The following is a 105,292-nucleotide window of genomic DNA, read 5'->3' on the forward strand; positions in this document are numbered from 1 at the left end:
ACAGTTGAAGATACATGAGAAGAATTACCCTGTCCACGACCTTGAGTTAGCTGCTATTGTTCATGCCTTGAAGATCTGGCGCCATTATTTGTACGGTGTGCCTTGTGAGATTTATACCGACCATCGGAGTTTGCAGCACTTGTTCAAGCAAAAGGATCTAAATTTGCGCCAGAGGAGGTGGTTAGAGTTTCTAAAAGATTATGATATTACTATTCTGTATCACCCGGGCAAGGCCAATGTGGTGGCTGATGCCTTGAGTCGCCGGGCGGAGAGTTTGGGGAGTTTGGCATATTTTCCGGCTTCAGAGAGGCCTATGGCGATGGATGTTCAGGTCTTAGCCAGTTGGTTTGTGAGATCGGATCTTTCAGAGCCCAGTCGGGTCCTAGCTTGCGTGGTTTCTCGGTCTTCCTTATTCGATCGTATCAGGGAGCGACAGTATGATGACCCTCATCTACCTATCCTCAAGGACAAGGTTCAGCACGGTGATGCCAGAGATGTGACCATTGGAGATGACAGGTATTGAGGATGCAGGGTCGGGTTTGTGTGCCCAATGTTGATGGGCTTCGGGATTTGATCTTAGCGGAGGCTCATCGTTCGCGGTATTCCATCCATCCGGGTGCCGCGAAGATGTATCAAGATCTGAGGCAGCACTATTGGTGGAGGCGGATGAAGAAGGATATAGTTGGATATGTAGCTAGGTACCTCAACTGTCAGCAGGTGAAGTATGAGCACCATAGACCGGGTGGGTTGCTTCAGCAGATAGAGATTCCGGAGTGGAAATGGGAGCGCATCACCATGGACTTTGTATTTGGACTCCCACGGACCTTGAATAGTTTGATGCCATTTGGGTTATTGTGGATCGGCTGACCAAGTCCGCTCATTTCATTCCTGTATGTACCACTTATTCATCGGAGCGGTTGGCAGAGATTTATATCCGGGAGATCGTTCGTCTGCATGGTATTCCAGCTTCTATCATTTCAGACAGAGGTACTCAATTTACATCACGGTTTTGGAGGGCCGTTAAGCAGGAGTTGGGTACTCGGGTAGAGTTGAGCACAACATTTCACCCCCAGACGGATGGACAATCCTAGCGCACTATTCAGATTCGTGAGGATATGCTCGTGCATGCGTGATTGAGTTTGGTGGGTCTTGGGATCATTTCTTGCCATATGTGGAGTTTGCTTACGACAACAGTTATCAGTCCAACATTCAGATGGCGTCGTATGAGGCTTTATATGGTAGGGGATGCAGGTCTCCGGTGGGTTGGTTTGAGCCGGGTGAGGCCAGGCTACTGGGCACAGAGTTGGTTCAGGATGCATTGGAGAAGGTCAAGGTGATTCAGGATAGACTCCGTACAGCCCAGTCCAGACAGAAGAGTTACGCGGACAGGAAGGTTCCTGATGTTTCATATATGGTCGGGGAGCGGGTTCTGCTTCGGGTTTCGCCTATGAAGGGCGTTATGAGATTTGGGAAGAAAGGGAAGTTGAGTCCGAGGTTTATTGGCCCTTTTGAGATATTGAGACATGTTGGGGAGGTTGCTTATGAGCTTGCCTTACCTCCCAGCTTGGCGGGAGTTCATCCGGTATTTCATGTTTCGATGCTCCGGAGGTATCACGGTGACCCGTCGCACGTGTTGGATTTCAGTTCAGTCCAGCTAGGCAAGGATCTATCTTATGTTGAGGAGCCAGTGGCTATATTGGACAGGCAGGTCAGGAAGCTGAGGTCAAAGAACATTGCGTCTGTGAAGGTTTAGTGGCGGGGTCAGCTGGTCGAGGAGGCGACCTGGGAGACCGAGCAGGATATGCGCAGCCAGTACCCTTATCCTTTCACTACTTCATGTATGTTCTTTATGCTCGTTCGAGGACGAACGAATGCTTAAGTGTGGGAGGATGTATCGACCCGGCCGGTTGTTTTTGGTATTTACGCCCCGATTCCCTAGTAACTGCTTTCCCCAAGTTTATTTCTGCTATTTTGATTTGCCGGGATGTTCGGTTTTGAGTTTCGGAGAGTTTTGGGACACATAGTCCCTAAAGGAGAGCTTAAGTGTTAGAAGATGGTCCATAGTCAGAACAGTGTGAAAACAGCCTCGGAATGAAAATTCGATGGTTCCGTTAGCTCCGTTAGGTGATTTCGGGGTTAGGAGCGTGTTCGGAATGTGTTTTGGAAGTCCGTAGCTGATTTAGGCTTGAAATGCCGAAGTTTGAATTTTTGAAGTCTCCGGTCCGATAGTGAGATTTTGATTCGAGGGTCAGAATGGAATTCCGGAAGTTGTAGTAGCTCCGTCATGTCATTTGGGATGTGTGTGTAAGATTTCAGGTCATTTGGACGAGGTTTGGTTAGGTTTTTGATCGAAAGCGTGTTTTGTTAGAATTTGAAGTTCTTAGGATTAAATCATTGATTAATTCGAGTTTCTGACGTTGTTTTAGGTGGTTTAAGGGTTGGTACAAGTTATGTTATGGGATATGTCTGTAGGTTTGATTGAGGTCCCGGGGACCTTGGGTGTGTTTTAGATGCTCAACAGAGCATTTTGGAGTTATGAGAAATTGCAGAAATTCTCATCAACTGTTGTAGACCATTTTCTTCTTCGCGATCGCATCCCAGCTCACGCGATCGCATAGAGCAATCTGGAGGGGGCCCAATTCCTTAAACGCGATCGCATGGATTGATTCGCGATCGCGTAGCTCTGCCCTCTCCTCTTCCGCGATCGCAAGCCTTTTCACGCGTTCGCGTAGGCCTTTTTCCTGGAGCCTTTATTTTACTCTACGCGATCGCGGCCCCACTTTCGCGATCGCGATTCATTAAACACCTGGGCAGTTATAAATATTTCAAAACCGAGGGTTAGCCATTTTTATCAAAATACAAGCTTGGGAGCTCGGATTTGCGGGAAATTTTGAAGGTTTTTCGAGGGCAACTACTGGGTAACGATTCTCTACTCTCTTATGCTTAAAACCCACTAATTTAATCACGAATTTATCTTTAATTTCGGATTTTTGAATGAAAAATGGGGAAAACTTCATAGACCAAACTATTGAGTTTTGAGTGGGTGTTTGACCTTCGATTTGGGAGATTTTTATATGGTTAGACTCGTGAGAGTACGAGGGTTCTGAAAATGTAAAATTTATCCGATTCCGAGACGTTGGCATGAGGGGCGTTTTGGTCATTTTACCTAATTTCATCTTAGCTTTGAATTAAATCGTAGAATCAGCCGCTTGAGATGTTATTTACGGTACGTAATTGAATTGAATAGATTTGGGCCATTTGGAGTCGGATACTCGTGGCAAAAGTTGGTTTCGAGTTGATTTTGGAGCCGGTTCGAGGTAAGTGGCTTGTCTAACCTTGTGTGGGGGACCTTTCCCCTTAGGATATGATATTTGGTAATTGAATGCCTTGTACGTGAGGTGAAGAGCGTGTAATTGAGCTAATTGTTGAAAAATTCGGTCGTACTTTAAATATTTAGACTGAGTTTCTTTCTTACCTGCTTTATTCTACTTGCAATTATAGCCTGTGTTAGTTTAGAAAAGCATGCTTAGCTGACCTAAATTGCCTATTTGCTTAAGTTGCCTCGATTGTACTACGTGAATCATGTTAGGCTAGAATACTTGTTGCCTTGTATTTTTGTTCTCTAGTTCTGAATATCTTCTTGTTGTGGCTGCGTATTTACGTTGGGACTACGGATGTGGGATTCCGGTAGCCCCCTCCCCCCATTTGTTGTTTACTTTGGGATTGCGGGTTAGATTCCCCGATAGATCCCCCTGCCTATTTACTTTGGGACTGCAGGTTCGATTCCCGATAGATCCCCCTGCATATTTACTTTGGGATTGCGGGTTAGATTCCCGATAGATCCCCCTGCCTATTTACTTTGGGACTGCGGGTTCGATTCCCGATAGATCCCCCCTGCATATTTACTTTGGGACTGCGGGTTAGATTCTCGATAGATTCCCCTGCACATTGATAGTTGGACTACGGGACGGTGTCCCGGGAGATCCTTCGGATATATACATATGATGGACTACGGGACGGTATCCCGGGAGATCCACTGGACAGTTGAGAAAAGGACTACAGGACGGTATTCTGGGAGATCCTCATTGTTACCATTGGTATTGAGTTGTACATATTCCGTGTTTACTTCGTTCCTTGTGTAATTGTTATTGCTTTGTTTGGCTTGTCTTATTCCATTGCCGTACTCATTATTACTGCTTATTTTATACGGTTGCAAAAAAAAAACTTATTATTATGATTAACCTCAGTAGGGCCCTGACCTTCCTAGTCACTACCCAACCGAGGTTAGGCTTGGCACTTACTGAGTACCGCTGTGGTGTACTCATGCCCTTTCTGCGCATGTTTTTCATGTGCAGATCCAGGTACTTCATCCCAGGCGTATCACTCTCGAGGTGGAGAGATCTAGCAGAGACTTCGAGGTACATCTGCCGCGTCCGCCGACCAGGAGTCTCTATCTTATTCTAGCTTTAGCAGTTAGCTTTTCCTTTCGTACTTTTGCTTTAGACATTCTGGAGTTAGAGCCGAGTATTACTTTCCGTTAGCTTGTGCTCCCGTGAGTTTCCGGGTTTTGGGATGATATTGTAGACTTCCGCATTATTGGGTTGTATATGCCGAGCGACATTTATATTCAGTTACCCTTCTAGTTTGTTTAGTTTAATTACTTGTTTCCGCAATTTATGCTATTTCCGCATTGTTAGGCTTACCTAGCCGTGGGGACTAGGTGCCATCACGACATGTTCACGGAGGGCGAACTGGGGTCGTGACAGCACCTGCAGCCCAAGCCTCGCAGGTGCGGTTACACCAGAAGGCCAACCAGTCCCAAAACACATTACGGATTCGCTCGAGGCCTCAAATCTTATCAAACAATGCTAAAATTACGAATCACACCCCAAATCAATCTTGATGAACTTGAGAAATTCAAACTTCAAGATTCGATGCCGAAACCTACCAAATCACATCCGATTGACCTCAAATTTTGCACACAAGTCATATTCGATATTACGGACCTACTCCAACTTCCGAAATCGGAATCCGATCCCGATATCAAAAAGTCCACTTCCGGTCAAACTTCTCAAAAACCTTCAAACTTCTATCTTTAGCCAAATGACTCCCAAGTGACGCACGGCCCTCCGAATTCACTTTCGATCGGGTTCCCAACACCAGAATCACCTTACGGAGCTATTCCGAGACTTGGAATCCCAAACGGACATTGATAACACTGAAATGCACCTCAACCCAAACTTATGAAATTCTTCCAAAAATGCTAACTTCCACAATAGGTGCCGAAACGTTCCCGGGTCTTCCAAAACCCAATCCGGACATACGCCTAAGTCCGAAATCATACGAACCTGCTGGAACCTTCGAATCCCAATTCTGAGGTCGTTTACTCGAAAATCCAATATTAGTCAATTCTTTCAACTTAAAGCTTCCGAAATGAGAATTCTCTTTCCAAATCAACTCCGAACTTCCCGAAATTCAATTCCGACCATGCGCACAAGTCATAATACCTGAAATGAAGCTGCTCATGGCCTCAAGCTGCTGAACAACGTGCTAGAGCTCAAAACGACCGGCCGGGTCGTTACATTTGTATTCGGTTGGATTGTATATTCAAGTCAGAAACAGTGTATAACAGGTTGTATAAGTATGTATTTAACAGGTTGTATTTATATTTATTCAACATGTTATATTCATATGTATTTAACAACTTGTATTCGTATGTATACAGATGTATTCCGTTGGATTATATATTTAGAAATAATATACAATTTCAAATCCAAATATTTTTTTATTTAGATTTATTTAGATGTATTCAAAAAAATGAATAAGTTATGTATTGCTGAATGACATACGAAATTTTTTTATAATACACTCATATTCATATGTTTACAACAGGTTGTTTTCGTATGTTGTCAGATGCATTCAAATATATTCATATAATTCAAATGTTTCCAGATGGTATTGTTTGTATAAGATATTTTGTATTGATATATATTCAGCATATTGTAATTATGTATTCATATTTAACTGCATATGTTAAATATTCATATTGCCTATGTAAAAAATATAAATGCAGTATGTATTAAGCAGTTTACTAAATTATACCCTGCATAATGTATTCACACAATAATTTAATACACCAACTAACTATATCCAGAATCTATTCACGCAAAAATCCAAAACGTATTATTTCAAAATGTCACCGGAATCTATGACACATCGTTATAGCACTAATACAAGTCAGATGTGAACTAAGTCCTACGTGGAGAATTTCTACACATTCGCTTATTATGTCCTCCCTACCCACATATGCTATATAAATGTTGATTTTTCTGTTGGAGCAATTCACTGAACGGCTTATCGCGCTTCTTCTTTGGCCTTCTAGGAGGTCTTTTTCATTTGGGTGGTAAGACAACTTCCTCTGATATATGTGCTGGTATATTCCATTCATTTCGGTCCGGCAGCGGATACACAGGCACCTCGTATGTCATTACAATAGACTTTGGTTTGTAATAGTCAGAGCAATAATCTTCTGGCATTAGAAACTTGCTCTTCAAGACAGCCCAAGCGTGTGAGCATGGTAATTAGCATATGGACTGTATTTCGAATAGTATAAATCGTATCAGAAATAAATACACCTTGTACCAAGGCTAAATATATGATATAATGACTTATAAAAAATAAACTTACAATCATGCGTGTAGACATTGCATCATTCAAAGTAAGCATCTCCTGGTATTTTTTTTCCAAGCGTTGTGTATGTTTGTGTAGCTTCTTTCCGTTTGTTGCAATTCTAACATCCAAACATCTTCCTAACTTCTTCGAGGAAGTCGTATATTAGCAATTCCCTTGCTGACACAAGTGCGGCATTGATTGACTCAGCAACATTTGACGTCATGGTCCATCCCCTGTTAACAGGTGCATACAACCTAGCCCTCTTTTCGTATCCAGCTAACTCCAAGTATTATTTCACCCTAATATCTACCTTCTCCACCTTCTCCATTAGACTGTCAAACTCAGCCTGTGTGTATGCTCGAGAAGTATATCTCGCTCAACTTTGAATGACTCTTTTTAAAATTTCTTAATGTTGTTCCATAGATGCCATATACAAGCAAAATATGGTATCGCTGGATACACTCTCGATACAGATTTGATGATACTCTCATTCCTATCTGAAACGATGCATATGTTTTCCCTCTCACCATATGCTTCCTTGAATTGCTCAAAGAACCATGACCAAGCAACATCGTTCTCTAAATCAATAACACCATATGCTAGTGGCAGTATATGAACTGTAAAGACAATTGCATACATATTTTAAAAATATGTATTTCAATCTTTAAAATAGAACTCATTTTATATGACATAGGCATTAATATTAACAAATTTTATTATAATCCACATACTCACCTGCACCATCCAACGTGCTGGCCGAGACGAATGTCCCGGTGTAATACGATTTTAGGTGGCTTCCATCCACAACCACAATGGGTCTACAATGATCGAACCCCTTTATAAAGGCATACAAAGATATATACACATACATGAACTCATTTTTTGGTGATTTTACCATTCTAATGTACGACCCAGGATATGTCATATCCATTGTATATAAGTATCCAGGTAATTTATTGTATGAATCAACCGGTTCACCTCTCAAAAAATTCATTGCCTTTTCTTTAGCCCGCCACGCCAACATATACCCAACATCTACACCAAAATCTGGTTTCACATCATCAATTATATCCTTTGGGGTGTATTTCCTCTTATGATTAGTAAGCTTGGACTTAATCATACCACCGATAAGGCTGTTACTTGCCTGGCGTTGCTCATACATCTTATCCTTCAACGGACATGTATGCTTATCATTGAACTCTTCCACTTTGAACATTTGTGATTTGTTAATGCTAGAAGCCTTAAACCTCCATTCACAATCCTCTGACATACATAATAATGTATAGCTGCAAATAGTTTATCATTATACATATGATCAGTAAAAATGCATAAAAAAATACACTCATATATAATTGAATACATTGCTACATCTATATATATAAATTATTATACAGTACAAATATATATTTATGAATACAACTATAATTATATGTATACATTTAAATACGTCTAATACATCTAAAAACAAACAGTGAGAGTGACTGTAATAAATATTTATCAGTAAAATACAGATGGATACATGTATTTGAAATACATAAAAAATTAATAAGCACGTCAATGAAAGTCATGTAAAAATATCCAAATACATCTAAATACATCTTACTACAATTTACAAATTCTACCATAAATACAATATACAAAAAATTCTAAGTAATTAAGAACACTCAAACCTGATAGCATTAGACCTATCAACCCGTAATTGAAACCTTTCAGATATAGCATAATGCTCCATCACCTCTTTCATTGTATCATTATCCTTATATACTTGTCCAGCCATAACGTAACCTCCCTTTGATTAGTTTTTGAAATTATCAAATCCGTGTCCAGTTCGAACACCCCAATTGGTTCGCCTGAATTGGCAACATCAAGAGCAAGTGTATCATCTGTATCAAAATTATACCTTTGATTTGCTTCGTCAATTTGCACAAGGTCGCCTTGGATTAAACTACCTCCAGCTACAACTTCTTTGTCAATTGTTGTTATGCACAAAGGATACATCCCGAATTCTCTGTTCTCTTTTTTCAACTCTACATACACCTTGTAACCCATGTCATTGTGTATTTCCATTGGCGTGCAATTTCTTTCTACTTTGTATTTAATTTTAATGGACTTTGAGCTCAAATCTATGTCCAATTGATTCGCAATTGAAGCAACCAAATCATTATACGACGCATACTCCTTTATCAGTATTCCTTCAGTGGAATAATCGACATAGTTACTCTCACTGTTCCACTTGCCAGAATGACGCAATAGCACGGTTAAACTTGCCATATGTAAAATTGAATTATATCGTATTCCTGTATACAATTGTATGAATCTCGATTTTCATTGGTTGAAAACAGAACTTCCACGAACGTCAACAACAGAAAAAAGGAAGGATTGAAAATCTAAAGATTGCTTTGTTTTTTGCTATTTTTCGGATGGAAAATCTTTCCTACAGCATGAAATACAAATTATGTGTGATATAATTGTGTTAGTTGAGTTATATTAGAAGACTATTTGGTTAATTGATTCCCTTTCCGTTTTAAAACAGTTGAAAAGTCCATTTTTTACGCAACTTACGTTACTGTATTCACGAATACAGCTCGCGAATACAGTCGAATACAACAATTGATTAGCTGGACTTCCCCTGATTCACGCCGAGTTTTGCTACTGTATCCACGAATACATTAGCTTAAATACATCAAATACACCTTATAACAACAGAAAACGTAGCTATAGGACTGCATTTGCTTGCAACAACCTTTTCTATAGTATTTTGCTCTCCTAATCAGTATCGTCACAAAGCTTTGCTAATGATAGATTAACTAAAAGGGTAGAAGGAAATATATACAAAAAGACTAATTAATTTTTGCAACTCATGATAAAATAAAATTATAATAGTTGAAAATAAATTTGACTAACTTAATTTAATTGTTCATTGCAGGTTTATACGACTTTTGTATTCATATAGTAATCCACTGAATTATGTTCATGATATACTTTAACTTCAAATGCTTAGTTCATTTTATAACTTTTATTACCTAAAAGTTGGTACTTATTGATATGGGGAACACGGGAAAAGAAATGAAAGAACGCCTTATTTATTTGCATTCTTGTGCTAACACATGATTTGGATTGTAAGTTTTCAATGGGTAGTGTGACTCCTCAATCATACCGCTTCTCCTTTAAGTGTCATGCCCATGCATTAGCTTTATTCTTACAGATTTCTTTATGAATCAAATTGCAATGTGTTTAATGCAAAGTGTAACTCCTTGCTTTCCTCTAAGCTCCTTGCTTTGGCCTATTATTTTTTATAGCTTCAGGGTTCCTTCCAAGTAATTAACTTTATTTAAAAAAAATGATCCGAGCTTAATTAATATTTGTAAGCCTATTTGTTACTTAGGCTTTATGCCCTGCCATATACAATATGTGATTAATAGTTTTATTTCTATCATTATCCAGTCAGTGCTATTCTTCCTATAATAATTAGCACAAATCACATAAGATATGTTGGTACTGGGCAGTATGAAAAGGTCTGTGGGATAAATTCTTGAATACGACCTAGAAGGTTGCTCCTACAACTGATAAGGCATCTAATGTAGGCGTTGCTGAAAGCTTCTAACCTGAGAAATTTTGTCTATTTGACAATGCTTCTTAATTTACTGTAATGCTTAACATAAACGACTTGTTCACAATGACCAAATAGACATTTCAACTGATCCCATTATCGATTAAATAATTCTTCTCGACTAAAGTGTGACGTCGCATATGAAGGCATGTAAAGCTCAAAATAAAGTTATTTCATTTTTCTTGTTCAAAATTAACCTATATGTGGACCCCACCTAATTCTCAAACCTCCTCCACCTACACTTTTCCCTTCTATGCCAAATAATCACCGCACCAACACTGTCTTTAAAAAAAGCACGTGAGTGACCAACTTCCATCGCCACCACAATCACCCTCCACCACTAAACAAACTCAAAATACCACACAACTACTATCGCATCCTTCATCTCCCTGATCCTAAATATGAAAACCCCAAAATAATCCATCTAAAACCTTCCAATTTCATCACAATTGTATTTGACAGTTGATTCTTTTTTGGTGGGAATGTATCAATCAAATCGGTTGAGACGATTCACGACTTGGTTTTGAGAAACAAAAAAGATAAAAAACAGAGTGGAGGGGGTTTGTCGGCAGCAATGGCAGGGTTGAAGGGAGAAGAAGCTCACTTTTCTATGGTGGTTTTATGGCTTTTTGTGGTTGTTTTAAGATGGTTTAAGGCTGGTTCAAGGCAGTAGTTTGGTGATTTTAGCTGGGAGGGGAAAGGAGGTTCTTTTTCTTCTTTTTAATTAAAAAATGACAATTATGTTTTAACATAAAAGTTACTATAATTTGTTTTAAAAAATACGTGTCATTTGATAATTTGTCACTTTGACATGTCATCAGAGAGTGTAAGCCTTGTTGAACTAAGGCGTTCACGATAGAGCCGTCAATATGGGCTTGGCCCGTTGGGCCAGCCCGTGATTTAGCAGGGCTGAGCTAGAATCTTTGGAGCCCATTTAAAAACGAGGCTTTTAAGCTCGGCCCGTGTAAGCCCGTGGCCCGTGAGGCTTGACTGAGGTTGGGCTGAGCCGGCCCGTGGGCTAAATAAAAATACATATTTAAAAATAACAAGAAGAGTATCATAAGCTTAAAGCTTATTAAGCTCATCATATTAAAAGATCAAGCTCTTAAAACGTTAATTTGTTTTAAAATTTTAATTATTCTTAATATTTAACTAATTAATATTGCATATGAATTGTAGATGTAGAAGAAAGTGAAGATGTTAATACAACCTTCTTACAAGCGGATTCAAATGTGTTTGATAAAGATAATGTGTTAGATATCCCATAAGCGTCATGGGCGTTCTCATGAATAGTTTGTTTTGAGTTTTGACTTTTAGTGAATGAAATATAGTCTTGTCTTTTACTTTTTTAGTATTTACTGTGATATATTAGAACCGTATAGAAATTTATTAAGTTTTGTGAAATGTTTCCAATAAGATTTTTTTTAACTTTCAAATATTTATCTTTTTTTTTTAGTTTAGAACTTAAAGAAAAAATATAAAATTATATTTTAAAAAATGATGGGCCGGCCCGTGGGAGCCCTTAGCCCACATAGGGCTGAGGTGGGCTGATCATTATAAGGCTCATCAAAATGGTGGGCTAGCCCAGCCCAGCCCGTCAATTGCTAAAGCCCACGTGGGCTGGGCTGGGCTAGCCCGGCCCCGCCCATATTGACAGCTCTAATTCACGAGACAAACCTGTGTCTACTTGTTCATATGACAAGTTAAGATGTTCAACCGTGGACAAATCAAAGGGGCTATTTATGTATAAGTATGAACTCTCGTAGAGATAACTCATCCTATCCTTTTTTATACTTTCTCTAAAGACCAAGGAGCTAAACTTAAAACATCTATTAATATAAAAAAGGAAAGGCAAATTCATAATATTATGCCAAGTGTCAAAGCGAAATATCAACACGTGTCATATTTTAAGACAAAACTCCTATAAATTTGGAGATTGAAAAAAAATTTAAAAATAGAAAAAAACTTACAAAATTTTAAACCACTAATTTGGACAGTTATTCACATCCCACGTTTGGGAAGATCTACTCACACCATGCCCGAGTTTTTTAGGCAGATCTTTTTTAAACATGAAAACTAAATGAATATAGTTACTCAGGATATTTTTTTCAAAAGAGAATTTTACAAAAAAGTTTTTTCACTAATTTTTTTATTTAATTTATTATAAACCTAAATATTCGACTGCAAACCTGAATATTCGACTACAAAAATTCTTTACAAATAATAATTTTACCTAGAATAGAAATAGGAAGAAAGGAAAAAGAAAACACTCCACGATCCTCTTCCCAAACGTGGGCATCAAAACCTAACTCCATTAACTGTCTCCTACGCTAATAATGTCTCAAACGGTCTGTTCCTTCTTTTCTTTTCTTTTACATTCCCTTTTTTCTCTGTTCAAAATACAGAACTATGCAAATACGGCTACAACACTTCATGAAATCAGTCAAATTTCAAGCAACATGATGCAATTGAATCTCAAAGTTAGAGTCGTTCGAATGTGGGAATCCCGGATCGTTTGAAGCCTGAAATACCATATTCCATTAACTTAATTTTACAACATGCAAAGGTAATATAGTCAACTTTACATAGTTCTAAATTTCTTTCTTTTCTTCTGTTATTGAAAAAAAATTTAAAAATAGAAAAAAACTTACAAAATTTTAAACCACTAATTTGGCCAGTTATTCACATCCCACGTTTGGGAAGATCTACTCACACCATGTCCGAGTTTTTTGGGCAGATCTTTTTTAAACATGAAAACTAAAAGAATATAACTACACAGGATATTTTTAAAAAAAAAGAATTTTATATAAAAATATTAATAAAGGAAAAAAATACTCCACGATCATCAACTAAAAAAGTGGACTCCCACGTTTTTTTCACAAATTTTTTTATTTAATTTATTATAAACCTAAATATTCGACTACAAACCTAAATATTCCACTACAAAAATTCTGTACAAATAATAATTTTACATAGAATAGAATAGAAATAGGAAGAAAGGAAAAAGAAAAACACTCCACGATCCTCTTCCCAAACGTGGGTATCAAAACCTAACTCCATTAACTGTCTCTTACGCTAATAATGTCTTCTTTTCTTTTACATTCCCTTTTTTCTCTATTCAAAATACAGAATTATGCAAATATATGGCTACAACACTTCATGAAATCAGTCAAATTTCAAGCAACTTGATGCAATTGAATCTCAAAGTTAGAGTCTTTCGGATGTGGGAATCCCGGATCGTTTGAAGCCTGAAATACCATATTCCATTGAGTTGATTTTACAACATGCAAAGGTAACATAGTCAACTTTACATAGTTCTGAATTTTTTTCTTTTCTGCTTTTATGATAAATTTTTCACAATAAACTGTACTAATCAAACGATTATGTGTAGTACCAGTATTTTGTTTCTGTTTCTAAAAGTTTATCATCGAAAAGTTTGTTATTAATTTCTTTAGGGCGAACTTATGGCAATTTTGGTTATTCAACTTTACTTAGTCTTAAAGGTTCTCTTCTTTTCTGGTTTAACGGATAAAATTTCCGCAATAAACTTTACTAATTAAACGATTATACCAGTATTCTTTTTATGTTTCTGAAAGTTTATCATCGAAAAGTTTGTTATTACTTTCTTTAGGACGAACAAACGGAAATTTTGCTTATATATGCAACGATTATGTGTAGTATGATTATTTCTCTATCTGTTTGTTAAAGTTGTATTCACAATTGTGTTTCTTGATCAATTGTCTAAGAAAATGCCAGTAATTCAAATTATGTATAAAATATTCTTTAAATGATATGGTTCTCACTGTAAAAATTCATTTATACTGAATCTTTGTACGGTTTAACTTCCATTGTTTTCAAAATAAATCTCTGCTAGATATCAACTATGCTCACCTCGGTTAAACTATTATCGGCAAGTTTGTTATTAAGTTTGTTAGAACGACCATACTGAAACTTGGCTCATATATAGATGATTCTATTTCTTAGCACTATGGTGGAAGGTTGGGTGTGGTAACAGTGTGAATACTTAGTCGTGTTTAAACAGTCCTTTATCTATTGGTATGGTCCTATTAGTAGAGGTTTTTGAATTTGTTCTATTTTTTTCACGACCCGAAACCCGCACTAGTCGTGATGGCGCCTCTCATGAAGACAAGGCCAGCCAACAGAACAACGCCTCTTTCCAAAATTATTAAACATAAATGAATAGATAAATACAACTTAATGACAATAATAATCGATATTTACAACCCAACACAGCCCGACCGGGGTGTCACAAGTCACGAGCATCTAGAGAAGTCTGAACATGACTACAAGGCCAATAATACACAGAATAAAATTTAGAATCAAAAGACGAAGTCCAGTGCGACTAACGCCGGCGGTCACCTTGCTCAGCTACAATAACAAAATCCTCAATCAGCTCTAACCCGCTACCGGGTAACAAATACCTGCAACTGCACGCGTGGTGCAGGGAGTAAAGTGAGTACTCCAACTCAGTGAGCAATAAAAGTTAATAATAACTGAGCAGCAAGAAATCACGTAAGGCACTCCATCATGCTATATAGAACAGTGCAACCCTTTGAGAAAACAGTAAAACTGTGAAAATCCGTTGGAAAATATTTGGCTCGGTTAAAAACCTCTTTTGAAAATATCTTTCTCAACAGTTAAGCAAATGAATGCGAAACAGATAGTGCAAGTCAGCACATAAGTCAGGCCCTCGGGCACAGCACTCCATTAACAAATAACACCAGGGTATCAGGTGAACAGTGCTAGAAGTAGCATGGATGCCAATGGAATGAGAATGCTGAATGTCATGACATGTAATACAACCAGGAACCAATGCATGAGTGCAATGCAATGCATATGACCGCTGCGGCGTGCAGCCCGATCCATCCATATTTAACGTCGACGGCGCTCACTGGGGGTGTGTACAGACTCCGGAGGGGCTCCTACAGCCCAAGTGCAAATAATCAAGCCATCTCGTGGCACCAACCAGGCCCTCGACCTCAATATCAATACAATACCGCTGCGGCGCGCAGCCCGAGCCAACCATACGTCTAGAAATCACTATAACACTGCTGCGCCGCGCAGCCCGATCCATGCTCAGTCCAGAAATGCACATAAGCCACTTGGGCAATATTAAAATAATAGTTCTCAGCTCAAAACGTCAATAAAATGTTGTTTAAGTTTTTAAATCTTAGAAAAAAATGGCTGAGTTCGCAAAACAGTATTAAAACCCTGGACCGAGATCAAATAATATGCAAGTAATGCGAAAATAGTGATATCAACCCCTGAAGGATTCACATAGCTGGCACGAAGCCCAAACATGGAAATCAACCTAAATTATGATGATAACAAGTAGTTTCAGTCAAATACGCGGTAAAAAAAATTAACAACCGGGACGGACCAAGTCACAATCCCCAACGGTGCTCTACCCCACGCTCACATCCGGCGTGCAAGTCACCTCAATACAGCACTATGATGTGCAAATCCGGGATTTTAAACCCTCAGGATATCATTTACAAGTATTACTCACCTCGAACCGGTGAAATCTCTAGCTCGCGCCGCCTTTGCCCCTCAAATCGGCCTCCACGCGCGTCGAATCTATCCAAAATCAGAGCGAATACATCACAATATGCTAAGGGAACAATACCCAATCGAAAACAATCGAAAAATAGCAAAAATCTCGAAACTAGCAAAACCCGAGCCTCGGGCCCACACCTCGAAAAATCAGAAAGTTAACATCAATGGATTCCTTACCTCGCCACTAGTCCATACATATCAAATTTACCAAAATCCGAGCTCCAATGCTCCCTCAAACTCCAATTTTCCATTTCAAAAGTCAAGCCCTAGTTCTTCCATTTTTAATCAAATTTCCATGAATTTAGGTGTTGATTCTTCAATAAAATGATGATTCTAGGTCACGAGACTCACCTCCAATCAATTCCCGTCGAACCCCTCTTTAATCCTCGTCAAAAAGCTCCCTAGGTTGCTCAACAATGGTGAAAATAAGACCTAGCTCGTGGAGGAAATAACATAAATCTGCCCAGCTCTTTTCGCTCTTGCGGTCACTTTCCCGCTTATGCGGGACCGCTTCCGCGACTTTTCTTCCGTTTCTGCGGAAATTTCAAATAAGGCCACGACCGCTTCTGCGGTCCACAAGTCGCTTCTGCGACTCCGCTCCTGCGGATTTTTCTCCGCTTCTGCGGAAATACCCAAACTCGAGATCAACCGCTTCTGCGGTTACACGAACGCATAAGCGATACCGCTTCTGCGGTCCAAGATTCGCAGAAGCGAAAATACCAGTCGCAGCAGGCTCAGCAACATGAAAAATTCCAAAACTCTCCGTTTAACCATCCGAACTCACCCCGAGGCCCCCGGGACCTAAACCAAAAACACCAACATATCTTAAAACATCACCCAAACTTGTTCCAATCATCAAAGCACCACGATTAACACTAAAACCATCAAATTACATCAAATCCAAGCCTAAGTTCTTCAAAAACTTCCGAAATACGCATTTGATCAAAAACCCGACCAAAACACCTCCGAATGACCTGAAATTTTGCACACACATCCAATATCACCTAACGAAGCTACTGCAACTCTCGGAATTCCATTCCGACCCCCCAATCAAAATCTCACCTACTAACCGGAATTCGCCAAAATACTAACTTCGCCAATTCAAGCCTAATTCTACACCGGACCTCCAAAATCAATTCCGATCGCACTCCTAAGTCACAAATCATCCCCCGAAGCTAACCGAATCACCGGAAATCACATCCGAGCCATCTAACTCTATAGTCAACATCCGGTTGACTTTTCCAAAACAAACCTTCCTTGAAGAAACTAAGTGTCTCATTTTCTACCAAAACCAATCCAAATCAACTCTAACACACCAAATACTGATAATGAAACATGAAGAAGCATAAAATGGGGGAAACGGAGCGGTTACTCATGAGACGACGGGTCGGGTCGTCACATCCTCCCCAACTTAAACCAACGCTCGTCCTCGAGCGTACCCAGAGTTGCTCTAGAGGCCATCCAATAGCTGAATAATTTTACCATGCATACGCCCGGGGTGATCCCACGTCACCCTATCTCATATAGGTCCGATAACACAACATAGCTGAAATCTCACAACCCATCTAGACCATAAACCGCAGAACCACATTGCACTTTCCGAAATCATACACAAGATCGGAACCTCACGTCTATATTCAGAATAAACCCGAACCCGCTGTAATAACCCATACCTGCAACCTCAGGTGAGACCATCCGATACACCACATAATCCAAACACTCGAACGATAGCCTCTATTCACAGTAGTTGCCCACAATAACCAAATACCGATAGAAAACCTCTTATTAGCTAAAGTCTTATTCCAACACTTTCCTATACTGCCAACGATAATTAAAACACGCGATAAACCATAGCCATTCCTCAGATCGACCATTCATGAAGCCACTCCCCTTTTGTCTAATACCACAACAGATTTCCGAGCCGAACCTCGATGTTATCCTTCAAACAAGCCGAAACCAAATATGTTCGTATTCACTAGTGACTCCAACGATCACCTCTGAACCCAACGCACCGCTATGGTGATATGATACCTCAATACAGGCCTACGCTACAACTTGCATGATACACGCACCAATAAAAACGGTCTGAACACACTCAAATCATGAAAAATGACTCAACGAAAGAGCTGCACCTCAAGCTCGTCAGTACCATCACAACACAAAGCTGAGACCCTGTCTCTTATTGTAGAAATAGAACACCTAAATCTACCCCGAAAGTTCATTTCTCCACGTGGCCTCACCACAATGCGCGATCTTATCCCAACACTATTACACATGAAACACCTCAAGTCACTATGCCCCAATCGACAGCCACGCACCATTTGATGTCTGAAACCAAGGCAATTCATTACCCCCACGGTGAAACAAATAACATACGACACACAACCCAATAGGTCATAACCAACACTCCTTTCACCAAGCAACACCCAATTACTCTTCCCGCTCGACTTTCTCTATGAACCCCAATAGAACCGCACTACATGTGCCCATATCCAACAAATCATAACGCCTCGCAGCACAGAAAAGCCACTCATAGATCTCCCCAGATCACTAACAAGCTCCATAACGACCGAATCAACCTATCCCTCAACAACACATATCGGGGCCAACCAAGCCAACTCAAGCTAGACACGTATCCATATCATCTTACCAACGAACTCACTACCAAGAAAGCTTGAAGCTTCTCCTTCCACTACTATAACTCCTGCCGGAGCCGTACGATACGATGCCCGGCACCAATTCAATATCGAGATCCACAACCTCGCCCGGCGACATGCCCGGCCACAAGAAATGCATCCGAAAAAGTCCCTCAATACCGGAACTGAACCAATGGTAGAAACCTCTTCACTGACATCCGCCACGAAGGCCCAATTAAGAAAAACAATCCTTCCCAGCCGTCCGCTGGTCTTTGGAATACAAACCACTCTGCTAGAACATGATCCGATGCACCTCGCCACGCAACCTGTGGCATTTTCCGACATAGCCCATAGCACAATAGTCTAGAATAACCCAACACTGAGACAACCAGTCTACACCCCAATATCATATCCAAAAATCTAATATACCAAGCAAAGAAAGATCCACTCGGGCCTCCAAATCCCAACAGCCGCTAAACGGTACCAATACATACGATCCACAACTACTACATAGTCTGTACCTGAGAACTCCCAGTCTCCGACTCCATATAGCACACGAATCACTGTACCTGATCCCAAGTTCCGCAGTATGAATACATGTCACACCCCAAGTACCCAATCGTTCACCGATGGATATTCAAAAATTTCCCAGTGCCATCAAACAAACTCAGATATCAGCAGTCGATCTGGCAAGAAAGTGCTGCAATACTACCGAAGTATCATCAGTCCAATCACATTACCCTTCTTCCGAGATATATACTCTCGTCAAATCACTTCCATTTAGCAGTACCCTTTCCTTGATTATCTAAGGCTACCCGTCGCCTAGGAGTTTTATGAACTTCCCTTCAGAACTGAACTGAAACCTCGCACATGCCAGTATCGGTCCTCTACAACATACCGCATATACCATACCAAGGATAACATGAGAACTTTTATCTCCCTTCCGCGCCGCAGACATCGACGCACTCAACTAGTCAAGAACTTCCATTGATCCCATCTAGAAGAAAAATCATTACACACTCCATGCTCCGCATGTCCATAGAAATATACATCTCCAAACCACGATGAAACCCAACAAGAATTCTCTCCCAATTCCATTTGCACAAGCTAAACTGCCAAGACTGAATCCTTCTAACTAGACCAAGCTAAACAAGCTGTCAGAACTCAAGAGCTTTGCTGAAAATACCTGTAAGGGCTCATTACCTCGAACACATACAAAGAAATTAATCATATCCTTACCATACCGATTCGGTCTACTATCAAGCTATTCCATCTATCTAATTTCCCTTCTGATTCATCATCCACTTGATATTCCCTCTTGCTGTAGCACCACAATGCCTCAACCCAGGCTTACCACACGAGACCCAAGCACAAGACCACACTGTGTAAGACCCATGAGCCACTGAATACTCTCTCAAATATTCCCAGATACACCACATTCCAGAATACTTTTCTCGAAAGAACTTCCTGCGAATTCTGAATTCGTTACCTTTACTTTCCAGATACTGATACATAGGATCCCATACTTAACATAAGAATACCACAAGTCTGGGCATTTTCCACTGAACACACAGTCTCTAACCACATACACAACCTTAAGACACCTGATTGTTACATGCAGAATCTTGAACACATTAAAACCATTCTCGAGAGTCATTTACTTCTCATTCGAATTGCAATTTACCTGACCTAACGAACAGAACCACCCATGCCTCATTGGCACTTCGATACCGCAAAACAAAATCCTCATCCTAATACACCCAAGCAACTTACTGCTCTATGCACTGAGCATCCTCTACCAATAATAACTTAAGACATCCTGTGATTCTCATACCTTGTGATGCATAATATAACCTGTGTCAAAATTTTCCTTTACTCTATCCATAGATAATTCACTCGCATGCCCCAAACTGGAACCAACATAACACCTAACCGTACAATTAGCTAATCAATGGCAACCTCCCCAACTTGCGTCGAAGCCATATGTCAGGATACACTCAATAACCCATAACACTTTTACTCTAATGATGCCACGATACCATAGTGAGATCAAACTCAAATCATTTACAAGTTTGTGAGAACACAGATCATCTAGTACTGTAATCCTCTGCAAATCTCGCATTCATCCCTACATCAGTTGAGTCCACTCTCTTAAGCGACCCAAATTTCAAATTTCAACACGTACTTTTCAATTACACATGAGATCTTCTAACATACACCTAGGGATCATATCCCTTAAGAACACTCCGCAGGAGATAACCATCCTGCTTCGCCTCAATTTAACATTTTTGCATACCTTCCACCGTCACACACATTACACAGCCACTTAGTCTTCTTGAGTCTGAACTCATACCGCAACATGAAATTTACTTCACTCCCATCTAGGAGACATGAAAAGATTCTTCACGCGCCCGTCACTCGGGCTACACATCAAATCACAATAGAAAATGAACACCTAACGGTTCATCTATTATCCAGCAGACTTCTTCGTTTCACTACCAAGTCATATAGATACATCTCGCAGCACTAACATACTCATCACACGGGCATCCAACCGCCATTCCAGCTAATAGGGACAATACCGAACATATACGTTCAAAACACTTGCTCACACAAAATCAGCACCTCGGTGCTCCAGCCATATGCAAAGATCCGGCCTCAAGTCCTCCAGACTGGCCCAACATAAACTCACGGAGATTACATCTCGCCCCTTGATCAGGGAATCACAAGCCATCAAGGCACATCTGATACTGAGCGCTCATACGCGCATGCAAACGCGTGGGAGGAATTTCAAGAGTTACTTTTCAAGCTGAATCAAGGACGCACGATAAGAATTCAAGAATGTGAGGTTTTCCTAAAGGTTCTGCAGCCTCTCGAGGATAGATACAGATGTCTCCATACCGATCCGCGAGACTTTACTAAACCTGCTCATGACTCGTGAGACCTAGTAACCTAGGCTCTGATACCAACTTGTCACGACCCGAAACCCGCACTAGTCGTGATGGCGCCTCTCGTGAAGACAAGGACAGCCAACAAAACAACAATGCCTCTTTCCAAAATTATTAAATATAAATGAATAGATAAATACAACTTAACGACAATAATAATCGATATTTACAACCCAACACAGCCCGACCGGGGTGTCACAAGTCAGGAGCATCTAGAGAAGTCTGAACATGACTACAGGGCAAATACATAGAACAAAATTTAGAATCAAAAGACGAAGTCCGGTGCCGCGAACGTCGGCGGTCACCTTGCTCAGCTACGATAACAAAATCCTCAATCAGCTCTAACCCGCTACCGGGTAACAAATACCTGCAACTGCACGCGTGGTGCAGGGAGTAAAGTGAGTACTCCAACTCAGTGAGCAATAAAAGTAAATAATAACTGAGCAGCAAGAAATCATGTAAGGCACTCCATCATGCTATATAGAACAGTGCAACCCTTTGAGAAAACAGTAAAATCGTGAAAATCCTTTGAAAAATATTTGGCTCGGTTAAAAACCTCTTTTGAAAATATCTTTCTCAACAGTTAAGCAAAGGAATGCGAAACAGATAGTGCAAGTCAGCACATAAGTCAGCCCCTCGGGCACAACACTCCATTAACAAATAACACCAGGGTATCAGGTGAACAGTGCTAGAAGTAGCATGGATGCCAATGGAATGAGAATGCTGAATGTCATGACATGTAATACAACCAGGAACTAATGCATGAGTGCAATGCAATGCATATGACCGCTGCGGCGTGCAGCCCGATCCATCCATATTTAACGTCGACGGCGCTCACTAGGGGTGTGTACAGACTCCGGAGGAGCTCCTACAGCCCAAGCGCAAATAATCAAGCCATCTCGTGGCACCAACCAGGCCCTCGGCCTCAATATCAATACAATACCGCTGCGGCGCGCAGCCCGAGCCAACCATACGTCCAGAAATCACTATAACACTGCTACGGCGCGCAGCCCGATCCATGCTCAGTCCAGAAATGCACATAAGCCACTTGGGCAATATTAAAACAATAGTTCTCAACTCAAAACGTCAATAAAATGTTGTTTAAGTTTTTAAATCTTAGAAAAAAATGGCTGAGTTCGCAAAACAGTATTAAAACCCTGGACCGAGATCAAATAATATGCAAGTAATGCGAAAATAGTGATATCAACCCCTGAAGGATTCACATAGCTGGCACGAAGCCCAAACATGGCAATTAGCCCAAATTATGATGATAACAAGTAGTTTCAGTCAAATACGCGGTAAAAAAAATCAACAACCAGGACGGACCAAGTCAGAATCCCCAACAGTGCTCTACCCCACGCTCACATCCGGCGTGCAAGTCACCTCAATACAGCACTATGATGTACAAATCCGGGGTTTCAAACCCTCAGGATATCATTTACAAGTATTACTCACCTCGAACTGGTGAAATCTCTAGCTCGCGCCGCATTTGCCCCTCAAATCGGCCACCACGCGCGTCGAATCTATCTAAAATCAGAGCGAATACATCACAATATGCTAAGGGAACAATACCCAATCGAAAACAATCGAAAAATAGCAAAAATCTCGAAACTAGCAAAACCCGAGCCTCGGGCCCACACCTCGAAAAATCAGAAAGTTAACATCAATGGATTCCTTACCTCGTCACGAGTCCATACATATCAAATTTACCAAAATCCGAGCTCCAATGCTCCCTCAAACTCCAATTTTCCATTACAAAAGTCAAGCCCTAGTTCTTCCATTTTTAATCAAATTTCCATGAATTTAGGTGTTGATTCTTCAATAAAATGATGATTCTAGGTCACGAGACTCACCTCCAATCAATTCCCGTCAAACCCCTCTTTAATCCTCGTCAAAAAGCACCCTAGGTTGCTCAACAATGGTGAAAATAAGACCTAGCTCGCGGAGGAAATAACATAAATCTGCCCAGCTCTTTTCGCTTTTGCGGTCACTTTCCCGCTTATGCGGGACCGCTTCCGCGACTTTTCTTCCGTTTCTGCGGAAATTTCAAATAAGGCCACGACCGCTTCTGCGGTCCACAAGTCGCTTCTGCGACTCCGCTCCTGCTGATTTTTCTCCGCTTCTGCGGAAATACCCAAACTCGAGCTCAACCGCTTCTGTGGTTACACAAACGCATATGCGATACCGCTTCTGCGGCCCACTATTCGCAGAAGCGAAAATACCAGTGGCAGCAGGCTCAGCAACATGAAAAATTCCAAAACTCTCCGTTTAACCATCCGAACTCACCCCGAGGCCCCCGGGACCTAAACCAAAAACACCAACATATCTTAAAACATCACCCAAACTTGTTCCAATCATCAAAGCACCACGATTAACACTAAAACCAACAAATTACATCAAATCCAAGCCTAAGTTCTTCAAAAACTTTCGAAATACGCATTTGATAAAAAACCCGACCAAAATACCTCCGAATGACCTGAAATTTTGCAAACACATCCAAAATCACCTAACGAAGCTACTGCAACTCTCGAAATTCCATTCCGACCCCCGGGTCAAAATCTCACCAACCAACCGGAATTCGCCAAAATACTAACTTCGCCAATTCAAGCCTAATTCTACACCGGACCTCCAAAATCAATTCCGATCGCACTCCTAAGTCACAAATTATCCCCCGAAGCTAACCGAATCACCGGAAATCACATCCGAGCCCTCTAACTCTATAATCAACATCCGGTTGACTTTTTCAAAACAAACCTTCCTTGAAGAGATTAAGTGTCTCATTTTCTACCAAAACCAATCCAAATCAACTCTAACACACCAAATACTGATAATGAAACATGAAGAAGCATAAAATGGGAGAAACGGAGCGGTAACTCATGAGACGACAGGTCGGGTCGTCACAATTTTGTTTTTTTCTTGAACAAGGACAACCAGCAACCCACAGCCACAAGCACAGCTGCAGACACACGTGCAGAAGCAGGAACAAGAAAAGGTGTACAGTCTTAAAGACGAACTCTCAAGGCTCAATATAAAATAGCTGTATGGCTCTGCTAATTATGCAAATCATTGTTTAAAGATATTTAGTACTTGAACATGGTTTAAATTTACATATGTGATTGACTGTTAATTCAGGAGGTTGTTCGGCAAGGACCTTAATGGTTTGGGTTTGAATGAACTACGACTGCTTGAACATCAACTAAATGAAGGCTATTAGCCATAAAGAACATGAAGGTGTGAAGATTGCTTTGATCATTCAGTTATTAGTGCCACAAGATGTAGTCAAATTTTTTCAGAAATATATCTATTTTGTTGAATCTTGAAATCTGAGCCATAATATTCTACATTCTAGGAAGAATCGTTGATACAACAACTAGAGAACTCAAGGAGGCAGGTAAACCACATTAGAAAGCTGAAATATTTATATTTTTTATTCCAGCAAAAAACAAAATAGAAGTACATAATGAGCTTTTCTCATGTTCTGCTCATGTTTCTTTTTGGATGATGCCTATCCAGGAGGAAAGGACTGTGTTGGAGAGTGAAACCTTTAAGAATGATCAACACAGAAGGCATTCAAGGTTCTCGAAATTTTCTTTAGTAAGGCTACTAACATGAAGGTTCTTGCGTACAAATCATCTACTCATGATGAGATAGTTGCGTCTACTAGCCCCAAAGTGAAGATTCATCCCATGAAGGCAAGTAATTTTGAGTACCAACATTTTCATTTTCAGAGGTTTCATGGATAAAAGAAATCATCGATACAAGCCGCGATGAGGTTCATATCAGTTGAGTAATTTTTATTAACTTCAAACTAACTATTTTGGTATTGTTGATTTTGTACTAAGATTATTACATATTTTCAGACCTTATAAAGTAATCTTTTGTTGTTAATCTTGACATAAAAAGATTACTGCAATAATGTAAAAATTTAATAATAAAATTATTTTTAGTAAGTTTTGAAAATATTATTGCAATACTTAATTATTGGTGCCGACGTTTGTAGCTTTACTTGCTTGATTGATGGAATTATTAGTTGATGGGGGAATCGACTTAAGAAATAATAAAATAACAATGTGACATAAATTCATAGACTGCTAACTAAGCTAATTGAAGAAATATGTTAGTGAAGTTAAGATTTCCATATCAACGTTTGTTTTCAAAGACTTAATAGCCTGTGATATATATGTTCTGTTATAGATAACTAACATAGATAACTAATAAATTAAAATACTTTTACATAGTAGCCACAATTTGATTGAGTTTGAACATTTATTTCTGTTTGCTTGCGCCGGTCCATGGAAACAGTCAATAATATCTCCGTGCTATTTTAACCATTACATATGGTGGCAGAAGACAGACTTGATCTCCTCCATCATTTGGCAAAGCTTGCTTCTATTTTTATGGTACATTCTCCTCCTATTCCTTAATAGTTATAGTTGTACGTCAATCTGTACGAGTGCAAATTACATTGATATTACTTCTTATTTCTTAGGCAGTAGAATTGTCCTAAAGAAGCTTTGCTATTTGTCACATCTTTATATCATTACTTCTCATTTCTCAGGCACTTGAAATATGCTAAGTTACTACGATACTGCATAATTTATGCTAACTTTCTGCAGAAAATGGTATGGACTATTAGCTAGAGTACTCATAGGAAATAACATAATGATATGTTTTAATAATGTTTAAATTTTTTTTTGCAAGTGGTGTATGTGTGATGTATTTGTCTAAACAATGTTAACAACATATGAACATTATAATTTTATTATTATTATCTAGATTTTTGCTTGTGATGGTAGGGCAATCCTTAGAGGAGCATTTTCTTGGTTCTATTTTTGTTTCACTTTATGATATTTCTATTTTTGGTAGAGATATTGATACTCCGATTGCTTCAGTTTTTAAAGAGGAGATAAGTTGATTTTAGAAAACTTTTGCAGTTTAAAAGAACAATGCATAGTTTTTCTAAAAATTCAAATTTTATTAGGACTATTTATGAACATGTGAATATGAATGTAGGATAATCAATTTTTTTTCCTGATAGTTTATATTTGTACAATAGAACTATAGCACAAAGTTTTTTCCCTACAAGTGTGTTGAAAAATTCATAAAAAGCTTAACAACTACTATTAATATTCTCACTTTCTTTACAGATGATTCAGAGAGCAATTGAGAAATTGAATGAGGAAAACGATTCTTATGAAAAAACAAAATTAAAGTACATTATGACAGTGGGGTGACTTGCCATTGGCTCATATTACCATACTCAAACACCATTTGAGAGACCTGTGTGAAAAGAGTAAACTCCAGAGACTCCCTATGGTTGCTATAAGGTTGTGATGCAATTCCCTATTCCATATGTATATTGACGGTACATTTACATGTTCATACAATAATAGTATTTGCATGCTCCTTATTGTCTATCGTATTTTAAAATAATATGTTTTATGAAAAACTATATTTAATATTCTCCGCGCAACGCGCGGGTACGGATACTAGTTATTTATTTAAAGGATGATTAGCTGTAATGAACTAAAGGAATCTTTTTACGGTTTGAATTATTGTCATAATCCTCCACATACAACTACTCCAGCAAAAGAAGACTTGCAAGAACTTAAAAAGACTTTGGTGAAGAGGAAGAAGACTTCGTGAAGGAGCAACACAGCAATGGCCGACCCTATAATTGGTGCTACTGTTGAAATTTTGCTTGATAAGCTGCTATCTCTCACTATTGAGGAAGTCAAAAGTATAAGGAACTGCAAGAAAGATCTCATAATGCTGAAAAAAACTGTAACCATGGCCAAAGCTTTCATTCATGATGCTGAAAGACGACAAGTTGAGGATCAGACTGCGGTTGAATGGCTCAAGATGCTTGTGAAAGTTGCTGAAGATGCTGAAAATGTGTTTGACAAATTCAGATATGAATCTGTCAAAGCAGAAGTGATGAAGATCCGAGACAACCCAATGAGAAAGGTCAGTGGTTTCTTTTCTCATACAGCTTTTAAGAGCAAGATGTCTCGAAAAATCAAAAACATCAATGAAGAGTTGTGGACTATGAATCGGTTAGCCAATAACCTCGGTCTCCAACCCCCAAGAGGTGCTTCTCGGCAAATACTACCAATTCGAGAAACAGATTCTGTGGTAGTTGCTTCTGATGTTGTTGGCAGAGACAGGGATGTTGCTGAAATAAAGGAAAAGATGTTGAACATGAGAGAGGATGCTGTTCTGTGCACCATTCCCATAGTGGGTATGGGGGGTTTAGGGAAAACAACTATGGCTAAGAGAATATTCAATGATGAACATATCAAGCAACATTTTGAAAAGAGAGTTTGGTTGTGTTTACTTGAAATGTTAGAAACTAAGAGCTTTCTTGAATTGATGCTCCAATCATTGACAGAAAGGAAACTTGAGGTCCGAAGCAGGGATATAATAGTCAAGAAGCTACAAGATGAATTGGGAGGGAGGAAGTATTTGCTTGTACTCGATGATTTATGGCATGTTGACCCTACATTGTGGCTTGAGTTCGTGGACACTCTGAGAGGAATAAATACATTCAGAGGAGACTGCATTCTTATGACTACTTGTAGGGATCAGGTGGCATCCTCAGTAGCAACAGATCCTCATATGTTGGAAATATTAGCAGATAATCATTGTTGGTCCATTTTCAAACAAAGAGCATTTGTTGATGTGGAGGTTACAGAGGAATTAGTGAGCATGGGCAACAAGATTGTTGAAATGTGTCAAGGTCTACCATTGGCAGCAAGTGTGTTGGGAGGCCTATTACTCAATAAGGAGAAACATGAATGGCAGACAATTCTTAATGGCAACCCCCTTGTTGCAGGTGAAGATGATACTGGGGAAAATAGGATAAAGAAAATCCTAAAACTCAGCTATGATTATCTACCATTTTCACATTTGAAAAAATGTTTTGCTAACTTTGCAATGTTTTCAAAAGATTTTGCGTTTGAAAAGGACCAACTAATCCAACTCTGGATGGCAGAAGGATATCTTCTATCACGATCCAAAATCCACTAAGGGACGTGATGGCGCCGGACACCGCTGTCAGGCAAGCCAACTAGAATACTTAATTAAATTCTCGTTTTAATAATTTTGATAACTATGACTTTCCTTCAATCTTACTAGTAAAAGGTACTCATTTCAATTAAATAGAATGTTAAGAAGTTAATGCAAGATACCCCTAATCATCCCAAAACCCGGTGTCACAAGTGCATGAGCTTTTACTAGGGAATGAAATAAAATACAGTAACTGTCCGGAATGCAAGGTGGACAGAAATGAAAATACAGTACAATACTCTGAAGGAGACTCTGTTGGCTGCGGGTCATCTCGAGAAGTGCAGCTCACCTAAGTCTCCGTATCAACCATGCTGCTACGCCCACTAGGCCGCTAGAGATGCATGTGCCTGTGCAACAAAAATGCACAGCAAGTGTAGCATGAGTACGAAAACAACGTGTACTCAGTAAGTATCCCGCCTAATCTCGAAGAAGTAGAGACGAGAGGTCGACTTCGACACTTACTAGTGGTCCAATGATGGTATATCAATAATATGATCGAGGATTTATATAGGCATGATTGAAATTCAATAGAGTGAATCAAGTAAATAATTCTTTCTTTTATGTGAAATTCCCAAATTTCCTTTTTCATCATTTATACATATATTCTTAAGCCGGGAAGAAGCAATATCAACTTCAATAAATTTCAAGGCAAGCGATACAAGCATGCGCAAATCATGCCGAGGACGTACGGCTTGATCCAACAATATTTAAATTATGCACTGTCTGAGGGTCGAATGGCGCGAACCATAGATGCATGTATTACCCCGCTCGCGAATCATACATGCGACGCGGTCAAATATAAATAAACACTCCAAACAGTCAATCAAGAAAACCATCAGGGGATCAATTATCCAATAAAAGGAAAACTCTCTTTTTAAAAGTTAAGAAACGATGTCTAGTTTTTATAAATTCATTTATACATTTCAATATGTTTTAAGCATTTCAATTTGACAACAAGATTGAAATTATTACAACTAAAGCATGCTTTTGGATCCTAGACTACCCGGACTTAAGCATAATAGTAGCTACGCACTGACTCTTGTCACCTCGTGCGTACGTAGCCCCCACAAATAGGAGCACATAACCAATTAACTCACCTATGGGGACAATTCCCTCTTACAAGTTTAGAAAGGAGACTCACCTCGCTCCGAAGTTCCATAACCGGCATTCCATGCCCTTCCGAGGACTCAAATTGATGCACAACGCTCCAAAACTAGCCAATAATTATGCAAATCCATTAATATATGATCAACTACTCATAATAAACCATCTTATAACAATTCCTAACCCCGATCGAAAAGTTGGAAAAAACGCCCTCGGGCCCACGAGCCCGGATTCCCAAATTTTTCGAAGATACCCATAACCTCACGAACTCAAATATATAACTTACTCTCAATTCCATGCCCAAAATCGTGGTCAAAATCCAAAAATCTCAATTTCTAGGTTTTTCTTCAAAATCCCTAAATTTCCACAACTTTTACATGTTTAAATCCATATATAACACTTGCATTTAACCCATAACTGGAAGAAATCACTTACCTCTTTGATGATGATGGAACTCCCTCTCAAATATGGCATGGCTTCGCATTTGCGACAAATGCGAACCTTTCCCACAGCAGCCCAGGCTCGCAAATGCGAGCTCCCTCTCGCAAATGCAATGCTCGCATTTGCAAACAAAATACCGCAAATGCGGCCATACCAGTACCAGCAGTCCCATATTTTAGCAAATCACTCCGAAGCTATCCCGAATCTCACCCGAGCCCCCGGGGCTTGTTGATACCCAATTTTCCCTATATTTTTAAATATGCAAAAATACCTTCTAAATTATGCATATATAAGCATGCCCAAGGTTTTTATTATTTTTTCCATAATTTTAAAGGTTTAAATTGATTTATTTTCTCCATAAAATAATTATTTCCAAAATTATCATTTTGATAATTCATCTATTGGATTTCTATATTTATGCCAAAATATGACTAAAATTTTTATATATTTTTTGCAATTACATTTAGTATTTTTAAAGCTAAATTGCACATAATTGCAATGTTAGCCCTTTTAAGATATAATTATATTTTATATGCGTAAAATTGGATCCTTTATTTTAAATTGCTAATTATGTATCCTAAATCATTTTAGCATTCTAAATTATTTTTTCCAGAAATTATCTACTATTTTTTATAAATTAAATAGGGAAAAACTGGCTATTTAAATTATAGCCAAATTGGCTTTCAATTATAGCCAAATCAGGACCCCAATTCCCAGCCCAATTTTACAATTAAAACCCGACCCACACCCTATTAACCCATACCCAAACCCGGAACCCAACCTACCCTTTTTAATCTTGATCGTTGTTCTCCCAGATCAACAATCCACGTTATTTCTTTCCCTTTTTAATCCAACAACCCCCCAAACCCTACCCCATTCTCTCATTTGCACCGCCCTTGAATCCCTTCCTCTCAAAATTCTCTCTGAGACCTAACTCAAACCCTAATCGCCATCACCGGCGTGAATCCCTCCTACAATGTTTCTACATCTTCTCCGACCGGGCCTGGTCTTCCACACGCCATGGCTCTTCGATTTCTTGGATCCTTGAGATCTTCTCAAGGGAACCCCAACTGGTTCCGATTGGGAACTTTGTTTATCAGCCTGTCTCATGCCATTTTCCGTTTGTGAGTAATAACTTCTTCTTGTTTTATTACGGATCTATGGGTTCTTGACCTATTCTATCATCTCTACTACTTTTCTGGAAAACCCTAGCTTTAAATCCTCCTATCTTTTTAGATCTGTGATGGATCTATGTGTCTTTAAAGGTTCTCACCTATTTTCCTCAAAAGATTTCTCTGATTTCAAACGATTTCCTCATTTTCCAGACTAGGGTTTCAAAACCCTTTTGCAAAAAATGATTCCTTTCTGATTTTTAGCAATTACTTTGTGATTTTTAACATATTTAAACATCACTTGAGTCTTTCCTTTTGCTCGATTCATTTTCGTTAAGAAACCCTAATACTTCTGGATTCGATTTGAAGTTTGGTCTGTTTGCGATGTGTTTGCATGTTTCTCATGAACATTCTAGGTTTCATGTATGTTCTATATGCTCTTGCGCTTCCTGCTCTAATCCGTTCTTAGGGTTTCTCTGATTTTGTTCAAACATGTTATTTATCGTTTAGTAGGTCCGACTATTTGTTTTATTGATTGTTCACATGATAATTTATATTGATTTTTGTGTAATCTCCTTAGACCTGCGATATCTCCCCTGAATCTGTGATTTTGTGTATTTTCCTTGTAATTCTGTACTGATTTTTCGAATTACTTCCTTACTGTTGTGATGCTTTCCTTAGTTAGTGCTGATTCCCTGTTATTTTCAATCTCATTCGTGATTCTTTGAACTAACTTTCAGAATTAAAATTGTACTCTACCTTATTTATGTGCACAAATATGTTGTTAGTTATTTAACGTGTACTTTCCTTACTTGAAAATATTCTGTACTTAGTCCTTATTACATGCCACATGCTTTTACTACTCCTACTGTGGTAAAATCAGTCTTATAAGTAATTCTTTTCCCTATTTGATACAACTTGTACCCGTTTGAACTATGACTCCCTAATTGAAGGAAGTCCGGGTCCTTAATTGATTCTGATTTGTATTATTTCTATAATTGTGCTAAGTCAGTACCTATTACCTTATTTTCCTGCCTGTTCTAAAACTATAAATACTCTACCCTCTCTTTAGCATAAGGGACGAACAATTACACAGTTCTGAACTCTCTCTTACACACATACATACTCTCTTACTTGATACTCAATTGGCTGCAAGCCAAAACTAAGTGGTTACATTGCTCTACTGCTCTATTGTTCTACTACTCTACTGCTCTACACACCACTACTCTACTTCCCTTCATTGTACTGCTCTTCACTCCTCACTCTGCACCTATTCTCTCATTTTTTACTGGTATGTTTTCAGTTTAACTTACAACCTCCAAAACAATATGTCTCTATTTGTATTGCACTTTTATTTTGTTTCTCTTATGCTTCTACTTGTGGTTCTGCTGCCTCCCTTGCAATTAGCATGCCTATTTTGCCATGTGATTACCCTGTAATATAGTATGTCTACTGTTTTCTCACATTTTCTACTACTATTCTGCCCTACCCCCTAACCCCCCAAAACATTATAAGCATGACATCTAGTTACTATGTGATCCTGAACCCTTTCCCATGAACCTAATGTGTAAATCTATTTAGCACCCCTTAAATCTGATGCTGTTAAGTTCATGGCATGAACACTTTGTGATAGACTATTGCTGTGACTATTTAAGTTCTATAGTACTTCTCTGGTGTTAACCTGTGTGCAAATATGCTTTCGCATATGAACTACTTGTCCCCAGTTCCTCTTTTCCCTGTTTGTGTTTGAACTATGTATGTTGATTTGGTCTTGAGTTGCTGATTGTCCTGTCTCTTTTCTTCTTCAAGCTGGTTTTCACTAAGGCAAACTCTTCTATTGCCTTCCAAAACTTATTTCAAACTAATCATGTCAAAATTGTTTCTAACTCAACTCTTTTAAATCCATGTCAAGCACTCTCACATATACTCTTAGACCACTAGGTTCTGCCCCTTTTGTGTGAGCCTTGCCTTGGAACACTTGAGTTCCCTCTGAACTTGGACACATAAAAGCTGGTCTTTCCACACTGCACTTACTCTGTCTTGGTTATGCAATCTGGGTGTGAACACTGCCCGAGATCCCTTGAGGTCCTTAGGGAACTCTGACACACCCAGGTATGAGAAAGGCTATGGAACAGTCTTGGCACTTGAGGTGGTTTATTACACAACTCAGTCAGGAAGTCCTAATCAGGTGCTGAAAGTCTGGGCCTGTTTCAGTCTCTCTATAGTGTAATTTTTACTTTTCTTATGTAATTCATTCACATGGTCTGTAATAATTTGTAAACGAATATTGGGTAACTAGTGAAAAGGGCGGGTATTTACATGTTTGTGGGGTAAAACGGGTAGAAACCATGCCTATAGGCCTTACCATGTTAGAAACCATGCCTATAGGACTTTACATTTCACTATGTTTGGCCTTACCATGTTAGAAACCATGCCTATAGGGTTTTACTATACTTGCCTTACCATGTTAGAAATCATGTTTAGTAGGATTTTACTATGCTTGCCTTACCATGTTAGAAATCATGTTTAATAGGTCTCAAAATCAGTTTCACAAATAGATGCCATACCTATAGGATATAATTTAATCCAACTTTTGTTATAACAAGTGTTACATGTTTTCTTTCATTGGTCATCATGCCTGCAAAGTTTCTGAAATCAGTGTTAAACAACTAGATGTCATGCCTATAGGGAATAACTTTAGAAGTTCTGCCTATAGATCTTAACTAGTTTAGTTAAATAAATCAACCCAGTCCACGTTTTCTCTAAAACAAGTTCTTTCAAAAACTGCCTTGATTTGTCATTAGATATCATGCCTATAATGATTCAAGAGTCCGCTTTTAAAAATATGTCTTGTTTCACTATATAAAATGTAGTCATCTGTATTCCGCGCCTAGGCAAGTCTTAGGCAATCAGCTTTAAATAAAACCAGAACCGTCTTTGTGATTAGTGTTTAACTGTCAACGTGTTAAAATCAGTAGGCATGCCTGATTCGGACTTATTTTCTGAGTCATGTAATAAATCTGGTCCCATTGTTATCACATAAATACCTTGTTAGGATCTGAATTTAGACCTTAATTGCGTATGAGTCGTGCTGCCTATGTGCATTACTTGTGGAGGTATATCTGAGCCTTCTATCTGATTTCTGTGTTTTACCCCCTAAATGCAGTCCTATGTGTTTTTTATTTGTCGCCTAGTATTTTGCCCTTTAAACCTGAGGGTCTGCCTAGAACCCTCCCCCCCCCCCCCCCTTTTATAGGATAGGAGTCTTAAATTCCTCCGGAACTGATAGGAATGGACGGGTAACAGCATGCAATAAGGATCGAGACCAACCCTCGCTTTAATTACCTTCACGGGGCGGGAAAGGATAGTTATAGATATGATGACTGGTGCGCTAATGCCACGCGTAGCCCCTTTTTAAGGAGTGATTACCGGGCATTGTATTAATGTGATCCTATAGGCTAACCAACCTAGGACACTCTTTTACATTCACAAATACGCTTAGATTGTACTTTTTTTCATTAACTGTTTTTTTCCAAGCATATGTGTATTTAAACTTAGATCCCTTACTATTTGAGCCATACTTGTTTATTTGTTAATTGTACAAATTCACACAAAAAACTGTTTGGCCGGGAAGCAAACTAGTGGATCCTGAGGGGTGCCTAACACCTTCCCCTTAGGATAATTTCAAGCCCTTACCCTGTCTCTGGTTATCAAACGCAGTTATAAATGAACCCTATAGGTGCCCTAACACACCTTAAATCGTTAGGTGGCGACTCTTCAAAAATGCAAACCCCTTTCCTAAAAGGAACGAGTTGTCTCAACCAAAATGTCATAAACCCGATTTCGCGAGAAAAAGGGGGCGCGACAGCATATCGGCTCTGCTGGGAATTTTTAGGCTTTTACCATTTCATACCGTTTTTGTGAATTTGTACCCTCCTTATGTGCAATTATTTGTTTAATTCCTTTAAGCGTCTAATTTCTTCTTCAAAAGCAAAACTGACATATCTTTCTTGTTTCCTTCCTTTACTGCTGCTTTAAATTATAAAACTGCTGTATTTATCGCTTTCTTAACGTGCAAATACATGTCAACATGCTTTTAATTATTGCATAATCATGCTCAATATCATACTCCACTCGTGCCAAACAAAATACTATAGAAACGCTTGATGAGTGGTTGCGCCCTTCCTTTATCATTACCCCCTAAATTCGGAAAGGCTTATTTGCAGTAAAACTAGTCGACGGTTCCGTGCCTTCCCCCTTGAGTTGTCCGCTCAAGGGTACCAGTCTAATACCCCATAGAAACCTTACTCTGTTTAAATTGTGCATGCATCATGGTCAAACCTAGCCGGGTCAGTTATGTTGTCCACATAATGATCCTTTAAGATAGCCTTGTCCAAAAGTCCACTGGGTTTCCCTAAACCCAAACAGACATCATCACGTTTTGTGCATTTATTTGGAGAACTAAATGCTTTATGCTAATTGCTGATGTTAAATAGTCGAGTCTGGTGGGGGTAAGGGCCTAACCTTGTTTGCCTTGCAGAAATATAAGGCACGAAGTCCCCAGATTCGGCATGGTCACCAATATCCACCCAAGATTGCTGAGTTGGTGGGAAGATTTGCATTCTAGTGACAAAACCCTCGTCAGAAAATATCTGAGTAATCTACCATCCCTCTTGGAGATCCAGCCTAACAACATGATAATAGAAGCTGCTACCTTATTTTGGGATTGTGAAAGGGCTGTGTTCCGCTTTGGGGACATAGAAATGACACCTTTGCTAGAGGAGATAGGAGGACTGGCCGGTCTAGTGTGGGAAACCCCGGGTTTGCTAATACCTGAGAACCGCACAGGCAAGGGTTTCTTAAAAATGATGGGTTTGAAGAAGAACACAGAATTGGTATGCCTAAAGGAATCGTACATCCCTTTTGACTACCTGTATGAAAGGTACGGTCACAGCAAATCATACCGTACCTACCATGACGAGTTTGCCATCACATCCTTGGGACATATCCATCGTAGGGTATTCGTCTTCATGTTTTGCTTCCTGGGTCTGATCGTGTTTCCAATGAAGAAAGGGAGAATCCATACTAGGCTGGCTATGGTAACCAAGACCCTAATGGAGGGGATTGGTGGGCAGACATTCAGCATTGTACCCATGATCATTGCAGACATATACCGAGCCTTAGAAAAGTGTCAACGAGGAGCGAGACACTTCGAAGGCTGCAATCTACTACTTCAGCTTTGGCTCGTGGAACATCTCCAAAAGGGCGAATACCGACAAGAAATTTAGCGAAGGGCCTGGGATGATCACATCGCTTTCCACCATCCAAAGCGAATGAATTACATCCCCGACATGTTCGCTCAGCCTGAGAATACCAAATGATGGATTGAGCTCTTTGATAATCTGACTGAAGAACAGGTTCAATGGATGTTCGAGTGGTTTCGACAGAGGAGTTCATCGCCCGATCCAGAGATGCACCTTTCCTGATACTGATTGGTCTAAGAGGAACGTAGCCTTACGTCCCTCTTCGAGTTATGAGGCAAGCAGGTAGGAAGCAAGTCATACCCAGGGTCGACAAGATGAGCCATCTTCGAGCTGACTTCCAAAATGATGACAGTCCCCACAAGTGCCAAGCCCTGCACATGTGGCACTGCAAGATCGTAATGGGGAAAGACACCATCGAGCCAGACAGATATCATGCCGGTTGTACCCCTTTCTATTCTGGTTGGTTGGAAGACAATTGGGATGGTCTGGGCCAGCCAGGGTTCGTTCAAGGCCACAGGATTATAGATGAAAAAGCCGAGGCGCAAGTCAAATACAACCAGTTGCGCAAAGGGATCCGTGAATGCGAGAATGAACACTGCGAGATACAAGAGTCCAACAATAAGCTGATTGAAGAATGGGAAGACATGGCTATCAGTGCCAACAAAAGGCTGGGATACTTGGAGCGAGGCATAGTAGAACTAGAGGGAAAAATTCTCAAAAGAGTTGAAGACTGTCAAAGGACTGAAGGGACCAAAGGTGGACATCTAGCCAGAGCATACCTGTTGCTGAGACTTCGCGAATTGGGGAAGCTATTCGACGGAGCCAAGGCTGCCGAATATGGGGAAGGTCCTTCTAGGACCAAATAGATAGGAATTTACTTTTTTGCTTTATGAATGTAATAAGGCCAATGGCCATTAGTGACTTTTATTTCTTTCTTATTTAGTGTCGTTTTGGGATTCGCCTATTTTTTATCAATAAATGAGGCATTTAGCATTAAAAGTTCTCCAAGTCTATTTGTCGCTAGGCCTACTTTGGGCACAACGAGGCTCCCAAATTAGGACGCGCTTTACATTCCTGCACTATGTGTTTAAATATTGCAATACTTTTTATAATCCTCACTGACTTGATTACCTTTTGTTTTTGTTTTGTTTTCTTTCTTTTTATTCCCCTCCCCAAAGGTTAGTTCGTGCACTCTGGCATCATCATCTTATTTCATAAGATCCAGGGGCCCTCCACCCACTCCTCCTCTTAGTCCCATTAAAGGCAAGAGCAAAGGCAAAATGGAAGATTTAAACAACATCAGCAAGGAGAACACTGCTGAACGGGTAGAGGTCACTGATGGCCAGGGTATTCGGGTTCCTAATGAGAATGTGTCACAGCTCGAACAGAAACTGTTGAAATTCCAGGAAGAGCTCGATCAGGTTTGAAATCTGGCAAACCTATCATTTTCCCTCAACACCCTAGATATCAACTTCCCAACGCTCAAAACCCTACACTTCCTCAAAATATCCCAAAACAGCAGAATCATCCCGCACCTCACCATCACGCTACTCCACCAAAGAACCAATGTAACACCTGCCATACCCCAAACAACATTCCACCATTTATCCCAGAACCTCAGAACTCCACAAACAACCATTTCCACACCCATACACCAGGCCACCATAACAATCCTATCTACATAGAGACCATGCCACACTCCACCCAACCTATCTCATACACGCCTGAGTCTGATGAAAAGGATCTGCTCATCAGGAACTTAGCCGAGGAACTTAAGAAACTGACCAGCCGGATTCAAGGCGTCGAGGGAAGAAAAGGAATCGAGGGGCTGAACTATGAGGACCTTTGCATACAACCTGATGTCGAACTGCCTGAGGGGTACAAACCTCCTAAGTTCGAAATGTTTGATGGTACGGGTGATCCAAGGGTCCATCTGATGACATATTGCGACAAGCTGGTTGGAGTAGGGAAGGATGAAAGAATCCGAATGAAGTTGTTCATGAGGAGTTTGAAAGGAGATGCATTATCTTAGTACATCAGCCAAGATCCCAAGAAGTGGTCAAGCTGGGTGGGCATAGCATCTGACTTTATGGACAGACTCAGGTTTAATAAAGAGAACGTGCCAGACGTGTTCTATATCTAGAATTTGAAGAAGAAGCCCACGGAGATATTTCGCGAGTATGCTACCTGCTGGAGGTCCGAAGCTGCTAAGGTCAGACTCGCCTTAGAAGAGGAGCAAATGAACAAGTTCTTTGTCCGAGCTCAAGACCCGTAGTACTATGAACGGCTGATGATGATTGATTATCAAATTAGGTGAAAGAATTGAAGAAGGTATTAAAAGTGGTATGGTTACAAATTTTGAAGCCTTGCAAGCTACAAATAAGGCTTTACAGTCTGGTGGTGTGTCCAAGAAAAGGGACGTAGGGGCCGTGATGGTTACACAAAGGACCAAGTCTCCCCTCAAGTACCAAACTTATCCAACACCTCCACTCACATACCAGCCAACCCCAAATTACCAAGCACCCTCACCCTCGTACCAAGCTCTGCCACCAACTTATCAATCATCTCCACCTCCTACATATCAACCTACTTCACACAGATACTCCCAACCCGCTCATGTCTACCAAACCTATAATGCTCAACCATCCCATTATCAATCACCCCCTGCACGCCAAAACTTCCCTAGACCTCAACCTAATTTTGATCGCAGACCTCCAAAATAATATACCGCCATCGCTGAACCCATTGACCAGCTGTATGAGAAGCTCAAAGCTGGTGGTTATGTCACCCCCATCCCTGCTGCAACCCTTGAGAATCCTTCTCAATGGGTTAACCCAAACAAGTCCTGTGCATACCACTTCGGCATGAAAGGGCCACCATCGATGAATGTCGCACTTTGAAAGACAAGATACAGTCTTTGATTGATAACAAGATCATTGTGGCAAAGGAACTCGCTTCAAACGTCCGCAACAATCCTCTGCCAGACCATAAGGGTGGAGGTATCCACATGATTGAAGTGGAAGATGACTGGGATCCCGAGGGATTAATCGGGTTGATCGCAGAAGGTGATGGCCCAAAGAAACCGGCAATTACTCTCAAACCAATCATAGTCCAGATCCAACCGTCTGAAGACGCTGAGGTGAATATGTCAATACCTCTTGAGTTTGAAGTAGCGCCACCCGCAAAAACACTGGTACCAATTGAGGTTGAATTCGTGTCTCCGGCAAATGCACTCGCACAATTTGAGGTTGTAGTATTGCCACCCAAGGTGCATGTTCCATTCGAAGTGGCAATGTCAACCGCGCCACCATTCTATACAAATTCTATACCCTGGGACTATACAGCCGAGGCGAGAAGTAAAGGCAAGGTCAGGATTGAAGAAACTGTCGCAGCACAGGGTATGACAAGAACTGGTAGAGTCTATACCCCTGAACATCTGGCTGAATCAAGCAAGCAGGCCTCCAACCGGCCGCCCCTCATTGAGACAGGTTCGGACGACCTTTGGAGGAAAATACAAGCCAAGAAATATTCGGTCATCGACCAGTTAAACAAGACGCCAGCACAAATATCCATTCTCTCTTTGCTGCAAAATTCTGAGACGCACAAGAATGCTCTGTTGAAGGTGCTGAATGAAGTGTATGTACCAAATAACATCACTAGCGCGGAAATGGATAATATGGTAGGACAAGTTCTGGAAAGCCATAAGATCACCTTTTATGAGGACGAGCTGCCACCTGAAGGGTCGGGGCACAACAAAGCACTGCACATCACCGTGCAATGCGAAGATTATTTCATCACCAGGATCCTGATCGATGGAGGTTCTAGTCTTAACATTTGTCCGCTGGTAACACTCAAGAAGTTGGGCAAAGGGCTGCATGAGATAAATGATGGAGCTCAATATGAAAGCCTTCGATGGTTCTCAGAGATCCACCATTGGTGAGATTAGTCTATCCCTGCAGATGGGACCAACCTGGTTCGAGGTCGATTTCCAGGTAATAGATGTACTAGCGTCTTACAACTTGCTGCTGGGACAGCCATGGATCCATGCTGCTGGGGCCGTAGCATCAATGCTGCATCACGCAGTAAAGTTCGAATGGAATCACCAGGAAGTGATCATTCATGGCGACGGTAGCAACCCTATATACAGTCACCAGACTATTCCGGCGATCAAGGGAAGAAGAAAGCTGGGTGGAGAAACTTACCACCACATTGAACGGGTCAATGCTATCGACGAAGACAAATGGTGGGATAGGAAAATCGAGAGTATACTGAGTCGGAGTGGATACGAACCTGGCAAAGGGCTCGGCATGAACCTCCAAGGAATCTCTAAACCCATAAAACTCAAGAAACATGGCACTACCTTCGGTTTGGGATATGAATACACATGGGAAGAATTCAATAGCTGGTCGCCACCATGGCGCGGTCCTTACTACCCACTGGAGCAGCCAATACCGCATCTAGAGCAGACCTTCCAACAGGCCGACATTATTTATGGGTCGGATGAAGAAGAAGCACTTGCAGCAGTAAAGAACTTGTTTCTAGAGGACAGTGATATGGACTGTTGCGTTATTCTCGGGGAGGAGGAAGAGGAAGGCCCTTCCATACAGGCCGTGAGCAGAGGGGCACATCTCAAGAATTGGACCATCAGGACAACCAGAGCCCGACGAGCCTCGGGATAGCAAGGCTAAAACAAGCATTATTCACTGTTTTATTTACTAAATGATTTTCTTTTCGCATTTTTCAATTCCCGCAATAAGATCTTCGATGTTCAAGACAATTATCAAAAGCATTTGTGACTTTTCTTTTGAATTAATATTTATTGCTATCGTTTTCTCTCATTACTTTACTTATATAGCGTTACTATTACTTGTCTTGATGAACCAATGACTGTGACATGCAATGAGACAACGCAACAAACGAATATAGATTCAGAGGAAGACGACATACCTAACGAGATTGTCAAAGAAGTTGAGAACTCTGAGAACAGACCTAATTCCAACCTGGACGAGACCGAAATTGTCAACCTGGGAGATGCAGAAAACGTCAAGGAAACGAAATCAGCATTCACCTATCGCCATCGGAGAAGAAAGAATACACAGAATTTCTAAAGGAGTATGAGGACATATTCTCCTGGTCGTATGATGACATGACTGGTCTGAGTACATCTATTATGGCTCACAAACTGCCAACTGATCCAATGTGTCCACCGGTAAAGCAAAAGCTTAGAAAGCTCAAGCTTGATATGAATTTGAAAATCAAGGAAGAAGTCCAAACAGCTCAAAGCCAAGGTTCTTAGGGTGGTTGAGTACCCAACATTATGCCAGTGCCGAAGAAGGATGGGAAGGTCAGAGTCTGTGTCGACTACCGGGATCTCAACCGAGCTAGTCCGAAAGACGACTTCCCTTTGCCAAATATACACATCCTGATCGACAATTGCGCCAAGCATGAGCTACAGTCATTCGTAGATTGCTTCGCTGTCATCAGATCTTGATGGATGAGGAAGATGCTGAGAAAACAGCTTTTATTACGTTGTGGGGAGTGTACTGTTACAAGATGATGTCATTCGGCCTGAAGAATGCAGGGGCCACCTACATGAGGGCCATGACTACCATCTTCCATGATATGATACACAAGGAGATAGAGGTATATGTGGATGATGTTATTATCAAGTCCAAGAAGGCCACTGAGCACAAAGAAGATCTGAGGAAGTTCTTCAACTGACTGCGGAGATACAACCTGAAACTAAACCCCGTAAAGTGCGCATACGGGGTTCCTACTGGGAAATTGCTTAGGTTTATTGTGATCCGCCGAGGAATAGAACTGGATCCATTGAAGGTCAAAGCCATTCAAGAGCTACCACCGCCAAGGAACAAGAAGGATGTGATGAGTTTCTTGGGAAGGCTTAACTACATCAGCCGATTCATAGCACAGTCTACAGTTATCTGTGAGCCAATCTTCAAGATGTTAAAGAAGGACGCCGCCACCAAATGGACCGATGACTGCCAAAAGTCCTTCGACAAAATCAAGGAGTACCTGTCAACACCACCAGTCTTTGTCCCGCCTGAGCCAGGTAGACCCTTATTACTCTACCTTGCAGTGTTAGATGGAGGTTTCGGTTGCGTTCTGGGGCAGCACGATGAAACAGGAAGGAAGGAGCAATCCATTTATTATCTCAGTAAAAAGTTCACCCCGTACGAGGCCCGGTATTCTCTATTGGAACGCACCTGTTGTTCTTTGACTTGGGTAGCTCAGAAGCTGAGACATTACTTCTGTGCCTATACTACATATCTCATATCAAGAATGGATCCCTTGAAGTACATCTTTTAGAAGCTCATGCCCACTGGCAAGCTAGCCAAGTGGCAAATCCTGTTGAGTGAGTTCGACATTGTTTACGTAACTCAGAAAGTGGTCAAGGGATAGGCACTGGCAGACCACCTTGCTGAAAACCCCGTGGATGGAGAATATGAACCCCTGAAAACGTATTTACCTAATGAAGAGGTATCATTCATAGGAGAAGACATTGCGGAATCCTATGACGGTTGGAGAATGTTCTTCGATGGAGCAGCAAACTTCAAAGGAGTTGGCATAGGAGCAGTCCTAATATCAGAAACCGGTCAACATTATCCGGTGTCTGCCAAACTTAGGTTCCCCTGCACCAATAATATGGCCAAGTATGAAGCCTGCATCTTAGGACTCAAAATGGCCATTGTCATGAACGTTCAAGAGCTGCTAGTGATTGGAGATTCAGACTCACTTATACATCAAGTACGAGGAGAATGGGCAACCAAGAACTCCAAGATACTCCCGTATCTGCACCACGTGCAGGAATTGAGAATGAGGTTCACGAAGACGGAATTCCAACATGTTCCCAGAATCCAGAATGAATTCGTCGATGCATTGGCTACCCTATCATCTATGATACAACATCCAGACAAGAATTTCATTGATCCCATTACGGTGAAAATCCATAATCAGCCAGCTTACTGTGCCCATGTAGAAGAAGAAGCAGACGGAAAGCCTTGGTTTCATGATATCAAGGAATATTTGGCAAAAGGAGAGTACCCAGAGCTTGCAAATCCTACTTAGAAACGCACACTTCGGAGATTGTCCAACAACTTCTTTCACAGCGGAGGAATCCTGTATAGGAGGACTCCCGATTTAGGATTATTAAGATGTGTCGACGCAAATGAAGCATTCAGGCTACTAGAGGAAATTCATGCTGGGACCTGCGGTCCACATATGAACGATTTTGTCTTAGCAAAGAAAATACTCCGGGCTGGTTACTTTTGGATGACTATGGAAACGGACTGCATCCAGTATGTCCGGATGAAAGCTATGTGCGAAACTTTCAAGGTCAAACACAAGAATTTCACAGCCTACAGGCCTCAGATGAACGGAGCTGTAGAAGCCGCCAACAAGAATATCAAGAAGATATTGAGGAAAATGATAGAGAACAGTGGCACGAGAAGTTATCATTTTCTCTACTGGGATATCGCGCCACAGTCCGCACATCAACCAGGGCAACCCCCTATATGCTGGTTTACGGTACAAAGGCTGTCATTCCCGTTGAGGTAGAAATTCCTTCCTTAAGGATCATACAGGAAGCTCAGCTCGACGACGCAGAGTGGGTAAAAAGTCGTTATGAGCAACTAGCCCTTATAGACGGAAAGAGAATGAATGCAGTCTGCTATGGTCAACTTTCTCAGAACAGAATGTCCAGAGCCTTCAACAAAAGAGTCAAGCCAAGACAGTTCACACCGGGGCAACTGGTGTTGAAGAAAATTTTTCCGCATCAAGATAAAGCCAAAGGGAAGTTCTCTCTCAACTGGCAGGGTCCATACATGGTTCACCGGGTTCTAACAGGAGGAGCCCTCATACTTGCAGAAATGGACGGAGAAGTATGGCCAAAGCCGATCAATTCAGATGCAGTCAAGCGTTACTATGTGTAATCTTTATGCTTTTCTTATATGATGTAAATTGAACTACGCGTGACCTGATTTCCGTTTAAGAGGGGATACGTAGGCAGCCCTATGGGTTCGGTCACAATTCAATAAAATTTTCATTTCCCCCCGCAATTGGAAACTGGGGCAGAATTTTGAGGAGGACCCTCAAAATTCCGAAGTAATTTCAGCTGATCGCCACACGAGCAACAGTCAGAAATGTCAACCCATCAAACTGGGGTAGAATTTTGAGGAGGACCCTCAAAATTCCGTAGCAGGAGAGGTTGCAATGTCCCGAACTACGTCACAGTCGTCGGTTCATCTAAAAGCTATTTTTAGTTATACATTTATGTCATACTTTTACAAAATCATGCATGTTTATTATTGAGATTGTTTTGTTTAGCAACGCTGCCCCAATGATACAGACGGTATCACCAGATCAAAGTCGAATAAGTCAAGCAAGCCAGCGGGGATACGAACTAACCTTCCCCCTTACAAGACTCACGATTCTTCTTTGGATGCAGGCACTAGGATTGCGAGATCATACTGTACGCCCATGGGACAAACATCGTTCAAAATACGATTCTCAGAACCGTTGCACTTGCCAATATTTGCTATCAGCACACACCAGTGATGTTCCGTATGTCACAATGCTCCCAGTAATCACGACGCCGCAATCTGTTATCAGCTAAGAAAATTCTACCGTCATTTGTTGCATAAGGCTACTATTCTGCCTTCCGAGACTAAACGCTGTCTCCATCTGCATCTGCATTGCGTAAGGCTACCATTCTGCCTTCCAATTTGCATAGGGATACTATTCTGCCTTCCGAGACTAAACGCTGTCTCAATCTGCATCTGAATTGCATAAGGCTACCATTCTGCCTTCCGAGACTAAACGCTATCTCCATCTGCATTTGCATTGCATAAGGCTACAATTCTGCCTTCCGAGACTAAACGTTGTCTCCATCTCCATCTGCATTCTTGCATAAGGCTACCATTCTGCCTTCCGAGGTTAAGCTCTACCTCCATCTGCATTTGCATCTTTGCATAAGGCTGCTCTCCTGCCTTTCGAGGCTAAGCTCTTCCTCCAATTTTTCTTTGAAACTAAGCGCTATCTCAAGCGCTATTTATCTCGCTTTTCTTACGAGCTAAGTTCTGCCCTTCAATTCGCAAGACTAAGCTCTGTCTTGTCCACATCATACTACTGCATCCTTCATGGGGCTGAAAACTATCACCAACTCATCCCNAAGAATGCAAGGGCCACTACGTGAGGGCCATGACTACCATCTTCCATGATATGATACACAAGAAAATAGAGGTATATGTGGATGATGTTATTATCAAGTCCAAGAAGGCCACTGACCACATAGAAGATCTGAGGAAGTTCTTTAACAGACTGCGGAGATACAACCTGAAACTAAACCCCGCAAAGTGCGCATTTGGGGTTCCTGCTGGGAAATTGCTTGGGTTTATTGTGAGACACCAAGGAATAGAACTGGATCCATCGAAAGTCAAAGCCATTCAAGAGCTACCACCGCCAAGGAACAAGAAGGATGTGATGAGTTTCTTGGGAAGGCTTAACTACATCAGCCGATTCATAGCACAATCTACAGTTATCTGTGAGCCAATCTTTAAGATGCTAAAGAAGGACGCCGCAACCAAATGGACCGATGACTGCCAAAAGGCCTTCGACAAAATCAAGGAGTACCTGTCAACACCACCAGTCTTAGTCCCGCCCGAGCCAGGTAGACCCTTATTACTCTACCTTGCAGTGTTAGATGGAGCTTTCGGCTGCATTCTGGCGCAGCACGATGAAAAAGGAGGGAAGGAGCAAGCCATTTATTATCTCAGTAAGAAGTTCACCCCGTACGAGGCCCGGTATTCTCTATTGGAGCGCACCTGTTGTGCTTTGACTTGGGTAGCTCAGAAGCTGAGACATTACTTCTGTGCCTATACTACATATCTCATATTGAGAATGGATCCCTTGAAGTAAATCTTTCAGAAGCCCATGCCCACTGGCAAGCTAGCCAAGTGGAAAATCCTGTTGAGTGAGTTCAACATTGTTTACGTAACTCAGAAAGCTGTCAAGGGACAGGCACTGGCAGACCACCTTGCTGAAAACCCCGTGGATGGAGAATACGAACCCCTGAAAACGTATTTTCCTGATGAAGAGGTATCATTCATAGGAGAAGACATTGCGGAATCCTATGACGGCTGGAGAATGTTCTTCGATAGAGCAACAAATTTCAAAGGAGTTGGCATAGGAGCAGTCCTAATATCAGAAACTGGTCAGCATTATGCGATGTCTGCCAAACTCAGGTTTCCCTACACCAACAATATGGCCGAATATGAAGCTTGCATCTTAAGACTCAAAATGGCCATTGACATGAACGTTCAAGAGCTGCTAATGATTAGAAATTCAGACTTACTTATACATCAGGTATGAGGAGAATGGGCATCCAATTACTCCAAGATACTCCCGTATCTGCATCACGTAGAGGAATTGAGAAAGAGGTTCACGAAGATAGAATTCCAGCATGTTCCCTGAATCCAGAATGAGTTCGCCGATGCATTGGCTACCCTATCATCTATGATACAACATCCCGACAAGAATTTCATTGATCCCATTCCAGTGAAAATCCATAATCAGCCAGCTTACTGTGCCCATGTTGAAGAAGAAGCAGACGGAAAGCCTTGGTTTCATGATATCAAGGAATATTTGGCAAAATGAGAGTACCAAGAGCCTGCAAATCTTACTCAGAAACGCACACTTCGGAGATTGCCCAACAACTTCTTTCACAGCGGAGGAATCCTGTATAGGAGGACTCCCGATTTAGGACTATTAAGATGTGTCGATGCAAAGGAAGCATATTAGAGGAAATTCATGCTGGGACCTGCGGTCCACCTATGAACGGTTTTGTCTTAGCAAAGAAGATACTCCGGGCTGGTTACTTTTGGATGACTATGGAAACGGAGTGCATCCAGTATGTCCGGAAATGCCACCGCTGTCAGATACATGCGGACATGATAAAGGTACCTCCGAACGAGCTTAATGCAACAAGCTCACCGTGGCCGTTCGCCGCCTGGGGAATAGACGTTGTTGGACCAATCGAGCCTGCCGCTATTAACGGACATAGGTTCATCCTAGTAGCCATCAACTATTTCACCAAATGGGTCGAAGCAGCATCTTACAAAGCAGTGACTAAGAAAGTCGTGGCAGACTTTGTCCGCGACCGTATTGTTTGTCGATTTGGAATTCTAGAGTCAATCATTTCCGGTTAATGGCTCCAACCTTAACAGCGACTTGATGAAAGCTATGTGCGAAACTTTCAAGGTCAAACACAAGAATTCCACAACCTACAGGCCTCAGATGAACGGAGCTGTAGAAGCCGCCAACAAGAATATCAAGAAGATATTGAGGAAAATGATAGAGAAGCATAGAAAGTGGCACGAGAAGTTATCATTTGCTCTACTGGGATATCGCACCACAGTTCACACATCAACCGGGGCAACCCCCTATATGCTGGTTTACGGTACAGAGGCTGTCATTCCCGCTGAGGTAGAAATTCCTTCCCTAAGGATCATACAAGAAGCTGAGCTGACGACGCAGAGTGGGTAAAAAGTCGTTATGAGCAACTAGCCCTTATAGACGGAAAGAGAATGAATGCAGTCTGCCATGGTCAACTTTATGGGAACAGAATGTCCAGAGCCTTCAACAAAAGAGTCAAGCCAAGACAGTTCACACCGGGGCAACTGGTGTTGAAGAAAAATTTTCCGCATCAAGATGAAGCCAAAGGGAAGTTCTCTCCTAACTGGCAGGGTCCATACATGGTTCACCGGGTTCTGACAGGAGGAGCCCTCATACTTGCAGAAATGGATGGAGAAGTCTGGCCAAAGCCGATCAATTCAGATGCAGTCAAGCGTTACTATGTGTAATCTTTATGCTTTCCTTATATGATGTAAATTGAACTACGCCTGACCTGATTCCCATTTAAGAGGGGATACGTAGGCAGCCCTATGGGTTCGGTCACAATTCAATAAAATTTTCATTTCCCCCGCAATTGGAAACTGGGGCAGAATTTTGAGGAGGACCCTCAAAATTCCGAAGTAATTTCAGCCGATCGCCGCACGAGCAACAGTCAGAAACGTCAACCCATCAAACTGGGGAAGAATTTTGAGGAGGACCCTCAAAATTCCGTAGCAGGAGAGGTTGCAATGTCCCGAACTACGTCACAGTCGTCGGTTCATCTAAAAGCTATTTTTAATTATACATTTATGTCATACTTTTACAAAATCATGCATGTTTATTATTGAGACTGCTTTGTTTAGCAACGCTACCCCAATGATACAGACGGTATCACCAGATCAAAGCCGAACAAGTCAAGCAAGGTAGCGGGGATACGAACTAACCTCCCCCTTACAAAACTCACGATTCTTCTTTGGATGCAGGCACTAGGATTGCGAGATCATTAAACATACTGTACGCCCATGGGACAAACATCGTTCAAAATACGATTCTCAGAACCGTTGCACTTGCCAATATTTGCTATCAGCACACACCAGTGATGTTCCGTATGTCACAATGCTCCCAGTAATCACGACGCCGCAATCTGTTATCAGCTAAGAAAATTCTACCGTCATTTGTTGCATAAGACTACTATTCTACCTTCCGAGACTAAACGCTGTCTCCATCTGCATCTGCATTACATAAGGCTACCATTCTGCCTTCCGAGACTAAACGTTGTCTCCATCTACATCTGCATTGCATAAGGCTACCATTCTGCCTTCCAATTTGCATAAGGCTACCATTCTGCCTTCCGAGACTAAACGCTGTCTCCATCTGCATTTGCATTGCATGAGGCTACTATTCTGCCTTCCAGTTTGCATAAGGCTACCATTCTGCCTTCCGAGACTAAACGATGTCTCCATCTGCATTTGCATTCTTGCATAAGGCTACCATTCTGCCTTCCGAGGTTAAGCTCTACCTCCATCTGCATTTGCATTGCATAAGTCTACCATTCTGCCTTCTGAGACTAACGCTACCATCTGCATTGCATTCTGCATAGGGCTACCATTCTGCCTTCCGAGGTTAAGCTCTACCTCCATCTACATTCGTATCTTTGCATAAGGCTGCTCTCCTGCCTTTCGAGGCTAAGCTCTGCCTCCAATTTTTCTTCGAAACTAAGCGCTATCTCAAGCACTATTTATCTCGCTTTTCTTACGGGCTAAGCTCTGCCCTTCAATTCGCAAGACTAAGCTCTGTCTTGTCCACATCATATTACTGCATCCTTCATGGGATGAATATCGCCAACTCGTCCAAAGGCGTCATCATTCGGAGGCACCATCTTCATGACCCGAGAACACCATGTCATGGCCCGAGGATCTCTTTCAATCTTTTGCGTATCATTATTCAAAGGCGTCATGGTTCGGAGGCACCATCCTCATAGCCCGAGAACATCATTTCATGGCCTGCGAATCCTACACCAAACAACCCATGGCCCAGGACATCATGGTCTGAGGACGCCATTCCTAACCGTCCAAAGACAACATTCATGGTCCAACAGGAATTTGCATCATGTTTATATTACGCAATATATGCTTGTATCGTTTATTTGCAGGTAACCCGGCGAGCAACGGCTATCCCAGCAGGAGCGATCCCGCTCCAGTTTTCCCAACCATATCAAACCTCACCATTCCCGTAAACCGTTCACTCACCCGGCCCTAGATGTTGCGTCCGCTCTTGAGATAACTTCACCGGTAAACTTCGCCGATGAATCCAGAACTACACATGGCCTGATTCCTGTAGAACCAGGGATATGTAGGCAACTCAGAAGCCAGGGTGCGGCCTAATCTCTCAAACCGTTTCGCTCGGTCAAAATTGGCCATCATTTCTTTATCCGAAAATTCTTTCATCCTTCCCAGGTAAAGAGGGGCAGCTGTTGATACCCACTTTTCTTTTATATTTTTAAATATGCAAAAATACCTTCGAAATAGCATATATATATGCATATATAAGCATACCCAAGGTTTTTATTATTTTTCCCATAATTTTAAAGGTTTAAATTGATTTATTTTCTCCATAAAATCCCAATAATTATTTCCAAAATTATTATTTTGATAATTCATCTATTGGATTTCAATATTTATGCCAAAATATGGCTAAGATAATTTTTATAAATTTTTTGCAATTACATTTAGTATTTTTAAAGCTAAATTGCACATAATGGGAATGTTAGCCCTTTTAAGATATAATTATGTTTTATATGCGTAAAATTGGATCCTGTATTTTAAATTGCTAATTATGTATCCTAAATCATTTTAGCATTTCTAAATTATTTTTTTCAGAAATTATCTATTATTGTTTATAAATTAAATAGGGAAAAACTGGCTATTTAAATTATAGCCAAATTGGCTTTCAATTATAGCCAAATCAGGACCCCAATTCCCAACCCAATTTTACAAGTAAAACCCGACCCACACCCTATTAACTCATACCCAAACCCGGAACCCAACCTACCCTTTTTAATCTCGATCGTTATCTCCCAGATCAACGGTCAGTCAGTCCACGTTATTTCTTTTCTTTTTTAATCCAACGACACCCCAAACCCTACCTCATTCTCTCATTTGCACCGCCCTTAAATCCCTTCCTCTCCAAATTCTCTCTGAAACCTAACTCAAACCCTAATCGCCGTCACCGGCGTGAACACCTCCTACGATGTTTCTACGTCTTCTCCGACCGGGCCTGGTCTTCCACACGCCATGGCTCTTCGATTTCTTGGATCCTTGAGATCTTCTCAAGGGAACCCCAACTGGTTCCGGTTTGGAACTTTGTTTATCAGCCTGTCTCTGCCATTTTCCGTTTGTGAGTAAGAACTTCTTTTTGTTTTATTACGGATCTATGGGTTCTTGACCTATTCTATCATCTCTACTACTTTTCTGGAAAACCCTAGCTTTAAATCCTCCGATCTTTTTAGATATGTGATGGATCTATGAGTATTTAAAGGTTCTCACCTGTTTTCCTCAAAATATTTCTCTGATTTCAAACGATTTCCTCATTTTCCAGACTAGGGTTTCAAAACCCTTTTGCAAAAAATGATTCCTTTCTAATTATTAGCAATTACTTTGTGATTTTTAACATGTTTAAACATCACTTGAGTCTTTCCTTTTGCTCGATTCATTATCGTTAAGAAACCCTAATACTTCTGGATTCGATTTGAAGTTTGGGTCTGTTTGTGATGTGTTTGCATGTCTCTCATGAACATTCTAGGTTTCATGTATGTTCTATATGCTCTAGCGCTTCCTACTCTAGTCCGTTCTTAGGCTTTCTCTGATTTTGTTCAAACATGTTATTTATTGTTTAATAGGTCCGACTATTTGTTTTATTGATTGTTCACATGATAATTTATATTGATTTTTTTGTAATCTCCTTGGACCTACGATATTCCCCTGAATCTGTGATTTTGTGTATTTTCCTTGTAATTTTGTATTCATTTTTCGAATTACTTCCTTACTGTTGTGATGCTTTCATTAGTTAGTGCTGATTCCCTGTGATTTTCAATCTCATTCATGATTCTTTGAACTAACTTTCAGAATTAAAATTGTACTCTACCTTATTTATGTGCACAAATATGCTGTTAGTTATTTAACGTGTACTTTCCTTACTTGAAAATATTCTGTACTTAGTCCTTATTACATGCCACATGCTTTCACTACTCAGTGGTAAAATCAGTCTTGTAAGTAATTCTTTTCCCTATTTGATACAACTTATACCCGTTTGAACTATGACTCCCTAATTGAAGGAAGTCCGGGTCTTTAATTGATTCTTATTTGTATTATTTCTATAATTGTGCTAAGTCAGTACCTATTACCTTATTTTCCTGCCAGTTCTAAAACTATAAATACTCTACCCTCTCTTTAGCATAAAGAAGAACATTTACACTGTTCTGAACTCTCTCACACACACATACATACTCTCTTACTTGATACTCAGTTGGCTGCAAGCCAAAACTGAGTGGTTACATTGCTCTACTGCTCTATTGTTCTGCTACTCTACTGCTCTACACACCACTACTCTACACACCACTACTCTACTTCCCTTCATTGTACTGCTCTCCACTCCTCACTCTGCACCTATTCTCTCATTTTTACTGGTATGTTTTCAGTTTAATTTACAACCTCCAAAACAATATGTCTCTATTTGTATTGCACTTCCTTTTGTTTCTCTTATGCTTCTACTTGTGGTTCTGCTGCCTCCCTTGCAATTAGCATGCCTATTTTGCCATGTGATTACCTTGTAATTCAGCATGTCTACTGCTTTCTCACATTTTCTACTTCTATTATGCCCTACCCCCTAACCCCCCAAATTATTATAAGCATGATATCTAGTTACTATGTGATCCTGAACCCTTTCCCCTAAACCTAACGTGTAACTCTGTTTAGCACCCCTTAAATATGATGTTGTTAAGTTCATGGCATGAACACTTTGTGATAGACTATTGTTGTGACTATGTAAGTTCATTAGTACTTCTCTGGTGTTAACCTGTGTGCAAATATGCTTTCGCATATGAACTACTTGTCCCCAGTTCCTCTTTTCCCTGTTTGTGTTTGAACTATGTATGTTGATTTGGTCTTGAGTTGCTGATTGTCCTGTCTCTTTTCTTCTTCAAGCTGGTTTTCACTAAGGCAAACTCTTATATTGCCTTCCAAAACTTATTTCAAACTAATCATTGTCAAAATTGTTTCCAACTCAACTCTTTTAAATCTATGTCAAGCACTCTCACATATACTCTTAGACCACTATGTTCTGCCCCTTTTGTGTGAGCCTTGCCTTGGGACCCTTGAGTTCCCTCTGAACTTGGACACATAAAAGTTGGCCTTTCCACACTGCACTTACTCTGTCTTGGTTATGCAATCTGGGTGTGAGCACTGCCCGGGATCCCTTGAGGTCCTTAGGGAACTCTGACACACCTAGATATGAGAAAGGCTATGGAACAATCTTGGCACTTGAGGTGGTTTATTACATAACTCAGGGAGGAAGTCCTAATCAGGTGCTGAAAGTCTGGGCCTGTTTCTGGCTCTCTATAGTGTAATTTTTACTTTTCTTATATAATTCATTCACATGGTCTGTAATAATTTGTAAACGGATATTGGGGTAACTAGTGAAAAGGGCGGGTATTTACATGTTTGTGGGGTAAAGCGGGTAGAAACCATGCCTATAGGACTTTACATTTCACTATGCTTGGCCTTACCATGTTAGAAATCATGCCTATAGGACTTTACATTTCACTATGTTTGACCTTACCATGTTAGAAACCATGCCTATAAGGTTTTACTATACTTGCCTTACCATGTTAGAAATCATGTTTAGTAGGATTTTACTATACTTGCCTTACCATGTTAGAAATCATGTTTAATAGGTCTCAAAATCAGTTTCACAAATAGATGCCATACCTATAGGATATAATTTAATCCAGCTTCTGTTATAACAAGTGTTACATGTTTTCTTTCATTGGTCATCATGCCTGCAATGTTTCTGAAATCAGTGTTAAACAACTAGATGTCATGCCTATAGGGAATAACTCTAGAAGTTCTGCCTATGGATCTTAACTAGTTTAGTTAAATAAATCAACCCAGTCCATGTTTTAGTTCGTTTCGAAGGTGGTTTAGTTAATGGTTTATTTTCTCTAAAACAAGTTCTTTCAAAAACTGCCTTGATTTGTCATTAGATATCATGCCTATAAGGATTCAAGAGTCCGCTTTTAAAAACCTGCCTTGTTTCACTATATAAAATGGTCATTTGTATTCCGCGTCTAGGCAAGCCTTAGGCAATCAACTTTAAATAAAACCAGAACCGTCTTTGTGATTAGTGTTTAACTGTCAATGTCTTAAAATCAGTAGGCAAGCCTGATTCGGACTTCTTTTCTGAGTCATGTAATTAATCTGGTCCCACTGTTATCACTTAAATACCTTGTTAGGATCTGAATTTAGACCTTAATTGCGTATGAGTCGTGTTGCCTATGTGCATTAGTTGTGGAGGTATATCTGAGCCTTCTATCTGATTTCTGCATTTTACCCCCTAAATGTAGTCCTATGTGTTTTTTATTTGTCGCCTAGTATTTTGCCCTTTAAACCTGAGGGTCTGCCTAGAACCCCCCCCCCTCCCCCTTTTTATAGGATAGGAGTCCTAAATTCCTCCGGGACTAATAGGAATGGACGGGTAACAGCATGCAATAGGGGTCGAGACCAACCCTCGCTTTAATTACCGTCACGGGACGGGAAAGGGTAGATATGGATATGATGACCGGTGCGCTAATGCCACGCGTAGCCCCTTTTTAAGGAGTGATTACCGGGCATTATACTGATGTGATCCTATAGGCTAACCAACCTAGGACACTCCTTTACATTCACAAATAGCTTAGATTGTACTTCTTTTCATTAACTGTTTTTTTTCAAGCATCTGTGTATTTAAACTTAAATGCCCTACTATTTGAGCCATACTTGTTTATTTGCTAATTGTACAAATTCACACAAAAACTGTCTGACCGGGAACCACACTAGTGGATCCTGAGGGGTGCCTAACACCTTCCCCTTATGATAATTTCAAGCCCTCACCCTGTCTCTGGTTATCAAACGTAGTTATAAATGAACCCTATAGGTGCCCTAACGCACCTTAAATCGTTAGGTGGCGACTCTTCAAAAATGTAAACCCCTTTCCCAAAAGGAACGAGTTGTCTCAACCAAAATGTCATAAACCCGATTTCGCGAGAAAAAGGGGGCGCGACAGGGCTCCCAACCAAACACCCGCACAAGTCTAAAAACATAACACGGACTTGCTCGAACCCTCAAATCACATCAAACAACGCCAAAATCATGAATCACACTCCAATTCAAGCTTCATGAACTTTAAGATTTCAAACTTCTACTTTCGATGTTTAATCCTATCAAATCACGTCCGATTGACCTCAAATTTTGCACACAAGTCATATTCGACATTACGGACCTACTCCAACTTCCGGAATCGGAATCCGACCCCGATATCAAAAAGTCCACTTCCGGTCAAACTCCTCAAAGACCATCAAATTTCTTTCTTTAGCCAAACGACTCCAAAATGACCCACAGACCTCCGAATTCACTTCCGATCGCGCTCCCAACACCAGAATCACCATACGGAGCTATTCCCAGACTCGAAATCCCAAATGGACATTGTTAACACTGAGATGCACTTCAACCCAAACTTATGAAATTCTTCCAAAATGCTAACTTCCACAACAGGTGTCGAAACGTTCCCGGGTCTTCCAAAACCCGATCCGGACATATGCCCAAGTCCGAAATCATCATACGAACCTCTTAGAACCTTCGAATCCCGATTCCTAGGTCGTTTACTTAAAAATCCAATCTTAGTCAATTCCTTCAACTTAAAGCTTTCGAAATGAGAATTCTCTCTCCAAATCAACTCCGAAATTCGGGGAATTAAATTCGACCACGCGTACAAGTCATAGTATCTGATGTGAAGCTATTCAGGTTTCAAAGTGTTGAATGATGCGCTAGAGCTCAAACCGACCGGTCGGGTCATTACAGTCTCTCCCACCTAAACATACGTTCGTCCTCGAACGTGATGAGAACCGCACCGGAGTTGTCCGAAATCACTGTTTAACACCTTGAGCACCTACCCGTGCTACCACAGCTCCGTTGAGCACAATATTCCCTTTCATTCAAACAAATAAGCTTAGAACCCAATTCCAACATCCGGAATTCTCTGGCAGGCCTGCTTCCAATATATGAACACCGTATCAATCACTTCACGAGGTACCAGAACTTGACTACATACCTTTGCTGAATTCACACTATGCACCACGTCATTCACAGAACCATAATAGCATTCTTTGATCATAATAGCCGACTTTCCCCGAATCTGATGCTCACAATGCACCTCATGATACATTTAAGTCTTGTTCCAACTCTTACAATACTGCCACGACGGAGGGGACGCGTAGAAATTCATAGTCAACAAATCATTGAGGCTACACTCCTGACAAGAACATCACCTCATTCTGAACCCAAATAATGATCTTTGCTTTTTAATATACTTCATACAATCCGACTGCACTGATCCTAGATCCAATAACCTTGTCTCACCCAATACGAACTACTCAGGCAACAAGTCACCCCAGACATGACCAAAAGCCTCATGTGATGCCACAATGTGCCAATAGGCTATCAACTCGAACGTGATACATAAGAAAAATGAACTCTGGAAGGGACTACTCAAACCACGCAACTAATACGAACTTTCCTCAAAAAATGGGAAAAAAACACATAAAAATAGATATAAGGAACTGTACCCAACATCACACTGTTGCGGCGTGCACCCCGATCCAAACAACATACCCGTGGCGACGTGCCACCCGATCCACACATAAAGTTCACATAAGAAGATACACTCTGAGCCAAATCGCTCATTACTACAAAATACCGAATATCGGACACAAGCACGCTAAGTGCATAATAACATCCCTAGGGAGACACATAGCGCCAAAAACTACGAAATCAAGCACAACTGAAGTGCGATATAAAATCTGAATCTCAAGAGCCATCCTGCTCACATAAAACCATCGCTACGCGGAACTTCAACACATAAGAAATTTACCAAGCCGTTTCACAACTCACACAACACAATATAGCATTACATGAAATAGCCGATGATGAATTAACATCCAACGTCCGAATACTCCTCCATAAGGAGAGCTATGCTGAAATGAACACATTCGGCCCGATATAGAGCCCTTAATCATATTTAAATCCATCCACAGACCTCAAGCCGATTCTGATCGTACCGAACTAGAAAAATGGGCTAAGTCTCGGGATAAAAAGCCCTGGGTTCCAGTCGCAGATGTTGCATTTGCAACATCCGGCTCGCAAATGCGATGGTCGCATTTGCGACAAATGCATCGCAAATGCAAAGCCAAGCCAAGCCAAGCCATCCCTGCCCAGGTCGCATTTGCGACCAAACTCTTCGCAAATGGGAAGGTGACAGCCTCGCAAAAGCGACCCTTAGTTCACAAATGCGAACCTTTCCCACAGCAGCCCACGCTCGCAAATACGAGCTCCCTCTCGCAAATGCGATGCTCGCATTTGCGACCAAAATACCGCAAATGCGGCCATACTAGTACCACCAGTCCCATTTCTTAGCAAAACACTCCGAAGCTATCCCGAATCACCCGATCCCTCGGGGCTCCCAACCAAACCACCCGCACAAGTCTAAAAACATAACACGGACTTGCTCGAAGCCTCAAATCACATCAAACAATGCTAAAATCATGGATCGCACTCGAATTCAAGCTTAATGAACTTTAAGATTTTAAATTTCTACTTTCGATGTTTAATCCTATCAAATCATGTCCGATTGACCTCAAATTTTGCACACAAGTTATATTCGACATTACGGACCTACTCCAACTTTTGAAATCGGAATCCGACCCCGATATCAAAAAGCCCACTTCCGGTCAAACTCCTCAAAAACCTTCAAATTTCTATCTTTAGCCAAATGACTCCAAAATGACCCACGGACCTCCGAATTCACTTCCGATCGCGCTCCCAACACTAGAATCACCATACGAAGCTATTCCCAGATTCGCAATCCCAACGGACATTGTTAACACTGAGATGCACTTCAACCCAAAGTTATGAAATTCTTCCAAAAATACTAACTTCCACAATAGGTGTCAAAACGTTCCTGGGTCTTCCAAAACCCGATCCGGACATACGCCCAAGTCCGAACTCATCATACAAACCTGTTAGAACCTTCGAATCCTGATTTCGAGGTCGTTTACTCAAAAATCTAATCTTAGTCAATTCTTTCAACTTAAAGCTTCCGAAAAGAAAATTCTCTCTCCAAATCAACTCCGAACTTCCCGGAATTAAATTCCGACCATGCGTACAAGTCATAATACCTAAAGTGAAGCTACTCAGGGCTTCAAACCGTTGAACGACGCGCTAGAGCTCAAAACGACCGGTCGGGTCGTTACTTCTTCGCCCATGTCAAGAGACCTCTGTGATGGAAGATATCGGGAACAGGTTTTTTCAACTTTTGTTGCAAAATTCCTTGCTTCAAGATGTTATGCTAGATGAGTACAACGATATAGCACACTGTAAGATGCATGATATTGTGCATGATTTGGCTGAGATATTTTGAAATCTAAACTATTTGATACGAAGAGCATTGGAGGAGAAAATCTTTCTCAAGTTCGATATTTTGGATGGGAGTCACCAAGTGATCAAATAGATAAGATCAATGAGCCTGGACGTTTATGCACATTGTTCTGGAAAAGCAGCAATATGGCTGAAGATATGCTATTGGGTTTTCAGTTCTTAAGAGTTTTAAATTTGTCCCGGTCAAGCATCAATGAGTTGTCAGCCTCAATCGGCAAGCTAATCTACTTGAGATATCTCGATCTCTCCCATACTAAGATCAAAGCCTTGCCCAAATCCATTTGCAAGCTCTATAATTTGCAAACGCTTAGAGTCAATGACTGCTCTTTTTGAGGATCTTCTAGATGAGATGGGAAATATGATAAGTTTGAGACACATATATTACGAATCATATTCTTGGACTCCACCAAGTTTGTGTGAAATATGGTCTAATGGTAAGGTGCACTTTCAGATGCCACTTAATATGGGGCAATTGACTTGTCTTCAAACGCTACAGTATTTCAATGTGGGTGCAGAGAAAGGTCATCGAATAGAAGAATTAGGTCATTTGAAAAACCTTAGAGGTAAATTGACGATCAATTGTCTACAAATGGTCCGTAATAGAGAAGAATCTGGAAGAGCATATCTACAGGAGAAACCAAATATCTGCAAGCTGGCGTATTTATGGTCCCATCGTGAACCAGAAGGATGCGAAAACAATGATGAGTATGTGTTGGATGGTCTTCAACCTCATGCTAACTTGAAAACCTTAGAGGTAGTTGACTACTTGGGGACTCGGTTTCCTTCATGGTTCAACGAAGAGCTGCTACCATATTTGGTCAAGTTGAAATTAAGTGGCTGCAAAAAGTGCAAAGAAATTCCATCGCTTGGCCAACTGAAAGTCCTTCGGCGTCTTGAGCTGGTAGGATTCCATAAGTTGGAATTCATTGGACCTGCATTTTATGGTGTTGAGGTTAATAATAATGGATCTGATGGGTTTTCAATGTCTTTGCCTTATGCTTCTTATGTTTTAATGATCTAACAAACTTATTATTAAGAACCAGATAGAGAACTTGACCCACTTGGTACACATTTCAAATGAACAATGTCCAGTCTGATCTCCAGCAAATGAACAACTACAAAGAGGAACACAACAGGGACCTGGTCCCTTAGGGTTCTCTGACAGAAGTACAAGTCAACTATACAGCTGGAACGCAACTCTAGAAAGTGACTGTCCGCAACTGTACACGCGACAGTGCAGCAGCTACTTCTCATTGGGAAGAAGCGTGTACCAATTGACATCACCATTGTGATGTCTTTTGTAGTATAACAACCTGGTGCAAGGCACACTATATTCATTTGAGCATTTAGTGATATTCTCTAAAGCATTAAAGTGTTGATCCAGCATTGAAGTCACAAGTGTGTCAAGAACAAGAAGACAACTCTACTAAAGGATCAGTTTCACAATGAGTCTATGTGTATCCGTAGTTGAGTTGTAATCTTGTTATTTGTTCTTCATTGTAACTCCTATCTTGCTTTCTTAGAAGCTGTGTTTTAGGAAACCCAAAAATCACAAACCCTCTAAGTTTATGTTGTGACTAGAGTTAGTCATAAGTTAAAGTCTTTGTAACTAGAGAGTGACAAAGTGGCTTGTGGTAAGAGTATCACAAGTTAGTTAAGTTGAAGTCTTTGTAATAGAGTCATTACAAAGTGACCTGTAATAGCGAGATTACAAGTTAGTGAAGTTGAAAGCCTACAAGTGTAGGTCGTGGTTTTTGTCCCCTTAAGTGAGATTTTTCTACGTAAAAACCCCGTGTCTCTTTTACTTACTGCTTCATAAGTATTCTCAGTAGAAACTCATAGAGGATCAGGTGCTCTATAATTTGGTGGACTCATATAAGCTAATAATTGGTATCAGAGCAGGTTCTTTCTAAAAGGTTAACACCTAGCCACCCAACTTTGAGGAAGGACGATCAACCTACAGACCTCCTAGATTCAATGGTCAGTACTACAGCTGGTGGAAGACTCGCATGCATGATTTTATAATGGCCGAAGATTCAGAACTATGGGACATCATTTGTGATGGTCCACATGTTCCTATGAAGCTTGGAGAAACTGGACAAATGGTGCCGAAAGACAGAAAGGAGTACAGTGATATTGACAGAAAAGCCGTAGAAAAGAACTATCGCGCCAAGAAAATCTTGGTATGTGGTATAGGACCCGATGAGTACAACAGAGTCTCAGCTTGTGATTCTGCCAAAGAAATATGGGAAGCATTGCAAACCGCACACGAAGGAACTACTCAAGTTAAACAGTCCAAGATTGACATGCTTACCACAGAGTATGAGCTCTTCAGGATGAAGGATGATGAGTCTATACAGGATATGCACACTAGATTCACATCCATCATAAATGAGCTTCATTCACTTGGAGATGTTATTCCTAGAAACAAGCTTGTAAGGAAAATTCTCAGTGTTCTACCTGGTTCTTGGGAGAGTAAGGTAAATGCCATCACTGAAGCTAAAGATCTACAAACTCTAACCATGGATGAGCCGATTGGTAATCTGAAGACATACGAGATGAAAAGAAAGAAAGACTATGAAAGGAGAGAGCCAAAGAAGGAAAAGAGCCTGGAACTCAAGGCTGAAAACAGTAATTCAAGTGAAGAAGATAGTGATATGGCCTATCTTACTAAAAGGTTTCAAAAGATGGTTTAAAGGAATGGTGGTATACCAAAGAGGGGCAGTTCAAGTAAGGCAAGGAACAATGATCTCTGTCACAAGTGCGGAAAGCCAGGGCATTTCATCAAAGACTATCCACTTCTGATATAGGAGCAATACAAATAAAACCCTGACAAAGCAGCAAAAGGAACTCGGTTCCAGACAAACGATTCAGTCGAAAAAATGCAGCTGACAATATTGTGAAGCAGATCCTTGCTGCTTGGGGATACTCCTCCAGTGAGTCAGAAAGGGAACCAGATGCAGAAAATAGCTCTATGATGGCATTGGAAATTGAAGCAACGAAATATGACTCACTGTTCGCGCTGATGGCTCAGTCTGACGATGATGAAGAGGATGAAAATGATGAGGTAAATTTCAGGGATGTTCAGAGAAATCTGAAATCCTACTCTTCTAAGAAGTTAAGGTCATTAGCAAATGTTCTAATTGATGCATATTATAGCTTTGATAATGATAAGGAGATCCTGACCATAGAACTAGGAGAAGCTGAACAATCTAGAGATGATCTGGTGGTCTATGTAGTGGACCTAAATGAGACCATAGCTAATCTTGAAAAGGAAAAGAAAGCTTTAAATGAAAAAATAAATAGTGTAGAAAATGAGAGAGATGACCTGATGGTAGTGGTTGTTGATTTGAAGGAAACCATTGAGAGACTCACTTCAGAACATAGGACTGTGAGTCTTGGGAAAGGGAAGGAAGTAGCTAGTAAGACACGCATCAAGCTTGAGAAGGAATTAAATAATGTGAAAACTAGTCTATGTAGGGAACTTGAGAAAAATAGGCAACTTCAAGCTGAATTGGAGAAAGTAAAAATTGATCTTGAGAAATCTCTGAAGTGGACCTGATCCTCAGATGCTGTCACTGCTATGTACTTCAACAATAGTGGAAACAGGCAAGGAATCGGGTTTCAAAAGGAGAAAACTCCCTACAACCCTCATAGCAAGTACGTCACTGTTCCTGATAACTGGCTGTGTACCCACTGTGGGGACAATGGGCACTTCAAGGAAAATTTCCAAGCCAGGGTTCAATATATTCAGAAAAACAAAGTGTTTACTGAAAAAGTGACTACTAAAGAGGGACCAGGTACCGCTCGCAAGAAACGAATATTGCCTGCATGGACTAGAAAAGCCCTTATCAATCCTTTTTCTCATAACAAGGGACCCAAACTAGTTTGGGTTCCTAATCTAACCCATGATTTATATGTGCAGGGAGCAGTGAGAAGAAGTGGACAGCAATGGTTCATGAACAGTGGATGCTAAAAACATATGACTAGAAACACCATGGACTGTCTCTCACTAAAAGCCCTGCAGAAAAGGGAATGTATCCTGTGTATATATATAAAAAAAGGGGGGGTACACTCTCAGTGTTGAAAAAATGGAAAGTCTATGTCACACTCAATTGAGAACGTGTGCCATGTGAGTTGCCTGAAGCACAGTCTCTTGAGTGTGTCTCAAATCTGTGATAAAGGGAGCAAAGTAGAGTTCTTATAAAAAATACGCATAATTACCAATTTGGTAACTGGTGAAGTGGCCTTAGTCGCCAAAAGAACAAGAATATATACTTCACTGACTTAAATCCCTACAAACTGGTGATATGAGCTGCTTAAAGGTTGTTGACAATGATGCAAAACCTTGGCATAAAGGATTGGAGCACTCAAGGCTCTCACTTCTGAATGATCTGATTCAAAAGAACCTAGTTCGTGGGCTGCCAAATTCAAGATCCACCTGGACAATGCTTGTTAGAGCAAAGGAAGAGACTTTTGAAGTATTTGCGACACTTGTCAGGAAGATCCAAGTGGAGACGGAACTGAAGGAAGCACGTATCAGATCTAACCACGGGATAGAATATGTCAATGCCAAGATTTGATGGGTCTTGTAATGGAAATGAGATCACTCACAACTTCTCAGCACCAAGGACTCCACAGCTAAATGGTGTTGTTGAAAAGAAGACCAAAACTCTGGAAGACATGGAATGGATAATGCTCATTGACAGGGGAATCGCCAAAAATTTCTGGGCGGAAGCAATAAACGAGGCTTGCTACTTGGTGAACAGGTGTATAATCAGGTCCCTCCTAAACAAAACCTCCTTTGAGTTGCTCAATGGAAGAAAACCAAAGATAACTCATCTTAGAACCTTTGGATGCAAATACTATTTTGTCAACCACGGGAAGGACCAGCTCGTGAAGTTTGATGTAAGAAGCAACCCTTCTGGGATACTTCCCTCAAAGCAAAGCGCACAAAGTCTACAACAAAAGAGCTTACTATGTGGAAGAAAGTGGTCATGTGATACTCAAAGAGACACCTTCCTCTAACAAAGGAGGGAATGGTGATGATCAAGACGATGAACCACTTTTGGTCCCTGAGAAATATCTGATGTTTCAATTGGGAAAGTTGATATGATGAGTTAGATGAAAGAGACATGTGAAGACAATGCAACATCTTCATTTACTACCATTGAAGCTAAAGAAACTGTTGGAGATGCAGTGCAAGGTATTCCACAAGTAGCAGAACAAGGACTGCAGGGAAATCCACTTAATTTACCCAGTCTCTCCACTAATCAAACTTCAGTCCCTACGTGGAAACACAGAAGCTCCCATCTATTTGATAACATAATCACTCCCCTTCATTCTGGATTTAGACAAGAATCAAAATCCAAAAAATTCCCTAGTCCTTTCTGTATTTCCATTCCAGAATAGAATCCAAAATCAAATCCCAAGGAATCTTACTTGAAGGCTGCCAAAAGAAGTTTGAGATACCTTAAGGGAACACAGGACCTGGTCCTGTATTACCCCTCAGGTGACAGTTTTAATTTTATTGGGTATGTTGATGCTAACTATGTAGGTTATCTTGTGGACAGGAAAACCACTTCTGGAATGGCTCACTTGCCATGATCGTGTCTCATCTCTTGGGGCACAAGGAAGCAAAACTCAGTGGCTTCTTCAACAACCGAAGTAGAATACGTAGCGGCAGCATCCTGTTGTGCTCAACCCCTATGAATTAAGCAACTGGAGGATTTTGGGGTATTTACTGATGGTATGCTTCTTCTATGTGACAACACCGGTGCACTCAACTTGATCAAGAATCCAGTTCAAAACAAGAGGACCAAGCACATTGAGGTGAGGCATTATCTTCTGAGGGTCAATATGGAGAAAGAGTTGATCTGTATAAAGTTCTGCAGCACAAAAGACCAAATTCCAGATATCTTCACCAAAGCCTTGAGTAGGGAACATTTTGGAAGAAACATGGTGAAGCTGGGGTTATTAAAGTCTAATAGAGAACCTGATTCTCCATCAGTTGGCTATGAAAATCACCTTCAGGTAAAATTAGCTAAAGTGTTTTCTGGCCAAGCCTAACTCACATCGATACCGTTGCAGGTAAACATGTGTGACGATCATGGAAGCCAAAGGTACAATTATGAACTGCGAAAGAAGAGCTGCTAAAATCTTTTTCAAAAAACTGTTCGGGCATCAGGTTCCAGTACCACAGGTCAGTAGTAATGTGTTATTTTGCATGCTTTCTCAAAAAGGGTTAACAAAATTAATTCAACAGCCGCATCATCCGACTTTTCAAAATCTGCATGTCATGTCTGGTCTTTCAAATCCCTTCATCCCCTCTGCACGATAACGTTTTCCCACAAACCTACCGCCGTTTTCAGGACTGTTCAGAACCCGTTTCTCTCTCTTCTCATCATTAGCCCTTCTTCTCATAAAACTTTTTTTCACTCTCACAGCAAGTCATGAACCTTCATCTTTTTTGTATCTCTGTGATCCTCTCCTCATCTCTTTTTCACTCAACTTCCCTATCAAATCCTCCTATAATGGCAATCGAATGATCACTTCCTTCTCCCACCATCAACACCACTCCTACTTCCCTATCATCCTTAAAGTCATCTCCAGAAATTCACTCTTCCACTATTTCCAATACTACTGCACCCGCACCTGTTTCCTCATCATTTCCTATTGTTTTCCCTTTCTGTCAAACTCTGTCTCCTTTCCATGTGTTGAAAACCTCATGTCTCCTCATTCCTCTAATCCCACCAAAGAACACTCAGAAAGGGTCACCTCTCAGGTGTCAGAGGTCTCTGAGGATGATCCTGATCAGTATCTGAACTCCTCTATTTTGGACTCAGTGGCTCTCACAGAGTCACCAGAAAAGGAAGAAACGCACAATATCATGGCTATCGCTGCTGAAAGTCTGTTGAATGAAATAACCTATCTCTTGTCTGAGTATCAAGGGGAAGAAACTCCATTCCTAGGCGATGAAAGAACCATGGTACTCTTCGAGTCTCTAATCCATGAAACTGTCCCAGAAAAATCTGCTAGAGGAACTGATTCTCTTCCAGATAAATCCACTCATGAACCTCTTGATTATCGTAAGTTCTTAGAATCCTCTCCCAAGTCATCCCCTATCAGGTTGCAGTAGAAAGAGAGGTTCGAGTCTACATTGCAGAAAAGTAGGAGGAGTGTCAAGACAAGGAAGAAGAGGTTGATGAATCAAGGGGAATTTGTTACTGACAAGAGCGTTCCAGTAGGTAGAGTTGACAAAATTGCTCTAAAAGAATCCGGTTCCTTAGCAGAACAATCTATAAAAGCCCAGAAGTCTGTGGATGAAGCTTCAGATGAAGCTGTTGAGAAACAAAGTGGAGCATCCGTGAAGGGCAGCAGCAAGTCTAAGAAGAGTCTAGTTGAGCAAGCTATGTCTGAAGATGATACTGTGGGGCTAGTAAGTTGGAAAGGGAAGTTTGATGAAGGATCTAGAAAACGAAAACGGGAAACTGTAAGGGAACCTGGTTCTCTGAAGACCATGCCAAGTAACAGTGTTCTTTGGTAGGAGAGATTAAGAACTCAGAAAGTCTTGTGGGGTCGTATGTTTGATCCAGCAATTTCAGAGATGGCTGGTATGAGGCAAATTCTGGAGATAGTGGAATTTCAGTAATGGGAGCACTTGTTTCAGGGTAACATGCCTTTGGTGTACGAGGATACGGTAAATTTCTACGCATCTCTCTTCACTGTTGAGGGGGATCACATCTGTGTGCTAGTAAATGGAGTAGACATTGTACTTGATGCTTCAGCATTGGGGAAGATTCTCCAAATTCCATGTGAAGGAATGTCCTCAGTCAAAGGTGTCTGTGGTGTCAACTTTAGGAGAGCTATCATGAAAGCAAGCTATTCAGCAGGGGGAACGTGTGCATAAGAAGGTATTACTCCCTGAGTATCAGCTTCTCTTTGAACTGGTCAATAAGGTGCTCTTACCTTGTTCTGAGAGGCGGTCTATTGCTACAAAATCTGATCTGGGCTTAATGGAGGCTCTTGATCAGTTTGTCCCAATCAATATGGCTTCTCGTTCTGAGAGGCGGTCTATTGCTACAAAATCTGATCTGGGCTTAATGGAGGCTCTTGATCAGTTTGTCCCAATCAATATGGCTTTCTCCTCACTCAAGTGTTTAAATTTTACAAGGTCCCCTTGGGTAATCCCAGAGTGGGCACACGCAAGCAAACCTTCTCTAAAACCACTCTAGAAGAATGCGAGTGCGTAGAAAGGGTTAGCGGAAGCATCTCGACCATTTCTCAGCTGATCAATGGTCAAAATGCAGCTTCTGAAGAGATCAGAAGGTTGAGGGCTCAGAATGCCATACTAGAAACTCAGCTCAGTCAAGCGGTTAAAGGACCTGGTTCCGTTAATAAAGAAGTTGCCCGCCTGACAAAGGAAAATGATAAGCTTCGCGCAAAACTGCTTGAAGAACAGCTGTCTACAAATGCCCGACTGGACCTGGTTCTCAAAACCCTTGTTGTTTCTCTTTCCCAGTCTTCCTCTTCTAGTGCCTCTTAGATACCCCCTAGTGACCAGTGTCTTCTGTTATGATGTTTTGTGGCTGTTGTTTCTATTTTTATTTGTCTTTTTGTTGATGGCATGCTGGATTTCACCATTAATGCTCCTGTTTTGCTCAGTCCATTGTTAATATCAATGAAACAGCTCCTCTTTTGCCTGTACAATGCTGTTTTCCTTTGGCTTCTCTTTTCTATCATGTTGTGTGCACATATGTGGCATGAGTTGGCTGTGTTACACTTCTTTATGTTGTTTGCCTGCTTGTGTATTTTTTAATGATGCCAAAAGGGGGAAGATACCAGATAGTGCATGCATTGTGATATTAGTGAGTAGTGTACGCACTATGATAGTAGGCGTATGTATTGTCAACGGGGGTTCAAAAGCAAAAGGTGAGGGGGGACTTGTGAAAAAATTGATGCAAAAACAGGGGATTAAGGGGGAATCAAAAGCAAAAGGTCAGGGGGAACTTGTGAAGTTTCTGGTACCTCATCTTGTTATTTCTGCTCTAAACAAATACTATCAATGCCTAAGTTTGTCATCATCAAAAAGGGGGAAATTGATGGATTTTCAATGTCTTTGCCTTATGCTTCTTATGTTTTGATGATCTAACAAACTTATTGTTAAGAACCAGATAGAGAACCTGACCCACTTATTTGTTAGATCGTCTCCACTGTAACCTTTTGTTCTTCGTGCCACTTGGTCAATATCCAGGCCAGGAGCTAACTGGCATTCATGTTGCAGATTATTAGTATCAACAAAATTTTCTGTAAAATCTCAAGGAGCAATAATAACCGGAGGCAAATTTACGGCGAGGTCTATGCCTCTATGGTTCAACTGGAGACATTACTTTCTGCTCAAAATTTGTATGCAATGCGAAAACAATTAAAATTTACACATAAAATGTTATCACGCTCAATTGGACCCACCAAATCTAAATCCTGGATTTGCCTTAGATGATTAGCAGTTGTCCGGCATATCTCATTAGCAGAGAAAATATTTGAGTTTGTTGCAAAAGTTTATGTATAAACTTCATATATATTGCAATCATCACCCTTCCTTATCTTTCTAGTAACTTAAAAATTCTTTTGAGATATAACCAAAAGGTCTCTTATTATTAATTTCTTCTTTTTTGACATTCTTTTTCCTTTTATACCTCATAATATTGTGTTCCTGTGATCTCAATAATCACTGAACTATAATATGCAGCAACATAGTATAGCTTACTTACTAGCTAGTTCAAATATTATGTATATGCACATTTTCTTTGTAAGTCAAAAATTTCCAGTGTGATCATAGTCATTCCTTTTTATTGACTTTGATCATCGAATCTATTCTTTGAGTAGATACATATGATGATAATATAGCAAATGAACTTCTTCTTACAAGAAAACGAAGCATAGTAGTAATAAGACAAGAGCTTACCACGATTGATTTTAAGTTTATCTTTATCAGCTCCTTACGGCTCTTAAAATCAGGAAGCGGTATGTAAATCCGTTTTTCTAGCCGCCTCCTACAGTAGTACAGTAAATCACCAATTAGACAAGATTCCAAATGGAACAGAACACAAATTAGAGTTACAAAAGCAAATATTGACTAGGAAGTTAAGGAGTAAATTTAACCTTAGTGCCTCATCAAGAGCCCAGGGGAAATTTGTTGCTGTCAAAACTACCACCGGTTTGCCTGCAGTATTATTAGTGGAGTTGTTTAACCCATCGATCTGAACTAGAAGTTCAGACTTCACTCTTCGGGATACTTCATGCTCTCCAGAAGCCCTAAGAAACAGGTTCAGAGTTGATGAAGTCCTACCACTAGAATTAGAACTAAGAAATTATAAGTTTAGCACGGGCAAGAACTTAATTATGCTCAAATTAACGTTGATTGTTGAGCACATGCATAAATGTTAGTGCGAGATGTATGCAAACACAAGAGGTAGGTGAAGGACAGAGGAGCAGGACGAAATATTTAGAGTTTAAGGTCTATGCATCGATGTTATAAAAATTATTTCACAATAATCAAGCTACTTATAATATAAATATCATAAATCTTTTTGATAAAACATTAATTTGTGACCTGATAAGATAATAACTAACATGCTATAGATATGATCTAGCAAATATCAGTTTAAAGTCACGGCGACCACCAATTGCACTGCTCAGACGCATTAATCGTTAGCTTGATACAAGTCTCTGTGGTCGAAAAACATAAACATGCATATGGATGGCATTATCAGTTCAGTGCAGACTAAGCTGCTCCAGTGAAACTAAAGTATGATTCAGTTTTGATAAAACATAAAGCCTCTAATTTCCTTCCTGCTAGGTATTCTTCTAGGGTTTCAAATTTGTTTTAACCTTCTCTTCTCTCTGAAGTTCCTATGCAAAGCTTTGGACAAGTAGAGGAGCGTCACATATTTAATCGGTAAAAGACAAAATCAAACTGGTCATGAAATTAATACTATACGGTACATCACAATCAAGTCCTATTAGATGATTGAAATCTAGTTTCTAGACGTCACAATGAGAAGTTTTATCACATATGGTAGACCCGAAACACACATCTATGCCTAGAAGTTTTATCACATATGGTGACGAAAACAAACCTTACACAACAGCAAGACAATGAAAAATATCCTCAGTTGTCACATGTGTATGAAATCACTTTAGAAAGAACAGATTGCTTACCTTCTGGCACTGCAAAGAGAATCAATCTCATCAATGAAAATTGTACTTGGAGCACGAGCACGGGCAAGATCAAACAAGCACCGCACCAATCGTTCACTTTCACCGTACCATTTTGCACACAACGAAGAACAAGAAACATTCAGAAATGTTGTCCCACACTCTGTAGCGACAGCTTTGGCCAAGAGTGTTTTCCCTGTGCCAGGAGGACCAAACATAAGAACTCCTCTCCAAGGTCTCCTGATACCCTGCAAGTAACACTGAATATGTGAACTATGTAGAAATTTCATAATAAGTATTCATTACTCTTTTATTAATGTGCCATGTAGTTACAACCTGTGCATAGCTGCAGCTCAAAAACTTATATATCAGCAACAAATTGCAACTTCCATTGGATAAAATTGTATCCTCGTTATGTGAAGACAAATATATGAGATAATTCAGGTTTCAACAGGAAAAACTATTCCCAGGTTATTTTCTTAATTATGTGCGAGGAGCATATCTACCTCTAATGAACAGTTTGTTATAAGGAAAAAGAAAAGAATAAATGACGTGTGTTTGATATGATGGAAGTCATTTTCCTCTGACGAAAACATTTTTTGGAAAACAGATAACTAACAAGTGTAAGTGGGAGTATTTTGATAAGAAATTGTAAGTAGTAAGATTAAATAATAATGTGTAAGTGTTACTTGGAGTGATTAATATGAAGTTAAAGTTAACATAGTTATAAAGAAAATGACACCATTTCCACACTATGGGAACACCAGAAAATGATGAAAGATATTTTCCAGAAATATAACTTCCGTTTTACCACACACACACTCATCGTTCTTTAGTATGCTTATATTCATAATCAACTATCTGCAGTACCTCGAAATATTGAGGCATCCACAGTGGGAGTACCACTGCTTCCTGTAAAAGCCTCTTTGCTTCATTCAGTCCTGCAACATCATCCCATCTCACCCGCGGATTAGTATCCAAGATCTCATTTTCAAGAGTCGCAGCCAGTTGAGAATCAGGCCCTTCATACACTCCTTTTGACTTAACGCCTTCCACAGCATTCTGATAGTTGTGAAAAAAGACGCTAAGAATATTACAAATAACTTCAAGTCTCAGCTTAGTAAAAATAGAGTAAAGATAAATTTAAGTAAATTATGAATTCAGAATCTGTATAACCAGTATTTAAATTCAGCTTTATCCTAGGCTCTCTACTCCTTCAGGGTAGGGGTAAGGTCTGCGTACACACTACCCTCCCCAGACCCCACTAGTGGGATTCCACTGGGTCGTCGTTGTTGTTGTTGTTGTTTATCCTAGCAACCAAAAGTTCTGGCTAGATGAAGGAGTGTTGTCACTACAGTCAATTTCACATATGGTTAATGAATTTTATTTACTGTAACATGTAAAGTCTGCCACTTCATATATTATATAAAAATAGAAATCTCATCCATAGTCAATTTGGCCTTGAAGAGCGAAGATTAAAGATTATTTACAATTGGAGTTTGTCAAATTATTTTGTCTTGTCATTTATGTCTAGATTATGGCTTAAAAAGCAACATTATCAAAATGTTCTCAAATAGTATTAAAGGCAGATGAGGTATTTGTACCACTTGTTGCACTGTGCTTCTGTAATTGTTCACCTGCCAACAATGCCGATTCTTCCTCCCCATAAAACTTTCATAAAAAGATCAAACTTTTTAACAAACCAAAAACAATTCAAGCTAGGGTGAAAGATTATTTAAGATTGGAGTCTCGCAAATACTTGCCTGAACTTGGTGTGTCGTTTTCTTCTTCTTCTCTATTGTCTTTGTGGGTGATAGACCGACCCTCTTTAAACACTACCACAAATATAAACATTAATTTAGGGTGGAAGTAAGTCTTAATTAAAAGGCTAGAGACTCGAGCCAATTATAATATTATACCTGCTGTTGCTGAATTGCATACGTATTTTCTTGGTGGAATTGGAGGGTGTCGAAGTCTCGATCAAGGTCACGTTTTTGTTGCTCATAAATGAGAGTGAAGCCACTATAGCATAGGACTTTATAACAAGCTAGACTAAAAGAGTAACTGCCGAGGTAGTCTGACAGTTTGTCCAGAATCTTTTGAATGTTGTTGTCCAATTCGGGTTCTACGGCCATGATCCATTCCAGCAGCTCCATCATGCTGAGATAGCCATCTTTGTTAGCGTCGAACTTGTCAAAGATTTTCTTCATCCTCTCCTCTCTTATGGGGCAACTAGATTTGGACTATGTCAAATAAATTGAAGTATTGTCAATATGAATAAGTATAAGCTTTGTGCAATATTGTCAGTCATACCAAAACACATTTGTGATTTGAATCAGCAACATTATAAAAATGTAAATATAAATTGAAGAATTATATACACCTACCTGATGCTGAATTGCATAAATAATGTTTTTTTTTTGGCTGGAGCTGGCCGACGGTGTCGAAGTCACGATCAATGTCACGTTTTCGGTGCACATAAATTAGGTTGAAGCCCACATAGTATAAACCTAGGGAACCTAATATATAATAGTTGAAATGGCGGAGGTATTCCGACAGGACGTCCGGAATCCTATTAATATTGTGATTCAATTCGGGTTCTACAGCGGTGATCCACGCCACCAGCTCCGTCAGGCAGAGATGCCCATCTTTGTTAGCGTCGAACGTGTCGAAGAGTTTCTTCAACTTCTCCCCACTGATGGGGCAGTTAGGAGCCACCATATCATCAAAGTAACGTAGTAATTAATAATTTAACACTAGTATATGCTTACTACAACAAGGGTGGGTAAATAAGTTCGGCGCGGCTTGCAACTTACGGGCAGAAAATTTGGGGTCAAATAATAAATAGAGTGTCACCCAAGGATATAAGAGCTTTACAAGGAGAAGGATTCTTCTCTAAGATTTGCTTCCCTTTTTTAATAAGTGACATTTTTCTTGCTATGATTCAAGTGCACCGTGAACAAAATAATTTTGTTTATATATTTAGAATTCAAATCTTCTATTATTATTATTATTATTATACTACTATATTAAAAGCACGAAATCCTTAGCGAAATTTCGTTTGCTTTTTTTACTCTTTAAAATTAAATATTATACTAGACAAAAGTGTCATTTTATTATTTTCCTAATATACAGAAGTTTTAAGTTAACTAAATTTTGGTAATATTGTCCTAATATTTCGGACTTCGACACTAACTAATATTTTGGATATAAGTATTTCCTTATTTGAACTTCTATGCAATGAGTCCTAACTCCTGAAGCATGCTCGAGGCATGAAAATTGATTAAAAAAAATATCATTTTTTTTTAGAAAAACTTAATATTGTAATTATGTACACTTAATGTTAAATAAAACTATTATAATTATATTAAATATTTTAAAACTTTATTAGGTTATGTATTTTTATTTGGATACTAAGCATGAAAACCTAATCAAACCTAATGAATATAACACTTGAGAAGTAAATGAGCTTGCATTTTCTAATTCTTTCTATTAAAATAAGCCATTTTTAGACTTTAAGTTACCCCTTATCAACTTTTCTAGCATAACGTCAACCTCTTCGTTTCAAAGTCAGTGAACTTCACTTTTTAAATTTATTTTATTTGATAAATCTTTGTTGATAGAAGTATTTATAAGTTTATTATTTATTTTTATATTAGGTCATAGAAACAATAATCATTTTTATAATTCCTATAGAAGTTCACATAAGTTACAGTAAGGCATCTAAGAACTTTTATGGGTAGATTTCTTTTGTCACGACCCGGATTTTCCACACTCGGGAATCGTGATGGCGCCTACTAGTGAAAGCTAGGCAAGCCAACCAACTGAACTATTTGACTTGTCTTCCATTTTTTTAATTTAGTTAACGACTTAGCACCAACAGTTTATAACAACATAATTTAACAAGCGGAAGAATAAATTTCAAGTTAATAGTACTACTAATACCATCCCATAACAAAACCACCCAAGATTTGGTGTCACAACTTCACAGACTGTCTAAGAGTACTACAAATAAGGGTCTGAAAGAAATAACAAAAATACCGTCTCTGGAACTACATAAGAGAAGCAGGAAAAATAGATAGAGGGAGACGCCAAGGCTTGCGGACGCCTGCAGAACTACCTCGGGTCGCCTGGTAAGCAAGAAGCTGAAACCTCACTGCGGTCCGAAATCTGCAGCACTGGGATCTGCACAAAATAGTGCAGAGTGTAGTATCAGCACAACCGGTGTGCTGGTAAGTGCATAGCCTAACCTCGGCGAAGTAGTGACGAGACTAGGACCAGACTACCAAATAAACCTGTGCAGTTATATAATATATAGCGGGAAATAAAACATAAATAAACAAGTAAAGATGGGAGGGGGTACATGTTGCGGGTTATATCAATATCAACAGTAAATCAAGAATAAAGGCATAAGGACAACTTAGAATTCACAACAAAACAATAAGGAAATTTGTATCCAATCTATGAACACTTTGTATCAACAATTGTTGCAGCGCGCAACCCGATCCCAACATATAACAACACTGTTGCGGATTGCAACCCGATTCGATTATATTATTGTTGCGGCGTGTAACCTGATCCAATCATATCATTGTTGCCGCGTGCAACCCGATCCAATCATATCATTGTTGCGGCGTGCAACCCGATCCACATATAATATTATTGCGGCGTGCAACCCGATCCAAATATGTCATTGTTGCGGCGCGCAACCTAATTCACACATGCAATCAACAACAACCATAACAAGAGTCCCGGCAAGGGATCAATAAGGAACTACACTATCCCGGCAAGGGAGAAACAGCTATAACCAAACTTGTTCCAACATCTAACTACCTTAGCTAACACCAATACTCGGTCATAAGTAGTTTCCATGAGAATAATCTGTTGGGTTTGTTATTTAATAAATAATAACAAAAGAGGTGTGAATGAAAAATGGTGGGAAAAGAAATGGAGGGATGACCCGCGACCCGGTCCGGTCTAGCCCGTTTTTCTTTCCCGGATTAATTTAAATTCGTTTTAAATTTCTCGCAAAAATTTCCAACAGCCATGGCTGTTCTGAAACAGTGTCACACCTATTCCAACAGCCATGACTATTCTGAAAAGTTGCAAACCTCGTCAGACTGTTCCAACAGCCATGACTGTTCTGAAAGGTTGCAAACCTGTTCAGAGGGTCACACCTGTTCCAACAGTCATGACTATTCTGAAAGGTTGGAAACCTCTTCAGAAACATCACCAAGTTGGCTATAAATAGACCTTCAAATCCCAGAATATTTACTTACGAAATTTTCTGATTATCTTCTTCTTCTTCTTCTTCTTCTTCTTCTTCTTCTTCTTCTTCTTCTTCTTCTTCACTAAAAATCCAGTGTGTTTTGCTGCCATCGAGTGGTTCGCTGATCATCGGCATTTTTGGTACCAACACTCCGGTGAGTTAAATCGTTCTATCCTGGGAGGATATATTCCATAACCTCGGGTACTTGAGGGGAATAATTTCCTTAAGGACACACTGTGTATTCAGTGGGCTCAATTTGTTCCTTCAACGTTTCAAAAATTATTTTGAAGTTCGAATATTATTTTTCAGAATTGTTTTTACTAACTTTCTGTTTTAGTTTTCAGAAAGATTACTATTTTATTTACTTACAGCAATACAGATAAATAACAATCTTAAGGAAATTATATTTATTATATTCTGTATTTTGTCTGAATTTTACTATTCTGATTTGAAGATATAAAAACTTCATCAGGGTATTGAAATTCAGAAAACGATTTGAAGAACATAAAAACTTCATCGTTTTTCTGTAAAATAGTATATAAAAACCTTAGTTGTTTTTATTACGTACTGTTTATTGATTACAGTATTATTTACTGTTTTGGTTTTGCCATTAATTGATTTCTTCTATTGTTGACAGTAAGAAATGGCAAATGAAAATGGAAATCCTTCTGCGACTGTTGGTGCAACGACGATAGCCTCGTCAAGCCGCACTGCTGTTCCTCCGGCTGAGAAACCGGGGAAATTTTCTGTAACCAACTTCAAAGGATGGCAGCAAAGGGTGTTCTTCTGGCTTACCACACTTGGTATGCAGAAATTCACTAGTGAAGAGCCTCCAGTGCCTGCTGCGGACATGCCGGATAATGAAAAGTTCATGGTTGTTAAGGCATGGTAGCAGGCAGATTTTCTTTGCAAAGGCTATATCTTAAGTGCTTTAGAAGATGACTTGTACAATGTGTACAGTGCAACGAATACTTCGAAAGAATTATGGGACACACTTGAGAAGAAGTACAAGACAGAAGATGCATGCTTGAAGAAGTTCGTGGTTGCCAAGTTTCTAGACTATAAAATGATAGACAACAAAACTGTGGGAACCCAATTTCAGGAGCTTCAACTTATTTTTCACGACCTTATAGCTGAAGGTATGGTCGTGAATGAATCATTTCAAGTAGCTGCTATGATTGAAAAATTGCCTCCTTCGTGGAGAGATTTCAAGAACTATCTGAAGCACAAATGCAAAGAAATGAAGTTGGAAGATCTTGTGATACGTCTAAAGATCGAGGAAGACAACAAAACAGCTGAGAAGAAGTCTCGTGGAAATTCAACGATCATGGGAGCTAATATCGTTGAAGAGACTGCTCCAAAAAGTAAGAAGAGGAAGAGGTCTTCTGGACAAACTAAGGAGCAGAACAAAAAGAAATTCAAGGGCAGCTGCTACAATTGTGGAAAAGTCGGTCACAAAAGCCCAGATTGTCGTCTCCCGAAAAAGGATAAGAAGAAGGTACAAGCCAACATAGTGGAGAAGAATAATGAGATTGATGATCTTTGCGCAATGCTTTCGGAATGCAATTTAGTTGGAAATCCGAAGGAGTGGTGGATTGACTCTGGAGCCACTCGACATGTTTGTGCTGTCAAAGAAGCATTTGCGACTTACTCTACTGCTGGTCCGGAAGAAGAAATTTCCATGGGAAATAATGCAACAGCCAAGATTGAAGGTTATGGGAAGATATTCCTGAAGATGACTTCCGGCAAGGTGTTAACGCTCAACAACGTTCTTCATGTTCCTACTATTAGGAAGAATTTAGTTTCTACTTCTTTACTTGTAAAGAATGGATTCAAATATGTATTTGTTTCTGATAAAGTTGTTGTAAGCAAGAACGAAATGTATGTTGGAAAAGGCTACCTCACGGAGGGCCTTTTCAAACTCAATGTAATGGTTGTTGACAGTATGAATAAAATTTCAGCTTCTTCTTATTTATTGGAGTCAAATGATTTATGGCATATTCGTTTAGGACATGTCAATTATAAAACCTTGCGGAAGTTAATTAATTTAGAAGTATTGCCTAAATTCGAGTGTAATAAATCGAAATGTCAAATAAGTGTTGAATCTAAGTTTGTAAAACATCCTTATAAGTCTGTTGAAAGGAATTCAAATCCTTTAGACTTAATTCATATTGACATTTACGATATGAAGTTGACACCATCTCGAGGTGGAAAAAAGTATTTTATTACTTTTATTGACGATTGCACTAGATATTGTTATGTTTATTTGCTTAATAGTAAGGATGAAGCAATTCAATAAAAAGATCAAAATGATTAGAAGTGATAGAGGTGGAGAATATAAATCTCCATTTGCAGAAATATGTTCGGAATATGGAATTATCTATCAAACTACTGCACTTTACACACCTCAATCCAACGGAATTGCGGAAAGGAAAAATCGGACATTAAAGAAAATGATGAATTCTTTATTAATAATTTTCGGATTACCGCAGAGTTTGTGGGGGAAAGCTCTCCTTACAGCTAACCGAATACTCAACAGATTACCCCACAGCAAAATGCATTCGATTCCATATGAAAAATGGAAAATAAGAAAACCCAACTTGAAATATTTCAAAGTGTGGGGGTGTCTAGCAAAGGTACAAGTTCCTTTACCTAAAAGGGTTAAAATCGGACCAAAAACAGTAGATTGCGTTTTCATTGGATATGCTACAAACAGTAAAGCATGTCGGTTTTTGGTTCATAAATCCGATAATCCCGAGATTCATGTTAATACGGTAATGGAATCAGATAATGCTGAATTCTTTGAAAGCATCTATCCGTATAAAACTGAAAGCGAGTCGTTAAGTGAAAAACCTAAACGACCTCGGGAAGAACCAAAGGAAAATACTCCAAGTATAGAAGATCCAAGGCGTAGCAAACGTCAAAGAACATCTACGTCCTTTGGACCAGATTTTGTGACATTCTTGCTTGAAAATGAGCCTCAAACTTTTAAAGCAGCTATGTCGTCTTCTGATTCAGCATTTTGGAAAGAGGCAGTCAATAGTGAGATTCAATCAATTTTGGATAACCATACATGGGAATTGGTTGATCTTCCTCCAGGAAATAAGCCTTTAGGTTCGAAATGGATCTTTAAACGGAAAATTAAAGCTGATGGCACTATTGACAAATATAAGGCAAGACTTGTTGTCAAAGGTTATAGACAAAAGGAAGGACTTGATTACTTTGACACTTACTCGCCAGTAACGAGGATAACATCTATTAGGGTGTTAGTAGCACTAGCGGCCGTGTATGGTCTTGAAATCCATCAAATGGATGTTAAAACAGCTTTCCAAAATGGAGAATTGGAGGAAGAAATTTACATGGAACAACCTGAGGGTTTTGTGGTTCCTGGTAAAGAAAAGAAAGTGTGCAAACTTGTTAAGTCGCTTTATGGACTTAAACAAGCACCCAAACAATGGCATGCAAAATTTGACCAAACAATGTTGGCAAATGGATTTAAAATCAACAAGTGTGACAAATGTGTTTACATTAAAAATACTCCAGGTCATGAAGTCATTGTTTGTTTATATGTTGATGACATGTTGATAATAAGCAAAAGTATGGCAGATATAAATGCTACAAAGCGCGTGTTGGCTAGCAAATTCGACATGAAAGACTTAGGAGTTGCTGATATGATCTTAGGAATCAGAATTTGCAAGACTCCACAAGGTCTCATTATCACAGTCTCACTACATTGAAAAGGTACTTGACAAGTTCAAGTATTTGGATTTCAAAATTGCCAGGACTCCAATTGACGTGAGTTATGCAATTCAAAAGAATGAAGGTGAAAGTGACTCACAACTGGACTATGCAAGAGTATTGGGAAGTTTGATGTATATCATGAATTGTACGCGACCAGATATAGCATGTGCTATTAGCAAACTGAGTCGGTTTACAAGTAATCCCAATCAAATACATTGGATGGCAATGAAACGAGTTTTGGGATATCTGAAACATACCCAAAATTATGCTTTGCATTATAACAAATATCCTTCCGTGATCGAGGGATACAGTGATGCAAATTGGATCACCGAATCATCTGAAGTTAAATCCATGAGTGGATATGTTTTCACATTTGGGGGTGGAGCAGTATCTCCAAAATCATCCAAACAAACGTGCATCGCCCGTTCTACAATGGAATCTGAATTCATAGCTTTAGATAAGGCCGATGAGGAAGCTGAATGGCTCCGGAATTTCTTGGAAGATATTCCATTTTGGCCCAAACTTTTGGCACCTATATGTATACATTGTGATAGTCAAGCGGCAATAGGTAGGGCAGGGAGATATGTATAACGGAAAATCTCGTCATATCCGACAGAGACACAATACCGTTAGACAACTACTCTCTAGTGGTGTTATCAAAATTGACTACGTAAAGTCAAGAGATAACGTGTCGGATCCACTTACAAAAGGCCTATCTAGAGAGGCAGTTGAAAGATCATCAAAGGGAATGGGGTTAAAGGCCTAGGACAAGTCATCATGGCGGTAACTCTACCTAGCAGACTGGAGATCCCAAGAGCTAGGTTCAAAGAGATCAAACAAAGTTATGAATGACGGTTCAACATTGTCAACTAACTCAACCCATTCTCGTGATGAAGACAATGTTCAAAAACGAGGTAAAGCATTAAGGTTTTTTTTGATGAGTCAATAAAGCTTAAAGCTTTTTAATGATTTGCTAAGTCTGGCAAGATATGACCAGATAGTGTGTCTTTAGGATTACACGTATAGGAATCACCTATGTGAGTGTGAAGTGTAAGCCGCTTCAAGGAGAATGAAAGTAAAGGCCCATTCTCTAAGCACTCATGAAACCAGGCGGTGTTCATGGCTAAAACGAACACAACCGTGAGAACCATAGATGGTTAAAGATTGATTGTGTGACTTATATTGTCTAGGTATTAATGGCCATAACATTTCGTACAAAACTCCAAATGCCAAATGGTTTAGTTTTTTGAAAACTAGACACCAAGATATACAAATTTTATGTTTCGGTCATCTCCCATTTCCTTATTGATTTTGAGGTATAAGCTGCCAAAGTCAGCCCTGTGCAACACAAATTTCTTCTTCATCTTCCCGGACAGCTTGTAGTGTACCAGCCATAACTTTTTGTACACAAATCCAAATGATAAATGGTTTACCTTTCTTAAAACTAGACACAAAAGAATACAACTTTCATTTTCGGATCATCTCCAAATTTCTTATAGATTGTGAGATATGAGCCTCCAAAGGCAGACCTGCGCAACAGAGATTTTCTTCTTCGCGAATACGAGAACATCTTCGCGAACGCGAAGAACAAATCCCTGAAGCCAAATCCTTCTTCACGAACGCGAGAGGATCCTCGCGAACACAAAGAACAACACCAGACACCAGCATCAGCTATTGTTGCGGCCAAACGCACCCACGCAAGTGCACGTGATCGTCAAGTAATAAAATAGTGAGTAGAGTATCGTTCCCACAAGGACTTGTGATTAACTATTAACTAAATTAGACTATCCTAATTATCTATACAAGAATTAAACCTAGAAGTATTTGATTCTATACTAATTAAATAAAGAAATATAAATAATGAACTTTAAACAGAGGAAGAGCAGATTTTCATGATATCAATGTAATGAAGACGATCTAGGGTTATGGGCTATCTAACATTCCTATTGTATTCTTCAATTGAATTGTCTAATTAATTTATCTAGTTTATTGGTTGACAGGGTTAATACTGCTCATAAGAATCTGTCGAGTTCTTACTCGCCTATTCAAGCTAACCTAACGCCTATATGTCTATGGAGTTAGAATCAACAAGAACGCATTTATAATTCCTATATTTCAACCAAGCAAGGCAATTAGGTATATGTCTATCCTAATTGCGAATTCGTTCCCCGATGCCCAGGTTCAAGAACTTGCTCTACTCAATCCTATATGCAATCTAGAATTCCCACTTTCGAGTTCAATTCAAGATTCGTAGATAGTATTCAATTGGTGATCAAGCAATCAAATAATTAAGTGCAGGATTGAATAAATAAACCAATATGATAAACTAAGAAATCAAAATCAATATCCGAATAACAATAGTCATGAAAGAACCACAACCCTAGAACGTGAAGTTTAGCTCCACATAGACATGGTAGCAAAACAACAAATCATACAAAGAAACATAAAAAGACTAAGTTGGTGGAAGAAAAGATGAAACCCGATGAATTCCGGCCTCCACGACGGCTCTGTGCTTGTGTTTTCCTCTAAAAAACGTCCTCCTCTCTCAAAATACCGTTTTTCCATGTATATATACCAAGTAGGGTTGGGCCCAAACAATTATACCTTCTCCAATGTGAAAAAGGACACTTTTCCCGGGTTTGACTAGCGCGGTCGTGCTAGTGGTCGCGCTAGTGGCCCAGTGTTCCGCTTGACGAGCGCGGCCTGAGCGCGACCGCGCTATTGACGCGCATTTTTCACTATGTTCCGCTTAGAATTTGGAAAAACGTAAAACATGAAAGTTGTAGCTCTTTGAGTTAGCTTTCCAACCATTTATTGTGGAGCCCAAATGGAGTTCTGAGCAAAAAGTTATATTTTACTAAACAGTGCACAATATGCCTACTGGAGTCTTCGTTTGTTCTAACTATCATCCCTTGACCCCCAAACACGATCCCGGCTTAATTCCTTGAACTTTTACTCAGACTTCAAAGCTCCAAATCACTTGAATTCATTCCATAACATCTACATAGCTCGGAATCACTCCTACAAGGCATAAAACACACCGTTAGTGCAAAATACTAGCGATTAATGCGCAAACTCAATTAAAGTGCAGTAACTTAGAGTGTAATAATCGACTAAAATACGTAATTATAGCCTATCGTCAGCTATAGCAAACAGCCCGAAATGATCTGAAACCACCCCGAAACACACCCGAGGCCCCCAGGACCCATCCAATCACACCAACCAGTCCCATAACATAACACGGACCTGCTCGAGGCCCCAAATCACATCAAACAATGCTAAAGCCATGAATCTCACTCCAATTCAAGCTTAATGAACTTTAGAATTTCAAACTTCTACATTCGATGCCGAAACCTATCAAATTACGTCCGATTGACCTCAAAATTTGCACACATGTCATATTCGACATTATGGACCTACTCCAACTTCCGGAATCAGAATCCGACCCCGATATCAAAAATTCCACTTCCGGTCAAACTTCTCAAAAACCTTCAAATTTCTAACTTCAGCCAAATGACTCCAAAATGACCTACGGACCTCTAAATCCACTTACGATCGCGCTCCCAATACCAGAATCACCATACGGAGCTATTCCCAGACTCGGAATCCCAAACGGACATCGTTAACACTAAAATGCACTTCATCACAAATTCATGAAATTCACCAAAAAATGCTAACTTCCACAATAGGCACCGAAATGCTTCCGGGTCATCCAAAACCCGATCCGGACATACGCCCAAGTCCAAAATCATCATACGAACCTGCTGGAACCTTCAAATCCTGATTCCGAGGTTGTTTACTCAAAAATCTAATCTTAGTCAATTCTTCCGACTTCAAGCTTTTGAAATGAGAATTTTCTTTCCAAATCCAATCCGAACTTCCTGAATTTTGATTCCGACCATACATACAAGTCATAATACCTGAACTGAAGCTACTCATAGCCTCAAACCGCCGAATGACGCGCTAGAGCTCAAAACGATCGATCGGGTCGTTACATTCTCTCCCACTTAAACATATGTTCGTCCTCGAACGTGCTGAGAATTGCGCTGGAGTAGTCTGAAATTACTGTTTAACACCTCTTTGCACCTACCCGTGCTACCACAACTCAGTTGAGCACATTAGCTTTATCAAATATGAAGGTATTCTCTTTTATTTGGGCAGATAAGCCTTAGAGCCCGGTTCCAACATCTGAAATTCTTTGCCAGGCCTGCTTCCAACATACGAACACCATATCAATCACCACATGATGTACCAATAACATGAATGCATACCTTTTCTGAATTCACACCCTGCACCACATCATTCACAGTCCCATAATAACACTCTCTGATCATAATAGCCGACATTCCCTGAATATGATGCTCACAATGCACCCCATGACATATATGAGTCCTGTTCCAGCTCTTACAATACCGCCAGGATGGAAGAGGTGTGTAGAAATTCATAACCAACTACCGAGTCGACAAATCGTTGAGTCTATACTCATGACAAGAATCATTACCTCATTCTGAACCAAATAGTGGTATTTGGTCGTTGATATACTTCACACAATCCGATTGCTCTGACCCTAGATCCAATAATCTCGTCTCACCCAGTACGAACTGCTCAGGCAATAAGCCACCCCAGACATGACCAAAAGTCTTATGTGATGCCACAACGTGCCAATAAGCTACAAACTTGAACGTGATACATAAGAAAAACGAACCCTGGAGGGGACTACTCAACTCAAGCAACTAATATGAACTTTCCTCAGAAAATGGGAAGAAAAACACACAAAAATATAATATAGGGGACTGTACTCAACATCACACTGTTGCGGCGTGCAACCCGATCCATACATCATAATCAATAAGGAATTACTTACCGAGCAAAAATGCTCATACTTGTAAAATATACGAATATCGGCCACAAGCACGCCAAGTACATAATACCATCCCTGGGAAGACAGATAGCGCCATACGCTACAAAACTCAAGCACAACTAAGGTGAGATATATGATATGAATCTCGAGAGCCATCCTGCTCACATAATACCATCGCTACGTGGAACCTCAACACCTAGGAAAATTATCAATCCGTTTCACAACTCATACGACACAATATAGTATTATATGAAATAGCCGACGACGAGATAACATCCAATGTCCGAATACTCCTCCATAAGGAGTGCTATGCTGAAATGAACACATCTAGCCTGATATAGAGCCCATATTCATATTTAAATCCACCTACCGACCTCGAGCCGATTCTGACCGCACCGTACTAGGCTAATAGCCTTTCAAGGGTCCATAATAACCCTTTTTTTCCCATGACTCACAAGAACAAACCTCATATCCGGAGCAAACCTCCACAGTCCACAACCCAATAAACCGAGTGCCCTCTAGGCATAAATTCTCATATTAGTGATATTACCACAATCTTCATGCTTGGTTTAAATCTTCAATCAATCAAGTGACTACATGTCATACTTATACAATCTTCCCGTGAGATACGCTCCCACGACCTAACACACCAGGTAACAAGTCTGCACATCCTCACCACCGGCCATACAATGCTGTATAGCAATCAAGAATCCATAACCAGGATGCAAAGCCTCTTACACAAACACTAATCTCAGGTGACGCTGAAGACAATACCAAATTACTCTAAACATCCAAACCCTTTTCCTGCTCATTCGAGCTCGTGACATTCTTGCCAACACCGAACCGAAACCTTGATCCTCACTTTCAAATTTCATACCGCTCACTACACTTAACATGCCAATGTGCGATAGTACAAGAATTTCATCATTAACTCCCGAACCACTAATAGGGTGAACACTTCATCATACATAAACTTTTTACTTAACTCGTTCCAAGAGAACCATAGCAACACACGAGTGAATCCTCATAACTGTAGAACATGCAAATCCTCAAGTAGTGGTCTAAACCACTATAACCCTTCCGGGATCCGCCTACACATAACATGCCATAATACTTGAATGCTTCCAAATAAAATCAGTTACGGCGGCCGTCGAGCCTCGCACGTACCGCCACCACTATGCCATTCAACCATGACTAACCAATCTAACTTCTTCTAATTCATCTTTAACTTGCCTTAGAGATAATAATAGCTCCATTCCTTATATCACAAATATAAATCCGCACTCATCTTGAGTGGCCCTATTCCACGAGACCACATTGTCTCCAAACCCATGAACCATTTTAAAATACCCTCCTTGCACGCACATTTGCATCTTCAACTGATACACCCATTCCGATAATTCCCTAACGAAAGTCATTTCCTCTTTTTCCTCCCAATGTTACACTGCAAGTCGAAAATATCATAGAACCTTCCGAGCCTCCTACCATAATCTGTTACAAAAGCTCGATTTTTAATCATACTGCGGGCTTGAATCCTTAGGTACCGAGTAACCTTTGAATTTACTAGGACCGTTGTTGAGAGACACCCGCTCTGGCTTGGTCCCGAATATAATCAACTTCAAGGCTCCGCTGGCACATGAACACCCATTTTAATGAAGCACCCAACTGAATAACTTCCCAAAGCTTGAACATAAGTCAATAAGGCCAACTATAGCACACCTTTATCAGTTCCTTTGCTCAAATTACCACTTATGTTCTTTTCCCTTAGCTGAAATAACTCACTAATATGCCGATAACCCGAACCTCATAAATAGATAACCATGCAACCCAATCGTAGGCGGTGGGACTCTCCCACTTAGCTTGAAGCCACTATTACACAACTCTGAAACCCACCAAGATTCTCTCTTCATTGTTGACATGATCTTGCACAACCAACCCGCCAAATTCCTCGAAACCTTCCTGTTAGCCATTCCATGAACACTCTGAATCACTAGCCGCGTTTACATATTCTACCTCTCACCGAATAGCCAGTAGAATTCTTCGTAGAAGCTTCGTCAACCACGCGGCCGCTGACCTGCTCACCGGAGATAATCCACCTGGGAAAATTACATGCCAACATCTTCCAACGTTGCTGCACTGTGTACACTTACTGCAAAATCAGTAATCTATCCAAAGTCATATTGTACCCTTCTTCATATAAGCAACTCCTTTCTGTTGCACCCAATTTCCCGCGTATGACAACCAATTTCAAATCAAGCCTGTAGACCCAGTCACTGACCAACGTGAATCCCAATTCACTCTAAAATCCTCCCAAGACATGTAGTCATCCTACCACAGAACTCATGTGCTACTCTGTCACTCTCCCACTTTGGTCAAACTTACTCCTTTAAGCAACTACTCAACTTTTGTCTCCAGCACTTAGCCTTCCAGGAGTTTAATCACCACAAGACACTTCCCACATGTCCATCCCCATCCTTCGTTGCCCAGCCGTTGCCTTAAATCAAAATATATCTCTTTAGCACTTGAACAAATAGATCGTTACTCCGTCAACCCAAACATGAACATTCATGGTCCGGTTGTCTTTCCTCCGCCGGAAATAAAACACTTAATATCTAAATGATGCATTGAGTAAACCTCCTTCCAAGTCAACCACTGCTCACAAAGATAAGCATCCTACCATTACATAAATACTGTGCGGTAACAACCCATGATCATCATAGTAACCTGTGCAAAGCCTCAAAGCTCTCAGAAGTACAACTACTGAGCTGAAATGAGGGAATATCCTTCCACACGGCGAAGACAATAGTCCAATCAACTATGCAGGGGGAAACATCCTGCACCACATCTGTAGTACCATTATAATTCCTCAAATTCCTGATTTATAATAAGTGCTTCGCGTCGCATAAGATTGAGTAGGAAAGAAACAAAGGCATAAGCCTCAAAAGAATCAAACCGCACGATGAGGAATCAAGAAGGGAAGTGCTCCTAATAGTCCTGTAGCCTCTCGAAGATAAGTACAAACGTCTCCGTACCGATTTGCAAGACTCTACTAGACTTGCTCATGACTCGTGAGACCTAAGTGAACCTAGTGCTCTGATACCATATTGTCACGACCAAAAATCCATCAAAGGCCGTGATGGCGCCAGACACCTCGGTCAGGTAAGCCAACATTGAGTAATTAATTAAACTCTCATTTTAATATTTTAGGAACCATAATTTCCTTTAATTTAACTAGTAAAAAGGTAATCATCACAAAATAAATAAAAATGTTTACAACTAAATATCAAAAATCCCATAATCATCCCATAACCCGGTGTCACAAGTGCATGAGCAATCACTAGGAAATCAAATGAAGTACAATATTTGTCCGGAATATAGATTTGGAAAAAAGTAAATACAATACACTGAAAGAGACTATGCTGGATGCGGGGTCGCCTCGAGAGATGCAGCTCGCCTAAGTCTCCGTATCATCCATGCTGCTACACCCATTAGGCCGTTAGAGGTACATGTGCTTGTGCAAAAAAATGCACAGCAAGTGTAGCATAAGTAGAAAAATAACGTGTACTCAGTAAGTATCCTGTCTAATCTCGAAGAAATAGAGACGAGAGGTCGACTTCGACACTTACTAGTGGTCCAACGATAATATACCAATAATTTAGTAAATCGAGGATTTTCATAAAAATGACTGCAACTCGAATAGCATGAGGCAAGTAAACAATTCTTTTGTTTATAGGAAATTCCAAAATTTATTTTCATCATTTATACATTTACCTCAGGCCAGAGAGAAACAAATATCAATGTCTATGAATTTTAAGGCAAGCAATACAAGCATGCGCAAATCATGCTGAGGTCGTACGGCATGATCCAATAAATATTTAAACTGTGCACTGCCAGAGGGTCGAATGGCGCGAACCATAGATGCATCTATTTAATCTACCGAGGCGTTCGGCCCATTCCACAATAGATAAACACATTGAAACAGTCAAATCAAGTATTCATCAAGGGTCATATTCAGGAAAAGGCAAGCTTCTCTTTTAAAAGTCAAGAAATAATGTCTAGCCTTTTAGAAATTTATTTATACGTTCGATATGTTTTAAGCATTTTTAAGTTGACAACAAGGTTGCAAATATTACAAGTAAAGCATGATTTTAGGCCCTAAACTACCCGGACTTAAGCATAATAGTAGGTACGCACGGACTTTCGTCACCTCGTGCATACGTAGCCCCCACAAATAGGAGCATATATCCAATTAATTCACATATTGGGACAATTCCCTCTTACAAGGTTAGAAAGGAGACTCACCTTGCTCCGAAGTTCCATAACCGGCATTCCACGCCCTTCCAAGACTCAAATCGTTGCATAACGCTTCAAAACTAGCCAATAATTATGCAAACCCATTAATATATGCTCAATTACTCATGATAATCCAATTTATAAAAATTCCTAACCCCAATCGAAAAGTTGACAAAATTGCCATCGGGCCCACGTTCCCGGATTCCGAAGATAAGCTTTACCCATAACCTCACGAACTCAAATATATAATTTACTCTCAATTTCATGCCCAAATTCGTGGTCAAAATTCAAAAATATCAATTCCTATGGTTTCTACCAAAACCCCAAATTTTCACTAATTTTCCATGAATTTCCATGTTAAAATATATATATATATATATATATAAAATCCATTCATTTAACTTGCAATATGTGAGAATCACTTACCTTGACATGGATGATGAAGATGGAGCTCCAAAATCGCTCCTAGATCGGCTCCCATGGAGGATATGAGATGAAATGATCCAAACCCATTTTTGCAAACTTATACACTGCCCATGCGATCCTTCTTCGTGTTCGCGAGCACCCATCGCGTTCGCGAAGAACAAAATTTTCAAAAGTCATTTCCAACCTCTTCTCAGACAGCCTCTAGTATAATGGCCATAACATTTTGTGCAAAACTCCAAATGCCAAATGGTTTAGTTTTTTGAAAGCTCGACACCAAGATATACAACTTTTGTGTTTTGGTCATCTCCCAATTGCTTATAGATTTTGAGATATAAGCCGTCAAAGTCCGCCCTGTGCAACACAAATTTCTTCTTCATCTTTCCGGATAGCCTGTAGTGTACTAGCTATATCCTTTTGTACACAAATCCAAATGATAATTGGTTTACCTTTCTTAAATCTAGACACTAAGGACTACAACTTTTATTTTTGGATCATCTCCAAATTCATTATAGATTGTGAGTTATGAGCCTCCGAAGGCAGACCTGCGCAAGAGAGATTTTCTTCTTCGCGAATGTGAGAACATCTTAGTGAACGCGAAGAATAAATCCCTGAAGCCAAATCCTTCTTCGCGAACATGAGAGGATCCTCGCGAACGCAAAGAACAACACCAGACACCAGCATCAGCTATAGCAAAACAGTCCGAAATGATCCGAAACCACCCCAAAACTCACCCGAGGCCCTCGGGACTCCATCCAATCACACCAACTAGTCCCATAAAATAACAAGGACGTGCTCGAGGCCTCAAATCACATCAAACAACGCTAAAACCATGAATCGCACTCCAATTCAAGCTTAATGAACTTTAGTATTTCAAACTTCTACATTCGATACCGAAATCTATCAAATTTCGTCCGATTGACCTCAAATTTTGCACACACGTTATATTCGACATTACAGACCTACTCCAACTTCCGGAATTGAAATCTGACCCCGATATCAAAAAGTCCACTTCCGGTCAAACTTCTCAAAAACCTTCAAATTTCTAACTTCAGCCAAATGACTCCAAAATGACCTACGGACCTCCAAATCCACTTTTGATCGCGCTCCCAATACCAGAATCACCATACAGAGCTATTCCCAGACTTAGAATCCCAAACGGACATCGTTAACACTGAAATGCACTTCATCCCAAATTCATACAATTCACCCAAAAATACTAACTTCCACAATAGGCGCCGAAACGCTCCCGGGTCATACAAAACCCGACCTGCGCATACGCCCAAGTCCAAAATCATCAAATGAACCTGCTGGAACCTTCAAATCTTGATTCTGAGGTCGTTTACTCAAAAATCCAATCTTAGTCAATTCTTTCAACTTCAAGCTTTTGAAATGAGAATTTTCTTTCCAAATTCAATCTGAACTTCCCGAATTTTGATTCCGACCATACATACAAGTCATAATTCTTGAAGTGAAGCTACTCATAACCTCAAACCGCCGAATGACGCGCTAGAGCTCAAAATGACCCATCGGGTCGTTACAAAGTCTCTAAAGTTTTATGATAAATATTAATCATTTGCATTTTTAATCTAGTTCTTTTGCTATTGTAATAATCTAATTTTTTACCTTTACATTCTAATTTGATTGGTAGTTTTCTTTTTCTATTAAAAGTATTTATTTTTAATTGATTTTAAATTAGTCATTACTATTTGACTCAATTATCATAAATATAACTTGGTAAATGATTGATTTCTCAAAGAGAAATTGGTTTGACTAGTCTTAGGGTACGCGCTTGTACCTATATCAGCAAATATATAATTTTTAAAATTACGTAAATATTATTAAAAATATGTTTAAGTTATTGAATAAATATTTAAAATTATAAGTTCCTAAAAGTAACGAATGTTAATCTCACTAAGCTAGCTCTATCAATAATTTTATTGAGCTAGCTGTCATGACCCAAAATTCCCTCCGTTGGGTATCGTGATGGCACCTAGTCTTAGGGACTAGGTAAACCTAACATTTACTGAATAACAACCATAATGATGATAACATCTAATACTTTCTGAAATGAACTCTATATACAATGTATAATTTTTCCAAAACCTGGTAGTACAAGTCATAAGCTCTATAGAGTTTACTACAACTTCAAATTACAACTGTTCTGAAGTAAGTAAAGACAGTGAACCAAAAATAGGACAGTGACTCCGTAGCCTGCGAACGCTGCAACAGATTTACCTTGAGTATCCACAACAGCAATCCGCTGCCAGCTAACGATCAACCGACTACGCATACTTGGATGTAATGACCTGACCGGTCATTTTGAGAATTTAAGCTCCATTCGGTGGCGTAAGGTCTTGTACAACTTCAAATGATGTGTATAGACTTGAGTGAGTGGTTGAATGCAGTTACTGGATGATTCAGAGTCAAATTGCAAGAAGGATCCTAGTTTTGGAAACTTAAGCGGTGGGAATTTGACCAAAATTATACTTTTGTGTAAATGGCTCCGGAATAAGTTTTGGATGATGTCAACAACTTCGTATGGTGATTTTGGACCGAGGCGTGCGTCCGAATTTGGATTTGGAGGTCCTTAGAGTAATTTGAGGCAATTCGGCAAAAGTTTAAAAATTTGAAGATTGGAAAATGGAGAAGTTTGACCCACAGTTGACTTTTGTGATATCGGGGTCGAAATGCGATTCCGAGAGTTGGCGTAGCTCCGTTATGTTTTTGCGACTTGTCTGCAAAGTTTGGGATCATTCCGGGTTTGTTTGATTGGTTTCGGCACGAGTTTTTGAAGTTGAAAGGTTTGGGAGTTCATAGTTCGATTCATGGCGCGATTTGCATTTTTGGAGTTGTTTGATGTGATTTGAGATCTCGAGAGAGTCCGTGTGAGGTTACGGAACTTGTTTGTGTGTTTAGACGAGGTCCCGCGGGCCTCGGGTGTGTTTCGGATAGACTTCGGGTCATTTTCCCTATTTTTGAACTGTTGGTTCTGGTGTCTGATGTCCTTTTCCCAGTCGCAATCGCGTAGTGTTCTATGGACCTGCCATATTTTCCTTCATCGTGTTCGAATTGTTAGGTTCGCGATCGCGAACATGTAATTTCTTCTGCAACGCATTCGCTTCTAGATGTCCCCGATCGCGTAGTTTTAGCCTTGCTGGGGAGCCCCAACTTGTCCTTTGCGTTCACGTCTTTGGGTACGCGATCGCATAAGCTTAGTCCACTTTTATCCGCATTCGCATCTCCTTGTTCGCGTTTGCGTATCTCAGTTCCTGGCCACCAGATTTTCCTTCTTCGCGATCGCATCTTCTCTTCCGTGATCGTGATATACAATTACCTGGGCAAGCAGAATATATTCCCAAATCGCGGGTTAAACTATTTTTATCTTATTTTGACTTGTAGAGCTCAGCTTTGGGTGATTCTTTGTGGATTTTTCAAGCAATTCAATTGGGTAAGTGTTCTTCACCTAGAACCTAACATATTCCATGATTTTATCTTCATTTTTATCATTTAATTTGTGTTTTGGGTTGAGGAAAATGTTGGTTTTTGAAGAGAATTTTCAAAATGAAAAATCACGATTTGAGGGACGAAATGATATCGGAATTTGATAATTTTTGTATGGTTGAACTCATATTGGAATTGATGTTCGGGTTTTGTAAAATTTGTCGAATTCCGAGGTGTGAGCCCGGGGGTCGACTTTTGGGTCGATTTTTAGATTTTGTTAAAGATCAGGACTCTATGATCCAGAATAGTTTCTTATGAGTTATAGTTGTGTTTTGAAGTTATTTTGGTTGGATTTGAGCCGTCTGGAGGTCTTTTCACCCGGGAAGTTCAGTTTTAGAGTACTGGTTTGTCGTCTTTGAGGTAAGTATCTTGCCTAACCTTGTGTGGGGGAACTACCCCTTAGGATTTGAGTCTTCTATGTTGATTGTAGTCCGTATACGCGAGGTGACGAGTGCCTGCTCAGACTTATTTATGGAAAGTTGGCCTTTTAGGGTTCTTAGGTCCTTATATTCACTGTGTATGAAGTTGTTCTTGATATGACTGAGTTCCTAATTACTAGTTTCATCTCTACTTGCTTAAATTAGAATTATTTGCTTTTGGATTCACTCTCATTGCCTATTTGACTCCTAATTGACTTAACTGAAGATTTTATCCCTTTTACTGTTAGCTATGCCCTCATAACTGCCTATCTCTATTTGTAATTATCATCATCTCATCCTATAATTGTTTGATCTTAATTGAGGTTATGGTATTTTCCCACTGCTTGTCCTTAAGTGAAATTGTTGAATATCCTCGTAACTGCTCAACCTTAAAAGAAGTTTAGACATCCTATACCTTAGTTGACTTGCCCATACATAGAGTTATCGGATTTGTGTTAGTTTCTTATTATTGAACCGTGCATTTGGGTACGACTGTTACCTGCTATTTTCTTCCCTGTTGAGCTGTTCTTTTATGCCTAGCTTTCTTTATTGTGCTCATTCCTTGTGAACTAGCCTTGCCTTTCTTGTGATTGAAGGTTCTTGAGTTGATGTAGTTACCGTATCTTGTACTATTATCATTGTTGTTGTTGTACTTGTTGTGATGATGCACGAGGTTTCTGCCGTGCCGTGTATTCTATTGATATTGCACATGCGGCGTGACAAGGTGGGATATGTATATGTGGGTTGCGCATGTGGCGAGACAAGGTGGGAATATTGTTGTGCGCATGTGGCAAGACAAGGCGGACATTTACGTTACTATTGCACACGTTGTGAGCACCTAATATTTGCTCCATATTGAAATTGCTCGTAAAAATATTCCAAAATAGTTTAGAGTTATTCATGCATATTTAGAGTTGTTTTTAAACCATAAAAAATCATAAAAAATGTTTAATTTTTCATCTCATAGAATTTAGACATTAATTGCGTTTAGGATTTAATTACATTAATTAAATACATTATCAAACGAAAATCACACATAATACAAGTCATTTTTAAATTTTAGTTTTTAGTTTTAAATTAGTAATTTCCTTTAGGAATTAATTTAGGTGCTTAATTAATTTTATTAGGATTTTTAATTAAAAGGGTAAAGAAAAACGAAGAAAGAATAAATAGTTTGTTTGGTCTTAGTTAAAATTGGGCCCAAATGCCAAATCTAATTGGCCCAATCGCCAATTCTCGCCCAAGACACACTCGAATCGGCCCAGCACCCCCCTTCAGACGCGTAAACGGCGTCGTTTCGTCCCTTCCCCTCACCCATTAAAACCCCCATTCCCTAAAAAACCCTAGCAGTAGAGATTCCCCCATTCTAACCTAAGAGCCGCCTCCCCTTGTCACGACCCGGTTTTCTACCCTCGGGAGTCGTGATGGCGCCTACTCGTGAAAGCTAGGCAAGCCAACTACCATGATTTTAACACATTAACAATAAACCAAATAGATATAATTAATAACTTAAGCTAAGTAGATATGAAGTGCGGAAGATTTATAACAATTCAAATACTCCAATACATGTCTACCCACGAATCTGGTTTCACACTTTCACGAACATCTACGAATTTCTACAAACACTGGCTTAGAAAGAAAAGTATAACTGTTCTCGAAATGAAAAGAGACAGCGGAAAGCTAAACAGGGAAGGGGACTTCAGGCTTTGCGGACGCCAGTAGATCTACCTTGGTCACCCTGGACTGAAGGCAACTACCTCAGCTACGCACCGGGTCCGACACCGAAATCTGCACAAAAGAGTGCAGAGTGCAGTATCAGTACAATCTACCCAATGTACCGGTAAGTGTCGAGCCTAACCTCGGCGAAGTAGCGACGAGGCTAGGACATGATAACCATATAAACCTGTACAGTTAAATCATATTCGAACAGAACAATAACAACAGGAAATAACAGATAAAGATGAGAAGGGGACATGCTGCAGGGGATATCAAATTCTAACGATAAACCAATAGTGGAGCATAATGAACATCATATTTGTATCAACCAGAATAATGAAACAGTTACACATGCACGGCATCACCCTTCGTGCTTTTACTCTCGCTCTCACTATATGAATCAACAGAAACGGCACGGCATCACCCTTCGTGCATTACCTCTCATAATCATGGCACGGCATCACCCTTCGTGCATTAACTCTCAAAATATCGGCACGACATCACCCTTCGTGCATTAACACTCAAATCATGGCACGGCATCACCCTTCGTGCATTAACACTCACAATATCGGCACAGCATCACCCTTCGTGCATTAACACTCACTCACAATATCATGCACGGCATCATCCTTCGTGCTTTACACTCTTCCTCACCCAAACAATAGAAACAATACATCCCGGCAAGGGAATCAACAATATAAACAATCACATCCCGGCAAGGGAATCAGCTATAACCAATCTCGTTTCAACAGTTGCATTACAAAATGAAATCTCAACTTGAGCCAATACTCAACAATGGTCAATTACCAAGAAATTATCATGAATCATGTTCAACATTGATAATCATCAACCTAAGCATGGACAATACGCAATAGGGTCACAACAATCATAGTATAAGACTCACGGGCATGCTTGGCACCAACGTATAGATACTCGTCACCATGCCTATACGTTGTACTCAACACTAACACGTAGCAATTAAGACCACAACTCCTATTCCCTCAAGCTAAGGTTAGACCAAATACTTACCTCAATTCCACGGACAAAAATAAAGCCTCAATTACCGCTTTACGTCTCGGTTCCACTTCCAATTCATTTGTATCTAGTCATAATTTACTTAATAACATCAATAAATGCTAAATAAACCAATTCTAATACATGAAAATAGATTTCCCAATGTTTTTCACAAAAAGTCAAAAATCGACCCCGGGCCCGCTTGGTCAAAACCTGAAGTTCGAACCAAAAATCGATCACCCATTAACTCACGAACTCAAATATGCAATTGATTTTGAAATCCGACCTCAAATTGAGTTCCAAATCCCCAAAATTTAAAAATCCTAATTTCTACCCAAAAACACCCAATTTCCCCATGAAAACCCCTAGATTTTGAAGTGAAATTATGTAAAAAGATGAATTAGATTGAAGAAGATGAGTTAGAAATTACTTACTTATGATTTGGAGAAGTTTGAGCCTTTGAAAAATCTCATAAGGATGTTTAGGGTTTGAGAAAAGTGAAAAGTGATGAAAAATCTCGTCTGAAATTTCACTTAACAGGTGCAGTTATCGCAATTGCGATCAGGGGTTCGCAATTGCGAACCCTAGGAATTTCTGCTCCCTTCGCATTTGCGACTACTGAGAATTTCGCATTTGTGAAGAAATGCTCACAAATTCGAACAAGGCTGGCCAGGGCATTCATCGCAATTGCGATCAACCCCCTTGCAATTACCAAACCTGACAGGCTCGCAATTGCGAAGCCTGACCTCGCAATTGCGAGATCAGAGCCTGCAACAAATACTAGATGAAGATCAGAAAATTCCTAAGTCCAAGCTCACTCCGGGTCTTATCCTTAACTCACCCGAGCCCTCGGGGCTCTAAACCAAACATGCACGCAAGTTTAAAAATATCATACGAACTTGCTCGTGCGATCAAATCGTCAAAATAACATCAACAACTACGAATTTAACCTCAATTTCATGAAATTTTTTAACAACATTGAAATTTCCATTTTTTCAACTAAGGGTCTGATTTTTATCAAATCAACTCCGATCCTTATCAAATTTTACAGATAAGGCTTAAATATTATAGTGGACCTGTACCGGGCTATGGAACCAAAATACGGGCCTGATACCATCAAGTCCCAACACTATTCAATTTCTACAAACCTTTATATTTTCTAGCAAACAATTTTCTTTAAAAATTCATTCTTCGGGCTAGGGACCTCGGAATTCAATTTCGGGCATACGCCCAAGTCCCATATTTTACTACGGATAGAAATGGAGAGGTTTCATTTCTGGTTGATTTTTTTAAAATTTAATTGTTGTTAAATAGGTTTTGTCTTGATTCTTGGTTGAACAGAAAAATGAGGCAAGTAGATTTGTAGTTGGAATTTGGTTGCCTCAAGTTGAAATAGGCTTGCCATATTTTGTTTGGTAATAATAAAAGATTACGTAAAGTTATGAGAAGCCCATTTTTAAATACCTACTGTTTTGATCCAATTGTTTTGAGATGGTGCTACTAATTCATTTTTTCTATAGTGCATTTGTCTACTTTTTCTTGTAGATATGTTCTTATTTTAACTTCTTTGTTTCATCTTTGATCAAGATTCACAAATCTCATTTCGTATTCTGATTCAATGTCTGCATCACATTAGGTGGCGGCCTAATCTAACTTTGGTAAATAGGAAATTCAATCCACATGTTTTCAGAAATCAACCATGAGATCACACTTCACAACAAATCTTAAGCTTAAGAAAGTTAATTAATCTTGAATACCGTAGTTTGCTTTAGGCGCGTAACTAAATCATCGTGACTATGGGTACGGTTCCCGTGGCATGTTCACGATACGTAAATCCCATTCGGGTGTGCATTTCATGCGACTCGACCATAACTTCGAATAATAATAATAAAAGTTAACACGTTGTAAATCGCGAGTGCGTTTCATGTGGCGCGATTCGCAATGTGCACAAAAACAAACGAGTGCGCGACATCGCAACTTGTTCAAACAATTTCCATAAATAATTAAAAGCGGTTAAAAGGTAAAAAATACACAATAGGTTTAAAACATGTAATAAATCAGATAATTAGGCCAATTATTAATAGTTGAGCGACCGTGTGAAAATCACGGAACTCGGGGGTGCCTCACACCTTCTCCCGGGTTAACAGAATTCCTTACCTGGTCTTCTGGTTTTTGCAGACTTTAAACGGAGTTATTTTTTCCTCGATTTGAGATATCAAAATAAACCGATGACTTAAGACACCATATAATTATCCCAAGTGGCGACTCTGAAATAAACAAAATAATCTCAATTCGAATAAAGTGACTTAAATTGGGAAAACTCCCCTATCCCCCTTCGGAAAAAAGGAGGTGTGACAGCTCTGGCGACTCTGCTGGGGACCAAACCTAGAATCTCTGGTTCAGGGTTCAGAATTCGAGCTTAGAATAACTGTTATAATTGGCTTTGGTTTATTATCTGATTTTTTACATGTTTGAGCCTAATGTGCTAAATGTTGCTTTTTACCGCTTTGATATTGCTTGAACTGTATATAAAACTGTTACGAAACCCTTCTTCTCTCTGAGTCTTCTAAATCTTCTGGGAAGTGCACGCTAGCGTGACTTCTGTTCTGTTAGTGTCATCCCCTAATTTAGAACGAGGATCGGATCAGTTATAAAGCTGGATGGCCTTTTGGTTACCGGTACGTTGCCCCCCCTCCCCCCAACCGGCTCGAGTTATCCGCTCGAGTAAGCCAGGTCTAGAACAATACACCCAGGATTCAAACTTAGAATGAAATAGCATCATGCCGGATCCCTGGTAGGTATGTTGTTTGCATCACGTGCATTTGACTTTGGGGCTCAACACAGGAGTTGGGTCCGTCTCAGACAGGTGTACCCAAATTAAAAGACCATCCTGATACATCTTACATGCTACTTGCGCATTTGTTTAATTCGGCTTGCATGTTGACCGGCTTCTAGAATAAGGAAAGAAAATCAAAAAGAAAAAAAAAATCAAAAATACAAAAACCAAGAGTGAGAGGTAGGTATTTGAAATCCGAAACTCTGTCTAAAAAAAAAGAAAGAAAATAAGTGAATGTTTTCAAAAGTCATGTTTCCCTGATTCCGTTAAAACTGATCGAACTACGCGGGTCTGATTCTCACCGGGTGTGAGATATGTAGGCAAACCTCATCGGTTCCGGCCCCAATTTTTCAAAAAATCCCAAAAAAAAAAATGTTTTCCATTTCCTTAGTTCCTTCCTAGAATTCTTTCCTTAGAAAATCCAAAATTTAAAAAAAAAAAACAAAAATATTTTCCTTCCTTTTTGAAGCCTTTCATTCAAAAAAACATAATCAAACAAAATCCATAAATATGTTTTTCCTTTGTTCAGAAGTAGTTTTTCAAAAAATTAAAAAAAAAATCAAAAACAAAAATCCAAAAAGATATTCTTTTTCTTCTTTAGAAATGTTTCTTTAAAGTCCCTCTTTTGAAAATTTAGAGGCAGCATTCAAAATCCAAAAATATTTTCTTTCTTCTTAAAAAACAAACACAAAACGAATGGAAATTCAACAAAAATATTTTTTTTACTTTAGAAGTTCCCAAAGTTCAAAACAAAAGAAAAATATTTTTTAGAAGTCTTTCATTAAAAAACAAAAGCAATCAAAATCCAAAAAAAAAAAAACATGTTTTTGCGTTCTTTAGAAATCTTTCTCCTAGAAATTCAAAAAAAAAAAAAAAGAGAAGAAAAATAATACAAATCAAAATCCAAAAAAATATTTTCTTGCTTCTTTAGAATTCTTTCTTTCAAACATTTCAAAAAAAAAAAAAAATCAAAACACAAACAATAAAAAAAGAGCCAAAAATATTTTCTTTCTTCTTTTAAAGCCTTTCCTTAAAATAAAAAAAAAAAGAAATTCAAAAAAAAATATGTCTGAATTTTATAAAAGGAAAAAAAAAGAGTTACCTTATTTACTCCATTCTCAATCCTCCCGAACAACGCGAGATCTGATTAATGCGGCGTCATAATACATAGGCAATCCCTATCAGATTCGATCATTGACAGTAAGTTAACTGAGTGAAAAAAGAAGAGAAAAAAAGAAGAAGAAGAAGAGTGACAAAAATAACTGAGAAAAACAAAGAGCGAAAATAACAAAAAGAGAAAGAAACGAAATCAAGATATGAAAAATTCAAAAAAAAAAAAAAGAGAGGCAAAAATGGAAAAAGGGACAATTAAAGGCCGGGATGAAACACGCAATCATTCAAACACATGGTAGAAGCGTTTAACTGTTAGGTGCATTGCATCCCCAATATGTGATTCCATATATTTTAACCGTCTCAAACTAACCAGGTTGTTGTGTGTGCAAATAAGACAGGTCCAAGAAAGCAAGTAAAATGATCTATGGCTACAAGGATGGATGCATTGGGAATTACACTCAAGTAACGATCCAATATATTTCAGGATTTTACAAATATGAGCGAGTTCATGTTAATTAGGCACGGGGAATAATTCTATATTAGCTTCTTCCAAAGACTAACAAGACTTCCTAATTGAATTATCCCTAAAACAATTAAGAGATTAAGCACACCCGGATATGGCTACAAGTAGTTCAACCCTATCCCTAGGTAGAATCTATAAAATGAGGGTTAAAGCCTCAAGTTCTTGTTAATTAATCTTTCCCAACCCCAAATAATCTTTCCCAAAATCAATTTGGAGTTAATGGGCGAGTCCTAGGGTTAGCTAATCCCTTTGGAAACATTAAAGAACAAGAATAATTAAAGAAACAATAACTCACTTCATAAAAGGATAAAAATCATTCAATACATAAGCACAACAAGGTATTTAATTCACACTTTAAATATGAATATTCCCATAAACAAGATTCAAGTGTTGGATAATATACTACACACTTAGATATACAATACAAAGCAAGGAAATGAAGAAATAAACATAAATGGGTAAGAAATTCTCAACCAAAAGCTTCAAATCTTCAAGACCAAAGTGTGTGTGCAAACCCTAGCTTCCAACCTTTTTTTTTGTAGTGTTTGGAACTGAAAATAAGCCACAAATTTTTACAAATGAGCTGGTTTGGGTATTAAATGGTTTGGGGTGAAAAATGTAAAATTCCAGAACTGCCCAGTTTTCTCGCCTAGTTTCTTCAACGCGTTCGCGACCACACCTTCGCGTTCGCGAAGGTTTGCTATCCTCAGTTTTCGCGTTCGCGTTATGTCCTTCGCGTTTGCGAAGGTTTGCGCGTTCACGATGGGTACTTTGCGTTCGCGAAGGTCTAGCTTCCTGCTTCTTCGTGTTCGCGTTGTACCTTCGCGTTCGCGAAGAGTAAATCACTGGCAAGTTCCATTTTGTCCATTTTAGCTCCTTTTTGATTTGTTTTCACTTGGTTTCTTCACCATTACTTTTAAATCACATACAACCTATAAAATAGAAGTAAATGACATTAAACACACGATTTTATCACTCAAACATAGCAAAAATATAGGTTTAAAGACAAGATAAGTTGGTAAAATACCAACTTATCAAACCCCCAAACTTAAACTATTGCTTGTCCTCAAGCAATGAAAGCGACAAAATCTCCTCCCAAGTAGTTAACTCAACAATGCATCCATATCATGCCAAGCCAAAAAGGGTCTACTATAAGCAAAAACACATGAATTCGATTGGTACCAACAATTACTCCAAAGCATATGAATTACCAAACACTTCTCATGAACTTCATTACATTTCAAGTGCTCAAACACTATGCAAATCAAAGTAACAATCAAGTCATGACACTAAAGCTTCACAGTTTGCCTCTTTATCACAATTAACTTTCTTTGGTCATTCCTTCCAATTGAAAATGGGATTAAATTCACAACTCAAATCTCATGTGCCCTCACATTTAAGAGAGAATCCTACACTCATAAATTTTAATTCAAAACAATAATGGGCTATCAAATGGAAAGAATTAGCTCTCTCTCACAAAGATGTTCAAATGCATACAAGTAGTACCATAGGCTTGCCCTTCATGTATTTCCCCACTAATGTAGGCAACTTGGTTCAAAATCAATTAGGACTTAAAGGGTTGTAGTTTAGGCTTTTGGTTAAGGTAGGGCACAATTTCAGCTAGAGTGACTCAAAACCTCCCCAAGCACTACAAAATTTACAATTAAAGTCCAGTTCCTTCAAAAACATTTTCCATCCTTTCTTCACTTTTCATTCCACACCTAATCTTCCCTTTATTCACAACTTATTATTATTATTTTATTTTTTTCTTCCTTACTTTTCAAAATCAAGGAAGGTTTCACTTTTTATCATTTTTTTTACCTTCCACCTTTTAAACAACTTCCATGTCATAACTTTTCCAACCTTCACCCCCAAACTTAGGCTTTTAGCCTATGTTTACACTTTCAAAGTACTTAGGGAGGTAGGGTGCCAAAAGCTAGATCAATAAAGAACAAAGGAATAAAGCTTGTAACATGGTTGCCAAAGAACAAGGTTAAAGGCTCAAAATGGGTTGACTAGGGAAAATATTCAAGGGTAGGAAATTTAAGGCACAATGGCGGTCCAAGGAAGGCCTAATATCATTTGTCAAACCAAGTTAGTCTATGATTTCGTCTTGAAGCACATTCCGGGCAAGTTCTAGACTACAAGTAATGCAAAAGAACTCACAATAAATCTCACCACACATGGCACATAAACACTCAAGTGGAATACAAATCCAAAATCCAATTGAAACCAATGACTCAAAGAGGTTATATATAGCATAGGAAGCTATTTAGTGAATCAAAGAGCGAGCTAAAAGTCATGACATCTTTACTCCAATTATTTTTCTTTTTCAACAACCAAAAATTCATATGCCAAGGTTTAAATCATGTTGGTACCAAGCAAGACACAACTTGGTCAATGGGCACAAACCCCAACTCAAACCATTTATTCTTCCTAAATTAACATAAGCTATATCTAAACTACAAGACTAATTTCCTTAAGAAAGTTGCCTAGCTATCCATCATCGGGAAAAGTCGACAAAAGTTTACTAACAATTACCCGGTTCAAAAAGAAAATTGGCATCCTTGGAAAATGTGACGACCCAAAGGGTCATCACCTATTTTCTTACTCATTCCGTGCTTTCGAGGCCTTGAAAACCTCATTTGTAGTCGCCTTGATTTGCGTGCGCAATCCGGGCGCGTAGCCGGAAAGCTTAAATATGAAATTCTGTGATAAATACTAAAATTTGATATTAAAATGAGTAAATTTGACTCCGGTCAACATTTTGGGTAAACGGATCCGGACCCGTGATTTGACGGTTCCGGAGGGTCCGTAGGAAAATACGGAACTTGGGCGTATGCCCGGAATCGAATTCCGAGGTCCCAAGCCCGAGTAATGAATTTTTGAGTAAAATTGTTTTTCTGCAATTTACGAAGAAAATTGAAATGAAAATTGGTTAGAACATGTTGGTATCGGGCCCGTATTTAGGTTGCGGCTCCCGGTACAGGTCTTATATATGATTTAAGCACTTTCTGTAAAGTTTGGTTGAAAACGGACGTCGTTTGACGTGTTTCGGACTTAAAATGGAAAATTTGATATTTTATGAAATTTGGAAGAAATTATGGATATTGAGGCTTAATTCGATGTTTATGATGTTATTTTGGCGATTTGATCGCACGGTTAAGTTCGTAGGATGTTTTTGATGTTAGTGCATGTGTTTGGTTAGGAGTCCCGAGGGCTCGGGAGTGTTTCGGGGGTGTTTCGGAGTGATTTCAAACTTAGGAAAATTGCAGGTTTTGGCTTCAGCAGTTGCAGGTCCATTTCTTCTTCGGATATTGTTCCCTTGCTGGGATTTAATTGTTTAATTGCATTCCCTTGCCGGAATTTCTATCATTATTTGTTTACTTTCTTGCCCTTTATTTGTGATTGTTGTTTGGGTGAGAAAGAAAGATAAAGCACGAAGGGTGATGCCGTACATTGTATGATATTTGTGGATCGGTTTGCATGCCGCAACAACGCCAAATGATATGGATCGGGTTGCACGCCGCAACAATGATATTTGTGGATCGGGTTGCACGCCGCAACAATGCTAAATGGAATGGATCGGGTTGCGCGCCGCAACAGTGTTGTTATATATTGGGATCGGGTTGCGCGCCGCAACAATTATTGATACAAGTGTGTTTATTTTGGATATTAGTTTCTTTGTTCGCTGTAAATTCTAAGTTGCCCTTAGAATGTTACTCTGGATTTACTGTTAATACTGGTATACCCCCGCAGCATGTTTCCCCCTCCCATCTTTACTTGTTTATTTCCTGTTTTACTTTCCGCTGTATATTATATAACTGCACAGGTTTAATTGGTAGTCCGGTCCTAGCCTCGTCACTACTTCGCCGAGGTTAGGCTAGGCACTTACCAGCACATGGGGTCGGTTGTGCTAATACTACACTCTGTGCTATTTTGCATAGATCCAGGTTTTGGACAGCAGCAGCAGTAGCGTGGGAGCAGGCCTTCAGTCCAGCGAGACACCGAGGTAGCCTTGCAGGCGTGCGTAGGCCCGACGTCTCGTCTATCTTTTAGTTTAGACTGTTATCTCATTGTATTCGAGACAAACAGATATATTTCTTTCAGACATTGTATTTAGTATTCTTAGATGTTCGTGAGTATTGTGACACCAGTCTTGGGTAGAGGCTTATGTTGAATTCTTCCGCGTTTCCATTCAGTTTTTCGTTAATTTAAGACTTCCGCTTATTTAGTTAAATCGGTTGCTTTTATTTTAATGCTGATAAATTATTAAAAAGGATTATGTTGTCAATGATAAAGTAGTTAATGTTTGGCTTGCCTAGCTCCCAATAGTAGGCGCCATCACGACTCCCGAGGGTGGGAAATCCGGGTCGTGACAAGTTGATATCAGAGCTCTAGGTTGCATAGGTCTCATAACTCACGGACAAGCTTAGTAGAGTCTGAGGGATCGGTACAGAGACGTCTGTATTTATCCCCCAGAGGCTACCGAGTTAGGAAAAGTCTCACATTTGTTCTTTCTTGTCGTGCCGTTTGGTTTCTCAATGCTAATTGAATTTTTACTCTGTTCTTTCGCAGATGGCGAGAACACGCGCTTCCTCATCTTCCGATCAGCAGTCCGAGCCCCAGGCAGCTCCCGCTAGGGGCAGAGGCAGAGGCCGTGCTAGAGGCCGAGGTAGGGGCAGAGCTCAGCCCCGAGCAGCAGCACCAGTGGCGGAGCCTCAGGTTGACTTTGACGAGGAGGTTCCGACTCCAGCCCCAGCAGTTCCGGTGGGCCTAGCTCAAGTCCCAGAGGGGTTTATTGCTACCCCAGTTCTTCAGGACGCTTTGGTCCGATTGGTGGGTCTCATGGAAAGTGTTACCCGAGCAGGCTTGCTTCCTGTAGCACCAGCCGTCTCTCAGGCTGGAGGAGGGGCCCAGACTCCTGCTACTCGTACTCCGGAGCAGGTAGCTCCTTCGATTCAGACTCCAGCAGTTCAGCTAGTTGGAGCAGCTCAGCCGGGTGTGGTAGCCCAGGCTGGTGATGGGGCAGCTATGTCTGCCGATGCTTTATGGAGATTGGATAGGTTCACCAAGCTCTTCACTACTACTTTCAGCGGTGCATCTACCGAGGATCCTTAGGATTATTTGGACAGCTGCCACGAGGTTCTTCGGAACATGGGTATTGTAGAGACCAATGGGGTCGACTTTGCTACATTTTGCCTGTCCGGATCCGCCAAGACTTGGTGGAGGGATTACTGTTTAGCCATGATAGCAGGGTCGCTATTTCTGGAGAAGTTTGAGCGCCATCACCAGGTTCCATGATGGTCACTCAGTATGAGACCAGGTTCATTGATCTAGCTCGCCATGCTCTGGTTATGCTCCCCACCGAGAGAGAGAGAGGGTGAGGAGGTTTATTGATGTCTTATTCAGCCGATTCGTCTTCAGATGGCCAAGGAGGCCAGGAGCGAGATCACTTTTCAGGAGGCAGCCAATGTGGCCCACAGAGTTGAGATGGTTCTGTCACAGGGAGGTGGTCATGGGTCGGATAAGAGGCCCCGTCATTCAGGCAGGTTCAGTGGTACCTCGTTTGGAGGTTGAGATTCTTATGGTAGAGGCCATCCTCCTAGGCCCTTTCAGTCCGCTCTCCAGGTCTCTCATGGTACTTCAGGCGGTCGAGGTTCTCAGATGCACTATTCTGATCAGCAGCCTTACAATGCACCACCGGCTCCCATCAGTGCACCGCCGCTTTAGAGTTTCCGAGGTGGTCATTCAGGCCGCCAGGGTCAGCCTCAGTTTCCTCA

At 40.0% G+C, this 105,292-nt stretch overlaps 1 protein-coding gene across 4 annotated transcripts; it reads right to left on the bottom strand.

The window, feature by feature from the left end:
• Positions 1–25,806: 25,806 nt before the first annotated feature.
• LOC109212981 (katanin p60 ATPase-containing subunit A1-like) lies at positions 25,807–72,620 on the bottom strand. Of its 4 annotated transcripts, none has more exons than XM_019376726.1 (9): positions 72,185–72,617; positions 71,717–72,040; positions 71,561–71,632; positions 71,402–71,434; positions 70,668–70,859; positions 69,801–70,045; positions 68,742–68,894; positions 68,545–68,632; positions 25,807–25,888 (listed from the first exon to the last, which is right to left on the bottom strand). In XM_019376726.1, the coding sequence occupies exons 1-9, from the start codon at positions 72,275–72,277 to the stop codon at positions 25,871–25,873; spliced, it is 1,218 nt and encodes a 405-aa protein (XP_019232271.1). In that variant the 5' UTR covers positions 72,278–72,617; the 3' UTR covers positions 25,807–25,870. The 4 variants fall into 4 exon arrangements, with proteins under 4 accessions (XP_019232271.1, XP_019232272.1, XP_019232269.1 ...); XM_019376727.1 differs by lacking the exon at positions 25,807–25,888 and adding an exon at positions 59,079–59,512; XM_019376724.1 differs by lacking the exon at positions 25,807–25,888 and adding an exon at positions 67,567–67,845 and having other exon boundaries at positions 72,185–72,620.
• Between the last annotated feature and the right edge of the window lie 32,672 nt (positions 72,621–105,292).

The sequence above is a fragment of the Nicotiana attenuata genome, unplaced genomic scaffold (assembly GCF_001879085.1).
Source record: "Nicotiana attenuata strain UT unplaced genomic scaffold, NIATTr2, whole genome shotgun sequence".
Classification (NCBI taxonomy): domain Eukaryota; kingdom Viridiplantae; phylum Streptophyta; class Magnoliopsida; order Solanales; family Solanaceae; genus Nicotiana; species Nicotiana attenuata.

Bases quoted from the DNA above. Each gene is read 5' to 3' on its own strand.
- LOC109212981 (XM_019376724.1), bottom strand. From the start codon at position 72,277: ATGTGCACCGAAAACGTGACATTGATCGTGACTTCGACACCGTCGGCC. The intron at 71,633-71,716 runs GTATAATATTAT...TATTTGTGGTAG, and splicing joins ATGCAATTCAGCAACAGCAG to TGTTTAAAGAGGGTCGGTCT. The intron at 70,046-70,667 runs GTACTGCAGATA...TGTTACTTGCAG, and splicing joins GGATGCCTCAATATTTCGAG to GGTATCAGGAGACCTTGGAG.